General features: G+C 34.2%; 1 long non-coding RNA gene across 1 annotated transcript; it reads right to left on the bottom strand.

The window, feature by feature from the left end:
- Window positions 1–34,675: 34,675 nt before the first annotated feature.
- Window positions 34,676–140,993, bottom strand: LOC119871649. The gene is made up of 3 exons (XR_005357654.1): window positions 140,879–140,993; window positions 119,865–119,921; window positions 34,676–34,758 (listed from the first exon to the last, which is right to left on the bottom strand). It is a non-coding gene; the product is annotated as an uncharacterized LOC119871649 (long non-coding RNA).
- Between the last annotated feature and the right edge of the window lie 3,186 nt (window positions 140,994–144,179).

The following is a 144,179-nucleotide window of genomic DNA, read 5'->3' as shown; positions in this document are numbered from 1 at the left end:
GATTCCATGGACCTCATGTTCAATAAAACAATGTGTCTCCACTAAAACTAAAGGTAGTAAGTGGTCATTTAAAAATAAATAATATATAAATAAAAATGTCTACTATATAATTGGTGCATCTGATACATTGTCATACTCAAGCTATATGTCTGTTTCTTCTGACAAGACTGCAAGCCTCTTACAAAAGGAATCATGTTTGTGGTCATTACATATTCAATAAATATATTTGATAAATTAATGAATTAGTATTATTAACTTGGATCTCCCATCAGTGTGCATTCTTTCCCCAACTCCTTTTTTCTGGATGAAATATGTATTTTTAAAGGAGGCCTAATACTGAATAAAAAGACAGGGCCCACCGCACCTGGGTGGCTCACTGGTTGAGCATCTGCCTTTGGCTCAGGTCAGATCCCAGGGTCATGGGATCGAGTCCCACATCGGGCTCCTTGCATGGAGCCTGCTTCTCCTTCCACCTGTGTCTCTGCCTCTCTGTGTGTGTCTTTTATGAATAAATAAATAAAATTTTAAAAAGAAAAAAAAAAAAAAAACAGGGCCCACAGCAGACAGAACAATGCTGCTGCCTCTTCCTTGATGTGCTTGTTAAACTGAACAAGTTACTAGACCTCCCTAAGCCTCCCTTTTAATCTAAAAGATGGAAAATAAAATACTTATTGCATAAGATTACAAACAGTATTAAAGTAAATAGCCCTAGAAAATCGTTTAACAACATAGACATTCAGTGAATTTTAACAGTCTTTTGAAGTATTTCCTCTTTTTGTTTCATTTTTTTTTAATTGTTTGAAACATTACTTTTCACCCTACCTTGGTCCCTGATGACATTCCAGACATTCTTACAGGTAGCCTCAATCTTTATAAAGTAAACATGGCCTTTGTCTAGTATTCTGGACACGGTGTGTGGGCTTCCAAAATTCATATGTGGAAATCGTCACCCACCATGTGATGATACATGGAGACAGTCCTTGCAGCACAGTGATGTCATGACGGTGGAGCCTTATGAACTGGATCCCAGTGGCTCCCTCACCTCTGTCATGTGAAGAGAGTGAAAAGGCGGCCATTCATGAACCAGGGAATGGGCCCTCCCCTGACACAAAACTGCTGGTACCTTGATCTTGGGCTTCCCAGTCTCCAAAATGATACGAAATAAAAATTTTGGGGCTGATTGGGTGGCTCAGTGGTTGAGCATCTGCCTTTGGCTCAGGGTGTGATCCCAGGATCCTGGGATCGAGTCCTACATAAGGCTCCCTCTGCCTATGTCTCTGCCTCTCTCTATGTGTCTCTCATGAATGAACAAATAAAATCTTAAAAAAAAAAAAAGAAATGTTTTGTCATAAGCCACCCAGTCCATAGCATTTTTTTGTAGCAGCCCAAACATACTGAGATAATTTAGCTACTGTCCTGTCTTCCAAACAGCCTTACCTTCTTTTGTTTTTTCCAAGATAATAAGAAAATTACGTATTTATCTTAAGTGATTTTAAGTTCCAGCTAGTTAACATACAGTGCAATATCAGTTTGAGGCATAGAATTTAGCAACTCATTGCTTACATACAACACCCAGCAAACAGCATTGTCTTCCTAGTTAGGAATCATTCTTACTAAGAGACTCCAGATGCCTTTAATATTAAACACTCCCCTTACTAGGTTCATTTACTTACATTCAATATTCCTTTTACACACGCGTCAAGAATACACTGTATTCTGAAATAAACAAACCCTAAATTTAATCACTGTAACAATGTATAATTTCATATTGTTTCTAACCCATTAAGCAATACAGGTGGAATGCTGTATGGTTATGAAAGCTCACTTATACTAAACCCCCTTTGGGGAATCTGAAATGAATAAAAGAGAATGTTAGCATGATTAAAATCTCTGGGGATATACTAGAAAACTTCCTTCTATTACATTCTTTTGTACATTCATACTTACTGAAAAACAAGAATAGCTCCTTGTTGGATTTCTGGGTGTTTTTGATCACATCAGTTTTTTGGCAAAGTGATGATGATACGAAATGTTAAGAGTCGCTAAAGCTCGATCATGTATTTGTAGACCTCAGGGTTGTTTGTTTTTTTTTTTTTTTTTTTTTCAATTTGTAAATAGTCTCTGAAATTTCCAATTGAAATTATATCCAGTTACTCTTTTAAATAACATAACCATTTTTGCTGATATTATTAGCAATGACATGTACCAAAAAATAGCTAATAATATCAGCAAAAATAGTTATTTTATATTTGCAGTAAAACTAGTTTTCTATATATAATATAGATGCCTCATTTTGCTATTGGGTGTTTTTTCCCTTTATTTTTTTTTTAAACACCAAGAAAGTAAATTAGCAATTGGACATTTATTCTATGTATCATCTATCTATCTATCACCAGAATATGTAAGGTTTTATAGCAGAGGCCTTGTCTAATCAGAAGTTGATACAGTGCCTAATAATAATCCAACTGATAGGGATCCCTGGGTGGCGCAGCGGTTTGGCGCCTGCCTTTGGCCCAGGGCGCGATCCTGGAGACCCGGGATCGAATCCCACGTCGGGCTCCCGGTGCATGGAGCCTGCTTCTCCCTCTGCCTGTGTCTCTGCCTCTCTCTCTCTGTGACTATCATAAATAAATAAAATAAAAAATAAAAAAAATAATAATCCAACTGATAAGTGGAGCATAGAAGTGAATATAGAGAACCAGTAGAAAGAAAGCTTATTTTACTCCCTCAATCACCTGCTCAAGATGAGAAAGAACCTTGTCCCCAATCTAGAATTATACTAGAATCAATACTTCCCATAACAATGTCAGCCAATATTGACAGTATATGGCATATCTTCAACATAGCCACTATCTCTTAAATAGTCTATGCATTAAGAGACCTGTACCTACATTACATCAATGTCTTCCTCTTCTATTCCATGCTCTTGTAGTCCATATTCCCACTAACTTGGATAAGGTTTCCTCTAGTCATTTAAATAATGAACCACTGTGACCCCACACAAGCCACAAGAAGAACTAAAAATACACTTTATCTCAGTGAATGTGAGTATGTGGAACAGAAAATAGCAATAGTGGTATGTCACAAAATATTCAGATGTGATACTATTCACAGAGCACAGAAAATTATTTGTCCATTTTAAATGGAGGTCTATTTACTCCAGCATTTTTATTGACAATTTCAAGTTTTAACTGATAAAGTAAAAAAAAAAAAATTAGCTGAAACTCAAGCCTCTCATTTCAATAAAAACATACTCATACATATTTTTTTCATACATATTTTAAATGAATCCAAGTTTAGTATTTAAGTTCGGAGTATCTTCTGTCATATAAAACCTTGTATTAATGTAGGAAAAATGCAAAATCCCTAAGATAGTATAAAGCATTCTCAATTTTTTTCACCATGATGTGTATTACAATACTGACCATATTCCCTCTGCAGTACTTTTCATCCTTGAGGACATTCTTAATGTAGCCTTTCTAGTATAGTCTAATACATCCTTATCAAAAATAGTCTCATAGCTTAGATCCCAAATCAAGATTATCATGAAAGAGAGCTTTAAGTAGGAATGTGTCTTTTTTCAGAGGGTAGTGGATATTCTAAGAAATTGCCTCAGTGGCTAACTATTCCCATGCCCACCAAAAAAAAAAAAAAAAAAAAAAAGTGAAGATGGGAAAAGTAGTTGACTTGGAAATATTTATCTACTCCTTTAAAAAAATGTACAGAATTTTTTCTGAGAAAATTATCTGTCTATTTCAGTGAGGGATTTTGACATAGATCCACACTCAAATTCTCAAAACAACACTTACTATTTCTGAGTTATATGATTTAATCACTATGAAATTCTTCACCAACATAAAATGGATAAAATAATGCATTCCTTAAAAATACATTGTAGGATAAAATGAGATGGTGAGCTAAGTCCTTAGCACATGGTCTAGTGCATACTAGAAGCATCCTATTAATATGAAAAGTCTAAAAAGAGGAGTGTTTTTGTTGTTCTTGGGAGGAAGGTTAAGAAACAAATTAACTTTTTCTACATAAATGTAGTCATATATTTTTTCCAATGATTTGAGCAGTGTCTCATGTAAAACCTAACTTAACAAATCCTTATTAATCAGAGAAAATATGAGGGGAAAAAGATAGAGACAGAGAGAGAGAGAATGAGAGAGAAAAAGGAAAAGAGAAAGAACATGGAGACCAAACTAAAACTCAGTAAGCTATTAATGATAAATGGCTAACAAAAGATCTTCTTGGCTTAGAGATAAGTTCATGGATATTTTCCTGGAAAGACATTTTGTTTGCCAAATAATTATGAATTCATTCTCCCTTTGGATTACAAAATTTGTTAATTTTCTGCTTAAAAGAATCAGAATATTAATATGAAATGTATGCTTTGAGGATTAACTATCAAAGTCGCTACTAATTATTGAAATTAATCAATGGCTAAGGGACTATGAAGATTTCTGTTGCCAGAAAACATTAGCTTTAAAAGCATAAACTGCTAAGAAGTTTATGATGACGGTTATTTATTAAAGAGTGTTTGTAGCATTGTCAGAGTTCATTTTTACTTTGATTCAAAAAGCAAAGCATTTTAACATCAAAGTTATTTCATTAACATACTATCATACCAGAACTATCAGGCTTCTGAACAATTTTAATATCTATTGACCTGCTGATTATTATATATGTATGTTACTTGCTAATTTCATAAATATATAAAATAATACCCAGGCTGTCCAGTCTCTAAAATTCATTGACTAGATGGTACTACTAGATATTAAGCTCATTTCTTGACTTAGCTAAGAAAAAAATTATTCCTGGAACACCTGTTTGATGATTCTTGTTTCTGTGCATAATGAAGCTACCCATTAAAATTTTATTTCTGCTAAATAAAGGTTATTCTATGACTTTATTTATGGTTTTATTTGAGATCTATTATCTTAACTATTGTGAAACTCTATACTGAGGATATACACTTACAAATTATTAACATATTTTAATTTTAACTATACTTCTAAATTATTATTGACAAACTCAATTAAACAACTTGGTAGATTGCAAATGTTTTTGTTTATACAAAAGTTCATAATAGTTTCGCAAATGTTTTGTTTTTACAAAAGTTCATAAATATCTCTTTCTAATGTTCTACTTTGTTTAAAGTTGTCTTATTTATTACAATTTTATGAAAAAAATATTTTTTGTTTTCTTTCCTTTGTAGCTTTGGATTTGAATGGCAAGCATTTAAAGTTTGTTTTTATTTTCTTTTGTTTTCATTATATTTTGTCTCCAAGGACTTTTAGTTTAACCTACAGAATAGTTGGAAGGGAATAAGAAACAGAGGCAAAAACAAAAAACAAACAAAAAATCCCTTATCACATATGAAACAACAGAAATGCTACAATACCCAAACACGGACTCCGTGGGAGAATCTAGACCTAGATGATGTTGCTATTCCAAGATTGACACATTTCCCCTGAGACCGTGAGAAGGCTCTATATTTTCCCCAAAGTAGGTTGCACTGATTTAATAGGTATAGCCATCTATTTTTGAATAGAACAATAAAAGATAGGGATATCAATTGAGTACATGAAAGAGTTCAAGAGCAGGAAAGATGTTAAGCATTCTAGAACAGAGGTGAAATTAGAGAAGAGACAAGTAGGGACTGGCAGTACTATTATGTTGTCTATTACCAGTGATTTTCAAATTTTGCTGAGCAATATAATCTCTTGTACTTATTGAAATACAGATTTTCAGGACTCAAACACAACATTTCCGATTCATTAGGTGTAATGTGGGACCCACAGATATGCATTTAGAACAAATTTCTAGGTAATAAAGATATGGCTGATTTAGGGATCACAATCAATGAAATATAGATCCCTATAGCCTAACTTACTAGCATAGGAAAAATTCTACAGTTAAAGTTCAATAAAGAAAAAGGAGACATGAAGATTCTTCTGTAAAACATGTGGACATGTGAATGTGAAAGCCAAGGGGAAATCCAAGTGAAAGTGGCAGGTTGAGATAGCCCACACTCTCATCACTCCATTGTCTTATCAGCCACAACACACACACACACACACACACACACACACACACACACACCATAATTATTTATAAGGTAATATGGAAAACCGTTTCCCAAGACTTGATTAGAAAGAATTGAACTATAGTCTGATTCAGAAAAATAGCTAAAAATCAAAATGCTTAAACAGAAAAGAATCAAAGAACTAAATTGGAAACCAGATTAATAAACATATTAGAATTGCAAATAGCTTTTCATATTCTGAAATATATTACAGAAAAGATGAACACTTAAAAGAAAAACCTGAAAGAAGAGATCAGAAGGTCTAAAACAAAAGATTTTAAGAATATATAAAAAGATGAGCTACTGGAGCTGAGAGAGCAGCTAGAAAGGAAACAAATTTAACAAAGGGAATTAAATATTAAAAACAAGAAAAACACAATGAATCACCTGAAAATACTGTGAAGTGGTAGCTATACCTGATGAAGAAAGGACAGAAAATATGAGAAAAAAAAGAAAGATATGAGATAGTTGTATAAGACTTAACATAGACAAAACTGGGTTTATAATAAACATATTGGAAAAAACCCATAATGTCCTGCACAAAATATATTTGGAAAGTATTAAAAACCCAAGTGTGAAAAAAAATTAGAATTATTAGAAGAAAATTTATGAGAATAGATTTAGAATCTTGGATATAGAGATTTTTAAACTAGACCCAAAAGGAACAAATCACTGCTCTGAATGTGAATGTATGCAGCACTGCTCTGAATGTGAAAGTGTAAGTTTTCATGTTACGTGAGAGTCTGAATTAGTTTGAGGTCCTTTCAATGAAGAAAAAGCTAATACACATATTTGTTCTTTGTTTCTGGAGCAGAAGATCGTGCCCTCTTGTTTCAGTATGGCTCTGATATTTTAATAAAATTTTACAATATTTTACACATCAGTCCTTTATTTGGGGAGAAGTTTTAGGAAAATTAAACACCAGATTACTCCTGGATCTTTAATGAAAATGTACTGCAATGCTGCATGCACAGAAAAATTCCAACTGTGGAACATAAAGCCATGATATAAATGTGAAAATAAGAAATTAGCTAATGTGAACATGGTAATTGCCTCTTTGGTTGAGTTATGAGTATTAGTCTTTTCTCTAATGTCTAAATTATTATAGTTCTAATCAAGGTCTGACATTATATTTTCTTCTGAGGATGTGATCCATGAACAGCTTTATGAAGATGAACTTTGCAAATGGAATATCATGCCTTGAACCATGTGAGCCTACTTTCTAGGTGTCAACTATTTGGACTGGACAAGTCATCACTGGCCAATAAGTTTAGTTCAATGAACAAAGTCTCAAACAAACAAACAAACAAACAAACAACAACAACAACAAAAACAACCAACTCTGTTCTGAGTAGGGTCCAGATTCCACCCTTGTATGCCATCAATCAAAGAAATAATATACTGTGTTGGGAAAGAGCTGGCTAAGGTTAAGAACTAAATCCAGAATCATCAGTATATCTCTAGCAAGACCACATTTGTGATTTGTAGTATGTTCATTTTTTTTTAAGCTTTAGTTTTCTGATTTCAAAATGTTAATGATACCGATATTCACCTTACAAGTTTGCTGTGGGAAGTAAATAAGATCATGCATGTAAATATGTTTGGTATGACATTAGCATTCATTGCATGCCATTCATTTTCTTAATAAATACAATAATGGTGAAAAAGCAAGCCCACACACTGAGGAGTGATATTTTGAGGCAGCAGGAGCCATGAGTAAGCTAAGATTTGGTTTGGAGAAAGTTATTTGTGGAATAGAAACAATGGAAGAGATGTGATTTGGGTGGGCTCCAGAATGCTGAATTTACAGAGTTAAGGGCAACTTATTTTCTGGAAAAATAAAAGACAATTCATTATTTTGCCTGATGTTCCCCATGACCTGATCTACATTCTATATTCAAGATAATTTGCTGTGTGTCTTTGGATATATTTCTATTTTCCAGTACCTTCTAGCATCCATACAAGTCCCCGTTATGTAAGGCAATCAGTCACATCTCTGCCTTTAAAACATAGCCCTCAGTCCCTTCTAAGTCATTTAGATATCGCCTCCTGTTGAACATTCTTACCAAATTTTATTTCAATATTTTTCAAAGTCTTGTTCTAGGTACTTCTGCGCCAAAGCACCTGAAATACTAGTTTGAAATGAAGATTCCTGGGTTCATACCTATGCACTAAAAAACAAAAAACAAACAAACAAAAAAAAAAACAAGAAAATAAAATAAACCTCTGAGATCGCTACTCAGAATTTAAAGGCTCTAATTTCCTATCCATGAAAATACTAAATATCAAACTATATTAGATTTATATTTTTCCTTTCCTCCAACCCTTACCCAGTAATTTTCAAACAGCAATTTGGGGTTATTTGATTCAATTTCTAAGAAATCTACATTTGAATAATCATGTTAGATAAAACTGTGGAGCTTTCTGTGGATCACATTTGGACATAATTCTTTAATGTGACTTTTTGTATATTTACCATCTGATAATATCCTAGCTTGAACTGTGGTATAAAAGCTTTGGATGATTTGGACATTTGGACATTTTTCACACTTTTTTTTTCCAAATAAAATGTAACCTCCTGAAATACTGGGTCCAAGTCTTAAGCCTTTTTTGTATGATCTGTAGAGATCAATAAAGTACTATTCCACACTAAGAATTGTATGAAAGTAGCAATTGATAAAGGTTTTCAAGATTGCTAGCCCTCCTAGAGAGTAGGAAAATACTCTGTCCCTATGAGTTTTATCTGACAAATTCCTGAACACTCAGCTAGTATAATGAAAATTCTCTGTGCTAAATATCCAATCTCAAACCTGCAGCAAGAAAAAAAAAAAAAAAACGCAGAAGAGATACATAAGCATTTGTACACGTGCCCTACACATGTGGAACTAATGAACTATGTGGAAAAAAACAGAAAAATATTATAAGGTGAAAGTTATGTCAGTTGAAAAGCAGATAAGTTTTTGGTAAGTATCCGGTGGATGACCTTGATGACGTTATCTTGCATAATAAATAACACAGATATTTGCGATTCACAGAGGGTGGTTTCGAGTACCCTCTCACCTGCCACAGAGGCTTGATACTATACCACTCATTTCGTGATTGATTAATGCACATTTGCATATATGACAAAGATTCAACCCATCTATGTAGAATGCAGTCTGAACATATTGAAAAGCATTTTAGCAAATTGCAAAGGTTCCTATCACCAGTATTTAAGGTTTGTCAAGAAAAAGAAACTACTCACTTGACATTATTTCCCTAGTATTTGCTTTGTTTCACTTATTTAAAACAAAATCCCTCAACCTTGCTCATTCTGTTCATATGTAATACATTTTATATGTTTATTTGACTGAAATTAAAATACCACATTTTATTGGAATGACAACTGAGTGACAAGTGTTAAGTGTCTTCAGGGGAAAATTGTTTAACAAAAACATATTTTGAAATTTCCTATTGAATCAATCATTATTTCTACCACTAAAATTTTCATAGAAATGAAAGATGGATGAGATGGTGATAAAGGCAAATAGTTTTTATGATATTATGGGGTTTTGCCTGGTTTTGTACCATGTTTGACAAACAGCGACATCTGTCTAAAATCTGTCAATATGATGGATGGGAAGCATAAATCACATTATCTTATGTCAACACTCTTCTCAGAACAATATTTTAACATAAATTCAGTGCTATGTCATGAATATGACCCTTGGGAATAAAGAGAGAACATATAACATTCAGCTGGATCCTATTTACATAGTTATTTTTAACCTCCTTTGACTTAGGAAATCTAAACTTTCAAACAAAATATCAAAGATATAAAATATATTCCATATGGTTTAAGAACTGTTACTGTTAATATGGTATCAAAATGAAATGTTCAGCAGATATGCTATTGCTAAGTGCTATATCGACAATGGCATTTCTTGTAAAATCATGTTCTGAAGGTGACAAAACTAAAGCATTCATGGGGCAAATTTGGAGTTTTGGCTAAAATTTATTTGAATGCATTTATAAAAAGCTCATGCAATTGTTATACCTCCTTGACCCCAGTTTTAAAAATAATGATTTCTAGTGGTTTATAAAGTGTTCCAAAACATTACAAACCTCCTGATTCCTGAAGTATCACTTCACACAATCACATGTCTTCTCTTATTTTTAACTCTTAAACAGAAATTGATCAAGGTTTGTGAATACATTAATTATGCCCTAGATGTGTTTGGTAAAAACATTTTCTCGTTCCCAATCAGAATAGCCTTTTCTAAATGGGTGAGACAATTAGATTTTTACTTGTTTAGACAATGTTTTTAAAGATTTAAACATTTATCACTGAACTTTAACAAAGTTATCCAGAATTTTGATTGGTGTATTTGAGCTTCTCTTCCTTAATCTGCCAACTTATATACATTTGCTCTGTCACTCTGTGCTAGGATGGGATGACCCTCTTCTGTTCATGACCTTAAAAGAGTTAATCCTAGACTATTTTTGTGTGAGAAGAAACACAGCCCCTTCATGCTCCTACTGAACTCAATTTTTTCACTACATTGAATAAATCAATTGAACTGTCTGCCCCCCTTATAAATAACCATTTTATCTAATGGAGTTTCTTTCTATAGCTTTTTAAGTCTCTTCCAGTTATCCTGAAGCAGAGATTAGTATGGCATGTTTCTCTAATTGTTCTGTGTAAAGGAAATTAGCCTCAATTCTCATGGCACAAAATGAAGGGATATTCTGATAGATTTAACCACAACGTGATGAAGGGAACTACCACAAACAACATAGGCACCAAAGCATCATAACTGTTATTTTTTTTTGTCTTTTTATTTTGTTTGTTCATCACTAAATCATCTGACTTGAATTACATTTGCCAGAAAGAAAAACATAAGTCCATTTCATTTAGCACAGAGTAGTTTTAATGGCATCCTGTCTAATTTTTCATGTAAAGATAACTTTGTTGTCAGTGGGTGTGATCACACCAAATAATTTAGACACTCCAACTGTTTTACCTCACAGTACTTGTCTATTTATTTAACCTTGATAATCACTAAAAATTTACACTGAAACTGACTACATCTGAAGACAATAATAATCTGATTTAATTCAATAATAAGGTAAGTAATCTATAAATACAGATTCAACTATGTAATTTAAACTCTTTTATTTTTTTTCTCTAATAGATATTTAATACTCTCTGTCATGATTTTCACCTCTAAAATCACAACACAAAAAGATTACAACAAGTAGGTAAAGATTAATTTTATGTTATATATCCTTCTAGGTAGATGGTAACTCTATCTGCCCTCATAGTTTTGCCTAAGAATGGCGAGTGACTCAGACAAACTACCAGGCCACTCTGAAATTCCCGGGACAAGACATATATTAGGTCAGGCAGGACAAGCCTCTATGATGGATGGTCTATTACTCCAAGATGAATGCAACTATGGTTTCAAGTGAGTCTAGATGTTCCCTTGATGTCCTTATTGAAATTCCCAATAAGGCTGCAGTCACTTACTGAACCATAAAGGTGGCAATAACCTTGTATATAAAAAAAATAAGATACTGGGAGACATAATAATATAAATAGGGCAATCTATATATCTTTGTTAAAACCATTTCTTCTCATTTCTTCCCAAGATAAATTAGAATCAACAAGCAAATCTGTATATAATCTATAGAAAAATAAAACCAGCATGTCCTTTCAAGATAGACTTCTTGAGTTCTTTTTTTAATGATAATGTGTTGCTTTATCATTGATATAGAATATTATATTAGTTTCAGGTATGCAACATCTTGGTTTGATATTTTTAGACTTTAAGAAATTATCACCTCCATAGGGCTACTTACCATCTGTCAGTAATATGGTAATATGATCGACTCTATTTGCCTATGCTATGTGCTATATTCTCATGACTTATTTAGTTTATAACTAGTTACACCCTTTAATCCCCTTATAAATATAGAATATAAGAAATATAAATGAACAGGGCAATACTAGTTAATAATAACTATGAGAAGGAACTCATGGATAGCCCATTTTACTGTATAGAAAGCAATTCAAAAGGAAAAGTAAATTATTTTTAAGTGAAAGAAATGTAAACATTACATATCTTTGACCTCCATTGCTGATCCCTCATTATTCCCCTACCCCTTCCACGTCTGAAGAACATGCATTATAAGAAAATGACAAGAGGAATTACACCTTTAATTATGTGGAAATGAAGTCAGGAAAAATATAAATCCAACAAAATGTTTAAAAAATAAGTTATTTGTTAAAGGTCATAATAGAGGAAGCTGTATTGCGAACTACTTGATAGGGTGGATAGGTTTGTCCAAAGTGTTCTTTCCATCTCTGGGCATAATCTCCAGTGACTGATTGTCATAAGTAACTATGTGTCTCAACAACCACTGAACAAGCAGTGTAAGCAGCTCATCCAGTAGCCAGAAGCTTGAGCCAAGATAATGACACATTCTAAATGAATTCCATTACATCTTCTGATTTTAACTGTTGGTAAAGTACAGCAGCAATATGTCTCTCAGCGATCTAGATGGTTTCAAATAATGTCTCTAGGCTGAATTGATGCAGAATTATAATGGAAATCCTTTCTTTACTTTTCATTCTTGGTGACAAAGGAAAAATTAATAGTTTGACCTTATTGTCAATTTTCTAATATTCTAATTTATTGGTACTGTTCATTGAATCTCATGGTATGTCATTGACAGTATCTCCAGCATAAATCCTAAGGTAATAATATATGATTGATTCATTGCCTTGGGCGGCAATACCACTGGAGCGAAGTTTCATTGTTCTAAAATTCAAAGAACAAAAATCTCAGGAGAAGGTGTTGTTTCCTTTGTGCCTTCAGGATTGAGTTAAGGATAAAAAGATTTTGAAAGAAAGCTATCAGTTCTTTCCTTTTGAAAATGGGGGGCTCACTGGATAAAAGCTGGTGATTTAATGAAGAAAATTTATCAAAATCATGTAATTGTGGATGGCTCATTGCTGAATTCACACCATATCTAGATTTAGAATAAAGATAAGCCCTATTAGGGAGAAGTGTTTAAAGAGATAACATTTCTTAGAATTCTGCTTAACAGGAAAAGCGGGATGTCAGATGAAGTCCGTGTAAAGTATTCCCTTCAGCATAAAAGCTGAAATCACAAATAAATCGCATTAAGACAAAATTCCTATGATCCGTATCACTAGAAGCCATTTTATCACCCTCTGAATGGCAAGATCATTGTTACTCTTATCAATTGCTCTCAGAGCTTACATGAACAATTTATTAAAACGTGAGCAACTTCAAAGTCTTAAACTGTTGGCAGAAGGGTGATGACATTGTCATGTTAGGGCACCGATGAAAACGAGTTACACATCAAGTGAGCAAGAAAAAAACATTCTACCTCTAGGGGCAGAGCAGGCATATGTGCTCTACTCTGAATTATTCCAGGAAGGGGCAGGAGCACTGAACAGGTGCACCACCTCAGACCAGGATCACGTTCATCTCTTAGATGAAGGCTTAATCAGAAAGACAGCATAAAGTAGAGCCAAAAGCTTGGAAAGAAGAGTAGGAATAAAAGACAAGGCGGGGGCGGGGGGAAGGGCAAAGAAAGAAGAGAGAAAAGGATAGAAGAGAGGAAAAGAGAAAAAAAAAAGAGAAGAAAGAAAGAAAAAGAAAGAAAGAGAAGAAAGAAAGAAAGAAAGAAAGAAAGAAAGAAAGAAAGAAAGAAAGAAAGAGAAAGAAAGAGAGAAAGAGAGAAAGAGAGAAAGAGAGAAAGAGAGAAAGAGAGAAAGAAAGAAAAAGAAAGAAAGAAAGAAAGAAAGAAAGAAAGAAAGAAACAAACAAACAAACAAACAAACCTTGGCAAACCAGCCTTCACCTTAAATGTTATATCACTGAACAACTTGACTATAGAGAATGTAGATTAATTGTATGAATCACAAATCTCAAACCTGGCCTGATTCTTAACTAGATTAACTTTCCTCACCTCACATATTAAAAGCCTATCAGAAAGCTAGCCCAGTTCTACTCATAATGTTGTTTAATTGCATCATCAAAATTCCCTCATCTTTGTCAGATAAGACAATTCTGTAATCACTGGAATAAAAAATCCCATTATATTCACAGACTCAACATTCAGAGAATTAAAGACAGGGAACTATACAAAGATATGTCATTGATGGACTCATTGGTAGAACTCTACTGGTCTATAAAGCAAAGCAATGCAATGCAAAGCACAATGCAAAGCACTTGAGTTAAAGTCCAACACATAATAGACACGTTATTTGGTTCCTATTCCTGTTAATGGCAGAACATAGGAAGTATAATGGAGTTTCTCTTTTATACACTATAAAATTATGGTCAAGCCAAATATTAACCCAAAATAATAATCTTTGGCTCTTATGTAATTCCCTGGAACTAAATCCAGAAGGAACTTCACTAAAGAAAAGGAATTACAGTCATTTATCTTTTTTTTACAAATTTGAACAGCAATCTGGTAATTCCTATCACTCAAGAAAAGAGTAGTTACTAAGAACTGCAAAATGAAAGAATAATCATCAGTCCAATTATCATCCAAACTCTTAATCTTAGTTGGACTAATTTCCTTGTGCATTTTAAATGTGAAGCCACAGTTACTGCATACACATTTGCAAGCTATAACTTTGTCTATATATCTGCAAATATTTAAGATCTTTCTATGTGTCAAAAGCAACCTGGAAACACTATTCCACAATATTGCACCTTATTGATTAAAGTACATAGCATGCTGAAGGGAAATTACTATACCAGCTGATAAAGGATATATGATAGGGATACAATCAGACTTCTAAATTTAATTTTATATATAAGCCTTATATGAATTTTTAAATGTAAAATATTATAAGCAAAAACATCCAATCTATGTTCACAGAATAAAGAATAATCTTTCAGTTGGAAAGATTATGGAAAGCATCGTGGAAGTGGCATTAGTCCTATGATGGTGTGATTTGTATAATTAGACAGGGAAAAAGAACATTCCACCTGAAGGGAACAACATGGATAATCTAATAAAGAAGGAGGGCATAGACCATGATTGGAAAATAGCAATTTGACTCAGAGTAATAATAGGGAATTATTACCATGGTTTATGTGGAAGAAATTTAACCACTACTTTTCCCAAGGAAAAATCTAGTGGAAGAGACCATAAATGAAAGTTCTATATACTGGTAAGGTACAGAAAGTATAGTTTGAGAGTATTTTCTCATTATCCTTTTTTATTTTTATTTTTTACATATTTTATTTACTTGAGAGAGAAAGAGAAAGTGTATGTATGGGGGAGCAGAGGGAGAGGAAAAGGGAGAATCAGACTCCTGGCTAAGCATAGAGGCCGAGGCTGGGCTCAATACCAGGATCCTGACATCATGACCTTAACCATCTGAACCACCCAGGTGCCCCTCATTATACTTTATAATAATGGACACATTATTATTTGCAAAGCAAAATTCAACACTTTTTACTGTTTGTTAGGAAAGTGGAGAGATTTGTGGGATTGAGGACAGGGTGAAATTTATAAAGTAACCATTTTTGGAATGTTAGCCATCATTTTGCAATTAAAAAAAGGATTCCTGAAAGGTAACAAGAGCCAAAATATGATAAGAGAATATATTTGTCATTGAATCTAATAAAGGCTTTACTTTTTTCTCCCTCCAATATCTAGTCACCTAAAATAAGAATGAAATAAAGCAGTTGGGTTTTACCCAAAACAAGTGATTAGCCCTCTCAAAAGTAAAAACCTCTTAAAAGGCATATAGAGTGGAAATCATGATTAAGTGCATTAATAATTGAGTATAATGAAAGGAGGTGACTAGATAACATCAAAATAATTTTAAACATTGCCATCAAAGTTGTTGATGTGAACTCCAAAAGAAGGGGTGTTTAAGTATTAAGAGGATTAATGATAATTTCAAAGAATCAATGGAAAAGCATAGAATTTATCAATTCCTATCTTTCATCTTAAGAAATGGTGAAGGAGAAGGAAAAAATAGAATAATCGTGATGTGTGCTGTATGGACTACACACAATCAGTAGGATAGAAATTAAATAAGGAAACAATTAGTAAAGCATGATTATTATCCTTTAGCAGTTACAATGAGGGTTCCCTAATCATAGAGTGTTTATATAGGAAAAATCATGACAAATATTTAAAGAAAAGTGTAAGGAAAAGATACAGAATAATATAACAAGAATGTCAAGAAACAGAGAAAGAGGCTTCGTAAGCAAGATAAAAAAGTAATTTGAGTGAAAGCAAGCAAAGCGCACTTTCAAAATAATCAGATTGAGCAGAATAATCAGAGCAGATTGTATACTTACCTTCAAAGCTGAATTCACTCAACGATATCTACATACAAATTTTATAGTATGTTTGCCAACAAATGTCACCTGGCTCTAGAAGATCCAAAAAACTCTTGGAGAAGATTCAAGTAAGTGCACAATAAAGTGCAGAGAGCAGATAAGGTTTACTGCTCTTTTCTAAGCAAATTTCTTATTTTAAAGTCATGGCTGGGGGATGCCTGGGTGGCTCAGCAGTTGATCCTGGCTCAGGGCATGATCCTGGAGTCCTGGGATCGAGTCCCACATCAGGCTCCTTGCATGGGGCCTGCTTCTCTCTCTGCCTATGTCTCTGCCTCTCCCTCTGTGTCTCTCATGAATAAATAAATAAAAATCTTTAAAAAAAATAAAAAATTAAGTCATGGTTGGAATCTGGAACTGGTACTATCTTAGATGGAATTACCAGGCAGAATGATGAAGAAAGGGTAAGTATTGGAAAAGGGATACATAAAGGTAAAACATACTCTTTTATATTTCTTAATTTTAATTGATGTGAAGGACATTTTTGTCCAAAGCAGTAATGGTAACAATGCTATCGTTCATAGTACATGTAAAATTTAAACAATGTCACAAGGAGGAGGAGGAAGGAAATCATACCATAAAAAACTAGTACTACTTGTATGATTCACTTTTAAGTTCCTATAAACACATTTTTAAAGACTCATCCATACCAACTATAGAATGACATAAAAACTGTAAACTCATAAATTTCATCTTTACCACTGAAAGATCAATGCAATAGAAGAGCTCCTGTTTTCAGGGTTCACAGGAATCCAAATTCTAATATGAATTTGTCTTTTAAAATATAATCTCTGCAGTTACATTTTATGTGACCAAAATGTTACTCAATTTTATGTTATATGATTGGCATGATCACTCCTTCCACTGAACTTACAGTGGCTTATTTTTCTGCTTTTCATGAAATTTTATGAACACAGAGCCACAGCAATACAGAGAATGGTCTAAAAGCAGCTCTTCTCTGAATTTTTTCAACAAATTGCAATTATTTTTAAATATTTATTTTAGAGAAAGAAAGCACAAGTGGGATGAGGCGCAGAGGGAAAGGGAGTGAATCTCAAGCAAAAACCTTGCTGAGTGTGAAGCCCCACAAGGGGCTTAGTCACATAATCCATGAGACTATGATCCAAGCTGGAACCAAGAACTGGACGCTTAACTGAGCTGCGCAGGCGCCACTGCAGCCCTTTAACCTACAAACATCTAATTTGAGAGTACATTTTGTAAGATACTATCAATAAAAGTCATCTATCTGTGGCATTAAGAAGTGCTATATTTTATAACAAATTGTACAGAAAGTATGAGTACAGAGCTATAGAACTAAAGGCCAATGTGTTCTTAGATAAAATTCACGAAACATGTAATTATGGAAAAAGTAAACATCAAAGATAAAGTGTTGTCAGTGTTTTAAGTACCATAAGTATGTTTGTAATTACTGAAATTTCTGAAATATTATGTACAGAGAAAGGAATATTTTTAAAGAGACACATGAAGGAATACATAAATTTCTTTGAAATTAAAGTTCAGTGAAAGTTTTTATCCCTTTAGAAATATATCAATTAAGTTATATTACAATGTAATATATAGTAGTATAATATAATAGCACATAATGAGATAATATAATTCATAGCCTCAAAATGAAAATTCTATCATTGATTCTCTATATTCAAAATTGTTTTTATAAATTGACTGCATCTGAGGTATTGCTAAAGAAAAAACAATTCATGTTCATCAGCACATTATATGTATGCACAATGTATACATATATTATAGATGATACAGAATTTGATCTGTTATGAAATGCAAATCCATTGATTAAATAGATTATATCACAGTATAGAATCCATCGAGACACCACAACTGAAGCTGGCCAAAACCTGACCTTAGGACTAATCTTTGAGATCAAAGATTCTCTTAACTACTGGGGAAGACACAATCCTTCAGAATCACAAACAAATATTGTTTTTTATAATTCTTGAAGAAAATTGATAGCATTTCTAAATTCATGAAAAGTTTATGCTATTTAATTAGTAGATAACTACATTTAGTGAAGAGAGTTGAATGATATCCTTCCTTCAACTATGCATATCACTGATAAATACCTACCAATGAATGAACATTAATTACCATATTGGCTTTTTCAATGAAGAAAAATAAATCTTTACCCATAGGGATTCAAACACACCCTTATATCAGAATCTGCAACTTGTATTTTAAATACGATTGCCCAGAAATATGAAATCATACTTCAAGGAGAAATTCCAAACCATGATTTTTCTTGTTTTCCATGCATAATTGCAAATGTAGAGAACAGATTAGAGAATAATTGATCCTTTTACCAGTATGTGTATTTCAAAGAAAAAAGAGCCAATGAAACTGAAGTAGACAGTTTAGCATCACATTTTTTGCAAAATTATTGTAGGAATAATATGAAGAAATAAAAACAAACCAATCGCTATACAAAATAAATATATAAACCATGGGCATATGAAGTAAATGATAATTTTATATGTTTTTTGACACTGATATAGAAGAATGGAGACCTGTCAAATAAGACTTACAAGAAACAGATTTTACCCAGTATAAAACTGACTAATAATTTCAGAAGCAGTTCAATGTGTTATTTGAGCCATCACTTCACCATATTTAATTTCTTCATATATTTGAATATACATAGGACTAGTACATATGAAGCAGAAAATGCAACACTAGTCATTTTTACCTATTAGGCCATTATTTTAATTAGTAAATCATAGAATTTAAAATTAATAATAGACATTATAATCATTACTTTTTTTAACATTTTGCTTGAGTGAATTAAGTTAAATTTTTAGAACTCCAGAAGCAATAAATATACTTATTTTGTTTATGTTTGCGCATTTTAAAAAATGTTAGTTATAAATATGATATTAGTTTCTGTGAATGTGAAATATAGACCTCTTACAGATGTCTATCAGTATAGTTTCACTGTAGTGATTCTGATATTTTGTATTTTCTAGGGATATATAATGAAATTTTCATTTCTGGCTTCTTGTGAACCTTTAGATGTAAGTCTAATTGTATTTTAGTTCCTACTGCTTAAACTTCCTTTTTTTTTCTTCCTTTTAACTTCTAGAATGTCCTTTTTATATTAGAAAGAATAAAAAAAAATGTTTTTTTTTTTTAACCTGAGCTAAAGTTGGCCTTATTTCACTAATTTGGGTCATTGCATCCATTTCTGTCAGTTTAAATGGATCTTTTCTTTCCCAAGTGAAGCACTGAGCAGACCTGGGCTTATATGGACACTTTTTCAGGTCAGTCTTTTCTCAGAGACCAACTCAATAAAATGTCAAAATTCATCTCTGCTTTAAAGAGTCCATATATTGTCAGTGGCAGCATTCTATAGGAAACAGTCCACTTTCATATCCGTGTTATTTTATTTAAAATTAAATCAGTATTATGTTAATTTCTACAAAAATATCTAAAAGAAAAAATATATATTAGAGGTCTTCTTATGAAGTAAAATCACTTTCTTTTCCCTTCATTTGTTTATTCCACAAGCATATACTCAATATTTCCTTGACATAGTGTTATATATAGGCACAAAAAGATGAATATTTGAAATGTGGTCTCTGGGATCTTGGTCCAAGAGCTAAGGTTAAATATATTCACAAACATACAATCTGGCAATTTTTACAACAAAAGAGAATAATATATATTACCTGTGGAAACTGATCCACAAATGACAGGGATTAATACAGTTTCTATGCCTTTCATATTTTGAGTATATTGCTCAAGCCCAGGTATACTTTCTGTGAACAAACACCTCCCCTTGCAGAACTCCTTTAACATAAATTGTCAGAAACCCCAGGCTTTTCATGGTCTAATGATACTGAAGTCATTATTTGGTATGACAACACTTTTGGATTCTAAAAGTTAATTTATAAATTATAACCAAAGTATTATTTTGTGATAATATCATGTATTGGTCATAATTTAGTGGGAAGACCATAAGTATTTTAAGGAATGTGCAGTAAAATGAGGCAGGAAATCATGGCAGTAACAGTGATTAATAGCCTTAAGAATGCAGGGCCAAAGGTTCTAGCCAATCATACACATTTCTCATATTGTTCTCTCAGTTCATAATATTTTTGCAGATTGATTTTTTCTTATTAATCCTCAAGTGTTATTGTTCTCATGCTTCTCTAAACTCTCTTCTTTTGTACTCTGCTCTCTGTCTTTTAGGGAACTTGCCTACACCCATACCATGGTAAATAGAATAAAAAATGGTGCCCAAACTTCCTGCCTCCTGGTGTGTATACCCTACAGAATCCCTTCCCCATGAGTGTAGGCCAGACCTGTTAATCACGGGATATCACTTCCCTGAATTTTGAAGATATATTTCAGGTCCCTTATCAATTGAACTCAAAATGAGAGGGATTCTCCTGCTGGCCTTGAAGAAAGAAATTGTATTGCTAGAGAGAAAACCACATAGAAAGAAATGGAGGATGACTTCTTGGAACTGAGAGCAGGTCCATTGGCAGCTGGGAAGAGAGTGGGTAGCTCAGTCCTGCAACCTCCCGAGACTAAATTACGCCAACAACCAGTGAGACTAGAGGACATCCCTGACACACAGAGGTGACTGCAGCCCTGGTAACCAACATCTCTTTTTCCAGTCTGGATAGAGATTTGATAGAAACCCTGAGAGAGAGCTCAGCTGAGCCTGGCACATGCTTCTGACCTACAGAACTGTGAGATTACATATGAATATTTTTCAAACACTTGCATTTTTAATGATTCGTTTTTCAGCATAGAAAACAAGTATCGGTAGCTTTAATTGTAGCTCCCAAACCTAATGAATCCCAAAACTAAGAGGCTAAAGATCTCTTCAGCGCTCCAAAATAATATTCAGTGTTTTTCTATCATTCCATCCCTTGGATGCTTCAGGGATGGTCACAAACTATCATGACCTCTATTCAGTGAATAATTCCACTATCTACCATCAAGCCAGAAATATAACAAGGGAGTTATTTATAATGACTCTCTCTACCTCATTCTTTATACCTATTTAAACATGGACTTCTATTCATTGTCCTATTTTAACATTTCTTAAATCTAACCACATCTTTCTATCCCCTTGTCTTATTTTGTTCAGGGTGACATCAGGGCTTACCTTGTAGTCTTGCTATAGAGACTCCTGTCTGGTTCTCCTGACCATTTCCTGTCCCCTGTCTTATGCATTCTACAAACTGCTGCTAGTGTGATCTTTTTATGATATAAATATGAATCCCTTTTTTAAACAATATGATGCTGCCCCAGTATCTTCAGGAAAAAAATCTAAATACCTTAATATAGTTTATAAATTCTCTTGTGATCTTGCGGCTACAAATCTCTTGGTCCTCATATCTTGGCACTATTCTTCCCCATACTCCTTGCCCACAGTCTTTTAGAATGCTGTGTCTCTTCTGGTGAATGATGCCACTCCTAGTCTACTTTGGAAGTGCATTTTATTTTCTAACATATATGTCTTACTTCATAGCAAAGCAGAGTATTTCTTAAATTACATTGTTAACAACTCATTCTATTTTATTATGAGTTTCCATGAAACGACATTGCACTGACAGTCTCTGAAAACACTGACCACGCTGATACTAATTTGCAGGGATATCTTGTTGGTCTTTCCTTTTCTCTCCCAGTTCTTATCTAATACTGGCTGACCGCTCCCCTCTTTCCCTTGGCTGGCTCTTCAATACAGGGCTGCTCTCTGATCCACTGCTATCCCTCAGCACTACCTACACTTGCCAACATCAAGTTCATCTCCTAAGCCCTAAAGGGCTTGCTCTCAGGATGCTGTATTCTGGAAAACTACTTCCTAACCTAAACATGTCATCACAGGGCATCGGTTACAATACCACTGCAATGCCTTAAAGCTTTCAATAGTATTTGGCTGTAAATTGAAATGTTAGCTTATAATTTTTAAGACAAATGGAAAAGCATATAGAATAAATGATCAATTTATTTTACCCAAATCTGAGAAGTTGTCTAAAAGGTAGTAGATAGAAGCCTGTGGATGAATTTGGTTACTTCGTATAATTACTGGTTCCTATAATTAATCTTTAAATTTTCTCAGTCTGCATAATTTCTTAATCTGTAATGCTAGCATCAGAATAAATAATGTCTATGAAGCTTTAGAAATGCTATTTATCTTCAAAACTACAGGTCAAACAGAGAGCCTAAGCATGAGAGACGTTTTGCTCATGGAGCTCTCCCAACAACCCACAATTCATCTCATTTAAGCCACTTCGTCTGGTTAACCCCAAGTTTGTATATGATTTGCTATTTATTCCATGGCGAAGGTGACATCTGCTGAAAATACCAAACCACACAAAAGGAAAACGCCTGTTAAATCTACCACTTCAGTTATTTGATTCATTATATCAGATAGAAATAGAAGTCTCATGTGATCTAGGACCTATTTCCTTCCCTTTTGACTTAAAAAAAGAAAGAAAAGAAACGATAAAAACTTCTCCCACCACAGAAAAACTGTTCCTCGGAATAAAAAGTAGCACAAAATGATAAACACCAGTGATCAGAAAGAGAGAATATATTTTATGCTTTTTCCCACCGTATTAACTCCACGCAGCTCTTCACCGTCACATTCAGTCAATAGTCATTGAATGTTTACCATTTCTATGGCCAATGCTGTGAAAGGTGCGTCAGCCAGGAGGCACCTGTACACAGCAGTGAGTAATGGATAGCAATGAGAGGCTGCCTGGGGGTAGTAAGGGAGAAGAGAAGTACATATTTTTATACCAAAAAAAAAAAAATTCTACCAAAAATGATTAATTCTCGAGCTTCCAAGAAATTTTATTTGGTGCTAAGCTCTATAAATCATGAATTCCTCCCAAGAAAAGTTTTCATCATTCAGTTAAATCACAGTTGAGAGATTTGCTTAGAATTTATCATTTAGATCACAGCTGAAAAAGTAAATAGATTTAAATCCTCTGAATCTGAGTGGAACTGCATATGCAAGAGTTCTTTTCTTGACATCTTGTTTGCATTGAGTGTGTAGAAATGATTTGCTATCATTGTGCTCACAGTCAGAGAGCTACAAACAGAGGTTCCTAACCAGAGGCCACAGAAAATGCCACCTGGGTACTCACATAAAAAGTAATCACTAGTATGAAGCTGGCATCAATAGATATTTTTAATTGTAGATGTTAACTGTATATAAACAAGTTTGCTTTTAGTTTACCATTACCAGTTTTTTATAAGAAGGGTTTTCAGTTATATGAATTAAAAATTCCTGGGAATGTTTTCTGTTCTCTTATGCAATATTGAGTAATTCTGTTTTGCATAGATTATATCTTCACGACTCTAGTGGTCTCTTAACCAAATGGCATATATTAATGTAATCAGTTATATCTCCCTTATGCAAATCTCATCTACCCTCATTGAATTCATTCCAAACACTGTTAGAAAAAGAAATTCTGAAAAGATATAAAGTGTTCAGCATATACTCTGTTCTTAATCAACAAGAATGTCTTTAAAATGAAGAAAATATTTATACTTCATCAGTCGTCTTATTGCCAGGGTATGAATGAATTTTGAATATTAGTGGAAACAGGTTTTGTGGCATCTCCATGTACATTACTTTTGAATTACACAATTATAGAATTTATGTTTAGTTGAAAAACACTTCAATATACATTCACAACTATATAAACAATTATTCTATGAGTAGAGAAATAAATAAAGTCAACTATAGTTGCATTAAAAGTACAGGATAATATTTTTATAATTTTAGTGATAAAAAGATAAAGCTAGAAATGAAAAAGATTAATGTATTTGATGACATGTAAGTAAGAAACTCGGTTCTGGAAACACAATATATTTTAAACTTAAAAGATAGAATTTAATCTTTTGTGCTCTTTTCCTGGCGATTATAAATTAACAATGCAAAATTAGTAACAACATTCTCTATCTGCTTTTTATAAACTATAACCCACTATAAATTTTCATAGGACAAATTTAAAGTTCCACTTCTTTCTTACCTTTTTTTTTTTTTTTTTTTGTCAGGGAAGAGGAAATTAGATACAAGTGTTTTACAAATTATTTTAATTTTGCAGTTCTTGGTATGAAGCACATATAACCTTGGAACAGATGAGGGCCTCATTACTTTTGACTTCTCCCATAGGGGCTTTCAAGGGGTTTGTAATGTCCATGAACTTGCATATTTGCATATGCTATGAAACTAACACTGAATTCTCAAGTCATAGGTATAGAACAGAGATTCTAATAAGTGTATATTAGACTTATGAGATGACAAGTTTGAGAGTACTGCAAATTATTTTTATATAGGACTTATTCATAGTAAATTTGTTTGTACATAATGCTGTACTATTATTGAAGAAAAACTAAGTTAGAGATCAAGATGCTCTACAGTGGTTATTGGTTTCTACAAAACTAAAATTCCACAAACAATAATTTAATTCTCTATACTGTGTCACCTATGCATCTATGTACAAAATAACAAAAATAAAAATGTCAGTGAGTTTATATGTGAAAATTAATAATCAAACCCTGTTTATACAGTCAAGTCACATTATTTTTTATAACACTCTACATCAAATTATTAACTGCAAGGATTTTATTTATGTGTTCTTTCTAACCACTTGATAACCTGTGTCCAAAGTTACTAAAAGTATTTAAATGTGTGTGTGTGTCAAATTTTTAGGAGTCTATATTTTCCATGATAACATTGTGCAAATATTAATATTTGTAAAAATCAATCGGTCATTTCAGAAATGATGGAATAGGTGGCCTGCATCAACTTTTCACTGGAGAACAACCAGAAAAGTTGGACTTAAATATAAAAATTATATTTATCTCAGGGCATAAGAAAGCTGTCACAACCTGGAAAAGAGTAACGTAGGAAGGTGAGTAGACCTATGGGGAGCTGCTGGACACCAGAGGACACTTTCTCATTCCAATGGCATGACCCAAAGGCTGAGAAGTGTGCTCATTTATAGTTAACCCACCACACTAAAGATAAACACTGAGGTTATCGGCCCGGCAAGGGGGTACCTGGCAAATACTCAAGCTTTAAATAATATTTGTAGTCAAGAACTGGCTCCCAGTTTCCCATGATCTAAATTCTTGTTTAGTTTATGGTGATGCAAAAGTACTTGTGCCACTAGCCTAGTTACCTGTTAGAAAACAAGTACATACTTTTTGGAATAAATATTATCAAAATCCACAAAGTATGTAAACAATTTTTCAGTTAAAATGGGAAATACACAGAAACAAAACTAGATCAAAGAAAATGACTAAAAGCCAAGAATATAGGGAAAAAATGATTAAAATTATCCAGCCTTCAGGTAATGATGATATCAGACACAGACTTTAAAGGATCTTGCTTGGGGCACCTGGGTGACTCAGTCACTTAAGGATCAGACTCTTGATTTTGTCTCAGGTCATGATCTCAGGGTTGTAAGATCTAGCCCCAGGTTGGCCATCAAACCTGCTTGAAAGTTTTTTCTCTCCCTCTACAGCTATCCCACCACTCACAAGTGCACTCTCTCTTATTCTATAAATAAATAAATAAATAAATAAATAAATAAATAAATAAATAATCATGCTGACCAAATTAAAAGATAAAAAGCTTTATATATTAAAAAATAATGAAATTCATAAACTGATAAAATGCATAGGTTAAACACATACAGCTTAGAGTCAGTACTCCTGAAAAGAAAGAATTTAATGATCTTGAATATGGACCAGAAGCAAATAATAGATGTAAGCATGAAGAGAAAGCATGAAGAGAAAAATACAAAAGTAAAACCATAGCAAGTATCATATGTAAACAACATGTGAAAGGAGACTGCAGTAATTGTAGGGAATTGGAATCTTTGAAAAAAGAGGAAAAGAGGAGAAATGAGGCTATGCAGTATCTTAAAATAATGGATGACAGTTTTCCAAAAGTGATGAAAAACATCCATCTTTACTTCAACATGTCCTACTAACCCAAAGCTTCATAAATATAAATAAAGCCACACCAGGGAACATCATTATAAAACTGCTGAACACTAAAGATAAAAAGAAGGAAAGATCTTTAAATTAAGCAGGCAAAAGGATATAATCCTGCAAATTATAATAAAGAAATAAAAAGAGATTGAACTCCTATGACAATGGTATAATATATTCTATTCCATCCTTAGTGGAATTTATGTCATATTTTACATATGTATTCTTTATAAGTTTCACATAAAATTTATAACTTGGATTTAAACAGTACATTTTCATTGAAAAAAAATTAAACTTACAAAATAGTCCTCTCCCTCTAATATAGATGAATAATTATAATATGTATTATATATCTATATTAGAGAGGGAGAGGGAGAGGGAGAGAGGGGGCAGAGGGAGAGGTGGAGAGAGAATCTCAAGCAGGCTGCTCACCCAGCACAGAACCCAACTTGGGGCTCTATCTCACAACCCTGAGATCATGACCTGAACCAAAATCAAGAGCCGGATGCTTAACCACCTTCACTACCCACGTGCCTCAGTTCTGTGTATTTTCTCACGCATTTACCATTTCCAGGGATCTTTATAACTTTCTAAATCTGGAGAAATCTGAGTTTAGACCAGGTATGATTGCAGCTTGAAGAACTACTTTTAGTATTCCTTGTGATGCAATTCTGTTTGCGGTTATATCGGTTTTCTGTTGCTGCCATACAAATCACCAATTTAGTTGCTTCACACACACACTCATTAACTATCTTACACTTCTGGCTTCAGAAGGCCAAGTAAGCTTGTCTGCAGTCTCTGCAAGAGTTGCACGAGGCCAAATTCCAGGTGTCAGCCAGGATGTACTCTCTGGAGGCTCAACAGAAGAATCTACTTCCAGACTCAGGCTGAATCCTATTCCCGGTGACTGACATCCTCTTTCACCCTCAGCTACTAGAGACATCTCTCTGGTTCTCGCTTGAGACTCTCACCATCATTAAAGAAGCAATCAATCCTTCTCTTTTTGAATCTCTCTACCTTCCTTTTCTGCCTTCTTCTGTTACTTTTAAAAGCACATATGATTGCATTGGCTACACCCATATAATCCAAGATAACCTACTGATTATAAAATCAGCAAAAGTCCCTTTTACCTTGTAAAGTAATATGGTCAAAATCCCCATGATTAGTGCTTGGAAGCACAGTTCTGCTTACCATAGAGTTGAATTCTATCATTAAAAAAAAAAAAAAAGTTATCTGAACATGTGTTCATGTTGCTCTCATTTTTTAATAAATTTTCACTGTGTGTAGAATTTTGGGTTGATAAAGTCTGTAAAATTGTTGTCACCACTTTAAAAATGTTAGTCCACTGTTTCCTGGCCTCCATTGTTTACGATGAGACTTTATATATCATGTGATAATATCAATGCTTCCCTAAGTGGGAGTTTTCTTTTCTCTGGATACATTCAATATTCTCTGTGTCTTTGCCTTTACCAATTTCACTAGGATGCCCCTTGGTTTTCTTTGTATCTTCTCTGCTATTTTACGTTTGCTGAGATCCATACCTCTATGTGTTTTGTTTTGTTTTTTGTTGTTTTACTTAATTATATTTAGTAAATTGAGGTGATATTTCTGCAAAACTGTTTTCTACCTTCTCATCATTCTGCTCAGTATTGTCCCTCACTGCTGCTCTGTTCCTTTTTTTAATTTTTTACTCAGTGTTCTACAGATTGAAGAATATCTATTGACCTGCTTTCATGTTTGCTGAACCTTTTTTCTACTATCATCAATCTGCTATTAAGAACATTATAGGAACATTTCATTTCCCATACTGTACTTCTCAGTTTTTAAGTTTCTATTTTTACCTAGTATTCCTCATATAGTAATTTGTCATAATAATTATTATTTTTTTAAGTAGGCTCCGTGCCCAGCATGGAGCCCAATGCAGGATTTGAACTTATGACCCTGAAATCAAGACCTGAGCTGAGATCAGAAGTCGATTGCTTAACTGCCTGAGCCACTCAGGCTTTCCAATATCATAATTTATTTTTTCCTTGAAGTGTTTGCATACATTTAACATCGCTGTTTTAAGGCTTTATCTGCTAATCTCAAATCTGGCTCATCTCAGCCTTTGTTGCTTTAGATCATGGGACATCTTAATCTGTATTTTTTTAGGTTTAATAAATTTTAATTATATATTCAATATTAGGGATACAATGTTTTATGCAAATGGTGCTGGAAAAAACTGAATAAATATGTAGAAAAACATGAACCTTGGCATCTACTTCAGAAGATGTATAAAAGTGTGTAACAGATCAGAGACGTAAATGTAAATGTCAAACTGCAAAGCTTCAAGGAGCAAGCTTAAAGAAAGTATCTTCACAATCTTCACACAGGGATAATCAGTAAGAAGACAAATAATGGGAAAATAGTTGAATAAGCATTTCATAAAAGAAGATATCCAAGAGCCTGTGTTAAATGCTCCTTTCACATCATTAAATCCAGGAAATGTAATGAAAAACGGAGAGATAATATAGAAAACCAGGATGTCTAAATTTAAAAATCTGTGATACTATATGTTGGTGAGAACATGGAACAACTGGACCTCCTACATTGTTGGTGAAATGCAAATGTGTTTAATTATTTAGAAAGAACTATTTGACATATTTTTATTTACTTACTTTGGATAAAGGGGAGAGAGAGAAAGAGTGCAAGTGGGGGGGTGGCAGTGGGAGAGAGAGAAGCAGACTCCCTGCTGAGTGGGGAGCCTGACATGGGGCTGATCCCACAACCCTGAGATCATGACCTAAGCAACCAAGTTGGTCACTCAACTGACTGAGCTACCCCAGGCGCCCCTGTTTGATATCCTCTTCTAAAACTAAACACATGCCCACTCTCTGACCCAGGAATTCCACTTCTAGGCATTTAAGATAATTTATTTTCTTAGTTTAAGTCACAGATATGACTGACACATCTTGTAGCAAAACTTCATACCTCCTAAAGCTGTTTTCTAGACTTTTTTCTATATCATTTTAATTTACAAACTCAGGAGTATAAATTTAAACAAAACATATTTTTTAAAGACTTGCCTTTGATTTGAAGCACACCACTTTTACAGATGTGGTAACTTATCTATCAAATATTTATATTTATTGCATTTATCAATCACTACTATTAAGGAAAAGCAACTTTGGGCAACAAATTGAAGGAATATTTTGTAGAGATCCAACTCAACAAAATAACAGCTCAACAAAATTTTAATGTAATTTTAAGTCTCTAAGGCACCAAAGAAATATTTATTGCAACTATAAACCACAGCCAAAAACAAATCACAGCCACCCTCCTTACAATATTCTTTGTAATCAATTTTTCTCTTTCACACCACAGCTGCCCAATGTTTTTCTCCTCTTCTAAATTCCAAAAACTACTCCAATCAACTCAGCCAAAATAGAATTCCAGTTCCTTCTTTCTGTCTATATCTCCGTCTGTCTTTCTCCAGTACTCTCCCCATGTATGATTTTAATCCTTCTGATCTTTGGGCTTCTATGCATTTTCACTTCCTATACTCTTTCCTTAATGATGGGCAATAGTGTCAGCCTGGAAGTTTTCACAGTGACCAGTTTTTCTCTAGTGATTAGTGGAACCCAATAACCACAATTTAAGACCTAATGACAAAGTTTGAATTAGCAATGGACTTGTAGACACAAATAGCAGGAGTTTCTGGATGCTTCTGGGAAAAGATTCCCATCTTCTCAAAAGAGATCTAAGAAAGTGAAGGGCTTTCTATGCTCGTATATACTTACAAATGCTGTAGTCATCTTTCATCAGTGTGGGGAAGAAGTAAGCAGGTGATGATAGTAGGCAGTTCTGAGTCAATCAGTCTAAACATCTGCCTGCCAATGGACCACCATTAACTCCTATGTTAATTAAAAACAAACAAAACAAAACAAAACAAAACAAACAAACAAAAAAAAAAAAAAAAAACAAGCAAAAAAAAAAAAAACAGGGCAGCCCGGGTAGCTCAGCAGTTTAGTGCCAGCTTTGGCCCAGGGTGTGATCCTGGAGACCCGGGATCAAGTCCCACATTAGGCTCCCTTCATGGAGCCTGCTTCTCTCTCTGCCTGTGTCTCTCTGCCTCTCTCTCTCTCTTTCTGTGTCTCTCATGAATAAATAAATAGAATCTTAAAAAAATCACAAAATAAAACTATTGTTCAAACTAAAAGAAGTGAAGGTTATTGTTTATAATAGAATGTTTCCTACTTGAATAAGAGATCCTTATAATAAAGCTGAAGCATGATTGAACAGTAGGGTATATTTCTTAGAAGAGTGGGAGAATGTGTATGGGGTGAGACCACATGATATGAAGGGGACAAGGTATGAAGGGGAATGACCAATTCCCTCATAAAAATCTGAAGGAGTGAGGAGGGAAAGACCGTAAAAGGTCCAGCACTATTTTGTGTTTCTAAAACAATAAAAGTGATTACTTCATTTAATGAAATAAATGATAAAGATGTGTTTCTTTTTTTTTTTAATTTTTATTTATTTATGATAGTCACACACAGAAAGAGAGAGAGAGAGGCAGAGACACAGACAGAGGGAGAAGCAGGATCCATGCACCAGGAGCCCGACGTGGGATTCGATTCCGGGTCTCCAGGATCGCGCCCTGGGCCAAAGGCAGGCGCTAAACCGCTGCACCACCCAGGGATCCCAAGATGTGTTTTCTTAATCATCAAGTGAACATCATAATTATATAATAAGTTAATATAAAATATTACTCTTTAAACATTCCAGAGGGTTTTTTTTTTTAAGATTTTATTTATTTATTCATGAGAAACACACAGAGACACAGAGGGAGAGGGAGAAGCTGGCTCCACACTGGGAGCCTGACTTAGGACTGGATCCTGGGTCTCCAGGATCAGGCCCCTGGCTGAAGGTGCACTAAACGGCTGAGCCACCCTGGCTGCCCCCATTTGGGAGTTTTTAAACAAAGTTTAGCTTCATTCTGTATAATCCACATAACATTTGCTTATAAAGTTTTAGTATTTTCTCTCCAAATTGATAGATATCTAAAACAGCCTCAGTAACAAGTCTTTAATTATCACAATTATGTATTAATGAAGAAAAATTAACCTATCTAAATTAACCCATCTCTATTATTCAGTGGCTAGAGTGCAGTTTAGATGTTTGAAAATGTGCTCTCTTAGAACAAGATAAAACTAATTATGCTTGTGTGTTAATGGGCAAATTAATTTTATGTGGTCAATATTGTTTTAAACCTCACACTTAATTATTTTACAGGCATAAGAGTTTTCTGAAGGGTGTGCATGCTGCTATTTCTTATTTGACAGATGAAATTTTGGTATTGTTGAATTCTCAAATGAAGCTTTTAAGAAAATACATTTTGTTTAATTTTGCTGCATTTTTGTTATAATTGAATTCTGTCTATACAATAAGACAATTGCCAGTTGGGGAATGTAGTTCTCTATGGAAAAAATCAAACCTTCGGCTACATCTCACTATTTTTCTAATTGCCTGAGGCTGGCTTACATATTAGAATAACGGAGTAAATCATACCACTTACAAGCATTGTTTACTTTGCTATGTTTGCATTTATCTAGTAGATGAAATATTCAGATGCATAGATATCTTAATCTTTAAATGAGTATTTGATCTCAAGAACATACATCATCAATTTATTTCCTGGAACTTATTATGACCATTTGTTATATTCATGGATTTTGTATTTTCAAACTGAAAAAGTCTGAGATTTTCAAATTATGATAGTAACTAAAAATGTTTAACTTTCTTCCTTCCCATCTTCACAATGATGGAGTAAGATGGACTGAATTTGGCCTTCTGTCTTAAACATCTAAACAAAATGTATTTAACTGTGTTCAGACAATAGACAACAGGGAGCGTGGGGTTGTAATACTGGGAAAAGGAAAAATGAGGTGAACCTAAGATTGTCCAGGCTTCATGCCAGGAGGCATATTCTGAATCATAGGGCAGGAAAGGAGATCAATAGAGTGTGGCAGTCTTACTAAATTGAGGAGACACAGATCAGAGTTCATAGATGTAGCTGCAGGTGGTGGGATAGAGATCTAAAGAGAGGGAAATAGTCAAGAAAAAAGCTTCAAAAGTCTGCATTCCCTTAAATCTTTGTTGAATATTAAGATATTCATGTATAGGATCTAACTCCACAGGGTGATGCAGTAAGAGTGACTAGCTAGAAGCTGAATTGTTCCCAGAAGTCACAAAGAGCTGGAAACTATTTCTGTCCCCACCAGATCACAAAGTCTTCAGTAATCAAATACAACATTTACTAGAAACTCCAGAGGGTCATGCTTAAATAATGAAGATAAATTACTCAGAGAGTAAATGTTATTTTAGATAATCTTAATAAAACATTAAAATAAGCCTCAAAATGATCATGCAGAACAAAAAGTAACTCAAGAGCAAACCAGAAAAAAGAAACAAATATTTATTTAAAGCAAGTCTAAAAAGTTCAAAAGACGTTGAACAATAATGTTACTAGACATGCTAAGAAATGGGAAAATGTGAAAAATAACTAGAAGAATAGAAAGAAATACAAAGATGATAGAGATAGTAGAATAAGTTTACAAAACAATAAAGGTATTCAAAGTAAAATCGAGGTTTTCAAAAAATACATGAAGATAATGAGGAGGGAAATGAAAGATATAAAAAAGATCCAAATTCACTATCTAAAATGAAAAATCTTTTTTTCATTTACTATAGCCCCACTTGTTATATTTGCTTTTGTTGATTATGCTTGTGGTGTCGTATTCAAGAAACCATTGCCAACACCAATGTCAAGAAGCTTTCTCCTACGTTTTCTTCTAGGAGTTTTAGTTTCAGATCTTAAGTTTAAGTCTTCAATTTTAAGCTTAATTTTGCATGTGGTATAAAGGTTCAACTTTACTTTTTTTGCAAATGGATAACTAGTTCTTCCAATATCATCTGTTGAAGAGATTATCTTTTCCACATTGTGTGTTCTTGGCAACCTTGTCAAAGATCAGTTGACCATACATATATGCATAAGTGTATTTCTGAACTCTGTATTTTTTTCTTGTGGTCTATATGTCTGTCTTAATGCCACTTCCAGATGTAAAGAAAACATATATACACATATACTAGCAATATTATTCAGCTCTTAAATCCTGTCATTTGTGACACATAGAAGAACCTGGAGGACATCCTACTAAGTCAAATAAATTCCATCACAGAAGGACAAATACTGCAAGATTCCACTTACATGAGTTAATTAAAGTAGTCGAACTCAGAAGTGAATACAATACTATCAGAGCTGGAGGGTGACAAAATGGGGAGTTGTTATTCGGTGGCTATGAAGCTTCAGTTATGCTGAGTAAGTTCTATAGATCTTCTGTTCAACATAGTATCTATAGTTAATGATACAGTATTGTGCACTTCAAAAACTGTTAAGAAGCCACTTGGACAGATCTCACATTGTTTTTATACACACACACACACACACACACACACACACACACACGGGCCAAAAAATCCAAAATGAAAAGCTACAGCTAACGGAAAGAAAGAATTTCTAGGAAAAGCTGGATATATCTGTTACCTTAATTGATGTGATGGTATTATAGATGTTTGCATGTCCAAATTCATCAAATGTCACACATTAAGTATATACAGTTCTATGGATATCAACTAAAACTCAATGAAGCTATTAAAAATAAGTGAATAAAATATAAAAAGCCACTGGGCATGATTAATAGCATAGTAAACTCTGAAGAATAAATTATTAATAAACTTGAAAAGCAATGGAAATTATTCACATAGAGCATAAATAGGTAAAAGAACAGAAAAAAGTGAAAATTTTTAGTAATCTGTGGGCCTGTAGCATGTGGTTGAACATATGTGGGATTGAAGCCCAAGAAGGCCAGGGTAGAGAGAGAATATCTTTTTTCAAATCTGATGAATAATCAAAACCATGAACCCTATGCATCAAATAAATTCAACAATATGAAAGGAAAATAAATAGAAAAACAACCATAAAAGTTAACAGAAGCTTCTGATAAAAAAAAAAAAAAAAAAAAAACCACTCCAGAAGGGATAGCAATATTATCTTCAAGGATAAAACAAAGAACTTGTCAATATAATACATTTTTATTCTTATGTATATAAAATTTGTTTTATATCCAATTAAAATATATTTTAAAATGAAGAGAAAAAAGACCTTTTTTAGATGACCGGAGCTAAGGGAAGTTTTTGCCAGCAGACTTTCACTATGAAAAGTGTTGAATTTTGACAAGAAACCTTAAAGAAAAAAAAAATGACAGCAGATTAACATATGGAATTATGCAAAAGGATAGAATATAAGTGGTAAATATTTGGGTAAATATATACAAAAGTACCTTTTCACTTATCAATGTTTAAAAGATAATTTATTTTTAGCAATTATTTTAAACAAATAATCTAATTACAAAATGGGCGGAGGACCAGAATAGACAGATATTTTTCCAAAGAAACATACAGATGGCCAGCAGACACATGAAAGGATGTTCAACATCACTAATCATCAGGGAAATGTAAATCAAACCACAGTGAGATTTAATCTCACATCTGTCAAAATGCCTAGAATCAAACACAAGAAATAACTAGTGTTGGGAACATGTGAAGAAAAGGAGCCACTGGGCACTGTTGGTGGGAATGCAAGTCAGTGTAGCCATTGTGGAGAACAGTATGGAGGTTCCTTAAAAAATTAAAAATAGGGACATCTGGGTGGCTCAGCAGTCAAGAGTCTGTGTCTACCTTTGGCTTAGGGCGTGATCCTGGAGACCCGGCATCGAGTCCCACATCAGGCTCCCTGCATGGAGCCTGCTTCTCCCTCTGCCTGTGTCTCTGCCTCTCTCTCTCTTTGTGTCTCTCATGAATAAATAAATAAAATCTTTTTAAAAAATTAAAAATAGAATTACCATATGATCTGATAATTCTATTACCGGTTATTTACCCAAAGAAAACAAAACACTAACTTGAAAAGATATACACACCTCTATGTTTATTATGGCATCATTTACAATAGCCAAGATATGGAGCAATCTGAGTGTCCATCAATAGATAAATGGTAAAAGAAGATGTGAAAAAATACACACATACATACAATGGAATATTACTCAATCATAAAAAAGAATGAAATCTTGCCATCTGCAACTACATAGATGACCTAGAGGGTATAATGCTAAATGAAATAAATAAAATAGGTCAGACAGAAAAAGACACTTACCATATGATTTCATTCATATGTACTATATAAGAAAGGAAGCAAGCAGATGAGGAAAAAAAGACAACAAAAAAAAACCAGACTCTTATTAAACACAGAGAACAAACTGGTAGCTCCAAAGGGGAAGTGATAGGGGGATGAGTGATACTGATAAAGTTTTTAAAAAGAAGAAATAAATATTATTCCTTTTAAAAATAATTTTTAAAGATTTTATTTATTTATTCGTGAAAGACACAGAGAGAAAGAGAGGCAGAGACATAGGCAGAGGGAGGAGAAGCAGGCTCCATGCAAGGAGCCTGATACAGGACTCAATCCCGGGAATCCAGAATCACACCCTAAGCCAAAGGCAGACGCTCACCTGCTGAGCTACCCAGATGTCCCTAAAAATAAATTTTAAAATAACAGTGTATCTATATGGAATAGAGATGTATCATATGTGGAACTAAAATCTCTATTAAACAAACAGCATGAGGAAAGGAGGAAGAAATATATTGATGTAAAATTTTTACATTCGACATAAAATGGCATAACATTATTTGAAGGAATACTGTGATAAGTTAAAGACGCATAGTTTAAAAGTTAGACTAATCACTAAAAAAATACAACTCTGATATTCGAAACACTATTGATAACAAGTTTTAGTGAAGATAAAGTCAAATAAAATATTTTATGAACACGTGATCAAAAAGAAAACCCTGTTAATTCAAAATATTCAATCTAAAATAAGACAGGAAAAGGAGAAATAGCTTAAAAAGAATAGAGAGAGCAAATAGAAAATAAATGGTTGGAATGATAGCATTCAGACCAACCACACTGATAATCTCACTAAGTAAAATGACCTAAAAATCCTCATTGAAAAGTAAACATTGCCTTATCGTATTAAAAAGTAAGAACTAGTTATACTCTTTCTGTAAGATAATAATGCTTAATATAAAAATAAAATAGGCTAAAAATGAACAATGGAAAATACATAACACACAAACACTATTTATAAGAAATGGAAAGTTGCTGTGTAATATCATTCCAAGTAGACTTCACAAGAAAAAATATCACCAGGCTGTTGGTCATTGAAAAAATGTGACTGCCAGTTGAACAGGACCCAGGTGACTAGAAGCTCCTTACCACCTCCCCTATCCTTGGAATGTGAGTTTCGTTTGCCTTCCCATTCCCAGCAACTGCTCCAAGGACATAAGCCTTTAGATAGTGATTTGGTATAGGGAACACCTGCACAGTATACACAACTAGACCCAGTTAGCCTCTTAATAAACCTTTAAGATTTGGCAGGCAGATGCAGAGATGCATTCATCTTCCTGCTGCCCAAGACCAGCCTCAGATGTAAGTTTCCTTTGCTTATTAAAACCACCACCTACCAACCTGGGGTGCTCTACCTTTTCTCTGTTCTCTCCCTATCCTCTGCATATGGAGACCAGTTTCAGATTACACCCAGGGAAGCTCCTGAGAGGGTTTCAAACCAACACAGGCATAAAGAGGGGCATTTCACTATGATAAAAGAGTCAATTCAACAAGCAACTGTAGCAATTCCAAATACATACATCCCTAATAACTGAATTTCTAAATACATAAAAGCAAAAACTCAAAGAAGTAAAAGAAGAAATAAACAATTTACAAGTATACGCAGAGATGCCAACACGTATTTCTAATCATCTCATTGATACAAAAATTACTCACAAAATCAATGTGAGTATAAAAGACTTGAATAACAGTATCAAACAGCTTAACATATTGATATCCCTAGAAAATTCCACCAAATGACCAACAAGAAGATAGTCCACATTATTTTCAGGGGCATATGGGGCATTCAACAACCTGAACACATGGATGAAAATGAAACAAATCTCAATAAATTTTAAAAGATTAACATAAAGTTAATAACTGACCAAAATGGAAAAATAAATTAATAACAGGATAAAAATCAGACTCAACAAATGCTTTATAACTAAATAACAGAGTTATAAAAAATCTGTGGTCAAGATATCTATATTTTAAACAAAGAGCAGTTGACAAAAATGGATAGAAAATAAATGAAATAGAAACTAAATGTACTAACTAAAGTAGCACCGAGCCAAGGTACCTTCCAAGTCATGTGCTATTAAATCTCTTAGGAAAAATTAACTACTATTTATTTAAATCTTTGTAGAGATAATTTTCACAAAATTGGAATCATCTAATTTATTTCTAAATCTACCATCTGTTTTGTAACAACCCAATTAGTTATGCATACACACAGGTAAAATTAAAAGCTTTTTTCATTTATAAATATTAATGAATAATTCCCAATAGAATACTAACAGCTTTAATCTAACACTGTATATTTCAAAATGTATCATATAGGATTTATGCTAGAAATGTAAGTCCGGTCAAAGAAGGATAGATTCAAATGCCTTTTCAGTGAATTATTTCTTAAGAGTAAAAAAATGTCTGAAGCATATATCATCATAACTTGGATTTAATAAACCTATTAAGACTTGATATACTGAAATGGAGGTTGTATAGGTCTAAAGTACATCAGCACACATACTGCTCTGTATATTTGAAATAATCTAAAATACTGATTTGAGAAATTAATATGTTTAAAAATCTATTGATATTAGTGGTTCCGTTTCTGGCAATGACATAGATGCTTCAAATGGACACTGGCAACAGCTATAAATTCTGAATAAAACCCAAACCAAACAACCACTAGAAAATTAACGAAAGTGGGCAGGATATTGAGAAGATTCTATGTTTGAAACAAAGGAATGAAGTGTCATAGACACTGGCTCGAATGCAGACTGTGGTTAGCACCATAGAGGACAGACAGCTAGAACTACACAGAATCCTACAGGTTACTACTGTGAAGAACCAGAGGGCAGGATTTGGGGTAAACAGAGTAGCTAAAACTCAAGAGTAGAAATCCCAGAAAGGATAGAACCTGTGAAAGTGTTGGTTGTCCATGGCAGAATAATAAATATATATCTCAATATCTAAAACCAACAATAATCAATGAAATTTTCCTTTACAGTTCTAGGGGTTGAATGAGTAAAGCTAAGCAAGTCTCTGGACATCTCTCATATAATTGCAGTTAGATGGAGGGTGGGATTAATGTCATCTTTAAGGCTGTCACTTACACAGCTGTTGGTTGATGTTAGCTGCCAATGCCAATCTCAGCACTGTTGTCCAAAACCAACAAAAACGGTATTAACCTTTATCACTTGCTCTTGGAAATTATGTTGCATCACTTCTGTGTTAGGATTGCTCAGGTGAAAGAAAATCAAATACATACACATGAAGATATTTATTATAGGAATTGGCTCACCTGATTATGGAGGCCTAGAAGTCCTAAGATTTGCTGTGGAAAAGCTAGAGAACCATGAAAACCAATGGTGTAATTCAGTTGAAGTCCAAAGCCAGAAGGATCAGAAGTACTAGGATCTGAGTGCAGGAGAAGACAGATGTCCCACCAAGAGAATACATTCACCTTGCCTCTACTTTATTGGTCTATTCAGGTTCTCAACAGACTGGGTGACACCCATCGGCATTGGTGACAGTGATCTTCTATACTCAGTCTACTGATTCAAATGCTAATCTCTTCCCGGAGACACCCTCAGAGCTACACCCAGAAATAATATTTACTAGCTATTTGCACCTTTCTTAGCCCAATCAAGTTGACATATGAAATTAACCTTCACAACTTCCATGTGAATCTCAACCCTGCCCAAATTTAAGGAGATCCTTACCTCTTGATGAGTGTGTTTCTACACCATCTTGTTATCTATAGAGTAGTGTGGTGTGGTGGCCAGAATGATGACCCTTTGATAAAATGTTCAGATCCAAGTCCCTGGAACCTGGGAATATGTTACTTTATATAGCAAAAGGGACTTGTAGATGTGATTAAGAAGCTGGCGATGGAAGATTATCCTGGATTATCCAGAAGAGCCCAAACTAATCACATGAATCATTCAAAGTGGAGAGGCTTTCCTTGTGATGGTCAGAGAGAGAGATGGCCACAGAAGGAGGGTCAGAAAGATGTAGCAATGCTGGTTTTGAAAATGGAGGAAGGGAGACTCCGGTGGTAGAGTGTGGGGAAGACTCTAGAAACTGGACAAGAAAATGGATTCTCCTCATAAAGCCTCTGGAAAGGAAGTCAGTCCTGCCAACAAGTTGATTTTACCCAGTGATACCTTATTGGATTTCTAAGAACTGTAAGATGATAAATTTGTATTGTTTTAAGCCAGTAAAATTTGTGGTAGTTTGTTATAGCAGCAACAGAAAACTAAAACAGGATATTTCCTAAGGATCATTTCGGCACATAGGAGAGCCTTGACATATAAATCCTGTTCAAATCCCAGTTGATCCCTAAACTAGGCATGCACTAGGCAGACAATAAATAGCCGCAATAAGACCAAAATAACTGAAGAGACTTTCTAGTCCCTGCCCTTTCAAGGGGCACAGAGTTTGTAGTTTGAATCCAGCCATGGTAACTTTTACGGGAGAAACTAAATGAATATTTTTCAGAGGCATGGAAGAAAATCCAGAGTCTCTATATAATGTTATTTTCAAAAGTAAGAATACAATCCAAATTTAAAGGACATGTTAAAAAAATAACATGACTCCTAAGGGAAAATGTCATCAATGAAAACTGATCATGAGATAATCTATATGCTGAATTAGCAGACACGTGTTTTAAAGTGGCAACTATATCGAGCAAAATAAAATGTTAAGCATTGCCATAGTTAATGACTATAATGGAAATCTCAGCAGAGAATTAAAACCTGTAAAAATAAATAAATTGAAATTATAGAACATGCAAAAAAGAAATGTGTGGATTGAAATAGAGATTGAACCTAACAGAATAAAGAGTCAATACATTTGAAAACAGATCAATAAAAACCATCCTACAGGTAGAACACAAAAATGAAAAAAAAAAAGAAAAATAGAGTGTCAGTGACTTACAAGATAATATCAAAGATTTGATAATAGTGTAAAAGGAATAAACAATCAGAAGAGAAGGAGAAAATGGGTCTGAAAAATATTTGAAAATAAATGGTCTAAAACTTCCCAGAAATAAGGAAATAGTGAAAGTCTGAAAACTCTAAGCAGATGGAGTAAACCATAAATCAAATCTAAGTAAACCGAAAATAAAGGAAAAAATATTGAAAGCAGGCAGAGAAAGCAGAGAAAAATAACACATTAAATTCAGTGGATCCAGGATACAAATGACCTTTGTTCTGTCAACAGAAACAATCAAAAGAGATGTTATTAAGAATTCTATGTCCAGTGAAAATGGCCTTCAGTAATGAAGGTAAAATAAAGTTACTTTTATATAAAATAAAACTAAAAGATCATGTTTCCATCAGAGATGCACTACAAGAAATAATAAAAGAAACTCTAGGGTAAAAGGAAAGGACACTAGGTGAAAATTCAAACCTGCAGGAAGAAAAATGAACAGTAGAAATGATAAATATCTGAATAAATATAAAAATACACTATTTTCTTCACAATTAAAAATATATATTACTGTTAAATGCCAAAGGAAAAACATAGTTTTGTCCAGTTTGCAATGTATGTAAATGTCATACATATGACAAGTAAAGCATATAAAAAGGGAAGTAAGTAAGGTAAGTAAATCAATCTTTTAGATGCAAGGTTCTTACGTTTTTCTCTGAACAGATGTAATATTAGTTCCACACAGAACATGAAAGTTAAAAATATATTTTGCAAACTTTACAGAAATTCCTAAAGAAGCAATACAAAGAGTTATATTACAAATGCTATACATTAAAATGGGATTTAAAAAAGTTATTTAACCCAAGAGAAGCCAGGAAAGAGAAAAAAATGGGTAAGACAAACAGAATACAGGGTACAGTGGTAGATATCGCCTATATACCTCTTCCATTCCCGGATTCATATTCTTATCTCTTATTTCTAATTCACATCTAATTGCAATTATTAATTTTTCAACTATTTTAAGTAATAGGGATTTTTTTTTGTCTCCTAGTTTCAGTGAGAATATCCATAATTTTTCACATATACCAGTTACTCATTTTGAACTCCATTTCTCCTTCAAAGTAGTTATTTGGCATATCACACCCAAAATTTACATTGTCTTTATGGAAAATTTCAATACTTGTAAATTTACTGCATGTAACTTTTTGGAATCCTAATAAATGCTGTTAAAAATCAATATACTTTGAGTACTTTAGGGAAGAATAATGTTACATGATGCCCGGATAAAAAAAGTAAATGGAAATGATAAGTGAAGATCATTAATGGTTCTAGATCTTAGAACCATTCTCCCCTGGCATCTGTGCAGAAGGGAGCTGCTGAGTGAACGTGACCATTCCAACTGGAGGTAGACTGAATTTGTGGGAGCAGTAGAGTGAAGGGCAGGATTCAATGTTTTCAGAGTCCAAAACAGCTAAAACCCAATATCTCAGACAACTAAAACCTTGACTAGTTTTTCTGCAGGAACTGAAACAATATCGTAAATATTAGTTTGAAAGGGGGTGGTGGTGGGAGAAGTGATGAAGTGAGGGAAAAAAAATTACTACAAACACATCTCTATATATCAGGATTGTAAATGCAATATAACATAGGGTCTATTACTTCTTAAAGACCTTTAGGAAGAATTCCTTAGTATTTCTTTTAGTGTGCTGCTTGCCTCCTTCCTTCTTGTTCTCCTTCCTTCCTTCCTTCTTTTTTTTTTGTTTAACTTAGTAAAACTAATTTGAAGCTTACTGAGGATTTCATTGGTTACTCTTGATTTTTTCATTTTCTCTATGAGGCCTCAATTACCTCCACTGTAAATTCTCCTACCGCTAGGGTACAAAGAAACATAACTTGAATCAGTCAGAGTCCTGGCAAGGAAATAAATGGCATGCTCAAGTGGGTATTATTTGAGGAGCAATCAATGAAAACATTTTTTAAATTACAATCAAAATATAAGTAGACCTCAAAAGAGAAGGCTGCGCCCGAGGTTAAAGAAAGTTGGTGCCATTGCTGCCTCTACTCTCAAAAGGTAAGGCAGGGAGCCATGTGTTTCCCAAAACCCCAAAAAGAGAGGTGACTGTGTGGAGAGAATTCCCTTTGGGGAGAGGGCACCCTCTGCAGAGAGGGTTCCCTGAACAGAGAGGGTCACCTCCCTGAGAAGTGGCAAATACATAAGGAGGGAGGAACAAGAAAATTAAATAACTTGAACTTCCTTTCCTCCCTTCCTCAAAGCTCCTATCCAGTCCTTGGTTGGCCAAAAAAGTAAAGAAGGCTGAGGATATTTGCACACATCACCCTTGCAGGCACAAACTTGCACAGCTCTGCATACAAAAGCAGAACTCTATTCTGAGAAAGAGCTACAGAGAGTAAAACTCTCTCTCTCTCTCTCTTTAAACTTAAGTGGGCATAATCTTTTTAATATGCCAGAATGGTATCTCTATAAAGTATATCCCTTTTTATTCATTTTGACAACTTTCAAATAATATTAACTTGTCTATCGATAAGGCTAATTCATTCATTTAGAAAAAAATCCCTTTTTACATTTATAATTGTATATGCGATACTTGAGCTCTATATTACATAGCTATATGTCTATATGGTATTAAAAATGGCAGTTTTCCATTATGACTTCTGAAATTTGTAATGTAAATTTCATGAAAACTTTATACCAGCTTTAAATGATTTATGCCACACTCATTTCCTGCCACATGTCAATGACTTTATGTGGACTTATTATGTATGGCATTAAAGGTTATATTATATCATATATCATACTACATCATATCATGTTATATAAATTATATAAAAATTCTGCTTATCTTTATAAATTTGTTTTCTGTGTTTTCATTCTTCCCAAGTCTCTTCTTATCCATTGGAAATTTTTTTTTTCTAATTTGCATCCTCTGAACAGACCATATGTCTTTTTAGTTATGTTTTCATTTACATTAAAACAATTTTTTGGGTGCATAATCCTTTTTAGTCTGTCATATGCCTTTGAAAGCTTCATTAATTCTTTTAGGCCACTAGCAAATTACTACTTCAGTGCACCAAATGGTCCTCTTGTCACCTAAAATAGTTTATGTGGCTTCAAAAATAGTCCAACTTGCTCTCAAAAACTAGCTTACCACTGAGAGGCTGACTGTGAGAAAGAAAAGCACAATTCATAGAACATTATTACTTGCCAGTGATTTAGTCTTCTCTCTCATGGGCAGGAGCTGAGGAAATGCATGCTAGGATCCATGGAAATCTCAATATAAACAGTGAATACACATGTCTGCCAAAGAAATCAGAATTCCATTTACTTCCATGAAAATTGAGTATCCAAGTATCTACATGGAAGTAAGGACAGAAATCATATGGAGCTTCCCCTAGGCGATGCAATGACTTGCATACTATTAGACATAGAGCAACTGAAGCTTTTCCAAAAAATGATGAAAATGAAAGATATTTACATTCAATAATGTTGAGATAGCTCCAAAGAGTCAATATGGAAGGAATCCCCTAAGATAAAGGGAAACAATAAATAGAATAAATTAGAATATTTCAACAATGCAAGCAACACAATTTATTTTAAACAGTTGAACAAATAAGTTGGTTGTGTATTTATATTAGGGAAGAATTTCTAAAATACAAACTAATAGCTGATCACTTGGAGAGATATTTGTCCTTTAGTTGCAAAGGGCATTATTTTTAATCATCAAAAGATTCCTTCTCCAAATATTTATTGAGAGTCAATAGTGTTCGAGTTGATATAACAACTGCAAAGAAAACAGATGCATGTTCTGCCCTAGAGAATCCTCCCATGTAGGAAAGAAGATAGATCTTTTATATTATAAATATGTGAGATAAAAATGCTAAATATTATTACATTATTTCCTAGATGTATGGTATATTTATTGGGCCCATGTGGGTTATCCTATACTTTTAGTCTACTCCTTTCAAAATAACATTTATTTTATTATAAAAAAAAATCATTGACCATCTTGACTCCTAATAATAAGGAAAGCTCTTTAGGTAAACAAGGGGAAAAAAAGCTTTGTAGAAGATTCCACCACTGATTAACAGAAATTACAAGTGCTTAGTTGTAATAAGGCAGGTACCTTACACCAGGGTTTGATGTAGTTCAAGACTAATTATACTTCCCAATTCCTACAATTATGTCTCTACAATTTAATTGAACAATTTGTAGATCACAGCCTAGAGTTTTCCTCCTCAGCTATGTTCTCTTTCATGGTATGTTTGTGTGTCTATCATATATTTACATAATTATAAAAATAAATCAGATTAAACAGCATATTATATTAAATTGTGGCAGGATACAGAAGGAAGTTGAAATAGACGATAAAAACTCAGGTTTGAGTATTTTTTTTAATATTTTATTTATTTATTCAAGAAAGAGACTAGAAGAGGAAGGGGCAGAGAGAGAAGCAGACTCCCCACTGAGCAGGGAATCCCAAGACCCTGGGATCATAACCTGAGCTGAAGGCAGATGCTAAACCAACTGAGTCACCTGGATACCCCTCAGATTTGACTATTATCAAAACACCCCTGAGGACGTGCCACATAATCACATAAAAATGAACAAACTCTTCATACTTTATAAATTGTGCTTTCATTTTCACAGAATAATATATTTTATATATTTTCCTAACAGCTCTTACTGGCCAACCTCATTTATTCCGAAAGTAGCAGGATAAGGATATACCATAATTTATTTATTTAATACACATTCAGTAGGTAGTTGTGTTGTACCAAATTTTTACTATTGTTTGGCATTAAAGCAATGTTAAAAAAAGTAAATAAAGCAATGTTAATAATGTGTATGCTTGCACATATATTCAGCAAATGTTTATGAGTATATTTTAGAAGTAAATTAATGTGGCTGTTTTTATCAAAAGTAGAGGCAGGTACATTTTTCAGTTTGGGTAATTAATGATAAATAACTCTTAATAAACTTTAGACCATTTTACAAGTCTCCTAACATTATGTAAAAATCCCTACTTCCCCAAGACCTTGTTAATTTGATGATCACCAAAATTAATTTAGTTTGAATAGGAAAATTCCTGAGCCCATTATTATTTTCTTCTTTCCCAAGAAACTTCTGATAGTATGTCAGAAATATGTTACAAAATAAACTTTATTTTTAAATCTCTTATCTTTATTAAGGAGTAGTAACAGAAAAAGTGCAAGAAAAGAGGAACCCAGTTGAAAAGCACACAAGCTATGTAATGCACCACTATCAAAAGCCACCTGTGATCACAGCCAGATGATTTCATTGGGAGTTGGAGTTTGTAGAGCAGGTATTCGTGGTTCAGTCAGTATGAAACTCAAAGGAAATAAGCTCTAGTTTTGAGAACACAGATATCAAGGGGTCAAATGTTGGAATGGCTGTTATTTATATGTCAGCACTGACAAGCAAAGGAGAAGGGTGTCTTCCTTTCAATGCCCATCCTTCCTTTCTTCCTTCTTTTATTCCTCTAATATATATTGTGGCTTCACACACAAATACCTATTTTGTTATACATCATCATCTCTCTCTTCTATTTTTTATTTTAATCTTATTTCATACTACTTTGATAGTATTATCCACCAACCCACCCCCTCTACACTCTTACAGAAAAGTAGATTATTGAAAGATTAGTCCCATGACAGTTCAACTGATTCAACCAATCTTTTCTTTAAAAGAAAATAATGACAACAAATAATAGTTGTCTTTTGCTCTCTACTGCCTCAGAATAGCTCTTTTTTTAGTGAGGGTGAGTTATATATTCAAACCACACTTAATTTGACAAGATCAGAACTAAATTGCTTTTCTGAGTAGTTCTGATTACAGCATATTGTGCTAAACTATTATGTCTAACTGTGTAATCAAATACACTATAAACTGTCTTTTCTCTGAAGCATGCCAAAGCCATACAAAAAGGAAGTGGATAAGAAATATGCAGGTACAAATGCAAGCAGTTTACTTGGGAAACACACACGTGATGTTATACAAGGCATTTCTTCCAGAATCTGATCAAATAAAGTTCTAAATGCAGACCTGGGCAGACAAAGCAGTGCATTATATTAGCACAGTATTACGAAACACCACAAAGACAAATAGAGAAGTCATCTCAAAACCTGGCAATTTATACAATGTGTGTGAAGCTAGATAATGTAAAGTGCAATTTTTTGACAACAGATCTAATGGAGTAATATTACAGGCACCCACAGCATATTTTAGCGTGTCAATTCTCCAGAAATAAACCAGGACCTCTTTTGAATGAGAATAGTAGGTACTTCTGTATTCACTGGAAAATAATCTAAGACTTCAATATTTTGGTTTAAGTACATTCTGAGTGCCTTTATCTCATCAAATGCTCCCATGAATTAATTTGGTTTAAGCAAATTGTCCAGAATAATGAGAGCCCTCCAAGTCAAGTTTAACATATGGCAGTGTCCTCCTGAGTTGTTTTCATATATGTTAAGGAGAGCAACCATTTATGGTCTCCGAAGATGCTAAAATAAAAGTGTATAATCACAGTGTCTATTTATTACTTCTCCTTGATTAAATGAATATCCTTGTGTTTTTAAACTAAATATGCCAATGTAAATCATGGCCTCTCTGGAACAGTCACTGGTGGTAAAAAGGCACCCAGAAATCATATAGAAAGTGTAATGATTATTTTACAGAGACTTATTCTCCAGTGGCCTAGAATGATGCTAAATCATTTTCCAAGCACAGGGACAAGAAAGTATAAAAAGCTTGAGAGTACCACTTGTTGAAAGAGAACGGGTCTAGAAGTAAAGAAAACTGATTTATATGATGTTCTCCAGCATAACTTTCTATGTGATCCTATCAAAATCACTCCAAATTTCTAGTCTCAGTTGTGTTCTCCTAAATACTCATCATTGTTAAGGTTTATTTCTATCTCTGTGGTAATTTAATTTTATACCTAACTCTATGAATGTGGACATTTGAATAGGCATCCTTTTCTATTATCTCAGATAATAGTAAAGACCACACTTAGGAGAAATTTTATAAAATCCTTTAAAGAGCCTAATGTTTGAGACTTCACTATGATGCATTAATTTATTAAAATCTACCTTTAATATCCTACACTGTCATAAGACAAAACTGCAGTAGAACTTCTAGGTATATATAAGTAGATTTAACTTTTCACAACACAGAAATAATAAATTCAATTATAAATACAAAGATTTGAACAGATGTAGAGTTGATAAAAATGTGGGTTCAAAATATAACTCCCAATCCTTAAATTATTTACAATAAGTAAATAAACAGGCAAACTTGTCTTAAATTTCAGGGTGTTAAGACTGTATCAGTACATATAAAGATGAAAGTCTTAATGATAAATAGGTACATTTCATTGGTAACAAAAGAAAACAAATACTTAGATATAAATCTAACAAAACAAGATTTACATGAGGGAAATTTTTTTTCTTAAAAAAAACAAACAAAAATAAAAAATCTAAATAACAGATTTTGCATGCCCATGGATAGGAAGATTCAGTATTATTAAGATCTTAGTTCTTCCCAAGTTGATGCATAGGTTTAACACAATCCAAATCCAAATCTCAACAAGATGTTTGTTCATACGGACAATCTAATTCCAAAGTTTATACAGAAATTCAAAAGACATAGAATAGCCAACCATATTAAAGAAAAAGAACAAAGCCTGAGGACTGCTGCTACTCAACTTCAAAACTTACTATAGAGCTACAATAAGCAAGACAATGTGGTATTGGTGAAGAAAGGACAAATAGGTGAGTGGGACAGAATAATGAGCCCAGAAATAGACCCACACATGTATAGTCAACTGACCTTCAGTAAAGGAGAAAAGACAATTCAATGAAGAAAGGATAGTTTTTTCAATATATTATGCTGGAGCACCTGGGTATCCACATGCCAATCATCATCATCTAGACACAGACCTTACGCTTTTTCATAAAACTTAACTCAAAATGGGTTACAGACTTAATATAAATGCAAAATTATAAAAGTTTCTAGAAAAAGGAAGGATCCCAGGTGCTCCTGAGTTTGATGACATTTTTTTTTTAATATATGGTGCTGATTCCTGAAAGAAAAAAAAGTCAAGTTGGACTTCATCAAAATAAAAACTTTTGTCCTGAAAGTGATGGAATGACACAAAAATTAAGAGAATGAAAGGACAAATCACAGATTAGGAGAAAAAAAATGTAAAGTATATATCCAGTAAAATCCAAAACAGTGAGAACACCAAATGCTGACTAGGATGTGGAGGAATGAAAACCCTCATTCATTGCTTGTGGGAATGCAAATGGGATAGCCACTTCAGAAGAAAATTGGGCAATTTCTTAAAGAACTAAACATAGTCTTTCCATACAATTCAGCAACAGTGGTCCAGGATATTTACCCAAGTGAGTTGCAAACTTATGTCCCCACAAAGCCTATATACAGGTTGTATAAAGCAGATCTATTCATAATTGCCCTAAATTGGTAGCTAATTGGTGACTAATGAAACAAAGCATGATGTATCCCTACAATAGAATATTATTCAGAGGTATAAAGAAATGAGCTATCAAGATGTGAGAAGACATGGAGGCACCTTAGATAAATATTGTTAAGTGAAAGAAGCCAGGGTGAAAGGCTAGATACACTGTGTGATTCCAACCATATAACTTTCTGGAAAAAGGCAAAACTATAGAGACAATAAAAAGACCAGTAGCTGCAAAGGTTTGAGGCAAGGGAAGGAGGGATGAATAAGTAGAGCATAAAGGATTATTCGGGCAGTGAAACTACTCTATATAATATTATAATGGTAGATATAAGACATTATGCATTTGACACAATTCATAGAACTGTACGATACATAGAGCAAATCCTCATACAAACTACAGGCTTTTGTTAAAAATAATTTATCAGTATTGGTCCATCGTAAAAAGAAGAATATCACACTAATACAAAATGTTAATAATAAGGGAAACTATGTGTGGGGACAGAGGGATTATAGGAACTCTCTGAACTTTCTGTTCAATTGTTCTGCAAACCTGAAACTTCTATAAAAAAATAATAAGACTCTTTTTTAAGAATGTGTGCTTTATTAAGAATTTTAGGGAAAAAAATTAGCTCAAAGTATGACATACAAGAATAAGCAACCATCTAAGGAGTATGTATCTAGTTTTTAAAAATCTAAAACAGGAAGATCAGAGAAGCTCCAAGAACGTTTACTGGATTATAGGCTTTTGGAATACAAGTGATATATAACTCTAGCTTTTCCATTTAGAATATTTTCTGTGTGAATATATAGAAGACTATCGCAAAGGGAAAAAGGGGATTTATGCTCAGAGAACAAAGCCCTGTGAGTTCATCACCTTCGTGTATATCTTCTAACAGTCGAAGAAACTAAATATGTCATGGATTATTCAGATCAACACTTTGAAAATCAATGTACTCCCAAAGCTTATGTCCCTCTTCTGAGTTTCCCTAGGGTCTGTACCAAAAGTAACATTTGATCTCTTGAATAAACAGATAGTCTTTGTTTGTGACTCCAGATCAAAGCTAGTACACAGATGGGGAATCCCATGGGAAAGGAAGTGGAAAGAATTTGTAGCTCATACTAAGCTTGCTATATTTTCTGACTTTCTAACTGTCTGCAAAAAAACTACTAAATCACCTGGTTATCGACATGACTGTGAAAAAAATACTTTAGATATTTCTCACTGCATTCTAGTCTTAGAAAAAAAATTTAAAACATCTTTTATGTTTTCATAAAAAAGCTTCTTTCTTGCTCTCCTCAATAATCATAATCCTTATTTTTTCACATTACCTTGCCCACAGGGAGGTTATATTGGTTGTATATTATCATGATTAAAAGCCTATGCTAATGCCCCTAAAAGGGTGCCATTGATTTAATAATGATAATTCAGAGTCTGCCTTTATCAAAATTGGTAAAAGACAACCCCTTTGGTGAGTGTGAATGCACACATGCATGTCAATAAGTGTTGATTACTAAGTTGATTGCATTCTAGCTAGCTTGATACTCTCTTGCCATCGCCAAGCACAACACAACATAAAAGGCACTTCCTAAACACCACACAATACAATCAGGTGGCTACAAGGAGAAACACACATAAATAAGACACTGTGGGCTTCCTTGAGAAGAGTGCTGCTATGGGAAAATGTGTTTTGTGCTCTTGAAAGCACACGGACAAAATGAACTTTTGGAATACAAGTCATTCTGGGCAAGGGGGACTGCCTGGAGGTAAAATTCTTACTGCATGGTGAGAGTAAAAAATTACTCTGAAATCCCATAGCTAGTTACTGGTTATGTCTGGTGTCTAGGTCACCTGCTCTCTAGTTCACTGCTCTTTCTACTGAATTTTACTGCTTTTGTTCTTGGTTTCTCAACTACCAAATCATATTTGACAAGTACCGCAGAAGGTTACCATTGCAGATCACTGGAGTTCATTTCCCTAGTACCTTGAATCAAAAGGAAAATAGGATAAAGAAAGTAGAGGGAAAAACAATCCTGGGGTTCAAAGGAAAGTGCAGAAGGCTGTGCCTTTCCCAGGGCTACAGAAACCATTAATGTACACAGCTCCGGGAAAAATAAGCACTCTGTGCCACTGATGTTACTCCTGATGTTAGAAAATTGTGTGTGTTGATGCAACATTGCTTGCTGGGTGTGCCTTTCCCTTCTAACGTTCTGTTTCACTTTTAGATTATCAAGGTTTTAAACTACCTTGGTGGCAGATTAAGAAACGACTTTGAGAATGTGCTCTTTTTTTTTTTCCATACAGAAGAGTAAAGAACCTTGAGTCAGAAGACTTGCTGTGACTCAACTTGTCTCTAAGAAGTTTTTTGCTCTTTTCCATTCAGTTTAGTGCTATTTCTGCCCCCCACCACCTATGCAGTCTTATCCAACCTCTAATCCAAGGAAAGGATTGGTCAATGCTGTCTCATTTCTGTATCATCCTTAACTCATACAAAGGAGAGAGCAATTCTCTTAAAATAATGAACTTCATATTTTTAGGCACGAGTGCTTATGGGAGGTGATATTGTTGCTTAAATTCTGATACAAGGCAATCTATGTCTACCCTGTACGTGAAAGGAGGGTATGATCAACTCGTTTTTATTAAACTGTTACTCTTTGTCAATCAGGAATAATAACTTTGATTAAGGAGCGAATGCTGCATGTAAATGCCCTTGAACAGTGTCTGGTACATCATAAGTGCAAAAGTAAATACAACCATTGTTGTTCTGTTGTTGCTCTTTGTAAGCTGGGCATTCACCCTGTGTACCTCCAGATTCATCGTATGCCCTTCTCTGCCCTGTTCCATGCCCTGGAAGGTTGCTCTTGTGGAATGTCTCCTCAGGGCACCCGTGTTTCTGGCTGCCTATTGGCTGCTGCCCATGGAGACACTGCAGGATGGCAGAGGGCAGGACAGGGCTCCTGAGGTATTTAGTGCTCCCGCATCCGAGCTGCCCCTATGAATGGCTGATGTCAATTGTCTTCAGTTGTGGCCCCTGTAGGTGGCTCATCATCTATGGCCTCACATCATCATCTACAACTCTCACTCCATTCTTTTAACTCATCAGCCCCAGCTCAGGGATGCTTCCAGTGTCACTAGTCTCTTCGTTATCTCTTGCTGGTTCCATTTGTTCTTTCCACGAATCTATAAATAATCCTACATTAACCTTTCTCCCATCAAGCCTTTCAAGTGTATTATGTGTTCCCAGCTAGGCACTTGGAACCTAAAATAGTAATAGCAATTACTACCTCTGCCATCACATCACCACCATCACTGCTACAAAACGCCTAGTGATGTTATTAAAACTACTGGTACTGTTACTATAGCAATTACTATGATTACTACTATTACTACTGCTGCTGCTGTTACCATTACAGGAAGTAGAATAATACCAGCAATAATATCAATGTCACCACGTTAAGATGAGGATGAAGTGGAAGGACAAATTATACTTATTTCCTTCTATGAATTAAAGCATTCCAGCACCATATCTTTCAAATGTAGGGTTTCCTTCCCTTAGTTTCATTTATTCCTCTACACTGCCCAAAGGTCATGGTAACAATTTCCATTTTCTTTCCTCTTTAATAACTGCCTAACCTTGACTTACCTTCTAAATTTCTAGCCCCATAACCACAGCTCATTCCACAGAACAAAGAAATCATCTGACACATTAGTTTCACATTCTTATTTACCTGACACGAATCAAAGAAGTTACATAATGTTAACTGTAGACAGGAAATCATCATAGGCAAGAGAGTAACAAGGATATCAGGCATGCTCAATGGCAATAAAGTGTGACAGGTGAAACATGACATCACACCCATCACACATTCTTTCTGTTCAATTCAGTGTGGTTTCATCAGGGCCTGTCTTATTGTATATAAAAGTAAGGACAATTTAAGAACTGGATCAACTCCTTCAGTAATGTAAGTCATGAAATGAAAAAAAGCAGAATGAGACCTATAACTACAGAGAACAAACTGATGGTTGCCACAGAAGGCGGGGATGAGATGATGGGCGCAATGAGTTAAGGGGAGTGGGAAATATAGGCTTCTAGTTACGAAATAAATCATGGCAATTAAAGGCACAGCATAGGGAATATGGTCAATGCTATTGTGATACGTTGAATGGCGACAGGAGGTAGTAGATATGCTTGTGGTGAACACAACATAATGGATAGAGAAGTTGAATCGCTGTGTTGTACACTTGAAACTAGTGTGACATTTTTATACTCAAATATTTTTTTCAAAAAAACGAAGACCATTTTTATAAATAGCAAAAAAAAGGGGAAAAAACTAGTCCTGAGAAAACTCTGCATTGTGTAAATTATCACTGCCGCAGGCCTTACCTATGTGTATTTGTCAAGAAACTTATAGGTGGCTAAATGCTGGTAAATATCAGTAGGTGGACTAATGTTATAGGAATTTGATCTCTTGAGACACTGGCTAACATTTTATCACACCATGAACATTCTCTTTAAAAATGGAATGTATTATGTTCTTCAACAGCATGAATTCTTTATATTATTTTCATATTTTCTTTATCATTTAATTAACTCTCAAAATAAAATAAATTCCATCAAAATGATGGAATAAATTCCATCAAAAACAAATTTCAAAATAAATTCCATCTAAAACATCCAACTTCTAAGTACAACATCTTATTTACACATGCTTATGCTAGTGATATTAAATTATTAACTCCATTGTCATTTCTACTAACTTTTAAAATACCTATATTGTGTTAGTTCTTTTGTAAAAAAAAGATTTTATTTATTTATTCATGAGAGACAGAGAGAGAGAGAGAGGCAGAGACATAGGCAGAGGGAGAAGCAGGCTCCATGCAGGAGCCCAATGTGGGACTCGATCCTGGGATCACGCCCTGAGTCAAAGGCAAATGCTCAACTGCTGAGCCACCCAGGTGTCCCTAATGTGTTAGTTCTAAATGGCATCAAAACCTATTCCTTAACTACAAACTGACTCACGTTCAATACTCATTATCTCCTACAGCCTAATAAAAATTAGCACTATATGCACCAAAAAAATGAACCAAGTTTAATCCAGTCAGTTCCACAGATTCCATGGTTTGTCCTTCAAAACTAAGATAATCATTGATACAGAAAGGAAAAAAAAAAGTCACAGGAAGTAGTGCTTCTATTGACATGCCTGCCTCATTCTATTTGGCAAGTTTAAGTATTTTATTATGCTATACATGCTTCTTTTTATATGGTTGTAATTGTGATGGGCATGTAAATGACAGTCTCAAAATGAGTCTTGTTTTGGAGTCTTGTTAGTTTGCAGCAGCTGTCAAAACCTCCCTTCTCCAAAATTACGAATTCCATCTTAAAACCTTGCCTGCAAAAAATTTTGGCAAATTGTGTTTCCACTTATTTTTTTAATGGGCATTGGTATTTTTTTTGGGGGGGGGGGCTTTGGTATTATATTTCGTCATTAATTAATTTATCTGGCTCCATCCCAATATTCTCACAGAGATGCTGTCAAAATGAAACTATAAGCCCACTTGTCTCAAAGTAGGTGATCCTGTAATCATGCAAACAAATAGTTATTTAGAACTGCCTCTTTTTTTTACTCTATATCTTTTCTTGTATCACTTCTCTCTCTCCAGCATCTCAAAACATTTGTTTTTTTGAACCCGGAATAAAATGATCATCAGAACTAGATACAACCCCTTGCATTCAAGAAATTTTGTGTTTAATGAAAGTAAATCACCAAGCACATAATCTCACAAGATTATACAAAATCAGTTTAAAGCAAATGTACTGAGGGCACCAGAGTGGCTCAATGATTGAGCGTCTGTCTTTGGCTCAGGTCTGGTCCTGGGATCGAGTCCCCCATTGGGCTCCCCACAGGAAGCCTGCTTCTCCCTCTGCCTATGTCTCTTCCTCTCTCTGTCTCTCATGAATAAATAAAATCTTTAAATAAATAAATAAATAAATAAATAAATAAATAAATAAATAAATAAATAAAGCAAATGTAATGGAAAAAATATATATTGCATAATAGGATGCAACGGGGTAAACTAACCTGCCCCCAAAGTTCATATTAGGCAAATGTAGACATCAAAGAGAGCTGGCTGAGCCACAAAGATTTGACTCTCTTTTGCTAAGAGCACTGGAAATTCAGTAACTTTTTTTTTTTTTAAGATTTTATTTATTCATGAGAGACAGAGACAGAGACATAGGCAGAGGGAGAAGCAGGCTCCTCGAATGCAGCCTGATGCAGGACTCGATCCTGGATCCCAGAATCACGCCCTGAGCAGAAGACAGACGTTCAACCACTGAACCACCCAGGCGTCCCTCAATAACATGTTTTTATTTTTTTATTTTTTTATTTTTTTTATTTTTTTAAATAACATGTTTTAAACAAGGTAGAAATGGAATCAGATTTGTCATTTTAAAATTTGACTCTGGAGCATATGGGTGGCTCAGTCAGTCAGCATCTGCCTTCAGCTCAGGTCATGATCCCAAGTTCCTAGGATCAAGCCCCACATTGGCTCCCTGCTCAGAGGGGAGTCTGCTTCTCCATCCTCTTCCTTCTCCCTAGTTTCTGCTCACTCGCACGTGCACTCGCTCTATCATTCTCTCTCTCCCTCTCAAATAAATAAAATCTTAAAAAATATAAAATAATAAAATAAAAATTGACTCTGTTTCCATTCAGAGAAATGGCCTAACAAGAGTAAACGTGCAAGTAGGAGAACATTTAAGTGACCATACTCAGAAGCTAGGGGTTCTGTATGTCTACTGCCTCATTACAAACCATGTCAAAATTTAGAGAAAACCATTCTGTTAAGCTCACAAACTCTGTGGGTTGGAAATACAGCTGAGGGTGACCTGAACTGAGAACTGAACTCTTCTGGAGGCTTCTTCACCAACATCTGGAATGGTATTACTTAGAGGCTGGGTCCAGCTGGGAATTTGGCCAGAACAACTACACATGAGCCTTTCTATCTGGGTTTGCCTTCCTTATAGGATGGCAGACTCCTACCATTGGACTTCTAACATGGTGGCTTAGAACTCCAAGCATTACTATTTCTAATCAGCAAGAAGGAAATCTCGAGGCCTTTTATGACCTGCCCTTGGAAATAACATGGCATCGCTTCTTCCCCCCACCCTCCCAAAGTATTCACAAACTCAAATTGTAAGGGAAAGGACACAACTCTGCAACTCTTAATGAAAAAGCGTCAAAGAATTCGCAGCCTTGTTTTCAACTTCTGCAAACGTAATAATGTAATGCTAATTGAGACTAAAGAAGTTAATAGGATGAGAATAGGGTATATTTGAAAATCCTGGACTGCTTCTATGATGTCCTGATGTCCTTGATTCATTCCTAGCATAGATGCTGTACTTCTCTTTTTCTTTATGTAGCTTTCTTACAAGTTTAGAATTGAATTGCTCCTTTCAAAGTATCAACTTTTGTATTTGTTAGCTTTTTCTATTATATGTTTGTTTTCTGTTACAGTAATTGTGATCTTTATTATTTCTTTCCTTCTTCTTATAAACATAATTTGCAGTTTGTTCTTTAACTCATTAAAGTGGATGCAGAGATCCCTGACTTTCAGCATTTCTTCGTATATAAAATACGTTTTGAGCTCTGTATTTCTCCTTAAGCACTTTTTCAATGGCATCTTTTAAGTTCTGATACCTAATATACTGTTTTCCATTTACTTAAAATACTTTATCATTCCATTGTTTTTCTTTCATGCACAATTTTAAAAGTGTATTCACTTCTAAATATATGGGGATTTGTGCTTGTTTTTCTGTATTAATTTCTAGCTTGATTTTACTATGATCAGAGAACAAACTCCATATTTTATCAGTGCTTTGAAATGTATTGAGACTTGCTTGATGACCCACCATATGGATAATTTCTGTCAGCGTTTCATGGGCACTTAAAAAGAATGTATGCTCTGCAATTGTTGAGTTTAATTGTTATATATGGCAATTAAACAATTTTGTTTATTATGCTTTTCAAATCCTCTATATCCTTACAGATTTTTTACGCTGCTGTATTAATTACTGAGAGTAGTTTTTAAAATACCCTACCAGTTTTAGATTTGTTATTTTTCTTCTTAGTTTTACAGACTTCTGTCACAAAGATTTAAAACTCTGGTGTTAGAAAATATTCATATATTTTCATGTGACTATTGTAAGTAGCATGCAATTTCATTTTTATCCTGTATGAAAAAGTTCATATTTTAGCTGTATTTTTTGTTCTGCTACATACTGATGAGTTGGAATTTAGGCCAAGTCTTACCACTTACTTTGTGTTATTTTGTACCTCTTCTTTGTTCTTTCTCCTCTATTAAAAAAAAAAATTATTTAAGATCACTTAATTCCATTTTTTCTCTATTTTTAGGCTTTTGTTCCTTAGGATATATTTATCACTTCTCAAATAATGTAGCATCTTAGGCCATATAACTCAAATTAATTTCCTCTGGCATTTTGTTAATCTATTTCAATTCTGTATGTTTAACATGTAAAAAAATATTATTGCTTTGTTTTACACAAATAGGGAATTATTTCACACACATGCTTATCAGCTCACCCTTCTTCATTTCTCCTTATATCTCTGATATGAAACCTTAGATTTTCCACCTGCCCAAAAAAGAACTCTCTCCTCTGAGGTAGCATTCTAATTTGATAGTTATTTTCTATTAAATAGAGTATCATTCCTTAGTTTCTGGCTTACCTGTGTTTCTCTTAATAAATTAGCTTTTTACCTTAGATTTAATCTTTTGATGATAATATGTTTTTATTCTTTGGATACTATCATAATTTCCTTTGACTTTTGGTTTTCAGTAGACTTGTTATAATGTACCTAGATTTTTTGCATTTTTTCCTGGTATTTTTTTCCCTTTTTTTTTCATGGTTGGGGTTCTAGACAATTCAGAAAAATTCTCAGCCATTATTTTTTCATTTGTTCCTTTGAACTCATTCTCATTCCCTTTTCCTTATGCACTCTGATTGTATACATGTTAAAGCTTTCTTTGATCCAAATGTCTCCTACGCTCTATAATGTGTTTCCTCCATTTTTTCTTTCTACACTTTTTCTTTTTTTTTTTTCAGATTTTATTTATTTATTCATGAGAGACACAGAGAGAGAGAGACAGGCGCAAAGACACAGGCAGAGGGAGAAGCAGGCTCCATGCAGGGAGCCCTACGTGGGTCTCAATCCCAGGACTCCAGGATCACGTAGGCTGAAGACAGCACTAAACCACTGATCCACCCGGGCTGCCCTGCACTTTAGTGTACACATTCTCTACTGACTTACCTTCTCATTGGATAATTCTTTATCATTCAGATAGGCTTCGATTTCAATTTTTATTTATTTAATTTCTAGATGTTCCATTAGAGCTTGTTATACTTTAGATTATTTCCTGAAATTCCCAGCCATGTCATTTAATTTATTGACAACTTAATTATATTTATCTTATTTTTTATTTTCTTTTCTTTAAGAGAAGGAGTGAGGGGGTAGAGCAAACAACGGAGCACACACACTGGTAGGGGCAGAGGAAAAAGTAGAGGGAATCTTAAGTAGGCTTCACATTCAGTGTGGAGCCTGATGCAGGGCTTGATCTCATGATCCTGAGATCATGACCTGAGCTAAAATCAAGAGTTGGGCACTTAACTAACGAGTGAGACACCTAGGAACCCCTAATTATATTTTTGGATATACTATGGATTTATTTCTTTTTTTTAATTTATTTCTATTGTCTGTTATTGCACATGCTTTATGATCAATTATTGTCTTTTGTATATCTGGGCCTTTCTTTTTTTAGATAATATCATTGATGAAAGAATCTCAAGATAATATTTTCTCCAAAGAGGACATATTTTTTCTTCTATAGGGCAGCTGGCCATGGACAAGCTTATCCATATACAGTTTGCAATAGGTTGAACTTGGCCTCAGTGTCTTTAGGATTGGCCAATTCCTCAATACCCTTTATCTTTTTTGTAGCCCTTTATGGCCCAATTGAAATATTGGGTGATTTTCAGGACTCATCATCTTTAATAGGCCATCAACACGATTTTTCATTTTCCAGCCCCATGATTTTGCTGAAAGCTTTATTCATTCTTTAGATTTCTAGTCTCTGATTTGGAATTATCAAATGTCTTGATGAGAAAAGCCATACTGAATATTGGGATCATGTGCTGGACTTCCATTCTCTCTGGGATCTTGGTGTCACAATCCTTATTCCCTTGGTACTTCACATAGATATTTCAAAACAATTTTTCCTGCTTTCCTAGTCAACCTCAGCAAGAGAGTTGGTTAAAAAGATGTTTTCTACCATTTCTGGAAGTAGAGCTTTCTCCCTGCTTCATTTTTCTTCATAGGTTTGCCCCTGGCAGAGTATTAGAGATTTATGCATTTACTGGCTGGCTCCTTTCACAATAACTCACAGAGACTTTATCAGCCTATGGTGTATTTTTGTCCTACGTTATATCCACGGGTTTGAGAACAGTGGCAGTCACACATGAAGCAGGCAATACACATTCATGAGAGCAGGATTCAGACAAGAGGTCAGAATAAAAGATGCCAATTTTGGAAAACACTGAAGTTGTGTTTTCTTAAGAGGCTTTGTCATGCATATGCACAGTTTGTAGAACTCAGCTTGATCAAATGGACCAGCATGATGTTTGTGCTTGGAGAAGCAAAAGTAACACAAATTATGCGTCATTGAAATTTGTGATATTAGTGTGAAATCATGTAGTGTACGTATAAATATAGATCATGCAGTGAGTTCATGTATTTCAAAATATGGAATCAGAGAGATGAGTTCCCATAGGGTAGCAGGCTAGCACGTATGGTAATATTTTTAAGTATCATTTTACATTGCATTGCTTGTAGTTTTCAAATTTTAAATTACAAATACAAATAATATGCATTAAATTTCCTTTAGAAACTATGTTTAAATAATTTACAAGTGTAGGCTTAGTCTTAGCTATGTATTCTTCTATAACATAATTGAAGTGTTTTTTTTAATTTTAGTATCTACTACTTTCATTTTTTACTTTTAAAAATGATTTTAAATGAAAGGAAATTATAGGAACTTGAAATCATGCTAATTTTGACAGTAACAGCATTGTCCCTAAGGTTCTCAATGATGAAATGATAGGAAGATCAAAGCACTATCCAAACTATGCCCAGTGAATCTGTCTTAAGCAGCATCAATCAAATAATAAAGTACAGATTTAAAAAATGCCTCAAAATGCATCATGTATTTTATTATCATGGAGATATACATTGGCATAAACCTTACTATTTATTCTTCCAGAAAAACTGAGCAGTAATTCACTTAAAATATTATTCAGGAATACTTAAAATCCTCTTTCATAATGCTGAATGAGGCAGTAGAATAAAATGAAAGCAGTTACATTTTAGTAAAAAAATAATAAAAATAAATGAATCCAGAATTTAAATTAGGACACCATGGAAACACAAAAGTAAACTAACATTAATAGGAAAAGGGAACTTACAGAGTTTAAAGCTTAAATAGTTGAATCACCTCTTCTATATACCAAATTTGAGAAATCAAAGAACTGTGTTAAAAAAATAAATATAATTCTTGTATGAGTCTCTAAGGAATCATTTTAAAACACAATAAGAATAAGGACAACAGAAAAAAGGGTGCAAATGTTATGTATTTAAACATATATTTTAAAACCTATATGAAATCAATGTTTTGATAAGTATGGATTCTTGCAAGTGTCTCAGGAAAAAATAAAAATATGGGCCAATTTTTTTTTCTTAATTAATTCACAAACGGGTACTAAATCTAGATGAATTCATGAATTCATGAAGTAGAACATCAGCTTTGTGATCATACTGTGGGTAAAAGCCAGAAAGTTATTAAGAATAGTGTTAGTTGAAAAAAGAAAGACACTGAAAAAGTTCTTATAAGAAACTGGAATAAAGATGACACGTGTAACAAAAAGTTTAACGGAGGAAAGCAGAAAATTTACTTTAGATCTGGTGGATAGTTTAAGGAGATTCCCAAACAGAATTTTAGTTATGTGTGGTAGCAAGGAATAGAGAGAGATAAGGTAATGTTTGAAATGTTTCACTGTAAGTAGAATTTAGTCAAAATATAAGGGAACCAAGACTTGTTGAACTAGAAAATAATGTTTTTCACTGCATGTCTTTCCAATCAGGGAAAAAAAAAAAAGTTTTTAAGATGGGAAATAACATCAGAGCAAAGGTAAATTCCAGGATGCTGCTACCAAAACATAATCTCAGGATAATATTGACATCAAGGGCTGGGGGTAGGGGGGAAGGAGGATTGTAAATCCTTTGTTAAGACATCAGAAAGATTTAAGGCACTGCCTTGTAGACCATATCATCTAGGCCAGGGGGTCAGCAAACTTTTTTTTTCTTCTTCCCCAAACACTAGATGGTAAAATATTTTAGGCTGTTGGCCATACGATTTCTGCAGCAACATTCAATTGTTATTGTCAAGAGAAAGCAGTCACAGACAATACATGAAAGAATGGGTATGGCTATTCTCCAATAAAAATATATACAAAAAATAGGTGGTAGGCTAAACTTAGTCCATGGACCACAGTTTCTAACCCTGAACTAGACAAAAAGATATCTAAATTTTGTAATGGAATGCCTTCTAGACCTTCTCTGATAAACCAAAAGGCCTTAAGGATCTTAAAGTTAGGGGCACTTTTGTGCCTCAGCAGTTGAGCATCTGCTTTTGGCTCAGGTCATGATCCCAGGGTCCTGGGATGGAGTCCCACATTGGGATCCCCACAGGGAGCCTGCTTCTCCCTCTGCCTATATCTCTGCCCCTCTCTCTCTCTCTCTCTCTCATAAATGAATAAATAAAATCTTAAAAAAAAAAAAAAAAGAATCCTAAAGTTGCCCTGTATGACCCTGACTCATTCCTTATCAGAGAGTGGCCTGTCTCACAGAAAGTTAAGGGTGTTCCTTTTGCCCAAGTCTCAATATTATTCACATACATGCAAAAACCACATTGTTTTATAGAGAACTGTACTGGGACATGCACCTTTATGTTGTGATAAAAGTGACAAAAGCAGCTCAAAACAAAAGGGGTTGTCTCTTCTTAAACTTTCTATGCTTAGGATGCAGACGGCAACATTTCAGCTACAAACTGAGGTTATTTCTAACGTAAAAGGAGAAATGACTCAGAGTCAGAACCATGTGGCAGAAGGTAAAACCAGAACCATAGAAAACCACCCCCAAGGCAAAGGGCTAGAACTTACTAAAGGGACTGGTACATATAACTGGCTGAATGTCAGAACCGTAATGGACCAGTGACTTCAGCTACCTCCTATTCTTCCTGTTTCCTCATGGGAATACCCAAATATACACCTGCCTCATCATTACATGGTGAAGGTAGGAGACACAGGTAATTTGTCTCTTTAGCCCAAAGGTTTTCAGATAAAAGAGACCATAGGATTGCAGATTTGAACTCCAGTAGCCTCATCTGTGCCTGGACGCGACTGAGAACATGCGATCCTAGATTGTTAGCTGATGCCTGAACTTCAACTGCTGATGTAATGGTATCATCTTCTGGAGGATAGACTGAATGTATTTTAAATGTAGAAAAGATGTGAGTTTCTACTGTTAGAGGGAAGACTGCTTCAGATTGCATTTTGCAAAGAGGATTTAACAAGATATCCTATTATACATAATCTGCAAAATGATCCTGCGATTCTCTAAACAAGAAGAGTCTAACTCTCCATACCATTGAATCTGGGTTGTCCCTAAGACTGCTCTTAGCAATAGAATGCAGCGGAAATTATGCTGTTTTACTTTCAAGGCTGTGTTTCTATCTGGGCCTTTTGGAATATTGATTTGGGGATGCTCTTTCACAATATGTTGAGAAACACAAGGCAATGCAAATACCATTAATAGGACCTCATTTGCAAAACTAACTCAGGTCTAGGTCAACAGTCAGCATCAACTGCCAGCCATGGTCTAGATGTCTAAAGCTACTGTCTGCTGGCAATTTTATGAAAATCTTAATTAAAAACTGCTTAGCTGAGCCTAGTCAATCTATAGAACTATGAGAGACAAGAGAAAACTTTTATTTAAAGTCATTAAGCATTGGGCTGCTTTGTTATGCTGAAATTGATAATCAGAACATAAGATTAATCAATTCATAGATTGCATATTATTATATAGCTCAAAAACTCCACTAGAAGTTAAGTTCAGTTTAAAACCCTTGGATCAACACTTTTAATGGTTTTGCTATACGTCATCATCAAAGTCATTAAGATGAAGATTATGAGTTGGCAGAAAAAATAGATCATAGATACTAGTGGTCATTTGCGACAGTTTAATTACATGTGATAAAAGTAACAGTATCAGTGGTTAAATAGAAACCATCATCAGTCATCTTTTTGCAATTAAATATTACTTGACAAAGATCTCCCTAAGGGAGTCAGAGAGACTAATGGTCAGAGATTCCATCATTCTGCCATATAAAATGTTTTTGGACCTTTCATTTGGAGCTTTCACTTTTTGGGATTCCTACTATCAGTAGCTCGATTAATTTTCAGGATACCATATCTCTGACATACTACTGAACTTTGTGTACCTGTGATAATGCTTATCAACTTGTCAAACAGTGAAAAAATAACATAAAAATAATAATCAGAGATTTAACTGAATTGTGGTTCTCAAAATATTTCAACAACACAAAGATTGTAAATAAGTGGTATATTGTACCAATCACAGTCAACTTTTTAAGTCTCATTTTCAACAGTTGATAGATTTAGAAAACTATTTGTTGCATGAACCAATGAGAAGTGTTGAGATTTTTACCTTTTTCCTGATACCAAAAAAAAAATTCTTATTTTAAAAATGGATATATATATATAAGTAGACATATGTATTACATATATATGTAATGTAAATTGTAATACAAACAACATAAGTCTTCTAAATGTTCTCATTCTCTTCAGTACAATAAGAATATGTACTTTCTTAATTCTGTCACTGGTGGGACTTTGAAGAAAAGTTCTAGAAACATTGATATATGGAAAGGTTTGAGGATAATAAAATATTTGCTTCATTAAAATATAGTAAATGCAAGAGGGTAGTAATGATTATCTGAAAAACAAATTGAGGGTAAATTGCTGAGTCCAAAATCTCAGAAATATTTTCAATAGGTAATAAAACTATCTCATAATGTATTTTGGGAAATGAATTTACAAGGCCAGAATATTATTGTAGTAAATTTAATGTGAGGAGATGATGCAAGATACATTGTTAAAGGAGGTTACAGAGGAGTATATGATCAGCAGGGAAACTAGGATCTGGGTCAGTATAGACATAGTAGATGTGCATCGGTTAGTTGAAAGAAGAAAGGAAGGAGAGGTAGAAGGAAGTAAAAGGGAAAAAAAGCAGGGGAGGGAAGATATCTATATCCAAAGATAATACAAGAGGTGGAAAAAGAAAAGAGGAGAAACCAAAGCAAAATACAAATTATTTATTTATTGGCATGCATACAGTTTCCAAGGTTATTAGAACATATACTGTGCCTTGGGTAGCTGTAGTAAGCCCATTTTCAAAGCAGAGAGATTAGGACTGAAACTAATAGAGTCAAAAAAAACCCAAACTGCCCCTGAGAAATACGCAGGAAAAGGCTTATGCGAGTCACTAGAGTCTTCGGGAATTCCCCTCTAGTTCTTCAGCTTTCACATTTGCTGTCAGCCTACTTTAACCTGTTTGACTTCCTTGTCCACTGTAGATAAGATCTCTCCCTTTCAGTCTCAGTTTTTTCTGTTTGTTTGTTTTAAAGATTTATTTATTTGAGAGAGAGAGAGAGAGAGCAAGCAGGGGTAGGAGGAGAGGCAGAGAGAGAGGGAGGGAGAGAATCTTAAGTAGACTCCACACCCAATGTGGAGCCAGACGTCAGGCTCCATCTCATCACCCTGAGATCATGACCTGAGCCAAAATCAAGATTCAGAGGTTTAACCATCAAGACCCCAGGTGCCCCTCAGCCCCAGCTCCTAGTACAGCAGCTTACTTCACTGAACACTGCCCCTTTTTCATCAAGCGTATATCCATGATATTTGGATATAAATATTTCTACAGACTTTGTCATGTCAGTAGGTTGCTGCTTCTACTCACCTTTCAACACATGTGTTTTCACAATTTGCAAAACTGGACTCCCGTTCCTATTCCTTCCTACCTGGGAAAATGTGCTTTGCTTGTCTCTCAAGGAGCTGACAGTGCCACTGTCTCTCCTACATCAGAACTTGAGATGGCAAGTTCACTATGCCACTATGGCATTATGATTCGGTTGTTTTCTCTACTGTTTCTGAGTATCTGCAGTGGGCACTACAAGAAAATCTGGATAAATTATGCAAAATATATTGCATTCCATTGCATTTTAGAAGCTCAAGATTTTTTTATTGTATTAGTGGAACAATGTAATTATGTTAAAACTGAAGCTAGGAAAACAAATCCATTCTCTACTACTGTAGAAACCTATTAAAGTTGAGTGAGGCTGTAACTTTTGCAACTCTTAGGAAAGTATTAATTAAGGATAATGAAGAAGTTGATGACAGTCTGCCTTTTCTTAGGATTATAAACAAAAAAATATGTATATTTTTTGAAGCATGAACTGCACAGTATCCCAAAGATAATGCAGATCCCCTAACAATCCAAACATAGTATAATGTAGAATCTCAAACTTTATTTCTATGAAGCCTAGAATAGTAATGTCTACCAGATATTTGGAAATAAATATTTCTACATTTTAAATTCTGATGTTTTATTTTCTCAAAAGCAATGAGTGGTTTCACAGAGATATTGCTAAACATCTGATACTAAGTAGTTGAACCACCAAATTTCACAAAGAAACCTGAGCTTCTCATTCCAACTACTTCAAAGATATAGACTGAACTAAAATCTTCCATGATTGTATTTTTGATGCAAAATATTCATCATTAATAAATGCATAAGCAAAGAAAAATATGGCAAGTGAGGATACTTTATGTTTCTGTAATGAAATTTAATTGATACTCATCTCATTCAAAATGGGATTTATTGTAAAAATTTAGAAGAAACATAATAAATCCAAAATTTGTTCAACATATCAAACTAAAGCCCAGGAGGATGAGTTAGAATCACAAAACTTATGACATTTATATCTATATAGACTTATTTTGAAAATAAGAATGTACCATTGATACTGATCCACCTTAAATTTCTCCTCTTTTTTTATACACAAGAGAAAGTAGAGTTGGGCTAAAGTTATTTCTGCCAATATAATGGGGGTCATAGTTTTGATGTTATTGGTTCACAGGACAAGAGCAGAAATGTTTTGTCGATTGCTATGTTCAATTCCTGTAAATATTTTTTCTTTCAAGGAATGTTGAAAAAATCTACCCTTTTAAATCACTTCTAAAGACTCAATATGCACTGATTAAAAAGTTACAAATTACAAAATTGCTCCAAATTCAGAGTATCAGTTTCCTTCTCTACTCCCCAAATAAATCATAGATCAATACAGAGGAAGAATCACTGTTTACCAGATGAGGGCAGCAGAGGGACACATTACAGGTAAAAGAAAGGTCATGTTGGGTTGTCAATAATCCTAATTTTAACAATCTGGAATTCAGAAGTCCAGGCACTGCGATTTGTATAAATGAGAGTTTGAATCAGCAGTCAAAGTGTCATTACAGTGATATCTTGGGAAGGAAAGATTTTAGCCTTCCTTCTACCTTAACCTTTGTTGTTCTATTTCCATTTTTTGATATGGGCAATTGATTGTATTAAAATTAATTTTATGTAAAGTTCTATGCAAACACTTCTTTAGATTATTTCTTACAACAAGATTGCTCTCCCTATATAGCAATTCTAAAGCTGCCCCACTATTGCTCATTTTAGGAATTGCCATATATTATTTGACAGGTGCCAAGGGAGCAGCATACGGGCAAAAAACTTAAAACATCATAAGAGATTAGAAGAAATTCCATATAAATAAACTACAAACACACTTATATTAATTGGAGGGTCACAACTGCATTTAAAATGTTTAGATTTTTGGAGAAAGGACAAAGTAAAATTAAAATATGTACTTCAATTAAAATCAGGCATTTATCAAACAATATTTACTTGATAAATATTAATAACTTCTTCCTCCTATTTCGCCCCATTGCGTTATGTTGACCTATCTCCTATCTAATCCTATTTTAGTTTCTCTCTCCCTTTGCTTCCCCTTCCCTGAAATAAATAAATAAATCTTTAAAAAATATTATTTATTTGACAGAGAGAGAGAGAGAATCTCAAGCAGACTCCCCAATATGTGCAGAGCCTGATACAAGGCTCAACCTCATGATCCTGAGATCATGACCTGAGCTGAAATCAAGAGTCAGACACTTAACTGAGCCACCCAAGCACCCCATATTTTATAATGCATTATAAGATTTGGTAGTATACCTGTTAAGTATTACTAACACATTTGGGCATTTTATTTTCTATCATGTTTTTTACTCCAGATTATTTTTGAATGATTTTGTTTTAAAATGTTTCTTCTCCCTTCCCCCACAACAAGAAGATATTGAGATTTTTATTTCATTTGTACTTAACCAGAAGTTAATAGATTCTAAATTTATTCAAGTTTCTTTTAGAAATCTCCATGAAGAATGTTCATTTTTCTATATACATTATACTTTTATCGTTATTCTATTTTTATTACAGGGAATGAAATTTTTATTATCTTTCAGATTCCTACAAGGATATTACTAATACATAAAAATTTTTATTGGTGTTCAAATTATTAGTATATATCTTACTGCTTTAAAATATTTTAAATAATTATAATGAATTGTTGATTTTTATATGCTTTCATTTTCAGCAAAATAATAATCTCATTATTGTGATTTACACTGTAATAATTATAGTTGATATGGTATTACAAAACTATTTCATAAAAATCTTGGAAGTAATTATACTGAACCTGCTCATTGCCACCTAACAATGATTCTCTGTTTTCTTCACAAAAACAGCAACAATCACTACCACCAAAACACTTGAGTTTGTTCTTTGCAGTGATGTTAAAAATAATCAATTTCCTAGGTATTTTTGCAGCTAGAAGTGGCTATGTAACTCAGTTTGAATCTATAACATATGTATGAGAGACATTGTTGGAGACTTCTAGAAAAAGTCTTTTTAAAGTAGGTAAATTTAGTTGCCATGCCTCTGGAGTCTCTTGTCCTTCCCTTCTTCCTCCTGTCTGGATTATAGAAACAGCATCTAGAGGGAGAATTGTTACATGAAGGGATTTACTGTTGTTTATAGCTAAACAGATTCTCAATTGACACATGTTATTACATGATTTCTGGGATCAATCATTTGTCTTTAGAACTGGACAGGTAAAAAAAGTTGGTGGCCTAAAATATGGATTTGGGAGCCATTTACATTTATTTTTATGTATAGCCATGGTTTTCAAATTACTGAAGTTGATAAAAAGAGCAAGATGAAAACAAAGAATTATCCGGGACGTTGACATCTATGGTTTGGATCATGAAAGTGTTTTGTATTATTCATAACTCAGCTATGTTGTTCATAAACTCATTGTTATTGGTATCTATAGGGCTTAATCCTATATATTTTTTAATTTTATTTTGGATATTCGTTTAAAAAAATGGAAAAGTGTAAATTGGAAACATCAGATACAGTCAACAGTTTTGAGAGGTATTGCAAAGAGAATCACAAAAATAAGTAAAAGAAATAGAATAAGAATAAATAATTTATATGACAAAGAAACCACAGAATGTATGGGTGTTAATGGAAGTGGTAAAGTACAAGAATAAAAAAATAATGCAAGGAAAAACAGGAGAGCATTGTAGGAAATATTCCCTGAGGATGGGACCTACTAGAAATATGTTGGGAATATCTTCAGATAGGAACATGGATAGTTGTTCTGCAGTGAGAAGATGAATCCAGAGTATATGAGTATATGTGCTGGTACGTGATGGTGGTAATCTAGGTGTCCTGGATTAAGTTTCCTAGAAGCAGAGACTAAGATGGCAATTTTTGTACAAGGGGTTTATCCAGCAAATATTCCTTGGAGAAAAACCTATGAGGAAGACAGGCAACTGAGGTTCATGTTCTTGTATTAGTGAATCATTGGCTGAGGATCACTTGCCAATGAGGTCAGGGGGCTGGTGTAACCTCCCAAACAATTCTAGCAAGAATAACACCTGTGGCCAAGGGCAAGTCTCTAGAGAACTGCACAGTAATGAATAATTAGCAGCAATGCTCACAGCAGCTTGGGATTGGATGCATCCGCTCAGGTAAGGGGGGATCTAGGAATACACTATGAGAATAACGTTCTGATTATTTCAGTTTCCCCTGAAGTAGAAGGCAAGGCTATTAAATAAAAGAAAATATTAAAAAAGGTGGTAGATATTTGAGAAGAAGAGATAAGATATAAACCATTCGCTAGGACACGGGAAATGTGATTGGACAAGATACATTAAGAGCCCACATGAGCTTTTTAGTCTGCCATTATGGTGCTTTTCTCCAGCTACTCACTTGAATGGCTGCAGCTCTGTGCAGAGTTTGTGTCGAGTTAGATTTAACCAAGGTTGTGAATTTTCTGAGCTAATATGAATAAGAAAACAGAGCACAAAGCGATTAAGAATATATATTCAAGGGAGTGATTATATTGATTTAATATGAAACTTAAACTGGATAAGAGGAAGAGGGAACATCAAAGGCATAGAAATAAGTCAAAGAAGAGATGATCAATACATGAGAGATCTCACTGGAGTTAAATGACTGTTAGGTAGAGCTCAGAGCGAGAGAGATAAGCTGCACCAGTCAGGGTTCTCTAGAAAAGCAGAAGCAGGACCAATTGGGAGTATGTGTAGATAGATGGATGGATAGAGATATAAATATAGATATAGATATATCTACATGTATAAACAATTGACCCTCGAACAAAATGGGTTTGAACTACACAGGTGCACTTCTATATGTTTTTTAAAATATACATACAGTACTGTAATTGCACTTTCTCTTCCTTATGATTTTCTTAATAACACTTTCCTTTTTGTAGGAAAGGGAATTATGTTTCTTAATAGCATTTCCTTTTCACTGTAAGAAGACAGTATATAATACATATACAAAATATGGTGAATTGACTAAGTTATTGGTAAGGTTGCTGGTCAACTGTGGGCTATTAGTTAATTTTGGGAGGAGTCAAAAGTTTTTCTTGGATTTTTGACTGTGAGAAAGGGTTACTGTCCCCAACTTCGGCATTGTCCAAAGGTTAACTGTGTATCTACCTCCAGCTAGATCTATCTATACATGTCTATGAATATCTATAAATTGATCTACATCTATCTGTTTAGATGTGTTATAGGTAAACAAATGAATAAATACACACTTGATAGATGAGGGGGAGATTTATTTTGAAGAATTGGATTATGTCATTACTTTCTGAGACTGACAAGTCTGAACTTCATAGGGCAGGGCTGGCAAAATGAAAACTTTCTTGGGCAGGAGCCGACACTGAAGCCTTGTAGCAGAAATTATTTTTCTTTAGGAAAACCACAACCTTTCCATTAAGATTTTTCAACTGATTGGTTGAAATCCACCTACACGGGCAAGATTATCCACTGCTCAAAGTCAACTGGTGGTGAATGTTAACCAGATGTCTCACAGCAACACCTGGGTTAGTGTTCAGAATAACAGAACACTATAGCCTAGCCAAGCTGATACACAAAACTACCACACGTATGAGCTTGGATCCATCAGTTATTGCTGATAACCTTAGAGTAGGATGGTAGGTAGTGGTCAAGCTAGGACTGGATCACCAATCACCGAAGAAGATCAGTTTGAGAAACCAGGTTTCCAAAAGACAAGTGAGTGTCAAAATTTTCAACAATACTGAGCCAGAAGTCCCAAATCATCTATATGTGGGAGGAGTAATGTAGGTGCTACAGAATGTAGCACTTGAGAAAGTTTGTGAACACGTAATAATGTGATGTTTCAAGCGGGGGGTCAGATAAAGTAACTCAACCCAGATCTATAAAAACTATAGAATGTAATTTGCACTCAATTGCCCATTCTGACTTCATACTTCCTGTTTAATTATTCAACTCTCTGCTTGGCAGATGTCAAGGACCTAATTCTCAGGCTGCTGCAAGTCAGGGATAGGACTCTAGAACCTTCTGACAGTGGTCAAAGATAATGAATGAGTATCTCAATCTGGATGTAACCTGAGGAGCTGATTTCCAGCACAAAGCAGTGGTAATTAGCCCAAGAAAAAAAAACATCAACATCCTTACTCAAACTAGGAACCACATTCAGAAATGGACTTGTGCTCACGCCCCTTCAAAATTTCCCTATCTTACTATTAGGCAGTAACATAGCAGGAGATGCTCACATCACAAATATAGACTTTATGCAGAGAGCAGCATTCATTTTCACACCCCACCTGGGTACAGGTGGATTGATTTCCAAGCTCAGGTTTGTTCACCTCCCTCCATCTTTGGACAAGTACTGCGTGCCAACCAATTGCGTAACTGGTGCTCCATCTGTCTTCATCTTTGTAACTGCTGTGTTAATACAACTCAGCTATTTCTCGGATATACAGTAATCCTCTCGTGTGCCTTCAGACCTGCTTTATACTGACTTATTTGAAAAGCACAAGGGGGCACTGTGTTACTCTGCTGCTTAAAGCCCATCGCTATTATTTTTGTTTTTCACATTAAGTCCAATATTATAAACTTTATGATCTGACTTCTGCCTCTGAACAAAATTCTGCTGAACAAATCCTGTGAAAGCAAAGATAATGTCATCTGAGGAGTATACAGAGGAAGAAAATGACATTTAAATCAGAAAGCCATTGTTAAGGTACTGTTGGGATCATTCACATTTGGAAGTGAAAGAAGAGAAATCAGAAATTAGAGAGAGACAAGAGACTGTAAGAATCATGTTTGAAATGGCCTCAGTACAAGCAGGGCATGAATAACATTTGCAAGCTTGGAAGAATTTATGCTATAAGGAAGTGGGTCATATACATGGTAAATACTGTAATGTGCTAATATTTCAGAAACCGATGCAGTTGTCTACCGATAAAATTTTATTTTTATCCATACATTCTGGAATCTCCTACTTGCAATCATTTGTCATGTTAACACTAAACACAAACAATGAAAACTAGAATGTATGGAATTAATGTGGGTATTTCATATTTAGAAAGTTACCCTACATAATTTTCAATTTCCATTTCAAATCATAAATATGATAGAGTCTCTCAGAAATATGACACGATTTTGTAAATGCATCACTCAGTAGACAACTGTTTCTTTAACTTTTCTTGAGATCGATATCCATATTAAATGGACTTCCTGCAAATTATCATACACTGGTGAAAACTATCCTTGGAAAATTAAATTACGATATTATAGCTTTTAGACATTTAATTTAGGAGAAACAATCACTAGCAAAGAATTGTCCCAAAATGTCTTTATATTATTTACAATGTACTTTAAGGTCGACTCAGTCTTCTAGAAATTAAGACCAGAAACACATTGTTTTGTTCAGGGATTTTTTTTTTTTTTTCTAACCAAACTCAGGTGTTTCCTCAGGTGTAAAGTTCAATTCAGTAAGTTATCATTTCAAGATTTTGCGTAAGTATTTTCTAATGAGAAAACCTAGCATTGGGTTCTAAAGTATTAGTGGCTATCTCTTCAGCTAATCTTCCCATGAGTTTAGTTACTCCACCAAATCCTTGCATCAAATGAGGTGGGATTGTAACTCCACTACATCCTTTGATTTTGAGACCTGAGGGAAATGATAGAAGAAACAAAACAAAACAGAACAAAACCCAGAGAGAACAAAACAAAACAGAAAAAAAAAACCAGAGAGATGCTAAAATAATATTAAGTCATCATGCGTTACCTAACAGAAAGGACGTGGATGTAAAGTGGATGAAACAATCTTTGCCTTGAAATGTATATACATACTTCCTGACTTTAGACAAATTTTGAAATAAAATAGTAGTGAGAGGATTAATAGCTGAAAATGTTGTATTATTCTGGCCATGTCAAAAGCAAGAGGATAAATTTAAAATTCTACGTATTACGCAGTTTCTCAATTTTTCTTAATTGGGTAATTAAATGGAAATACAATCAAGGAAAATAGAGTAACATTTAGAATTTTAAATTCATCATTTTACTTTTTGCAAGCCTGCAGTGATACCTCTCTCTCTATCTCAGTCACACACGCATACAGACACACACACACATAATCATATTCTTGATTACTGATATATGCACAAGGAACTCTAGAAAATATTTACAAGACTAACTAACGTACTTACTCCTTGTGAACGTACCTTTATGTTTTGTTTCTAAGTCTTGGAAAATCTGTTAAAAGCAGTCAAAATTATGCTGGAATCCCGAAGGGGGAAAATTTTAAAAACACCAGAAAACTTTTTTATTTCTGTAAATTTTCCTGAATTGGCTCAAAATATTCTGCTGCTAATTATTTCTATAATTTACGCAACAGAATTCTTTGCTTTCAAAAGTCAACGTCAGGTCCAAGATTTTTATCCCTGCCAACGGTATCACAATCTAATATTCATGTGCTTCATGTAGAGATGTTTATCTAACCCCTGGAGTCAGCTCAATTAAGTCTTAGTGTGAGTTAATTTCTGTTTATTGTCATTTTCTCCCCTACAGTTATGATTGATTTAGTCCAGTTATATTCGGAATAATTTGACTACTTTTATAATTCAATAAACACATACAAAAAATAATTGAGTGAAAATTTTCCATTGAAAATAATCTTCTCAAAGCATTTAATGCTTTAGTCCTAGCACCAAGACCTAAAACCCAATCTATAAATCATCTGACTTTTTAAAAGAAGTTATGTTTTATGTCAAGTATATTTCAATAAAAATAAATTAAAATTGTTTTTAAATAAAATAAAGAAGGTATGCTTTTACTTGTTTCACAAATGAGTTTGTTTTATTGATGTAGCTAAAAATGATTGCTTCTTTACTAGAATTCATGCATTTCCCTGAAAATTGTATTAAACTTACCCAGAACCTATAATATTTCCTAACATTTCTGAACTTTTAACTTTTTTTTAGAACAATGTATGTTTTTAAATGTTCATACATGCATGTTATTGAAATGTTATCATGTTTTTAAGAAAATCTCATCCCAGGTTTTAAACACTAACATTATTTCTGCTGTATGAGACATAATATATTTAAAACCTAAAGTCTCAGAAAATATTTTCTCTACCTTACTTTTTTCTTATTATGTAGGCAAAATTTTCAAGGACTTTATGTTTTTGGTCCAAATTTATATATCTACCAGTTAGTAAAATCTACCAACTGAGAAAATTATGTGTCAATTACCAGAATATAAATACATCAGATCTTAAAATATGCTTCTTTATAAGTGTTTCCATTTTCAAAACCACAGCTGAATATAAATTCTTTGGATTTTGAGGGCTTTTTTTTTTTTTTTTTTGTAGATTTTAAGAGTAATTACCTAGAACAATGTATCAGGTGATTTGCCTATGATTAATTCCCTGTACTTTGTGACTAATCTTCTTACAGCTAGTACATGTAATAGGACAGAGATGTCCACAGTATATTTTCTGCTGCTTTCACTTGCAAATAGTTGCTTTCTTATCAAGATATCACCATATGTTAACATTTTTATTTAGTTTTAAGATACTAGTAGCCTGAAACGTTAGGCCTGTGTTTGTATGTTTTTAACTCCTTTAAAAACCTGAATTAAACTGTACAATGATGCTGTGCTAATCCATATTTGATGTTTACCCAGGATCCCACCAAATGAAATAAAACTAACTCATACTGTACCTATATGATACTTTCAGAAACAGTATAGCCTAAGTGTTGTCCCTTTCAGTCCTCCAGAGTTAATTATAATCATTTCTACATTGGTTTACAAGCCTATTCCAAGGACTAAGGGTACACATGCAACACAGCTTATTAAAAGAGTATATTACAAGCACCTCACAAAATATGAAATGTGAAATGCCAAGCCTGGAACCTTGTCTTATTTCAGTATTTAAAGATTTCAGTTCCATAAGACTTAACTCTCATTTAAAATTACACATAATAATTCACTTTTAGATCCATGATACCTGTCAATAGTTTAATATTTAATAGTTTAATATTTACAAATCTTATGAGAACTCCTGGGTTTTCTAGTAATGTCTCCTTTTTTAGTGATGGAGTAGAATCTAAATACATTAGAATGACCCTGAAGAAACAAAAGATTGACTTCCAATGCCTTTTAAATATCTTTTTTTTTTTTTGGTTGTTTTTATAAGCATAATCTTGAAAATGTTAAGCTGAAGTATCAAAGGAGATTTCAAGAAAGGATTTGTGTTAGTGATTTTTCTATTTTTATGATTTATACACATGGCAACAAAGTGATTAAGAATGAAAAGAAATAAGCACTAAATAAGCTAATAAACATAAATCCCAGAATTAGCATTTGTCAGGAAATTCAGCCCAAGAGAGTCTAGAAACAATCGACAAAATCAATTTTTCTCAAAGACTGGAGTCAATATTCCCTATTTTAAATCAGTGCCTAGGAATCAAAAGCTAAAAGAAGGGAAGTTGGGAACTCGTCATGATACAATTCTGAGGTTTACAATTGCAAAACATGAAGTCTGAATCAGAAGGAAGGGAGTACAAGTAACAAAAATTAAAATGATATGAAAGTAGTTTTCAGAAAAAAAAATCAAGAAATTATGTAAGAACTTTGAAAAGACATATTAAAATAAAGCATAAGGGGGAATAGTAATTTCCATTAGAGGCAATTCTCAACTAAGCAATCAGACAAACTAGAAAACAAAACAAAAAAATGGTTTTAAAAGGTAATTTGAATTTGCAGGGTTTTGTTTTTCTTTTTCTTTTTTTACTTTCTGGTCTCAAGTACTTAAGGATATTTTAATTTTTTTAATTTATTGTTTTTAATTTTAATTCCTGTATAATTAACATACAGTGTTATATTAATTCTTTAGAGTGAAGTATCTGTTTGGTTTGTCTCTTATTTTTTCCTGTTTGTTTTGTATCTTAAATTCCACATGTGAGTGAGATCATATGGTATTTGTCTTTTTCTGAATTGACTTATTCTTCTTAGCACTATACTCTCTAGCTCCATCCATGTCATTGCAAATGGCAAGATTTCATTTTCTTTTGTGGCTGAATCATATTCATACACACATTTTTATCCATGCATTTATCAATGGACACTTGGGCTGCTTCCAAGTCCATTTGTAATTTGGCTATCATAAACACTGCTGCTAATAAACATAGGGGTGAATATATTTTTTTTGAATTCATGTTTTCACATGATTTGGGTAAATACCCAGTAGTGGAATTACTGGATAGTAAGGCATTTCTATTTTTACCTTTTTGAGGAAACTCCATACTATTTTCCACAGTGGCATTTCCACCAGCAGTGCATGAGTGTTCCTTTTTCTCCACATCCTAACAAACACTCGTTTCTTGTGGTTATGATTTTAGCCATTCTGACAGGTTTGAGGTGATGTCACATTGTGGTTTTGATTTGCATTTCCCTGATGATGAGTGATGTTGAGCATATTTTCATGTCTCTGTTGGCCATCTGGATATCTTCTTGAGAGAAATATCTCTTGTCTCTTGTTCTTGTCTTCTGTCCATTTTTAATTGGATTATTTGGGGTGGTTTTGCTGTTGAATTGTTTAAGTTCTTTATATATCTGGATACTAACCCTTTATCAGATATGTCATTTGCAAATATTTTTTCCCCACTCAATTTCTTCAATTTCTTTAATCAGTTTTATAGTTTACAGAGTACAGGTCTTTTACCTCCTTGGTTAAGTTTATTTCTGGGTATTTTATTATTTTTATGTGATTTTATTTTTGGTGCAATTGTAAATGGGAACGATTTTTTAATTTCTCTTTCGTTTGCTTCATTATTAGTGTGTAGAAATGCAACAGATTTCTGTACATTGATTTTGTATCCTGCGACCTTACTGAATTCATTTATCAGTTCTAGCAGTTTTTTCTGTGGAGCATCTTTAGGGTTTTCTATGTAGACTATCATGTTATCTGCAATAGCAAAAGTTTTAGTTATTCCAAATGATCATACAATTTAAAGCCTTTCTCTAATTGATGTGTTATATTATGTTGACTGATTTGCAAATACTGAACCACCCTTGTATCACAGGAATAAATCCCACTTGACTTTAGTCAATAATCTTTTAAATTGAATTTCCAGGTTTACCTCCAACATGTAAAGAAGTGAGAAGTTTTCACTCCTGTTATTATGACATGGAAAAACCAGAAAAACTGAAAAGCATTTTTTTCTTGGACATATCAGAGAAATTATTTTGTGGGGAAAATTGCCACCTTGAAATATGGTGAGATAGGTAAACTGAAAAAGCCAAAATCTCCTTATCTGGAGCAGAAGCTACTAAAGCCATAGAGGGCTAGGTACATTTAAATGATAATTTTGACAAACTTCTGGAGAATAAATGGAGACTAGTATGTAACTGAGAAACACATGGGATTGCAGTCTTAGAGGAGCCTCTACACTTTCCTGGTAATGCCAGGAAATACATTAGGCTTTCATGAGGAAGACACAAGAATGAGCCTCTTGCATCTATGATGGAGCAAACAAAGAATAATCCTTATGAAATGCACCCAGAGCCTTCTCCATAAAAAAGCCCTTCTCTCCAAGGGAAAAGGCTTTACCATTGATTCATCCCAGTGTTATGAGAGAAAGACACTTCTCCCATGTCTGTCCCTCTAACCTTTCTGTCCCATCAAAAGGAGAGGATGAAAGCTATACAAGAAGAAAACACTGGTGAAAGTAACAGAAAATAAACACAGAACCATATTAAATTGTGATTTAATTGGAAAGTAATAGAAAACTTGCTCTCCACATTTTACCATAACATCAACAGAGCTTCCGTGTAATAAAAGTGGATTATAGATTAAAGAGATGCAAGAAAAAAACTTTTTTTCTTTGGGATGCCTGGGTGGCTCAGTGGTTGAGTTGAGCATCTGCCTTCAGCTCAGGTCATGATCCCAGGATCCTGGGATCGAGTCCCACATCAGGTTTCCTGCAGGGAGCCTACCTCTCTCTGCCTATATTTCTGCTCTCTCATTCTGTGTCTCTCATGAACAAATAAATAAAATCTTAAAAAAAAAAAAAACCTTTTCTATAGAGAAGAAGGGAGAAAAAACAAGGACAGTACATGTAATTGAAACTTCCTGTTTCTACATCTACAGCAAACATTAAACAAAGCCCAACTCATAGCCATGTTAACATAAATCCTCAACTACATGTATATATTCTAATTGCTGAATACAAGTCTGGATATCAACAATTTATAAGACATCTAAAAGGCAAGATAAAACAGTCTGAAGAGACAGAACAAGCATCAGAACCAAACCCAGATAGGACCTAATTTTGGAATTGTCAAACAGGAATTAAAAAAAAATTATGATTAATATATTAAGAACTCTAATAGAAAAAAGTAGACAAATGCAAAAAATGATGGGAAATAAAAGTGAAAAGATGAAAACTCCAAGAATCAATCAAAAGGAAATCCTAGATCAAAAACTCTATAACAGAAATGAAACATGACTTTGATCATCTCACCAACAGTCAGTGATCCTGAAGATATGTCAACAGAAGCATCATATTGTTTCAAAAAATTTTTTTAAAGTACACAAGAAGAAAATATCCAAGATCCAAGAAGAAGTAAAGGAGAACACAGTAGAAGACATATTTAGAGTAATGATGGCAGAGGATTTACAAAAATTAATGGTAGACACCAAAGCATTCATCCAGGAAGCTCAGAGAGCACTAAGCACAATAAATACCAAAAACAGATGCAACATGTAGAAATATTTATAGAAATGTATATAAATATACATGGGTTACTATGCATACATATATCCCCTAGCAAGGATCTAGAGCACACTGCGGAAGTAACCAACAATCCCAGTGCCCAAATCTTGGTTTTTAATGCAATTCTACAAAAAATAAACCAGGTCTCCTTGGAGAAATGACAGATTCTTGCACTGTGTAGGAATATATACCATAAGCCTTGAAATAATGTCTAATTTCAAAAATCTTTATAAATGGTCCTCCGCCCAGTATAAAACCCACAATGATATACTATTTTGAATAAATGAGTAAAGACACCAATAGAGCAGAATAGAAGAATCTCATGTTCATATGAATTATAATTTATATAGATACTTTTCTTTCTCTTATTTTTAAAGATTTTATTTATTTATTATGAGAGACACAGAGGGAGAGGCAGAGACACAGGCAGAGGGAGAAGCAGGCTCCATACAGGGAGCCCGATGTGGGACTCAATCCCCGGTCTCCAGGATCACACCCTGGGCTGCAGGCGGCACTCAACCACTGAGCCACACAGGGATCCCCTAGATACTTCTTTCTTAAGATGATGGAGCATGAATGTCCTACTCCTCACATTCCTCAAGTATAGGCTACACATAGTGACTTTTTCCCAAGCAGAGTATGGAAAGGGAAAATTTAAAAATAGCAACTTCACAGTACCTGAAAAAACTATGTCAAGCTACGTGACCAAGGTTAACATCAACAGTGATAAATCATATTTATATAGGGTATCATTGACATAATGTGATAAGAATCACACTTTATCTGTGTATTGTTCCTTCCAGCTAAATTATGAGAAAAACATCAGGCAAATCCCAGTTGAGGGGCATTCTACAAAATTCCTAACCAATGATCTTCAAAACTGTCAAGGTCAGCAAAAGTAAGAAAAGATTGAGAAAATGTTACAACCAAGGTGAGCCTAAAGACACATGGCAAATGTAATGTGATATTTTGGATTGGGTCAAGGAAGAAAGAATGGTCAGTATGGGAAAACTGAGGAAATCAGTAGAACATACAGGCTCTATCTAGTTAATTAATATGCATCAATATCAATTGTGACAAGTGTACCATACTAATGTAAGTTGTTAATAAGGGGAATGGGATGGCTGTAGATAGGATTTCTAGTACAATCTTTGTATTAATTATCTAGTCTAAACTTTTCTATAGGAAAAGTTATATTTTAAAAATTATACAAAAGAAATTAAAGACTGCTAGTTTAATTCTTTTCCAATTCTTACATGATTAAATCCTAGTTCTGAAGGCATAAAGATCACTTTTGGTTTTTTAACCGCCCCCCTGACCCCCCACTTCCATTACTGGGTTTTTACTTTGTTCATCTGATCCTTCCTTCAACTCTTATGTATTCTTTTCCACAGATCTGTGGTACAATTCTATTACAGGTGACCTGATTTTCAATGTGCTTTCAAAACAGTCAGTACAGACAGATTAGTATTAGATTCTCATTCTGAAAGAGCTGCAGCGTGGTGTCCTGGGATTGAATTGGAGGCAATCACCAAAGCCTTTGGGTGAACAAGAGAAAAAAGGAAAGAAAAAAAAATCTGTTTTCTGAGGATACAAGGAAGGCAGACTGAATCCTATGACTTCAGGAATTAGAGAAAAATAATTTAACAATCTAGAGGAAATTTTAAGATTAGAGAAAACACTAGTTGATTAGAAAACACTAATTTTAATACCAGAAAAAAATAATTTAATAATCATAGAATTTACTTGCTTTGAGAAATTGAGCAATGTGACTTATTTTGGATATTTCCCATCATAAAATGTTTAAAAAGAGCAGTTCACATTTGTCCTCTGTAATTAAGAACAGAATTCAATAGTTGCAAACAGAAAAATAACTTAGGGGCACCCAGGTGGCTCAGTGGTTGAGCATCTGCCTTTGGCTCAGGTTGTGATCCCGGGGTCCTGGGATTGAGTCCTGCACCAGGCTCCCCACAGGGAGTCTGCTTCTCCCTCTGCCTATGTCTCTGCCTCCCTCTCTACATCTCTCATAAAGAAAAAAAGAAAAAAGAAAAAGAGAAAGAAAGAAAACTTATAATGTTCAATATCATTTCTACACATCTACTTCTTCCATAAAATAACAAAACTCCACTGAGCCAATAGGCCACCATTAATTTTTGAATACCAGGAGAAAACTATATAGGAAGAGTCTAGAAGTTTAGGACAGCAGAGGGAGCTGCCCTAGGGAAGGAGCCAATCATATCACCTCTAATTTCCAGGGCTGACCAATAGTGAGTAATGAGGATACAGAGGCCAAACAGCGTAAAGGCACAAATCAAGTAACAGAGGTGCTTCCAGGTACACAGGTGACTTCTTGTTACTCTGTGCAAAAGACCTGTAGACTTGAAAACTGTATTTCACAGTATTTTTAATTGGCAGCTAAATGAAACATCTATTCTTCATTTATACTATGACAACATGAACACTAAAATACCTACTGCGTGTATTTTTTAATTAAAAAAAGCAAAAAGAAAAAGATAAACAAAATATGTTACTACAATTATATATATATATTTTTTTCCTTTCAATTTTGGATTGAAAAGAGGTGTGTATTAGAACAAGTTAAAAAAAAAAGTTAAAAAAAAAAAAGAACAAGTTTAGCATCTTACATGGTCTACTTAATAATCCTTTTTTAAATGTGTGCCTATGCATCTCTAGTTATTGTCACTTATAAATTATCTTTTTCGGGTAGAAAGTGGACACCTAATTGTTTTTACTTAAAGATTACTTAAGCAAACAAAAATATTTAAGCATAATTTTCAAAGCATAATTTGAAACGATGCACTCAAAAATCCTACCAGTGCCTGAAATTCCCAAATGGTTTTATGCATGAAAGGTAACAAGAGATGCCATTATTCTTCAATCTTTTTTAAATAAGATTCCCAGAGAAAGATATATTTTCTTATGCTCTTAGGTAGAGATGATCCTCATTGGCCAACAATTACAAGTTGTTTTGTTCTTTTATTTTCTCTGCTATGCTTACCCCAAGATCTACTCCCAAAAGAACACTGACCTAAACTTTTGTTTTGTTCTTTTTTTTTAAGATTTTATTCATTTTTTCATGAAAGAGAGAGAGAAAGAGAGAGAGAGAGGCAGAGACACAGGCAGAGGGAGAAGCAGGCTCCATGTAAGGAGCCCAACATGGGACTCGATCCCAGATCCTGGGATCATGCCCTGAGCCACAGGCAGACTCAACTGCTCAGCCACCCAGGCATCCCACATATTGTTCTTTCTTAACATGAGACCGAGGATGTTTATATATATTAAATTAATGTTTGCCATTATGGGTCTGTCTATCAATCCTCCATTTTTCTTCTTTTTCTCACATGTTCTCTTCTAATCTAATTTTCCTCTACCACTCACTATTTCAATAATTTTAAATGATTTATTATTCTAACCAAATTTGAAATTCTATGAAATTTTCAATAGTCAGTTAGCTTACCTATTGATAATAATATTCTTCATTAACATAGCAATCTCTTTTAAAATTTATGTCTATTTTTTGTCTTTTCTCCTTTGTCTTATTTATTCCTCTTAAGTTTTGTTTCTGTAAGTAAAGATGCAGTAAGCTAATGGTAACCAAAGACAAATCTATCAATCTTTCCCTTTTATTCTACTGCAATAAGACACATACTTTGTGTCATGAGACTCTGTGACCAAGAAAGTTACAGCTACTTTTCAAAGAAAAAGAACTGCCTTCACAAGATTACCCAACGAGTACTAGGAATGTGAAAAAAAAAAAAATTAAAGTATTTGACTGATTCTAATTGAATTTATTGTTATCTAACCCATCCAGAATTGTTTAACATTTAAACACCAGCCATCTCAGGCTACTATGTTATGTAAATAGTTCAGTTAAGTTTTCCTAAATAGTTCAATTAATTCAACCATAATTTTGGAAACTTCATATAGACACTAACAGAAGATTTCTCTATTGTTCATAATATCATTGTTATACTCAACCTCCACTTATGCAGAATCTTGGTTACAGAGATTTATGTGAGCTGTGTATTTTATAAACATATGTAGCTGTAATCATGGCCAACTCTTGCTGTGAACACCACTAGAATTGAGAATTTTAGTGATCTCATCATAAATCCTTCCAACTGTTAAGCATTCAGTGATGGCAACAAAAATGAAACCTTGTTCATAAGGAAAGTCTAATGAGCTCTACTTCCCACACCCAATACACATCCATTTAGAAATATAATGTGTCAACCTATCAGAATCATTGTTTCCAGAAATTTATAGAAGCTTCCATATAGATTTCAAGATCTTAAAGTAATTTATTCATTAGTCATCCTACAGTAACTGTAATATTCTTTCCATGAAAGATCTTGAGTGAAATGTTTCTTCTTGATGCATATTTTACCATTTTAAAGTAGTATTAACCATTTTTCTCCACCTTTTGGTTACATACAGTAGTCAAAACACTTCATATAACTTATCTAGAGTGATTCCTTACAGCTCTCATGAGGAAGATGGCCATATAGTTTATCATTCATTCCAAGATCTAAAAGTAATTTAAAATGTGTAATAATTTATATATTTTCACAGATATTTTAAATATTTTAAAGGCAAAATAAACTAAGTTTAAATAATTTTAATTATTATTTCAACAAATATTTTTCCAAGACAAAACTCATCTAAAGATATTATATCTACTCAGGATTCTTTTGAACATTTCCCCAAAACTTGAGTAGAACAAAATTGTAGATATCAATTTCATTTCAGTCAGATACAAAGAATAAATATGACCTATTGAAACAAGTATCTTCCAAATGCAATTATGTGTATATTTGCAAAATTTCAAGAACTCACAATGTAGGATTCTTAGGTTGATTTAAGAAGTAGTTTATCTAAGTTTTAAATTTTTAAAAATCTGATTAATGATGGTTAGCAAAAAGAAAACAATCAAACTGCTTTCAAAGTATTTTGTGTGTTTTCCAAGTCAGTCTTGTTATAAATGTTGTAGGTAATTAATGCATATGTAAATAGAAATATTTATAAATTTCAGTTTCTATATTTTTACAGTTTAAAAAAATTATCTGTATTTTAGAGCAGTTTTATATAAAGAATAATTGTGAAGATAGCCCAGAGAGATATAACATATGCCTTATCTAGTTTCCCCTATTATAACATCTTATATCACTATGGTATGTTTGCTAGGATTAGTAAATAAATATTCATACATTATGATTAACTAAGATCCATATTTTCTTCAGAGTTTTTCAAGTTTTCTTTGGTGCCCTTTTTCTGTTCCAGGATCCCATTCAAGATGCTGTGTAACTTTTAGTTTTTGTGTCCCTTTAAGTTTCTTCTGAGTTTTAAATTTTCTCAGACTGTCTTTATTTGGGATGGCCTTGACAGTTTTGTAGAGTACTGATCAGGTATTTTTTAGGATATAGTTCAGTTGGGGTTTGTGTGATACTTTCTCATGATAAATCTGTGGCTATATGTTTCTGGGAAGAAGCTCATTTCCAAATTCAAGTTCACTTAGCTTTTCTTATATGCTTTCTTCAAAAGGTTTTATAGTTTAAAGTTTTACATATAGATGTGTAGATCATTTTAAGATAATCTTTGTAAAACAATAAGATATATATTTATGAATTTATGTATTAGCAGATAAAATATGCATATGAATGGCCAATTATTCTAGCACCATTCGTTGAAAAAAAAAAAAAAAACTATCCTTTTTCCACTAAATTGCCTTAGCTCTTTAGTCAAAGATGGGCTCTCTACCCTGTTGACTCTGATGTATGTCTATTCTTTTGTCAATATCATGCTGCCTTGATTACTGTTGCTTTATAATAAGTCTGGAAAATTGGTTGTGTGAACCCTCCAGGTCCTTCTTTACTATTATTTAAGATACTCTATGTTACTTGTCTTTTCATATAAAACTTAAGAATCAGATTTACACTATCTAAAAAGTAACTTCCTGGGAAGTTAATCCCAATTCTGATTGGGATTGCATTAAATCTATAAATTAAGTCGTGAAGATCTGACACCTTAACAATGTTGAGCCTTTCAATTTATGATGTCCATTTATTAACATCGTCTTTGATGTCTTTCATCAGATTTTTATTGTTCTTTACATATGGTGCCTGATATATTTGATACATTTATACCAAAGAATTTTATTTTATTGGGTGGTAGGTAAATTATTTTTTTTTAACTTTCACGTTCTAATTGTACAGTGCCAGCATATAAAATAGCAATTGACTTTAGTGTATCACTTCATTTTAATGCAGTGAAGAATTGGTTCAATGCTAAATAGGAGGTTCAATGCTAAATAGAAGAAATACTAAGGCAACAGGCACAAATTAAAACTGCCCTAGGCAAACGAGGAGCTATAGGTTTGTCTTATTTGTTTGTTGTTTTTCCAAGCAAAACTCCCTTTAGTTCTTGGCATTTCTTACACAAAATGGTTCCTCTTATCATCTTATTGTTCTTCCTTTCTTGTGAAGTCCAAGCGTGAGTAAACTTAAAGTACAGCTTTCAAAATGAATTACTTCAGTCTAAGAGCTATAGGACCTGAAATAAGTAGAATAGGATACTCTTCCCTCCCCTCTCCATCGCTTCTCCTGTACCATCCTTGCTATAAATAAGAATATAATTTTATCAATGTAACCCTAAGTCTCAGTCAAGTTTTGGGTCATTCCAGTTATCTCTTGCTGTTGTAGAAACCATTCTCAAACTTTGTGCCCAAATACAACAATTTATTACTATTTGTCATGGTTCTGGAGATTGTCAGCTCAGCGAGACAGTTATTGGTTAGAATTTCACATGGGGCTGCAGTCAGATGGTAGCTGAGAATGAAGTCAACTGGAGACTTCTGCATTTATATACCTGGTGCCTTGACTGGCTGGTCATCTCCTTCTCAAGGTAGCTAGTTGGATATCTCACTGCAGAGTCTTCCCAGGGCAGTCAAACTCACATGGCAGTTTGCTTCACCCAGGGTGAGCATTCCAACAGACAAAGGCAGAACCTGCAAGTCTCTTTCTGGTCAGCCTCAGAAGTCATCTCAATGTCATATCAGATACCTTCTACTAGTTTATAAAGAATCATGCAGGCCTCCCAAATTCAAGTCGAGACACAAACTCAAGCTGAGGGATCCTAAGAGTACTGGCAAGTATGGTTTGTTGGGTAGCCATCTTCAGGTGAATTTTTTCAAAACAAATTTGTTTCCATTGGTAAGCTTTTTTTTTCCCCCATTGGTAAGTCTTAATTATAGTTTTAGTTTAGGCTAATCTGACCCCTAACTAAAATTGCTATTTTTTCCATCATGCTATTAAAATCCGCTTCTCCCTTGGTCCTTTATGTTGTCCTTCTTTCCTCCTCCTCTTTTTATTTTTGTTGTTTTCGTCTGTCCATCTCTATTTTTAACTGTAAATGCTTACATTTAATTAATCTTCTTAGCCTAGAGATCTATTTTTAAATGCTGAGTTTGTCATCCAGAATATGTTGTTGTTTCCAAGTCCATGTCTAAGCCAATTTAGTGAGGATGCTACCAAAGTTCGCCTATAATTCATAGAGATATGGTAAAGGAAACATTTAGGGGAAATTCAAAGAACATGTCAAAATGTCCTGAACTTGAGCTTTGTTGATTGCTCTTTGGTTATAATCATTCACCCAACTTGCCATGCTGTGTACTATTCTCCATTTTACACAACAGGATACCATGTAAATGTCTGTCAAACAGTTTGCTGAAAATCATTTTCGCTCTGTCTGTAGCACTTTTCTGAGCTTAGAGTCTCATAACCATATCAAAAAAGACAATTGAACCAGCCTAGTGTGACTTATTTAATGAGCTTATATTAGTTCCTCATCATCACCACTCTCCTTTATAGGTGTTCCAACAGTGTTCTTTTATTAATAGACTCTGGAAATTATTCAAACCTGGCATCAAGATCTCTAGTTTGCAGAATATGCCTTCTATTTGGCCTCAAAACTTGTAAATGCCTTTGACTGTTTCATTTTTCCTATACTTCTCTACTAATTTTTAGTGGTGATGTTTCTGCATTTTAACTGCCATATCTTTTAGTGCTTCAGAATTTAATTCAGACAGTGCATAATATAAAAAATAATGTAATTGCTCTATTACAATTCCCCCTCTTTGTTTGGATTTGAATTTCATCCTCCCAATAGCAAGTGCTAAATTTTCTATTCCAGTGTGACTCTTTTCCTTAACAAGAGAAAAAGAGGGACAACAGGAGTGGAGGAAATTGTTTTTTCCTCAGTGTCATCATTAGCATTATAACATATTTCTCAAGGAGTAAGTTGACAGCTTTCTGGCTCTTCTTCCTCTGAACATAACTGAAATCATCTTTCTTATCCTTTGTTAGTTTTCTTTTTTTCCCATAAATGCTGGTTCATTATTTGGGATGTGACTGATTCTTAATTATATTCTTTTCAGGTTTTATACAAAAAATTCAATTTAAGCATAAGAGAGTTCTTTGTAAAATCACATCAAGCTCTTTGGGTGTTTGTTTACCATTTAAACGTTGCTTTTTTCCATCAAGCAGTTAAGGTGACTATATTTCAATACCTTCCGAAATTCTTCTTCAGTGGAATCATTTGTGTATGTGCTGCCAGAAGTACTTTTTTTCAAAATTTTCCAGTGCTGTTCTAGCACCTTCTTATTTAGAGACTTAGCAGGTTGATATTCTCTCCTAAAATTTGGAACTACAAGTTTGTGTGTATCCTTGTGTTTACTTACCATTCTCTGACAACATGGCCAAATTCCTCTAGGTCAACATCAATTTAATGTGACCAAGTATTTCTCCTCTCAATCCATACCTAGCATCTCAGAGAATTTTTTGACTAGTTGACAACAGAAAAAAAAAAAACAGTACTGTTTTCTATATATTTTTCCATCATACTATTATTACATATAGAAATGGACCACTGCAGCATTCGAGTATGAGTTTTGCCAGAAAGACGGTGGGGACATGAAACTCCCTATGGACAGAACTTCAAGCAGGGTATCTCTTGTTCACTTCCCAGAAGAATAGATGGTCAGAAGTATGAATCTACACAGTAAATTATATGCACTCCACAGACAGGACAATTTTGGAGCCAAGAGATCCTACACAAAGTATGTGATTGGACATTAAAAGTGTGCCCTCAAAGAATATATGTTTTGAATATTCCCAAAGGACAACCACTGCAGAGAATGGGATTTCTCCAACATCTTTAGTGTTTGCTCATAAAATTCATGGAAAAAAAAGAGTGAGAGAGAGAGAGAGAGAGAGAGGTCATGGTAACAGTGATGTAAGTTAGGGATTTGCTCATAATATGGACTTTTCACCAAGGTTGTCACCTGCCAACAACAGAACCCTAAACTGGGTTTCTAACAAACAAGCCAGTGACCTGGTATTAGGCATATTTTATTGAATGCCTTCCATTATGGAGGGGCAGAGATTTGTCTTAATAAGAAAAATATGAATTTACCTCATATTTACTTTTGATAAGTTCATCAGTACCACCAACAACATGAACCTTTGGAATGTCTTACTAATTATTATGATATTGACTTATTGGCTATTGTCTCAGTAACACTGTGTGAGAAACACAATGGCTTAAAACCATTTTTCATTATCTTATCAGTTGAGAGTCAGCTAATATAGACTGACCTTGGTTGGGCTTGGATTCCATCTGTATGTGGGACCAGACCTGAATCACATGTTTCTCATTGTCTTTGGATCAAACCTCCTAATGTTATAAAAATGCAAATTTTGCATATACAACAGATGTCAAACTTAATTCAAAGATGTGAGGCAATAGGTGCATATTCACAGGTCTTATCATGTATACCAACATTCCAGACCAGCTGAAATCTAGAATAAATAATGGATACATGAGATGTTCATTAATAAAACTAAAATCACTAGAAGAAAAAGTGATAATACAATTTATAGTAAAATGATCAGGTTAACCTCACTGATCAATCCTTCTACTTAAAATAATCATATTTTTCTGTGCCTCATAAAGTAATAGGAAATACATAGCATCATTGATGAAGTAGTAACTTTTTTAGTAGTATTTTTGCCTAAACTTTAAATGTAAATGTAATAAAACCTCTACATCTATCCACTAGTTTATAGGAAAGAAAAGAAATAGGACCAAATCAAATGATGCCATAAGTAAAACATTAGTTGAAATCAGACTGTGGAAATGCAGTAAGAAAAGTAATCTGGTTTCTACATGAAATGAAAGGTGTTTTGAAGGAGTATGGAGAGGGAGAGGCAGATAGATAATCCCTATTGATTAAATATATATTAAAGATCCCTGTATATATTTAATCAATAGGATTATGTGTACCTGCAGGAATATTTTCCCCATGTTGATTTGAAATTTCACTGTTGTCATATGCAAGATGCCACATACTCTTGTATTCATTGTTTTCCGAGTCATTCTTGTTTATTTTTATATTCTTTTTGTTTTGTTTCATCTTTTGTTTGTTTTTCAATCTACATGTTGAGGTCCAGAAAAAAATCTCTTTGCTCCTTTATTGGAGATGCATTAAATTTGCTTAGTAATTCAGAGGTAACTAATATTTTTTATGAGGACCTTTGGATATTTTGCCACTTGATAAAATTTATTTCATTTTATTTATTTATTTCATTTCAGTAGCATTTTTCGTGATACATTTTATACTTAAGCTGTTTGTTTTTAGATATTTTGTACTTCATTTGCTATAGTAAATGTCCCATTTCTATTATATCATCTATTTGTTAGTATACATCAGAGTTTCTCTATCTTGACATTATTGGTATTTTGGCTTGGATACTTCTTTGTAGGGAGGGTAGGACCTGTCTTGTGCATCTTGTAGGATGCTTAGCAACAGCATCTTTACGTGCCACTCACCAGAACTCAATGGTAGCCTCAACTCTACTCCTATCCTGTGATACTCAAAAATAGGTCCAGATACTGTCAAATGCTCCACTGAGAATTGGAGGCAAATTGCACCCCACAGTAAATCACTAGTATATATGAAGATGATGGATTTTTTTAAATGTTAATTTTATATCCTGCTATCTTATTAAATCACCTCATAAGTTATCCTTTTTTATCACTGATACTCTTGGGTTTTTCAAATGCAAATAAAGTCAGTTCTTCTTCTTTTTTTTAAATATTTTTATTTATTCATGAGAGACACAAAGGGAGAGAGAGACAGAGACACAGGCAGAGGGAGAAGCAGGCTCCATGCAGGGAGCCCGATGTGGGACTCAATCCCAGGACTCCAGGATCAGCCCTGGGCCGAAGGCAGGTGCTAAACCTCTCAGCCACCCGGGGATCCCCAATAAAGTCAGTTCTTATGTCTCTGAATTATTCTACCTTGTTTGAGTTAATGTTAAACAGAAATGAGGACATGAAGAGTTTCCTTTCCTCCTGAATTTATCTAGAATGCTTTTATCCTTTCTTCATTAAGGAAGATGCTGTTTTTCATATATATGACATATAAATAACAAGTACTCATTTACGACTTGTACTTGATTTTTTTTTTCATCATAAATAGTGTTTAGTTTCTTAGTTTAAGAGCAGACGCTTCTGTTGCTGCAGTAAATTACCATTTCCCTAATCTATGGTGCTTTTCTTTTTTTGTCCCTCACCTACTGCTTCTTTTTTTCTGCCTTATTACGCTGCTTCACCATTCAGTTTTTTATTCTATCATGAGGCCCATGAGGGACATGTCACCTTCCAAAGTAACTTCTCCATGAAATATCATTCAAAGACTGTCATTTATTTGCAGCCTTCCTTGCTAATCACCATAGCCAATCCTTTGATCATTTGGTCACAGACATACATTCAGTATTTCCATTCATGAACGAGTCATCTTCTGAGAATAAACTCTCAGGGATGATATTTTTATTTTCACTTCTAGGGTTCCAATGTACTATCCTCTCCTCCCTGTTTTAGTCTGACATTTTTGTCTACTGTGAGCCCTGTACCCAACTTTATAAGTCTCAGATATGTATTCCTTCATTTACATGTAAATAAAAGTGATTGTCACTGTACCCTAGAAACATGGAATCATGGTCTATGGATGATTTTATATACTCTCCTTTTTGATGTATGCATTTTAGAAAGGATAATAGAAAACAGTTCAGGCCAACATTGTTATCTTGAGGAAATCTGGAAAATATCTATTTTTTTATTTTTTAAAAGCAATAAATCAAAACATTTTAATAAACTAAGTACATAAGTACTCCACCAAAATGACAGTATACATTTTCCAAATGACCACAAAGGTAAGATATTAAACACAGATTATACTACACAATCTACTCAACAGTTTACCACACTCAAATATCTGAAATATTTTAAACCAGAACAAAGTCATTAGTCATTAACCAAGTCAATGTTAATTTTGGGTCACAATATGATAGACAAATATGGATTCAGGATCAACATTTAAAACAATAAAAAAGAGATACCATAATGAACACAAACACTGTAAATATTTCTTCACCAAATAAAAAAGCATCAAATTTATAAAGCAAAATAGAGGGAAGTACAAAAGAAATTCAGTATAAAGTCCATAATAGGAAAATTTAACTGACTGCCATAAATTCAAGAAAGAAGCACTGCTTCCAAATAATATAATGTATTATTCTAGTAAAAATATAGATCAATCTTTAAACCCTGATGACAGAGATTAAATAGTTTTGGATGACATAAAATATTTATAAAAATTGGAAGTAAACCTTAATAAATCTCTTACTGTAGAAATATTAGATCCACTAGTTCTTATCATTATGCTGATCTAGCAAAAACTGCTGGCATCTTCCCCAAGACCAACACGAGGGAAATTAAAGACTGAAACACTGATTGAGGAGAAATCTTTGGGGAAAATATTTGTCTTTTAAACAGGTTTGCCTTAGCAAGAGTGGCTCTAGCTTATGACAAGGGGTAGATAGGCACCACTCCAACAAGATTAAAACAAAACAACAACAAAAAAGGATTCTATGATATCACTTCTTATGTCTAACACTGCATTACCTTTGAACTGTCAGTGCCTGGTGCCATACTTATGGCAAATCAGACCTCTGGGGTAAGTATACTTGGGGATAAAATATAAAACTAGTTAGGTTGGTTGTCAGAAACAAAAACCACGTGAGAACTAACCAGCCAGTGAAATTTGTTTTCCAAACACTAGTTTTCTGAACACCTAAGTTTGGTGACCTATAATCCAAGGAGTCCTTCCCCTCAAGTCTGCTTTTCCTTGGAGGTAGAAGACAATGTCTTGAAGTGACCAGTTGTTTTCTTAGATGGGAAATGGATTAACTGTACTGTTCTCAAATCTATACATTTCATGGAGGATTCATTCTTAGTTTAAGTTCACTGGACCTAACTCTGATAGAGGCCTGATGTTAGCACCTTTCTTCGTACATAACTGGAACAGTAACCAAATTCTTCAATAGCAATACAAGTTCACAGACCAAAATAATCTGACTCTGAGAGGTTCAACTATTTCAAAAAAAGATAAATAGTCATGCTATCAGAGACAGAGATAATAGCATATTAGAATAGATGGACCAAAGATGCAAAATAATTTACTAAAAGTTATGAGACAATATTAGCCAAATGAAAGAAAACCAAAATAAAAACAAATAAGAAGAAAAAATTAATTGTAAGGAATATAGTGGTTGAAACTAAGAATATAACACATGATGTTGAAAGGCATTTTATCCCTGGATGATGTGTATAACTCAGCCACAGGAGCTGTTAACTCAGCAGTAAGCAAAAACTAATGGTTTTTTGCAAACTTCTAGGCTACTTGTATCCCAGAAAAGAATATTTTGTACAACAGCAAGATTATAATATAAATAGTAAATTTCAGGTACTCCCAAATCTCTTGAGTGATCCCCTTTACTTACTATTTTAGAAACAAAAGGGAGAACAGTTAAAGTTTGACTTCCTCCTTGCCAGTGGATGTCTTTTATTTCATTTTGTTTTCTGATTGCTGAGGCAAGGTCTTCCAGTACTATTCTAAAAAAAACTATGGTGAGACTGGACATTCCTGACTGTAGGAAAAAGGCTCTATGTTTTTCCCCATTGAGGATAACATTGGCTGGGAGTCTTTCATAAATGGCCTTTATGATACTGAAGTATGTTTCATCTATTCATACTTTGTTGAGGGTTTTTATCCAGAATGGATGATGTATTTTGTCAAATGCTTTTTTTCTGCATCTATTGAGGGGATCATAGGGCTCTTATCTTTTCTTTTATTAATGTGGTGCATTATGTTGATTGAGTTGTGAATACTGAACCACCCTTGCCGCCCAGGAATAGATCTGATTTGATTGTGGTGGATGATTCTTTTAATGTACTGTTGGATTTGATTTGATAGTATTTTGTTGAGAATTTCTACATCCATGTTCATCAGAGAGATTGGCCTGTAATTCTCTTTTTCAGTAGGCTCTTTGTCTGGTTTTGGAGTCAAGGTAATGGGGCTCCATAGCCACTCTGGAAAACAGTATGGAAATTCCTCAAAAAGTTAAAAATAGAACTACCTTACAATCCAGCAATTGCACTACTAGGTATTTACCTAAAGGACACAAAAGTACTGATTTGAAGGGATGCATGCACCCCAATGCTTATAGCAGCATTATTGAAGATAGCCAAACTATGGAAAAAGCTCAAATGTCCATAGATTGATGAATGTATAAAGAAGATATGGTATACATATTCAATGGAATATTATTCAGCCATCAAAACAAATGAAATCTTGCCATTTGCAATGATGTTGATGGGCCTAGAGTGTATTATGCTAAGCAAAATAGTCAGTAAGAGAAAGACGTATACCACATGATTTAACTTATATGTACAATTTAAGAAACAAAACTGATGAACAGAAGGAGGGAAAAAGAGACAAACCAAAAAACAGAATCTTAACTACAGAGAACACACTAAGGGTTGCTAAAGGGAGGTGGGTGGGTGGATGGGCTAAATGAGTGATAGTATTAAGGAGGGCACTCGTTGGGATAAGCACTGGATGTTATATATAAGTGATGAATCACTAAATTCTACTCCTGAAACTAATATTACACTATATGTTAACTAACTAGAATTTAAATAAAAATTGAAACAAAAAATATAAAAGTGTAATAAACATATATGTGGAAACCTATGGAGTGAGAAAAAAAAGAAACAAAGAGGAGAAACAAAAACTTTCAGAAACAAAAGTATATAAAGTTCCCTTGGAACATAAAGGTTCATACAAAAATGTCAGGTCCAAACATTCCTTTCTGTCTGATGGCAGGATTTGGGAGGACTATGTCCTTTTGTTTCTCCTCTTTGTTTCTCTTGGTCTTTGATGATGATTATGTTTATTATGTTTATTAATCATCATCTTCCAAATTGCTCCAGTACACTGGCATTACATGTGCTTCTTGCATAGATCTTAATACTTGAGTTATTAACTTGTTGTGTTGACGAGTAGAGTAAATTACAGAATGAACACATTTGAGAAATAAATTAGTCTACTACTGGCAAAAAAGATTAAGAAGCTCACTTGAAGAAAGAAGAAAAGGATAAATGCAATAAAAACAAGAATGAGCAGAAATAGTAACCACCAAGTAATAGAAATCCCAAAAAGAAAAAAAAATACAAATAAAATGGAAAATATTTGAAAAAAGTTGACACAAATTCATCATATTACCAAATTAGACTAAGAATACACATAGAAAACAAAGGGAAACAATAAGAGCCCATAATTTATATTAAAATTTGAGCACATCAAAGACAAAGAGAAAATTCTAAAAGCTTTCAGAGAAGAAGCACAGATTGTACACAGAATGATAACGTATTCTTTCGGGATCCCTGGGTGGCTCAGCAGTTTGGCACCTGTCTTCGGCCCAGGGTGACCCTGGAGACCCGGGATCAAGTCCCACATCGGGCTCCCTGCGTGGAGCCTGCTTCTCCCTCTGCCTGTGTCTCTGCCTCTGTGTGTGTGTGTGTGTCTCTCATGAATAAATAAATAAAAATCTTTAGTAAAAAAAATAAAAATAATAATGAATTCTTTCATAGTAACACTGATTGCCAGAAGGAAAAAAAATAGCATTTTCAAAGTAAGGAAGGAAAAGATCTTGGAATGAGAATTATATAACTAGCTAAACTGCAATACAAATATGAGATCATGATTAAAATGTTTTCAGAAAAAATGGAATATAGGCTTCAGAAGTTTTTGCATACAAACACCTTAATGGAAAAGAATTTTGAATTAGTACTTAAAACTAATTTAGGAAAAAAAATATACTTAAAAATGATCAAATGCTTTAGGAGACCGGTTTTATCTTTAAAAAGAAAAAATAATAATGATAACTAAGACAACCCAAAAAATAAAAGTACAAATAAAATATATCCATAATAACCAAAACTTTAAATTTCAGACAACCATTAAAATGGTGCCAAAGGAAGAGTTGAAGCATGGGAATTAAAGAAAGAAACTATTAGAATATTAAAGAAATAGAAACCTCGCCCCCACACACATTTATACACCTATGTAAATGTATAAGTAAACGTTTATATATTTACATTATATTTGTTATCTTCTAAACAGAAATCCAAAATATTTTTTCCAAGTAAGTTCTATCGAACTCATGAAATCATGTCCATTTTTTACAGTCTTCTAGAAAGTAGAAAAGAGACAACATGCCCCAACTCATTATATGAATTTCAGCCTAGTCCTGGAAATAAAACCAGAAAAATATCTGAATGAGAAGTTGCCTTGTCTACTGTGGAATGAAACACTGTGAGGACCGCCATGGCAAGAAGTGAGATTTCAGGAAATTAGATTTATCACCAAGGACAGGGGTCAGGGGATGAGGTACTGCTGTGTTCCAGAGGTGGGTGTGACTATGAACAAGTACAATCCTTGAAAGAGCTAATAGTTGTGCGATTATCATAAAATGAGTGGGACCTCCAGGTCCATTAGCTAAGAACACCATCTCAATAGAAAATGCATAGAAAATGAAGTTTGTCTCTTATCCTATAGTCTAAACCCTTCCCAGGAGAAGATATAAAAGAGCCTGAGTAGAAACAAAAGAAAAGGCTAAACAACCAAGTAACACAACCTCATTTACTGTCCCAAGAGGAATTTTTAAGCCAAGGTTAGAACTGAAATTAGGGGGAAAAAAGGCTATGCAGAACACGTATTTTCAACTGAGTAGGATTGGGTTTTTAATGACTAAATATTAGGCAAAAATAGATTTCCTTTTATTGACAAAATTTACTAAAACATAAGGGAAACTGGTCAAAATATTACATGGCAAGGGAAAGAACTTTCAACCTTAGCATGTTTGAAAACTAATGAGAGAAATGTTTTCTGTAGTGATTTATGCTTAGCATTATGACTTCTATGGTAGAGAGAAGCTCCCATTAAGAATTCAGGATAAGCTTTTTTCTTTATTCATAGCAAAAACTACTGGTAAATATCTTCATTTTAGTCTTTTTTTAACCAAATGTGATATTAATTTTAAACTTGATAAAGTGTATCTGTGTTGTTTTATTAGTTTAATTTCAGTGGTTACTGGTCAAATAAAATGAACAAATAAATAAATGAAAATTCATAGCATACTAACATAGCAGCAGCTTATTTTATCTCTAGGAAATATTTATAATAGCCTCATTTGGGGTAAATTATTGAAGCTTTTATTTAAATGAATGTAAGTGGGAAAAAATTCAGTATCACTTAAACTGATCTAATCTTTTAATTTCTATAAATGTGTGTTTTGGATGAATGAGAACACGAGAAGTGCTAATTTGATGAATGTTAATTTGGTGAAAAGTTTCTAATCATTAAGGCCAGTTTTCTAAAGACCAAAGAAATGGATATCTGATCCATTAATTTAACTTATCTTAATGATGCTAATTGCCATATAAGCAATTCTCTTAATGAGATCAGTATCTGTCTTGTAAAGACAGGAAACAAAATTGAATTGGCATTCCACAATGTGACATGGAATTCATTCAATTAACCCCAGATTATTGAGCATTTATTATGTGCAAGACCCAATGCAGAATCTACAAAAGAGGAGGATATTTCTAAGTAGTTTACATGGAAACAGATTGTTAAAACAATTGTAAGAAATAAATGCTTTAAGATTCCCAAGTAGTTAGAAATTGCTATGGAATATGGAGTCCAGGAAACTTCAGAGGGCAATGGAAAGTGCTTAGAATGTACATATATGTATAATGTAATGTGATATATGTGTGTGATTGATATATATTTAAAATGTGAAATTTGTATATATATTTCCAATACCAGGGATACAAGATTCTCATAGTTCACTTTCAGAGGAATTATAAAATGTTGATTTTGCATTTTAGGTATGTTAATATCTTTAGATTTCTTTAAGCATACAATTAATAAGATTACTTTCACTCTTTACTTCTTCCTTTTGGGGTAGATTTTAGGCTTAATATTAAAAAGAAAGAAACTTTTAGATACCATTTATACCCTAGACCTCCCCACAAGGAGAATTTTTTCCATGATCAAATCAAGGCTGGATTCGGAAGGAGGAATATGTAGCCATGATGGGGGTATTTCAGATAACATAAGTAAAGGAGGCAAACAATGCAGAGGTTCTTTCTGTTGAGAGTGCAACTTTAGGGAACATAGTCAAAGATAAAGTAAGAAAGGGAATTCAGACTTACATATTGGTAAGACTTGAATAATAGTTTTAACTTGTTCTATCTAAAAATATTGTTCTGAAGAAAGTTTTGCAGTAATGAAAATGGTATTCTCAGACGATTAACATGGAATTGGGGAGTATAATGGATTTGACATAGAGGAAATTAGCATTTATTGAATACTGTTGTCCCAAGTTTAATGTTAGGTGTTTTTTCCATATGCTTACTCTTCCATTCAATAAATATGCATGATCCCATAAGTACCAGGGCCAGGCTCAGAACTAGCAAGGCAGTGGTAAACCACACAGGTGGGTTACTCACCCTTATGGAGTTTAGGGGCCAGTGAGAAGAGATAGGGGATGAATAAGCAAATAACAGAATAATTTTTATTGTGCTGAGTGCTCTGAAAAACTATTAACTGGTAATATGATACAGTGGTGATTGGCTAGAATTTGGATTCAACGTGCAGCAGCTAGCTAAACACTTCCTCCTAGAAGGGAGCATCTCAGCTAGACATTAGAGGACGGGGTGTGGGAGCCCTTGAGAGAAGTATCTGAGGACAAAGAGTTGTGCGGGCTCATAGAGGCATGTGAGGCAGGGAAGGAGGGAGCAGTGCAATACTTATTGTCACCCAGATCCTTATAAGAACATGGAATCAGAACATATAACGTTTGTCCTTCTCTGATTGACTTACTTCACTCAGCATAATACCCATCCATGTTGAAGCAAATGGTGGGTATTTGTCGTTTCTAATGGCTGAGGAATATTCCATTGTATACATAAACCACATCTTCTTTATCCATTCATCTTTCGATGGACACCAAGGCTCCTTCCACAGTTTGGCTATTGTGGACATTGCTGCTATAAACATTGGGGTGCAGGTGTCCCGGCATTTCACTGCATCTGAAAATTTGGGGTAAATCCCCAACAGTGCAATTGCTGGGTCGTAGGGCAGGTCTATTTTTAACTCTTTGAGGAACCTCTGCACAGTTTTCCAGAGTAGGCTGCACCATTTCATGTTCTCATTCATTTGGGGAATGTAAATAATAGTGAAAGGGAATAAAAGGGAAGGGAGAAGAAATGTGTGGGAAATATCAGAAAGGGAGACAAAACATAAAGACTCCTAACTCTGGGAAACGAACTAGGGGTGGTGGAAGGGGAGGAGGGCGGGGGGTGGGGGTGGATGGGTGACGGGCACTGAGGGGGGCACTTGACGGGATGAGCACTGGGTGTTATTCTGTATGTTGGCAAATTGAACACCAATAAAAAATAAATTTATTATTAAAAAAAAGAACATGGAATCAATTCTAATGGTTGTCTGAGTTAACACAACTAGTACACTTGACTAAACCCAAACCTAGCTATTTAGAAGTGTACATAACTAAGGGTATCATCTAGTTGCACATGACTTACTGTACAATAATGTGGAGCTGACATCCATACGCACTGGGACCATGCTATCATTTAGGAGTCGTTTTGTTTCAGTTTGCAGTTTTTTCTAATTATGAATTGGAGAATTCCTTACATAGCATGGCTACACTCTGATAGAATCTGTATTTCCAGTATTAGTTTATACTATGAAATATATCATACCTACAAAAGAGAATGAAAGGGCAAATGTGTGTGTGTTTGTGTGTGTGATGTATCTGTGTGGTTTAATAAATAACGGTAGAAACATCATGCACTCAAAGCTTAAGAGAGACCATTAAAATCAGGTTTATAATTAGCTATTTACATGTGCTCTCCCAGTAGTCTGTAGGTTCATAAAAGAGCAGATGCATCATTCATCTTTATAATTCCTGCTTTTAAAACAAGTATGACACATCATTTGTGCTTAATAAATACTCCTTTGATTATAAGGTACATATGGATAATGCTGTTTATGATATATTTTTAATAATTTTTTTAGGTTTTCATTCAAGCGTATTCTCTTCTGCTCAAGCATCTATGTAAAAATAACTTCCGGCTGCAATACAGCAATAGAGTATTTGTGAAAATCTATATGGAGTTCCCTTTGCTTTAGATGCCAAGCATCAATGTATTTTTATGCCACAAGTTTTAAGATTTTATAATTAGAATTGCTATTCTTCTCTTTGTCATTTACGCATTAAATGATGTCTTTGAGTTTTTTGTGTAAAGATCATAATAAAATATCCTGAGGTGTTTATGCATGTCATAAGAAGTCAATGTATGCAAAGGATAGTACAGTAATAGGAGTTAACTATATATTTAATTTCTGGTATAGAAATAACAGGTGGATATTTTGGGTCCAGCTCCACAGATGTCATTTGATCTTTGTAAAATTACTAACTGACCTTTAATCTGTCTTTAGTCCTTCATCATTTCATTATTTGTCATCTACAATAATTGTGTTACTTTGTAATACATTTGTGTGCCCAGTTTCTTTAGCAGATAGGCTCCAATACCAGAGAGGCAACTAGAGACCTTAAATCTAAGGTAGGATTATGGTTCCATTTTAATGTTTGTACTCTCTGATAAAAAACATCATCCATACAACAGGAAGATAAGATGGCTAACAGTACTAAGCTGCCTTCACTAAAGAATGCTGATGGCTGCATTTTCAGCAACCTGGGGCAAGTTTCATGATTAAAAAGAAAGGAAAAAAGCACTCATATTTCCACAGGCAATTTAAAAATATCCTTTGGAATAAATTTAATGGTATATCATCATAACATTTCACAATATATCTTAAGAGCTACCAAGATCTCTTTTTGTTCAAAATTCATCTGTGAATTAATTCCTCACGACTAATAGCTGAAAGCTATTCATAACTAAAAGGTTGGTAATGCAGAGAGAGTCATTGTATTATATGCATAAATCCATCACTTTGGAAAATTATCTCAAAATCCATGAATGTACATATATGGACTTTGGCAGCAGAGCATTACATAAATATTCAACACATTATGCTAGATATTTATGTTTATAAGTATACATTTCATATTTAATGAAATGAGTAGAAATATCAAGGGCTCTATTAACATCTTCATTCCATCTAATAAAAAAAAACAAAACACAAATGTGCTACAGTAATTAACTGACTTGTATTAATCTTATTTCTTGAAACTAAGGCTAGAAAATAATGCTTATATTTAGATGCAACTGCACCATATTACGGAAGCTGAACAATTGCTATAGGAAACAAGGTTCCAAGAGAAAACTAGAATTTAAGGAAACAGTCTACTGGCCGAAGTTTAATAATCTTGGCAAGAAAATGACCAAAGTAGATAGCAGTCATTTTGTAATACTGTTGATCTACTGACTCATTCTGCTGGCACACGGCAGTAGCTGGGCCTGCGATTCTCCCCCCCTTTCCCCTGGATCCTTCCTAATTTTCTCTTTTCTCTGACTCCTGGACTAGGTAACCAAAGTATATTTTCAATACTGAGAAATTAACATGAGTATATTACTATTAACTAAATGACAGACTTTATTCAGATGTTACCAGCTTTTTTCTACTATTTTGTGTTCCAAAAGACAATCTAGGACACCACATTACATTCAGTCACCATGCACCTTAGTCTCCTATCTCCAAAAGTTTCTTAGACTTTTGTTTTCTTTTATTTTTCCATGACCTGGGCAGTTCTGGAAAAGTCCTAGTCGTGCATTTTTTCACACGTATGTCTCTGAAACAACCCTCAGTCTATACTCAACTGATTTTTTTTTTCATAATGAGATTGAAGCTATGGGTTTTCAAGACCTAAAATTTCCTTATCCTCCTTTCATATCAGGGGTATACGATATCAACACAACGTATTAGTTAGTTTAAGGTAGTTTTTATCAGGTGTCCTCACTCTAAAGTGACTGCTTTTCCTTTCTATAGCCTAATATTTAAAAAAATGTTTTTTTAAAAAGTGTTCTGAGATTTTTTTTAATGTTCTAAACCTTTTTTCCTTCATGAGTGAACAGAATGCTTTTTAACTTTTTCAGAATTTGATGCGATTTTAAAATAAATACATCACATGTTGGTTCAAATAAAACTAAATTAAAAATCTAAACATACAAAAATTCCATAATGTAACCACATATCTGATCAATATTAAATGAGAGAAAGAAACCAAATAAGGATACTGGGTGATTGGAAGGAAGAAGAAAGAGGAAAAAAGAGGTAAGGAAAAAAAAAAAAAAAAGAAAAAAGGAAAAAAATGGAGGGAGGAAGATAAATGAGAAAAAAAGGCTCTTCCCAGTTTATAATAATGTATCCAGTGGTCAATATGTATTACTCTTTATTCAGACAATTAAACAATCATTTCACATACATTTATTTATGGCCTATTCTTTAATAGATGTATAGATAGTGAAATAAGCATTATATAAGTTATGTGCCCTCAAAAATTTCATATACTAAGAAATTTATCTGTAAACATCATCAAAAACATCCTGGAAAATGGTCAAATGACCCTCATTTTTCTGCTCTCTACATGGCATAACTCACATACACTGTACCACACACATAATGCACACTACCATATACAATGACATGATAATACAGATGTCCTTGAAGAGGTGAGGGCAGAATCCATGTAGTGAATACTATGGTCCATCACTCAAATCCCCACTTTTGGGAACTAAGAACACATTACCCCAGCTGCCTGTTGGAAATGTTGCTCGCTGATACCTCATATGAGTCCCTCCCCAGATACTGCCTTCCCTCAGGTTACCTACCATCCTCTTTAAGGGCACTCTGCAGTCAAGGATCACATATGACCAGGATGACCACTAGCTGACTATATTCCATGAGGGGGACTAGAGGGATCTTACTTTCCAATATGATAAGGAATGGCTTGGTTGGGTGGGTACAAACATCTTTGAGAAGTTCAGTGGTAGCTTGTATTGTTGGCCAGAGTTTTTGATGAGTGATGCTATTATAAAACTGGGCTCTCCATTAGCACTAGTGATGATGGGGTCCCAAATAATAGAGGCTAGGTGGCAGGATTCATTATTAAGGAAAAATCTAGGTAGGTTTATTTGTGGGGTAAAATCCAGTAGAATTGTGTTAATGAATGGCAAACTTGGATTGGAAGCTAGTGGAGTATGATGGGCAGAGAAAGATGGAGATGAGTACTAGAGCATGGGACTCTAGGGAGATTTAGATGGGCAGTTTAAAAGGATATTGTTCAATCTATACAATCAAAATAAATCAAGAAAAATTATCAGAAGTGACACTATTGCTAGTTCATGATTCACAGCTCAGATCTTCCCCAGAAATTGCCATTAGTCAAAGGGAGCTACCTCAATTTCTCCTTGAGAATAGCTCACATCCAATGACTAGTGGAAACATGGAGCAAAGGCCTGATCTCTTGCCTCCTCCTTCTTTCCCTCACTCCTTATAGGTGTTGTTTTTGTCAGGATTTCCCCAATAACCACCAGCCTGTAAATCTCCACCTCAGCTTTGATCTGTAGGAGAACCAGATCTGTGACTTCAGACCTTCTGTCTTTTTGTCTTAAGAATGCTGTCAGAGACAGGAGAGATCACAAGTATTTCTGAAAAAACACATAAAAGTATGCCCTGCAATTAATTCCATATTTTTTAAAGATTTATTTGATTGTTTGAGAGAGAAAGAGAATGAGCAAGCATGAGCAGAAGAGGCAGGGGGCGAGGGAGAGAGCACTTCAAGCAGATTCCACACTGAGTACAGAGCCCGATGTGGGTTTGATCTCAGTATCCTGAGATCACAACCTGAACTGAAATCAAGAGTTGGCCACTTAGCTGACTGTGCCATCCAGGCGCCTCTATTCCATATTTTAATCATGTCTTCTTTGAGATTATCAATCCTAATTATATCTTCTTGATCATAATGTTTTTTTGTGGAATATATGTTTTAATTAAAAACAGTTAATTTTATAATTCATTGGCATCAATTCCATTCACTATGCCTTACCTGACCACTACTGTCTAGGACAGAACATTTTCATCATCCCAAACCAGAAACTGTACCCATTAAGTAGTCACTACCCATTCCTTACTTCCTGAGCTCCCCAAAATCACTAATCTGCCACCTGTCTCTGTTCATTTACCTAATCTGGAATTTTCACACAAGTGAAATCATATGACGTGTGGCATTTGTGCTGGGGCTTCTTTCACTTAGCATAAGATTTTCAAGGTTTATCCACATAGACGCATGTATCAATACCTTATTCCTTTTTAGTACTGAATAATATGCTGTCATATGAATATATCACATTTTGTTAATCCATTCATTTATCAATGGACTTTGTTTCTTTTTTAAAATAAAAAAATCATATGTCTATATATACATTAGGATATACAACATGATATATATATATACACACACACACACACACATATAGTGAAATGATCATTACAGTCAAGTCAATTAATATATCTATCTTTTCATATCATTACCCTGTTTTTTTTTTTTTTCCTTCATGGCATAAATTAAAAAGAAAGAAGGAAAAGTCATTACTTTAGGTTTCCTCATTGAGTTTTTGGACAGGAACAAATACTCTGGGGCAAAGTGATCATAGGAAGGCTCTGTCCATCAAATAAATATTTTACTATCGTATCTCCTTCATTGTTGTTTTTCAGAAATCTCCTCCTTCACTGGCAGCTTCAGGATATGGGGCAAAAGGACTTGGCTCCCTATTAAAAATCAGTGCTTTAAAGTTCCTATTGTCCTAAGGTGTTAAAAAGAAACTTGTTTTTAAGCAATCTAAATCTTTTAAGCATTTTCTGACCTAGTAGATATGGATTTCAAAATCAATTCCTTTTAGAGAATGTACTTTACAAAAAAATAAAACATTTTCATATGACCCCTTTTAACTCATCATGTTGCAACCTAGGAATGAATTATTATTTGAAAACATCACTTCTGTGGTTGTGCTTCAGGCCTGCTAATCTTCAGTTTTCCATTTGGGTTTTCATCTGCCCAATGCCATCTTTCTAGTGGCATTTTCTCTGTACTAACTTTCTAACTTTTTTCCCCAATATTTTTTTCTGATATTTTAAGCCATATGTCCTGAGTCTTTTGATGTTACGAGAAATAAAGGTTACATGTAAGAGGATCACTGAAGTTTTATAATGCAGACTCCAGCAAAAAGGAAACCAAGATTAGGAAGGGTAAGCGCACATTCACACAGAGTCGCTTGAGGCCAATAAATTATGACCACAACTGCAGCCAGTATCATTTAAGTACTCTTTAGTTTCTGATGATAAAGCACTAGCTTATCACCATGTTGACAACCACAACCCCCTGTGGCCCTTAGCTTCTGTCTTTTCTATTTGTTACCTAGTCAGCCACATGGAATTTAACAGCACGCACAGTAAAGTATCTTTCTAAGTAGATCTCAATATAAGACATGGAACAAAGCTAGTAAGATCTTATGTCTTGCCGGGTGAAGAAATTATTTCTCCCATCCAACTACCACCTCCCTGTTGCACAGAGAAAAAACAGACATGAAATTACTATATTGTCAGTGAATATCTGTATTTATCTTTTGTTGTAATGGAAGAGAAAGAAGAAACTCTTTGAATTTGAATATTGAAAAGTAAAAGATTCCATATTTAGATTATAATTTCAGAATGATCGCATAGTTTTGTTTTCTGGTTGTCACTTCTACTTGGGAGAAAAAAAATCTTCAAGTCTAGAGGATAAGAAGACATTTATCTGCAAGAATTGTTTTTAAGTTAAAAAATAGGTTTTGAAATTAAATATCTGTATATTCCTTCTCGATTATAGACTCTTGATATTCTAATTAAAAATTGTAGGAGAGGGACGCCTGGGTGATTCAGCGGTTGAGTGTCTGCCTTCGGCTCAGGGTGTGATCCCAGGATCTGGGATCAAGTCTCACGTTGGGTTCCCTGCAAGGAGCCTGCTTCTCCCTCTGCCTGGGTCTCTGTCTCTCTCTCTGTATCTCTCATGAATAAATAAATAAATACTTTTAAAAAATTGTAGGAGAACCAGGATAGCAATAGATTAAAATAAAAGTCATGGTACCCAATTAAACTGGCTCATTTTGTCAGGTTTAAGATATATATCTGCTGCTCCTATCGGTCAATAGAAGATGTGAGCTGTGAATATACCTATCATTCTAAATCAAAACATCAGCTCAAAACATCCACTTCTATTTGGAATACATTAATAATCAAAGGGACAAAGTGTTTTTTTTTAATAGATGTAAAACATTTTCTTTTTTTATAGGAATGTGAGGTTTCAAAGACATAGGAGCGATGGTGATGTATGACACATTCCATATACCAATCTTAAGTAAATATTACTTATATCTACATTCAAGGTATCCTTGAGCCTCAAACTAATTTTAAATTTCTCTCCATTATTTATAAAAATAAGTAATTCACATCAAGAAGTTTTTACTTTAACAATTATTTTTTTCATCATTGTCTTTAATTCACCTCATGTATCATTATCTCAAAAACATATTTAACTACATAAAAGATATTTTTTCTTGCACTGGTTTCATGTCAGCAGCTTTATTTTTTAGCTCTTGCCATTGGCATCAGGGAAGGGAAATTGAGCTTAAAAGTTAAATGTATAGATTTTGATGTGCTTGCATGAAACTAGATTTTAGTAAGTTTATGACTTTGAATATATACTTATAAAAGTGATAGAATATGAGTCTAAAATATTTTTTTAAATAAAGAATAAGTAAGACTATTTTCTCATGCCTGAGGAGGAAATAGCAGAGAAAAAGTGAAAATATGGATAGTTAAATGCTATTACATTCATCTGAATTTTTTTTTTTTAGAAAAAACAAGTGATGTTAATAATACGATTTTCAGTCCCTATCTGATCATTTCTTCCAGATTATGTAAATTGTTCTGTCTAAAGCATTAGCCTATATTCTTTTTTCTTTTCTTTTTTTCCTCCTTTCCTACAGAAGAATATCCAAGAATCAGCATGGAGGCTAATTATAATACACAGTAAGAAAATTTGTTCAGAAAGAGGAGACCCGTGGAAAATAACCAATTTTATTATCTCTGTCACATGTTCAAGTTTATATTGAAAACTTCTCACATAAAACTTGGTAATAAACCTATACAAAGGTTGTCTTTAAAATTTTTTTCACTGATGAGTCTTTAGAGCATCTGGTAGAAGTTCTAGACTCTTCCTCAAGGGATCCATGTACTAAAAAGCCAATACACACCAAACAATTTGCACAGAATCCAGTGGGTTCACAGAACTTAGGAACCTATACATAGATTCACACTAATCCAAGGCCAAGCAATTCCTACTTAATTAAAAAAATAACTGTGAATCTCAACACATAAGGGTATACTTTTAGCTTCTTTTTGAGGAAAGAGCAACCTAATCATGATCCACAGCATTATGTTAGTTCTAGAGTTATTAAGTAACATCCATCTTTTAATCAAAAACACCTCAAAGTAAAGGAGGATGAAGATTGACTTATAACATTCAATAAGAACAAACAATATAAACTGATTTAGAGATAGAAGCAGATATTGCAGTTATCAGCCATAATTTTTTAAATAATTAATTTATAGTTAATAAATTAAGATGGAAGATGAGAATGTTGACAAAGAATAGTAAAATGAATATATAACTATTTGTATTCTTAGGTGAAAGATAATGAGATCAAAGCAGTATTTTAAAATCCATCAAGATACTGATCTAAGACATGCTAAAATCTTCAAGAAGCCTTCTTCAAAAAAAAAAGTCTCACTTTTTTTTTTTTTTTTTTTTTTTTAGAGAGAGATTTTATTTATTTATTCATGAGACACACACACACACACACAGAGGCAGAGACACAGGCAGAGGGAGAAGCGGCTCCATGCAGGGAGCCCGATGTGGGACTCGATCCCGGGTCTCCAGGATCATGCCCTGGGCTGAAGGCGGCGCTAAACTGCTGAGCCACCCGGGCTGCCCAGAAAGTCTCACTTTGATACATTATGATAAAATTCTAAAAAACAGACAAAGGAAAATACTAAAAGAATCTAAGTGGTGTGTATGGAGGGATTATTATTGTCAAAAGTAAATCATGCAAATGGAAACTAACCTCTCAAAAATAAAAATATACACCATGTAAAAGATAAAGGAATGGTATCTTCAAAGTTGTTTTTTTTCAAAATGATTTTTAAAACTACTAGAATCGAGAATGCTATATTCAGTGAAAATTCTTTGACAATGAAAATAAAATACAGAGATTTTCAGACCAACAAGTTGAATAATAGTCTGTGTTACCAACAACAGAAAGAAAGTAGTAGCCAATGGAAGTAGAGATAGAAAGTAATGTAAAAGAAAAAAAATAGAAAAGTCAAATATGCATGCAAATATAAAGAAAAGTTACTATTCAGATGTATCATGAGATAAAAAATTTAAATTTTTTTACCACATAAGAGAACTCAAGGCAAAGGGGCTTAAATTGAACAAAAAATGAGATTAAAATTACTAATTTATAATACACCCTAATAGTCAAGGACAGATCTAATCTTTAATCTGTAAACAACTAAAATAATACTAAAAGAACGTAGAAGCAACAAAGTATAAGCAAGAGAATTAAATTCTGAAAACATATTCAAAATGTCAAAAAAGGAAGGAAAGAAAAAAAACATTAAGCGGGATAAGTAGGTAACAAGTGTATGATTATATACATACAAACATACCTTTATGATTATATTAAATATTAATGGGCAAAATACACAAGTTTAAATATAAATGAGTGTTATGCCATTTTTTATCATAAGAACAATGTTTAAAATTAAAGAATAAATATGATACACTACACAGCCTTTAGCCCAAAAAAGCTTATATGCCTTTGGTAATATTAAACAAAATATTGGACTTTAAGAAGCATTATCATCAAAATCCTAATGGCATTTCTCAAAGAAATAGAATAAATAATTCAAAATTCATATGGAACCACAAATATCCCTGCGTAGACAAAGCAATCTTGAGAAAGACCAAAGCTGGCAACATTATCCTCCCAGATTTCAAACTATATTACCAAGTTATAGTAATTAAAACACTGTGGTACTGGCATCAAAACAGACATATAAATCAACGCAACACAATAGAGAGCTCAGAAATAAACCCACAAATATATGGTCAATTAATTTATGACAAAGAAGTCAAGAATACACAGTGGGAATAAGACAGTTTTTTCAATAAATGATGTTGGGAAAACTAGACAGTTATATGGAAAACCATGAAGCTTGTATATAGTGCATACAAGTAAGTATAGTATACTTACACTATACACAAAAATTAACACAATGGCTTAAAAATCTTGAATGTAAGACTTGAAAATCAAAAACCTAGAAAAACAGGCAGAAGTTGTTTGACATAGGTCTTGGTGATTTTAACTTGACAACAAAAACAAAAATAAAGTAAAAATAAATGAGTGTATATCATACTAAAAAACTGCACAGCAAAAGAAATCATCAACAAAATGAAAAGGCAGGCTACTGAATGGGAGAAAATATTTGCAAATCATATATCTGATAAGGCAATAATATTCAAAACTTACAAAGAACGCATACAACTCAAAAGCAAAGAAACAATATAATTTTTAAAAGATGAGGAGATCTGAATAGACATTTTTCCAAAGAAGACATACAGATGGCCAACAGATAAATGAAAAGACTAACTGGAATTAAAATAAAAACTTTAAAAAAGATGCTCCACATCACTAATCATCAGGCAAATGCAAATCAAAACCACAATGAGATATCACCTCACCTATGTTAGAATAGCTATTACCAAAAAGACAAGAAATAACAAGTGTTTGGTGAGGAAGTGGAGAAAAGTGAACCCTTGTGCACTGTTGGTGGGAATGGAAATTGGTAGCAGCTACTCTTGAAAACAGTAGGGAGTTTCAAAAAAAATTAAAAATAAATATGATATGTTTTCACTCCTATGTGGAACTTAAGAAACAGAACAGATGAACACAGAGGAAGGGAAAAAAAAAAAAAAGAGAGAGAGAGAAGGCAAGCCATAAACGATTCTTAGCTATAGAGGACAAACTGAGGGTTGATGGAGGGCAAGTGGGTAGGGGATGGGTTATCAAATGGTTATCAAGGAAGGCACTTGTTGAGATGAGCACCGGGTGTTATATGTAAGTGATGATTTGCTATATTCCACTCCTGAAATCGATATTACACTATATGTTAACTGACTAGATTTTTTAAAGATTTTATTTATTTATTCATGAGAGAGGCAGAGACATAGGCAGAGGCTCCTCGCAGGGAGCCCAATGTGGGACTCGATCCTGGACCCTAGGATCACACCCTGAGCTAAAGGCAGATGCTTAACCACTGAGCCACCCAAGCATCCCAAGTGACTAGAGTTTCAATAAAAATTTTACACACACAAAAAATAAATAAATAAATAAAACTACCATATGATTCAGCAAATCCACTTCTGGATATTTATCCAAAGAAAATGGAACACTAACTCAAAAATATATATGCACCCCCATGTTAATTAAATTATTATTTACATTAGCCAAGATATGGAAATAACCTCAACATACACACAATAACATATACCACCACTACCCAACATATACACAATGGAATATTATTCAGACACAAAAAAGAATGAAATCTTGCCATTTGTGACAATATGAATGGACCTTTACAGTATTATGTGAAGGGAAGTAAGTCAGACAGAGAAAGACAAATATCATAAGATCTCTCTTATATTTGGGATGTAAAACAACACAAAACAAAACAAACAAAAAAAAAGCTTATAGACATATTGAACAGATTGGTGGTTTCTAGAGACTGGTGGGGTTGGGAAAGGGTGGAAGAAATGGGTGAAGAGGATCAAAAGATTAACAAACAAAAAAACAAAAAAAAAATGGAAGAAAGACAAGGAAAGCGCATCTCATATGAAATCTGAAGCAGAATTAAGGGCAGCCAGTATTATCCTAAAAAAACAAACTTTATTTTAATAGAAACTAAACAAGTTTAAACATCTTAATCACTTAGCACTAGTTATTACTTTCAAATACAAGTTACAACAAACTTTCTTTTTTTTTAATTTTTATTTATTTATGATAGTCACAGAGAGAGAGAGAGAGAGAGAGAGAGGGCAGAGACATAGGCAGAGGGAGAAGCAGGCTCCATGCACCGGGAGCCCGATGTCGGATTCGATCCGGCGTCTCCAGGATCGCGCCCTGGGCCAAAGGCAGGCGCTAAACCGCTGCGCCACCCAGGGATCCCCTACAACAAACTTTCTGTTAAATTTGTGCAACATTGTATCCTCTCTCTTAAAAAAAGGGGGGCGGGGAGAACAAAGGTGTGTTAATGGTATGAAGGATATAATAAGATCAGGAACCAGGAAGGATTCGATTTGAAGAGGACTTACCTCTAGACTAAGTAAGTGATTTTCAACAATGTGATGTAATATTTTTAAGAATGCCAAAGAATTTGCATGAACAGAATCCTTTATATTCTCTTTCACCTCAATGAACTTAAACTGAAAATCAGATTGTGGTCTCTTTAGTTTCTTATAGCTAAATATCTACAGGAGATGCAAAGAGAAGGGAAAAATAGTAATAAAAAGAAATATTCCAAATGTGTTTTTGGTTAGAAATCTGCTTTAGCATTATTAATCTATGAGCATGAGTCTGTTACTGGGAACAACACACTGAATTGCTTTTATTGCTTACATGAGTGATCCCCATATTTTTACAATTTCTAAATAAAAATTTGGAGGTAGAAAAGATTATTAAAGTACATGGCTAATGATAAAAATGACAATTCTCTGGAATGATCAAATTAATTTCATTTAGATAACATCACATTATATGAAGGGAAAATTAACCTGACCAAAAAAGTTTAGACAGACAAATATATAATCAGAACAACGTTTTAATATATTTTCAGCAAATGATAGAATACCAAAAATCTGCAAGTAGATAAAAGAAGTAAACAGCAGCATGGATAGAAAACTTGCACTAATTAGTGTTTATAAAGCACTATACCTACAAAACCCAATACTTTAATTTTTTTAATGGGAATGGAAAAATTAGCAAAGTTACCCATATGTTGGGCAGCAAGGCAAGTCTTAAGAATTTCAAAGGATGTAAATAAGGGAATGTACTCCAAAACCAATGATCTGGAATGAATATTTTAAATCAAACTAAAAATGTCAAATCAAACCAAGAAAAGTTGAAATATGATAGATATGACTAAAGGGATGCCTGGTGGCTCAGTCAGTTAAGCATCTGATTCTTGACTTCAGCTCAAGTCATGATCTCAAGTTCATGAGATCGAGCCCTGTATCAGGAGATTGAGCCCCAGGAGCCCAATGTGGATCCCCCTAAAGATTCTCTATCTTCCTCTCCCTCTCCCTCTCTCAACACTCATTCTCTCTCAAAAAAAGAAAAAAAAAGATATGAGTAAAAACAAATTAAATAAAAATATAAAATCTAGAGGATCAACATGAAAAACTAGGGTTTTATAAATGAATTAAAAAATTAAAAATTATTTGCCAAAATTGAATTAAAAAGTAAACATCAACATCCAATAGCAAGAATGATTAAGGAGACATTACCAAAACTCCTACACAAATAGGAAAATTGTTTGTAAAATTAAATTTCAGCTAATCTGAATATTTAGATTAAGTTCTAAACAGGAAAGCTCAATTCATTAAAATTGACATTAAATTTAAAAAATTGAATATTTTTCACTTAAATTAGATTTTCATTTTAAAACTACCAGAGGAATTCTTATGAAATCTTCGAATTCTCTCAAACATTTAGGGAAGATATTACACTAATTTTACAAAAAAAATCTCTTCCAGAGTAAAAGAAAGACTTCTACCAATTTATTTTATGACATTAATTTAACCTGATAATGAATCTGACAATTAATGCATTATGAAAAAATCAGTGTCCTAGGAAGACATAGTAACAGAATATGGCTCCCCAAGACAATCACATCTGAACCCCCAGAACTGGTTACCTTCTATGGTAAAAGCGACTTTGTAGATGTAAAAAACTGAAAGATTCTGGACAATCAGGAGATTATCCTGGCTTATAGGTGGGACCAATACAATCACAAGAGTCCATATAGAACAGAGGCAAGAGGACCAACATCCATAGTAGGAGATAAGATCACAGAACATGTGAATATGTTGCTTTATATGGCAAGAGGGACTTTGCAGATCCGATTATAGTTAAGGATCTTGAGATGAGGGGATTTTCCTGAAATATCTCCATGTCAATCAATCTAATCTCATTGATCCTTTAAAGCAGAGAATAGTCCCTGGCTGGGTCAGATGTGATGTGAAAGGAACTTGACTTGCTATCAATGGCTCTGAAAATAGAAGGATCCAGGAACCAAAAGTGTAGTCCCTAGAGGTGGTATATAGCTATCCACCATCAGAAAGTTCATAAGGAAACGGGAATCTCAGTTCTACAACCACAAGGAGTTGAATTTTGCCAACAATCCAAATGCACAAGGAAACATCCCCCTCTAAAGAATTCAAAATGGAATGCAGCCCTATCAACACCTTTATTAGCCTACTGAGTACTGTAATGGACTTCTGACCTACAGAATAATAAGATAATAAATTTGTATCGTTTAAGGCGCCAAATTTGTAGCAGCAATAGAAAAGTAATGCAGAGTGAAAATGATTTAACATTCAATAGTTTTAACCATGTAATTCAACACACACAAAAAGAAAAAAGAAGAAAAGAAAAGAAAGAAAAAAAGAAAAGAAAAGAAAAGAAAAGAAAAGAAAAGAAAAGAAAAGAAGAAAAGAAAAGAAAAGAAAGAAAAAGTATAACCTTAACAGAATCCTGCTTCCTTGAATCTGGGTTGGTATTGTGAATGTTGTGGCCTATAGAAGATGTCAGAAGTGATAGACAATTCCTCAGATAAGGATCAAGAAGTCTTGCACACTTCCACTCTCGTTCTTTTGGATTCTTGCTTTCACCCTGAGGGAACACCTGGTCTAGTCCACTGGATGATGATAGATGATGATTAGCAATGCTGAGAAAATACATGATCAACTGACCCCAATTTATATCAAGCCAGGTAAGAAAGCCCAATTAGTTTAGCATGACCCCCTATATGACCCCTAGGTGACTGCTAATACATGTATGAACTCAAACAAGACCAAAAGAAAAATCCAGATTATCCATAGACTCATGAGCAACAATCAGTTGTTTTAAGACACTCAGTTCAGAGTGTTTTGACATTCGACAGTGTCGTGACAATGCATAACTGATATAAAAGACCAAATGCATATTTGTAGAGGAAATATGACACAAATCTAGTAAAGTAATTTATATTCAATCACTTTTGCATAGGTAACTTATATGCATATGTTTAATATGACAACTTAGTTAATATAGTTATGAATATGTTAATAGTGTATTTCTGAGATATTCTCAAAAAAATCCTAAATCTGGATAGAACTTACTGACCACTGAATTTGTGCCCAAGGAAGCATTGATCCTCCCTAACAGAGTCAAACAAATTCATTTTATTAAGTGGTTATAATGGAAGGGAGAATTAGCCAAGCATTAAATGACAATAATGGAGAGATGACCATCTTCAAAAAACTGATAAACTGTGTATGCTATAAACTATACTAAAAACAATAATACAGTAATTCCTTCTTAACTGTAGGGGACACATTACAACACGTCCAGTGGATGCTTGAACCATGGATAGTACCAAACCTTCTATATACTATGCTTTTTCCTATACATATATATCTATGATAAAGTTTAATTTATAAATGAGGCACAGTAAGAGGTTAACAACAATGATAATAATAAGATGGAATGATTATAACATATACTGTTTCAAAAGTTATGGGATTTGGTCTCTCTCAAAAGTAGCTTGTTGTGTTGTGCTCACCTTTCTCATGACGATGTGAGAGGATACAATACCTACATGATGAGATGAAGTGAGGTGAATGATGTAGGCATAGTGAGAGTGTAAGGCTACCAGTATCCTCTGCTTCCTAACCACAACTGACAGTGGGAAACAGAAAAAAAAAAAAAAAAAAAAAAAAAAAAAAAAAAAAAAAACAGAAGTGAAACCCTGGATAAGGAAAGACTACTATATTCTTTAGCTCAGATTGTATTTGGGGGTGAAAAAGCAAAGGAGTTGAAGAAGTCTGCCTGTATGTTCTGTTAGCTAAAATCTGACAAATTCAGCTTCCTGGAAATGCTCAATGCCCATTGTTCTTTGTGCTTCTCCATTACTACATTTATCTTGAAGAAAGTAGGTCCAGGGAAAATAAGTACTCCCTACCTATCCATCTTGATAACTTCTTAATGCTTCCTTATGCCTACAGCATTGTACATTAATGTTTTGAGCAAAATCTATAGGTCAATCAATCTCCTGTTTGAACCAAAGTGCCAATCTGTCATGTACTATAATGCACTCTCTCTTCTAACCAAATTTTTAGGCTCTGAATTTATTTTTTCAGATGATTCTGTCAATGTGCTGCATGATAAAAAGCAAGTCATATGTTAGCCTTGCTTGCACACAACCTGATAAGCATCACTATAAACTACTACTTGATAGATGGCCACATTAATGGAAATATATCTTCATTATAAATCTCTGGACCATAGAATCTTTCAAAAAATCCTAATGTTATGTTACCCGCAAAAGGAAAATAAATTATAGTTTTTCATGTTCTAAAACAAACAAAGATAGTATTTCTTGGCACTGCTTCACTCGAATACCACATAAAAGTAACTATATTAATTAAAGAAAATTGTTTAGCATCATTATTTAAAATTATCAATAGCCAGAGGAATATATGTTCACTTGAACAGTTTTATTAGTAATACAACCTAGGGGAAGTTACTTAAACTCTCTGAGTTTCAATTTCTTCTCTTGTAGAATATGTAATGACCCTTGCTAAAACCAATAGAAATGTCCATAGATAAACATTTGTTCTTTTTCATGCATCAGATATTATCCATAACACTTGGGAGATACTGGGTCAACTAGTTTAAATTTAATCACAAATGTATCTAAATTAAGTAAAACTGTATGGAAACATCTTAGCAGAATATTAATGTAAATAGCTACATGAAAATTGCTGGACCCCATTTTATTCCATCTTTCATTCCATCTTTTGGTATATCTGATTTTATTGACAATCCGGTTGACACTACACTCCCAAAACTCCCAAGCCACCCCAGTTACTACTAGGTGAGATTTGTTGGATTGGATTACTTTCACCTTCTATCAAACTCATTGGTACCCCTTTACAAAGGGTTCCTGAGAAAAGAAACTATATCACACAAATCAAAAGTACATGCCACATGGCCAAACAGAGAAGAGTTTAATATAAGAAACTTAGTAATTTATCTTCGTAGCCCTGTAATTGTTCTGCTCAAATAAGAATGAAATATCACCACCAAAGTTGATATAACTTTTGGCTGCCTTACAACTTTTAGATGGATACTTAGATCTCACGGTCCAATATATTGACCTGAAATATTAAATCTGTCAAAACACACTAACTGAACTCAACTGAATTGATATGCTCCTTTAGTTCATACTACCCAGTGTAACAGTAAACTTTATCATTCACCATTTTATAGTCCTGCAAGCCCCTTAATCCTCACCCCACATTTAATCTATTTTTTAGAAAAAAAAAAAAAAAACATGGTAGAAGAAAGAAAAAAGTTATTTGCAGCAGTTATTTATCTCAAATCACATCAAGATCTGAAAGCAAGTATCCATGAATTAGTAATATTTATGGAGTTTCAGTGAGACAATTTGTCCAAAAGTGTGTTGACTTGCTGTGAAAGTTGCTATTAAAAAACACAGCAGGACATGTCCATTTTAATAGCCTCAAATGCAATAATGGAGCTCTGGGTGGACTTCACCATGGCGTATCATATCTGCCCTAAGAGAAATAAAAGGAGTCAGAATAAATGTCACCTTGCGGTAAATTTCTTCTACATGCATTTTGAAAAAAAAGTTTGGGTTGAGATCTGCTCAGATATATAAAACAAAAAGACAAGAGCACCTAAACTGAGAACTAAAACAATGTGGTCAATACATAAATATTATGAGATAATACTAGAGTGGTCTGCAGGCATAGCATAAATGTTCTAAAAGTTTTGCTTTATTGCTAAGCTTAAAAATGAGTACTACACAGAAAAGTGTGAACTCTAATTTTGTCCAGACCCTAACAATATCCAGTTTCTGAGTGCGTCCATGCTGAGCTGCAGATTTTTTAAGGGAACATCCCTGTGCTTATATAGCATTATAATGGTTCTCAGTAAATCAAATGCTTCCAGCTTATTCGTACTGGACTTGGTCAATGTGAACTTAAATAATCCAATACAATTTTTCCTTGAGCAATTTTCACACACACACACACACACACACACGCACATAAAGGTGTGTACTGTGCTATGTATATCTTGTGCTTATTATATAATTTTACATTCATGGGAAAATCAATAAGTCTGTCTGCACCTTTATGAAAATAAAGGCCATCATTTTCAATTACTCTTCTATGTGCTCACTAAATATAGAGAAAAGTCAAAGTTTAGTTTAAATATCTTGGGGGAATGAATAAATATGATATTATGTGCCTCCAAAGAACCATTGCAATGATCCAAAAAAAAGGCATGGGGATAAACAAAAGATTTTATCCTTTATTTCCACACTGCAGTTATCAACATGGATTCTTTTGTCTATCAACACTGACACTAAGCTCTCAAGATTGTATCGTTAAGTGTTATGATCTATGGGTCTTATAAATGCCCAGTGCTGTGGGTGAGTGCAAGCACTTTGAATTTCAACCTCATGTGTTTCCTTTATAGGTCTGTGGATATTGCCTCTGAGATCTAGTTATATTTCCCAGTATGTCAGCATTCAGTGTAAATTCACTCAGTAGTCAGCAGGTTGCAATTGTTGGGAGTGGGGTTCTAAGAACCCACATAGAGAAAGATGAAGTTTCCTGTTCAGAGGGCCATGTGAGCAATAAGAAAGTCTTCTGGCTCCAGCTCAGAGTTATTGTCTTTGACCATCAACCAGTGGGCCGTGGAAACTTCAAGCAGACAGCAGTAACAAAGCAACAAAACATCTCAAAGGAGATTCGCCTTGAGTTTCGTTGAATATGACGAGACAATGTGAAAATAGAACAAACTGTCTTCCATCCCGCCATATGCCACAATATAATGTAGCAGTATTTACCAGACTAACATATACATGCAAGTGTAAGGGAAAAAGAGGTATCTTAAAAATACCTCTTTTTTTGGTATTTTGGTGAATTCTTGTTTGGTTAGAACAAAGTAAAATTCTGTTTGTCTCTGTCTCTCTCTCATTCTCTCACTTTTTTTTCTTTCCAAGCTGAATATATAATACCTTGTGTGTGTGTGTTTTTTTTTAAGATTTTATTTATTTATTCATGAGAGACACACAGAGGGAGAGAGGCAGAGACACAGGCAGAGGGAGAGGCAGCCTCCATGCAGGGAGCCCGATGTGGGGCTCGATCCCAAGACTCCAGGATAACGCCCTGGGCCGCAGGGAAGGCGCTAAACCATTGAGCCACCCAGGGATCCCTATTATAGCTTGTTTTTAAAAAAATATTTAACATAAGACATGAAAGCTCACTTGCTACTTTTACTGATATTTTTTATTTATATCATCAAAGAAAAAATTAGCATCAACCATAATAAAATCTATATCCTCTCTTCTAATCCAAATTTCATTACATATTAACCTCCATATGTAAGCAAATATATTTTACATAAATATAATAATAAGTAAAGAAAAAAACCAGTACCTGCTTTTAACTGCCATACAAGATAGACAATAAGTATCTATTTTGTCCCTAAGTTCTATGTATTGCTAATATGATTTCAAAGCCACGAGAAGGCTAATTTTATAATTATTGAATTCTAAAGGGTAAAAAAGGCTCCTAAATGCACAATATAAAGTATATATGTCATTATGGCTACCGTAAAAATGTAGAAGTTTCAACTCTAAAAGAGAAGTAATTGGATTCAAGCCCTGCCCAAACACTTCCCAGCTGAATTACACTGGGTAAGTGATTCAACCTTTGTAAGCCTTAGGTCCTTTACCTGTAAAATGAAGATACTATTATTTTTTTTTCATTTATAGCATTATTTATGACCACATAATGATTATTCATGTCATAGAAAATGTTGAGAAAATATTATCTGTACAGCACTTAAGAGATAAATAGAATTTAAAATAGCTGATGTGCTGTTATAATTAAAAACTGCTGTTGATATTGAGGCTGTATGAGAAGAGACATCTTGTTTCTTATCCTCACCTGTGATGATATAGCACTACTGAAATTGATAATGGTTAATCCAAATAGACTTGGTTAAGTAAATTTTCAATAAAGTGTCCTTTTTGTATTTTTCATTTTTTGAAAGAGAGACGGGCGGGGGGGTGGCAGGTGCAGTGGTGGGGGGCATGGGGGAGCAGAGGGACAGGGAGAAAAAAATCTTAAGAAGCAGGCTCCAGGCACAGCACAGAGCTCAATCTCACAATCCTGAGATCATGACCTTAGCCAAAATCGAGAGTTCCATGCTTGATGCTTAACTGACTGAGCCACCCAGTTGCCCCTAAAATGTCCTATTTTTAAGTGCCATAATCAAACAAAAGAGTTTTTGTCAGTAAGTGATTTTGGAATTATTTTTTAAACAATTAAATGAGACTGGTAAATAGGTTTTCTTCAATTAATTTTGATTTTCCTCCATTTCTCCCTATGGACTTATTTCCACTTATGATATGGTAAAGAAATATAGTCATTGATTTGTCTCTGCTTCCTAATATTATGTATTTTTCTTCCATGGGCACCTTCTCTATTTCTCTCCAACCCCTGAACTGTTTAAGCTGTCACAAAATGAGTACTTGGCATCGGCTCTCATGATACTCAAAATTTTATGAGCTTTACTTAAAATTACAAACTGTACAGTTCCCAGAGCTATTGGAAAGTATAATCTAAAACAAAATATCATTGAGGAGTGACATCAGCAAAACAGCAGATTAAGTTTCTTCTCCACAAAAACCATCTTCCTCATAAAAGTATCAGTTTAGACAACCACTCACCAATGAGAATGCTGCTGTGGGAGTCCAGAAGTCAAGCAGGAAAGTCCCAGCTCATCACTGAAGAAAGAACAAAAAAATCCAAGATAGGTTGCATTGACGGTAAATGGAAGAACTTCACTTTACCCACATCACCTGTCCTCAAAGGTGGGAAGCTCAGTGCCAAGAAACCTCCTCCTGGGCCTACATTGTCTCCCTCAGGATAAAATGAGAGTATATTGGGCAGCCCAGGTGGCTCAGCGGTGTAGTGCTGCCTTCAGCCCAGGGTGTGATCCTGGAGACAGGGGATTGAGTCCCATGTCGGGCTCCCTGCGTGGAGCCTGCTTCTTCCTCTGCCTGTGTCTCTGCCTCTCTCTCTGTCTCTCATGAATAAATAAATAAAATCTTAAAAAAAAAAAAAAAGCATATCAATGAGCACCTGCCTTCCTCAGTTGTGTGAGGTGCTGCCAAAGAGGCCCATTTTTCCCCCACTCTCCTCCCAGAATGCTACAGTGTGCTGCATGACTGGGTAGGGCAGGGAGGGGACAGGACAGCAGTAGCCAAGGCTCTCAACTGGCATAAAAGGATATGCAGACCCTACTGCTCCCTTTAGGCATAACATTAGGAAGCCCACCAATGAGCCTCTTGGTATGCCTCACCTGTGGATCCCCCCACCTGGCACATGGACACCCCCAACACTTCTCACACCTCACCTGCACACACACTCACAAAGCCACTGGCTCTTTCCAAGTGCTCCTCGGTGATGAGTATGAGTATGAAACATGAGTATGTTTCTGCAGACAAGTAATGAGCACAGGGAGAAAGCCTGCCTGACTCTGCAGGAGTGGAAGAAAGACCACAAACTTGAGCCTTCAGCAGCACTCTGGGAAAATTGAATGGGAGGCTGTCAACATGTGGCCTAACTTTGCATGATTGAGAGAAAGCATACAATCCTACAAGAAGTACCCCCAAGAGGAAACACGTTTGGAGCAGGCATATTCACAGAAAAGTTTTAGAAAAACCTTGGGATCTTTAGCAGGGCCGACAGAAAGTATTTCTCTCCCAAAGCCAGTTAGTAAAAACTAGAGGAGGTGACTGGTCATTCATATGTGGATACAGCAATGAAAGATTTCAAGGAATATGAAAAATCAAGAAAACATGACACCATCAAAGGAACACAATACTTTTCCAGTAACTGACCCCAAAGAAATGGGCATCTGCAATTTGCCCAATGAAGAATGCAAAATGGTTGTTTTAGGTAAGCTCAAGAAAAACAGAAAGATAATTCCATGAAGTCAGACAGATGAATACATAAGATGATGCCATATTTATATATGTTATGTATGTAATGAAACATTACTCAGCCATGAGATAGGGAAATCCTGCTATTTACAATAACATGGGTGGAGCCGGAGGACATTATGTTAAGTACAATTAGAATAGTGGTTACCAGGGTTGGGAGGATATGGGAGATGGAAAGATTTGGGGGATCTAATATACAGCATGGTGACTACAGTATGTCACACAGGGTTGTGTACTTGAAACTTGCTAAGAGCATAGATCTTAAGCGTTCTCACTACAGTCATACAAAATGGTAGTTGTGTGAGGTGATGGATATGTTAATTCATCTGACTGTGGTAATCATTTCCAAAAGTATACATAGTACACTTGAAATATATTTTATTTGTATATTATACTTCAATAAAGCTGAGAAAACACTAAAATATAATTAAATATATAATAAATATATGCAAATAATTAACTATAAATACTAGGTTTAAAATAAAATTATAATATATTTTCTTTATATTGGAATAAATTTTAATTGTAATAAAATTAAAATCTCTTAGAGACGTTTTTCCCCCCAATATCCAAGTTCATCTTATGAATTTATCAAAATACCATTTTGGAATTTTTCACTTCTACATTATTCCCTAAGTAAGTTTTTCACAAGAGCTCTGTACATTAAAAAAAAAAAAAAAAGAGCTCTGTACATTACAAAGAGATTGTCTGAAACTTGAAGCACAGGTATTCAAAGCACCTATTTTATTTAAGGAGATAAAATGAAACAAAATTTGGAGGACAAGTATACACTCCAACAATCAACTATACATTCTTCTTGGTTTAGTAGATCATTAATTTATTTCTCTTATATAGATGAAGAGATGTTGAAATGTTAATATCAAGTAACTGAATACATCGTTTTTCAGTTTTCCTGCATCTTTAGAACAGTCTACAAAAATAAAGAGTATGCTTTTAAACAGTGCAATAAAGAGTAACTCAAATATTTACATATGTAGAGGTTTCTGCTTCTTTTTGAGTCATAACCAAAAGTTTAATTTTCAAAAGCTCTCATATAGAAAATGATACTATCTTAAAAATCAAGAAATAGATTTTAATATATTTGATATGGTTTGCAATACGTAATCTGTAAGTTAAAAAATCAGGTGAAAATTATGGGGATATATACACATGGAAAGAGAGACATTTCATGTATTGATACATTAACCTAAATTAGCAAATACGCTTATAGTTTTATCCAGAACCAATACCGAATATGGATTTAGGAAGTGTGGGTCTGTAGTCTCAATTCTGTCTTTTAGCTATGATAAAATTATAGTGTTGTGATCTATTACAAACTTTTTCCACTCAGGAACACTGAAACCTATCTTTCACAGAAGACATATCTATCCTTACTTCTATGAATTTTGACAAAATAGAGTCTCTTCAAAGAAACAGATGGTGAATGAATGGAATTATAGTTATATTCAAAATCATGTGGACTTTCATATCTACATGAGCTCTAGCAAGAAAATAAATGGCTGGTGGTATGAGATAATTACTTCAAATTGCAGACTTTAGAGCAAATCCAGAACCAGAAACTATATCACCTCACAGAAAGTTTAGTGATGTACTTAAAATACAATGTATTTTTTTAATACATTGTTATTGTGGAAATACAAATATGTTGTTGTGGAAAAAGATAAAAGACACCCTTTCGTGAAGATCCACTATTCATCTATTTACCAAAATCCGAAGTCAGAGGTTCCTATTTGGTAAATTGCTTTTCCTTATTTATATATCAATTTTTGTTGATTCTACTTCCAAAATGTTTCCCAAATCTACCCACATGTCATACCTATTGCCATCAGCCTCCTCCCCATTATCGTCCATCCCCAGAAATAACAGTAGCTATTGACCTAGTCTTTCCAGTTCCATTCTTGCTTCCTAATCAATTACCCACAATCTGAGTCATCATTTTACAAATATGTAAATTTTGTAATTTAGGAAATTACAGAGCATTCAGTCAGTCATTAGCTTCCTAACACACTCACTTTCTGTTACTTCTCAGGGAGCACAAAGCTCTTTGCCACATTGAGACTTCCTCTTGGTATTTCTCTCCCTGGGTGACATCCTTCCCCTGCTGGTTCTTCACATCAATTATGACGCAACCTACACTTCTTCTCCATTTAGCCTTTAGCAGTCTGCTTTTCTCTATTTCATAAACATTTATTTCCTTCATATAAACTTGCTTAATGAATCCTTTCTTTTCCATGTATATTTTGTCTCCCTCACGATAGTGTAAATACCATGTAAAATTGATGAAAGAAGAAATCCTGACTAGGTTGTTCACTATGGCACTGTTATTCTATCATAACATCTGACAAAAAATAGATGATAAGTAAATGATTATTTGCCTAAAGAAAGCAAAAAAAGAATCTTCATTTTTCAAATGAAGAATTTAAACCTTAGAGAAGTGTTTTGTTTTAAAAAAAATTTTCTTTTTTTTTTTTAAGATTTATTTGAGAGAGAGAGAGTGTGTGTGCGCGCACATGGGTTGGGGGAGGGGCAGAGAGAATCTCAAGCAGACTCCCTGCCAAGTGTGGAGTCAGATGCAGGGCTCTATCCCACAAGTCTGAGATCATGACCTGAGCTGCAATCAAGAGTCAGAAGCTTAAATGACAGAGACAACGAGGCACCCCTAAAAAATTTTTTTTCAATGCTCAGTCATTATTTTCTTACTAATGTAGAATATGTGTGTGTGTCTTTTAATAGTTTAGTGATTGTTGCAAGAAAAAACTGACATCCCTTAAAGTTTTAGAAGACATATTTTTCTAACCTAGGTATCATATAAGGGGCTTATCAATGGGATTTAGATATAGTCAGCCATGACTATATATCCTTTCCCATGTATGGCTGTTAAGTCATATTAATGACTTTGAGCTTCATGTTAAGGATTATAAGAAATCTTCAAGGCCTTTTGTTGGAAAGCAATTTAATTGGATTCACATATATATCTGCACCTTGTGGGAATTTGGACTCGATGACCTCTGAGATTTACTCTGAAACTATGTTCCATGACTCTGTGACTTAACATTTTAAAGGCAACCTTTCTAATATTCACTAGGGGAAACTAGCAACAAAGGTTTCTTTGTATATATTTTGGTGTAATCCTATGTTTGTAGGCAAAAAAACATGAGTCCCAAAATTTTATGAAATTGTTCCATTAGAATTAATTTTAATTTTATTAATATGTCTAAACTATAGCAAGGTTCTCTCAGAGGCTGTGAGAGAATAATGTTAAGCCCTAATCTGTTGCATGTTGCACCACATGATAGAGAAATAAACCACATATTTATTCAGTTATTGGACTATATGTGTGTGAATACTCTATCTGCCTTCATATTAGATTGTACACAAAGGGAAATATACAATTAGTATATAGAACATTTACACTTAACAATAAACTAAACTATTCCCTCTTCTAGGTCTTGTTATAGACAGCTTTTTGTTTGTTTTCCCATTAATGGCATCTCATGTCATAGAAGTCTTTTGGAATTCTCTTTTTTTTTTTTGGAATTCTCTTATTAAAAAATAGCTCTACTGTCAATATGTAGACAATATGTCAATATGTCACCCTTTATCATATTATTCAGTTTTATTATGTTTGTGGAACTATTTTCTTTTTGAAGGTATTTGTTTATTATCTTTCCACCTTTGTCTGCATATAAATGTCATGAGAGTACTGACCTTATCTGTTTTGTTTTCTTCATATAATCATGCCTAAAGTAGTCGTTTGGTCACAAAAGAAATTGTTAAACAAATGAAAGGCTGATTGAATAAACAATAATGTTAAGTTATAAGAATCATATCTCAAATCTAAGTTTTGCTAGTTATATGGCTTTACTTGCTAGTTGGGGCTTTGGCCAAATCAATTAACCACAGGGGCCTTGGGTTCCCTACTTATTCAAAGGAAAAAATCCTTCATAGTACTGTTCTAGTGCTAGAATGAGATGGTGAATGTGAAAATATTTGGCAAACTGAAACAAATTAAAATCTAAGAAATCACTATTGGTATCTTGCTGAAGAAAAATCATTTGTAATCAGGGACATTCCTGAGATAACTTGAACTCAATTTAAAACCTAAGTGCTCTATGGGACGCCTGGGGGGCCCAGTGGTTGAGCATCTGCCTTCGGCTCATGGCGTGATCCCAGGTCCCAGGATCGAGTCCCACATCGGGCTCCCTGCATGGAGCCTGCTTCTCCCTCTGCCTGTGTCTCCGCTTCTCTCTGTCTCTGTCCCTCATGAATAAATAAATAAATAATCTTTTAAAACATTGAAAAAATAAAGTACTCTAATGACTTATAAACAAAGAATGCAAGAAAGGTTAATTTAAATATATTCTACCTATCAAATTTGACTGCTTCACAATGAAGCTGAACATTTCCATTGACAAAATAAATATAATTTTAAATATTAAACCTAAAATTGAAATCAGCATCTGGAGACAATGATATCATTAATATTTGTCATTCTTCTCATTATTTAAAACTATCACATTTTGAGGAAATTAATTTTGCCAAATATGTTATTAATTTATACAGATCCTTAAAAATTGACTCAGTGCATATCTTGCTTCCCCCAAATGTCTATTTGTAAATCAAAAAATTTTTATTAAGGAGAAAAGTTTTCTTGAATATACAGTTTCCTTTCATACCTGAAACCTTAAAATGCACACACTAAATCTGAAGAGATCATAGATGCTAAAATCTACACATTTTTTTTGATAATTGCTACTCAATCCACATTTTAAGTATAATACATTTTGAAGGTATAAAAAGTGGAATTTGTGTTTACATCTCAAAGATATTTTCTAAAAACCAATTTCATTAAATAAAAAACACGAGGGTATTAATCCCAAGACCAAATGCCAGTTTCATATATTAAAATATATATTAAAATGTGTATTATATATGCCTCAAATTCAGGTATATATGCATGAAGTAAGCATAGCTTGCCTCTAGAGCTACCAATAATTGATAATTCCAGCATAAGCAATCTTATTTACTCAAATTAATGCATCTAGGCACTTTAATTTTCCATATTTGTGCATAAAGCACAACTCTATGTGGATTTAACTGGCTTAAGTTAATATTTTTATCTTTATCCAGCTGAGGAATCTAAGAAAAGTGTTACCTAACAATCATAAATCAATTGCAGAGAGGAGACTGTGCCAACCACTCCTTGTTCTGTGGTCAGCTTGGTTTTGTTTCCTCTAATATTTAGCAAGAGAGGCTATGATATAAGATGGAAAGTATTCTGACTATATAAACAGACTGGGTCTGTGGTATGATCCCCCTTTTCCTAAGGCAGGCCATGAATTCCTATAGTCCTTTGTCCAAGCTGCCAAGTGTTAATTATTGTAATGTTTATTTATATAAACAGATAACATATTAAGCATTGAAGAAGATTCAAATTTTAATAAAAATACTGTCCCTGAATTTAAGTTACTTAAGTTCAATAAGTGAAACCCATACGCCCCGTTAAACAAAATGTGTAAGAAGGACTTCAACAGGCCACACACACACACACACACACACAAATGCATTAGGAATTATAAAAAGGTCAGATGAATTCTAAAGAAGTGGTCATATGCAGTAAGAATGCCCTCTTCTAGAATTTTCCTCTTCTTTTTTGTATTCTTCCTATATTACTAATTCTACACCTAATAACAATAGCAATGCTAGATCTTTATATACTATCTTACCTAATCTTTACACATCTCTGAACAAGTAAAAGATAGTAAGGCCATTTACCAATAATTGAACTCTCACTCAACATTGTTACAGTACTAATTAAGGTCACATTGCTGGTGTCAGGGTCAGAACTCTAACCCAGAACTGTGTGATTCAAAAGCAGAATCTTTTATCCACCTAGCTATAATTGTGTTCACACTTCATTTTGAAGGAAGAAGGGAAACTGTTTTGTAAGATTGGACAAAAGGCATTTGACCCTGAGGGAACACAGGGTACAAATAAAGACACTGACTTGTGAGCTTTCATGGTGTCATGAAAGGACAGATTATTTGAATGAGCCTGGAGGGGTAGTACCTGGAAAGACTAGTAGAAAATGAAACTGAAAAGACTTGAAACCAGGTCATAGAGCACCTTTCTGAGGAAGTATAATTTCATTTTTAAAAAATGTGGTGTCATTATTTTTCTTCAGCAGATGATGACATTTTATACACAATATGGTAAGGATAGTTCAATGTACAACATTTAAGAGGCATCAGATAAATGTCTAATAAACCAAATAATGGGACAGAGTAAAGGATCTATTACAGTCTTTAGGAAGATAGGAAGCAAGTTCATAAACTATGACAGTAGAAGAGCATTAGATTTATTAGATTAGGAGCAAGGGGAACTTGGTTTAAATCTACCTTAGCCATTAACTAACTCAGAGATATTTAATTTTCCTTCTGCAAAGCCTCAGAGTTCTCTTTTGAACTTAGATAAATAATAGGGAAATAAACCATCTCTGAAGTTATATGACTTTGAGTAAAAGGAAAAGGTACATATTTCTTTTTAAATAAAATAATTGTGAGCACAACCATATCATATCTGTGTTTATATGGAATGCATTTGTCACAAGAGGCAAATGGTCTCTTTGAGAGAGGCTGTAGTAATATCACTAATGTAGATGCTAAATATGAGTGAGGAATATTTCCATGAAAATAATGAGCTGAGGTTGGGGCATAATTGGCAGATTAACACAGACTCATCAAAAATGGCCTAGGAACAGCCATACTGCCAAACAGGAACACAGGCAGATAAGCCTGTGTCTAATGATAGCTAGACCCTCACACTTATGAGGAGGTTGATAAAATCCAGAGAAAATCCTTGGAATAAAAGGAAGGAATTAGTAGCATAAATAGATGCCTTTAAAAAATATATATCAAAGAAAAAAAAGTACCAGTGGAGGGGACTGGGGAAAACAAGGTAACTGTAGAGAAACTAAGAAAGAGTGGCAAGTGCAGTAGAAACAGATACAAGAATGTGCACCTTCACAGAAATTGAGGGGGGAAAAATAGTGCTAAATATAACCTCTGTTCTGTGGTGTCATGTGCAGTAGAAAAATATTTCACAATGATATCCAAAAAGTAGGCATTCTTTTTTTTTTAAGAAGGAGGTCATTATTGACTTTCAATGTAGTTTCATTTGGTGAAGGGCCTAAAGCCTAAGAATAATGAGCTAAAGAGTTTTTAGAAGAAAAACTGAACACAGTGCAAAGATTTCCATATTACTCAGAGATGTAGGAAAGAAGAAAATCTGAAAAGTGCATGAGCCAGATCAAAGAAAGACATTTTCAAGCTAATGTAAGCTGCTTAGAAATCCTACACCACATAGCAAGTCATTTTGCATGTGCTGAGTATTTAAATATATGTCAAGCTGAACCAAATGATATCTAGTTAGACAAAAAGGCGAAAAATAAAAAATTTATTTTGAAAGATATTGAAAATATAAAAAGTAAGAATAAGTAATGGAGAAAGCCAAGAGGAGGGAAAAAGAGGAAGGGTATCATCAATAACATACAAAAGAAAAAGGGACATAACATTAAAGAAAAGGGGGGGAGGAAAAACAAAACAGGTAAATATGTTAATTAATTTTAGATATGCAAGGATTGGGTGAGCATGGAGGTAAGGTGAGGTCAAAGAATATCTTCACAAAAAAAAAAAAAAAAGAATATCTTCACAGATGGCCTATCATATATATATATATATACACACACACACAAATAGTTGACCAAATGGGGTACTAAGGATGAGAATATTGAGTGGCCAGGAAGTAATGGTCTAGAAGTTTCTGAGAAAGCTTGGGCATTTACACACATCATGGAAAGCTGAGCCAAGTTTGAATAGCGTAACACTCTAATGATTCAACATAGGGAGTCTTTGCATACCCTGGCCCTCTTCAGCTAGGCTTATACTAGGAAAAAGAGAATACAAAAAGGGCAATACATGGTCAATATTCAATGTCTTTCCTCTTGCTTCTGCAGGTATAATGTGCATTCAAAGCACAGAATACTAAAGTAAATCATAGACAAATGTAGTTGGGCATCCAGGAACCTGGGAGACCAGATGGCTGGAAAGCTTATCTGCATAATAGTGAGAATGGAGATTGGTGTGGAGTTTCTAGTTTTACTGCAAGCAGATTTCTTTCTTAGATTGTAGATAACTTGAACTTTAAGCTTTGTAACCATTGAAGGACCATGCTCGAAAGTGTGATCAGTGCCTATGAAGCGATGGAATACTAAAGCAGAGGAAACAAAGTTTCCAGGATGTGTCGGGGGCCTGAGGTTGATAGGTCCTCTCAGTGTTTGAGAGATAACACTGATTCCTTGGCAATACTCCCAGGAATATGAGAGGACATCCTGGGGTGTGATGGGAGATGCCCCCATGGAAATGACTCTAGGGAACAGAGCACGCCAGAAGGGCAAAGATTATAATACCTAAATCTGACAGAAGCTGTCCTGTCATAATCCTCAATTTAGGGATTATGTGTGTTTAGATCCTGAATCTTTCCACAGTCATTAATAGGAATTGAAACTTAGAGGTCCTGCCTCAGTTTTCAGGTACCATATCAGTAAATACCACAAACACACTCTTCCCCTGACCTGAAAAAAAATTAATCTCATTACTTGGTAGTCATAACTTATCCTAAAATTTCCCAAAAAGAATATTTTTCACAGCTCACCTGTGGATTACACACACACACACACACACACACACACATAAGTTAAAAGTTTGGTGTATTATATGCATTATATGTATGTATTATATGTATGTATTATATGATATGGTATTATCACTGAGAAAATTCATTAATTTATTAATCTTGGAAGACTACTCTAAAAGACAGAAGGAATAGATATTATTTATCCCAGAGAAAACAAGCACTGAGTAGATAGCTACCTATCTAAAGCCAATTAGAAAAAAAAAAAAAAAAAAAGCTAAAGGCTATAAATTGTAGATGGTTTTATATTGTACCTGACATGGCTCAGAAAAAAAAAAAAAAGAAAGAAAGAAAGAATCAAAAGAGGCAGATTCATGCTTTCCAGGCATGCCCCAGGAATGGAGGATTCTCTTTTTATGTTAATCCACTCCCTTTGAGCCAAAAGCTGACAGTGCACAGACAACAAAGGGCCTGCAAGGTTTGCTGTCCAAAAATACTCACCGCAATTTGTCAGGCTTCACATTAAACATGGCTTTTTACACATCGCTGGCCTCTAAACATAAAAGATCCTGTTGGTTTCCCTAATTAAATACAGTGAGATCAAAGGTTCACCAATGTCTATCTGACTATCTCACGGTATTCCAGAACTGAAAGCAAATGAGAAGTGTTAGAAAAATGTGTCAGAAGTTCCAGAGATTTCACTTTCTTTTCAGTTTCTTTACCTTTATAAAATTAATAAATAAATAAAGCCAGGACAGCCTATGAATGTTGTTCATATTTCCTTTGTGTTTTCCCTTAATAAGATAATTGTGTTGACATCAGAGTTGAAAGAGACCAAAGTGAAGAATATAGAGAGACCAGGCAACTCATTTTTGTAGAAAAGATGGCATTGCACTATGGTCCAAAAATACCACAATGAATATTTTTCTAAGTAGAAAAAAGATCCTGCTGGAACAATGCATTTTCATAAATCTATAACATTTTATAGAGGAAGATGCATTAAAATAAAATAGAGCTGGCCTTGGGTGACTAAACTCCCACTTTACTCATGAATCCATCCATAGATTATTCACAATGGAGGTCTTGTTTACAGGAAATTCCAGTGTTAAAGAGATGATCTAATCCTGATTCCTTAGGGGTGAGTCAATATTGATTATTCCCATTGAGGGAACAATAGATAATAGATTTGGAAAGGGTCTTCTCTTTGAGGAGCATTATGTTTTGAAATATAGAGAACTTGGGATCCCTGGGTGGCGCAGCGGTTTGGCGCCTGCCTTTGGCCCAGGGCACGATCCTGGAGACCCGGGATCGAATCCCACATCAGGCTCCCGGTGCATGGAGCCTGCTTCTCCCTCGGCCTATGTCTCTGCCTCTCTCTCTCTCTCTCTCTCTCTGCGACTATCATAAATAAATAAAAATTAAAAAAATAAAAAAAAATAAAAATAAAAATAAAAAAAAAAAGAAATATAGAGAACTTGAAAATAATTGTTAAAGCTTTAAAGAAGATACACTCACAACCTCTATTTCTTTCTAAATGCATTTAATTACTTCAAGATTTATAAAGATAGAAATAAAATAGTTTTGAAAAATTTAAAATACCTTTAATCCAACAGTATCATATCTAATATGGTAACTTATATATAATATGACCCTAAACTTTCTTAGAAGACTTTTGTATGGGTTTTGTCATGTGCATATAAAAGACTAACTAAAAATCTAAATGATAAATAATTACAACTGAAAAGTTACCATGGAAAAAGTGTATATACTTTTCTTAGCAACAAAAAATTGCTTTCTTCAATATGCTTTTTATTAAAATGTAATAAAAATCTCTTCTGAAAGCCAGATGGTAGATGACATGATAAATTAAAGCCCCACATAAGTGCGAATAGAAAAAAAATAACTTGCTGCTGACATAAATGACATTTACAATATCACATATGTTTTTTCTAATGAATATAAGATGATCTTGATATTGCAAAAGACCTTTATTCCAGAAATGAAAAGCTAGAGGAGGAAAAATGAGGCAGCAACCTGTATTTTTATAGAAATAGAAAATGCTATCTATGACCTATATTCCAATTTGAAGAAGAATATTTGAATAGTAATAAAAAATTGATACAATTTTAGAAAGAATATTAATTATTTTTTAATTAGATTCTTCTTTTATTCTTTATTCCTATTTGTCATATATAAAATTTAAAAAGAACTATGTCTAATATATTCAATACCTGCCTAAGTATATTCATTCTGGTCAAATATATTCCAAATTGTTACATTAATACATACATGATTATGTTATAATTTCACTCACTAGCATTATGGAAAGGTCCCAGGAAGTTTTATGAGAGTCTATGAGGCTTGCAGTTAACATATTCTTCATTTGAAATATGTCTTCACCACATATCAGCTGGGTGACTACAGGTATATTATTGAACTACCCTAATCTTTGATTCCTTTTTCTGTAATTGGGGATTTTATTGTTAATAGCATCAAATAGTAGGTATAAACAGGGGTAATGTAAACAACACAATATAGTACCTGGCATACGCTAAGCCCTTAGTAAAGCATCAGTCATTATTATTATAGTTCATAGGTTATAATAAGTGTAGACAAAAATAGAAATTAAATAGTTTAATATTAAATAAAGGTCATTTGCTATCTCAGTTTTAAGTCTCATCTCTTAAGCTCTAACATAACCTGCTTTGGCAGACTCTTTTCAACAGTTGCTATCCGTGCCTGGCTGTGAAATCACCAATGGCTGTGCATACTGAGCAGATCTTAGCTAACTCTGCAAACAAAATGTATAAAAATTTCAGGAATTGTTCCTTGTTAGAAATGGCCAATAAACTGCTTATTGCTTTGCAAATATTGAACCTGGGAAAATAATGCTACATCTGCTGAAAACTTATGGAGAGTAGCTGATGGCCCATTAGATATATAAATATGGAGGGAACAAACAAGAATAATTATGAGACCTTAAGAAATCTGGTCTTAGAGTACACTCATGGCAAGTTGAAAAACTGTGATGAGATTCTAAAGAGGAAAAAAAAAAAAACAAGGAATAAACGATATTCTTAGATAAATTTCAGGTATATCTTACCAAAATTCGACAGATAGTCATGAAAATGAAAATATTTCAACTGAAAAGTCTGTGTCATATGTCAAGAGCTTTCATGGTTGTCTAATTCAAATATAGATTCAATTAGCCATGTCTCAGGGATAGGACCTTTTCTTACAGAATTGGCATACCAGCCAACTTAATCAGTAAACATTGACATAATTAATAATAGAAGAACCCTTAATCCAGCCTAAGCAACAGTGAGAATTTGAAACCTACACTTTTTACAAACTTATATCTAGTTACATTTTAATTGGTACTTAATGAACAAGGAGGTGAGGGTTTAGTCTGGAGACTAATATCACATGCTATATCTAATAAACAGTTAATTTTTTCCTAGTTGAATGCCATTTATGTCTTTTATTATATATTAAAAACACATAAAAGACGCTGATTTATAAATTTGTATGGATGATGTATCAGTTAAAGCTCCCAGCAGGAAACAGATGGTCTTCAAAGTGTTTAAATGAAGTGAGTTGCATAGACTTTACACAGAGGTGAAGGTGAAGTTAAGGACACCAAGAAGAGGTAGAGAAACACCCAGGAATTAGCAACAGCAGGAAGCCAGGACCACCTTTGAGCAGAAGGGACAAAGAGAAGGTGCATGGTTTCTGAGAGCCTCCCAGAGTTCCATCTGTGGGAGAGAGACAGCCAAGAGGAAGGGTACGGATGGAGGACAGAACTGCGAGTTCAAACATCCAGACCAGTCTTTCCTCGTAGCTTTCCTCTGTTCCAAGTGCCTCCCACTGGCTGAATCCAACATAAAGCCAGGGGAGGAGGAAACCCAGAAATGTTTCAACCCCCACAGCACAAAATAGGGAACTGAGAATAACTAAGGAGGTCTGAAGGTAAAAAATGGGGATACTCAGAAAAATAAAAGCACAGATGAATAAAATGCGATTGGATTGCAAGCTTAACTTTTAAAGTGCCTGACAGTGATACTATAAAAAAGATGATAAAACTTTTCTTTATGGTAACTGTTCCACTATATGCATGAAATTGTTTCATCCACCACATTTCAGCTTTAAGTATTTTTTAATTCATACAAATGCGTGCAATAAAATGCAATTACAGCTCAATTAAAGTTCCAGTGCAATTAAAGCACATTGAAAATAAATGGTACAAAACAAATCTTTGGAGTTGTTTTTGTTTGCATTTACTGGGATTTTGGCTCTTTTAAGTACCAATCTGTTATTAGAAATATATGGATTTACATAGATTTGCTATGTAGCTTATCCAATAAATAGATCATATAAGCCATTTATCATATTACTGCATTTAAGTTATACATAAAAATCTGAGATCAGAAACGACAAAGAGAAGGTTAAAAATAAACATTTGTACATTCCAATTGAAGGATGCATGCACTGAAGATTTGATAGCTTTTCAAAAACATGGCAAAAATTCAGGAAGCTAAAAAAACTCTCAAAATGTTCAAAGATGTTTTGGATATCAAAATCAGTAAATGAATGTTTAAAAAAAACTAATGCTGAATAACACATCTGCTTTCATTTCCAACTATAACAACAAAAACTACATGCCCATTTATCCTCTAAGTTGTCATGGGCTCAAATGTTGTGCGAGGTTAGAAACAGGGCAGCCTACTAGGGAATAAACAAAGATTACCTTGATTCCAATTGTATTAAGGAATTCAAAATATCAGGTTGAGTGATGTTAGCACACAAAGAAGTCTACATTATTGGTTCCAATTTCTAATATGCTTACAATTTAAATGAGGAGATGAGACTTCAGGACATAAATATTCCATATATACACATACAACAGTATAATATAAAAGTTGAATAAGGAACCATAAATTGAATGATGAATAATCAGGAAATAATTAAAAAAGAAGTGGCATTTGAATTGAAACTTGGCAGATCTGTAATAATGCACAAGGAAAAGGAAAACATTCAAAGAATGAAAAATAGGGTAAAAATAAAATTGGTTGAAGTACCTATATATGCATATGCACATATATATCATTTAAGAGTCACTGAATAAACATGATCTTTCTAGACTAGAGATTTTAAAGGGAAGTAATGTGTAGTATGTATAGATAATGTCGCGAAAATAGGGTAAATCTAATTGTTAGTAACCTTACAATGGGGGTCATCCTGAAGGCATATTCTGGAGTTTATTTCACAGGCATTAGGGACCCATTGAAACTATTTCTGTAGAGAAATAATCCGGTGAAAGAGTTTTAAGATTAATTGGAACAGTTAGAGAAAAGAATCAGGGAATAATATACTCCCAGAGGAATATGAGGCTAAAGTTAGAAACATTAATAGTAATGATATATAAGATGGAAGATATCAGAAATACTTAGAAAAAATAAGGTAGACTTTTTGCTTGTTTGGAACCAGACAACAGTGAAGGGTGAGAAATTAAAGATAACTCCACGATCTCAAGCCATAGGGATTAGAATAATGTCAGCCTTGGGAAAACCAAGATGGACAGCTGGCCATAAAGAGAGAGCGTTAGTGTCCTCAGGCCAAACACAGTTCCTAGACGAGCTTGCTCAGAGCAGTTTTGGAAACTAAATTTCTGCTTCTGTATTCATTCAAAAATCTTCAGACTGTGGAGTGACCCCAGGGAAATTTTTAATCTTCCTGCATTCAGTAGTTCCAACCTGATGCTCTAGGGTAGCTTTAGAGAAATCTCAGCCCCAGATTAAGAAAGTATTCCTTAGAACTATGTTGATGCTTGCATTCTATTATAAATAGTAAGAGAGTCCTAAAATTCCCCGGTTCTGAGAAATAGGACAGAAATAGTGATGCTGGTGGTGATGGTGTCAGTGATGGTTTTAGTGTTGGGAGGTGGGGGGTGGTGGGTAATAGAGGAGAATGAACATCTCACTTTTCTCACAACCTAAACCTGAGTTGAAGATTCAGGTTTTCCCTTCCTATTTTACCAGAAAGCTTTCCAAAGTTCTAAGTTCTGGGAAGAAATATTTTGATCATATTAAACTGATTTGTAGCCAAATACTAAGTCTAATATAAAAACTTCCCACACTGGCATCAATTATATGAACCCATGTATATATATTTAAATTTTGCTTGGTGTGTGACTTCAGAGGAGAAACATCTCTAAAAAAAAAAAAAAAAAAAAAAAAAAAAAAAAAAAAAAAAAAAATGGAGGGCAACATATACAACTCAGTTAGAAGGAGTCAAAGACATTAATCTCCTAAGAAAAGGCACTGCAATGTAGTCTCAGCTGCTGAATCAGGAACTTTTTGTTCTTGTAGTTGTTCTTATGGTGCTAATATTTTTTTGTCTTAAATTTAAGGAATATGTCACATCTCTCTGGATCTCTGCCTCTCCTCACAGGATTGTTTTAAGGATAACTTAACAAAAGGAATGAGGACTGCTTTGAAAAGTGTAAAACCATACTCAATCATGATCTGCTCTACAGAGGGTATTGATAGTTCTTTCAGTCACCAATATTGGTAAAACTTTTAACAAAATTTGATCAGTGTTCAGTGAAGAAAACAGAGGTCAGGCTTGATAATTCAAAAGAGAGTAATTAATATGAGGAATGAGGTCCTAGCATCTTCAATCAACTGAAACGCCAAAATGGAGACCAGGAGGCAAACCAGAAATCATCAGCAAGTTGTATGGATTCAATTCTATAATAACAGGTGTGGAAGGAAGAAGAGCTGGTGTTACAGAGCCTGCTCTCTAACACCACCAGATGATTGTTTGGCTGGAAGGAGAAAGGAATAAGAAGAAAGTGGTTTTGTTGTTGTTGTTGTTGTTGTTGTTGTTGTTGTTGCTGTTGTTGAGAGTCAGAATACCTGAGGAGAGGCAGCAACTCTTGGGGATGCCTGAGGCACAGAAGTTGGGGAGATGCAGGGTTGAAGACCACAAAGTGCTTGTTATGAGAGACCCACACAAGTTTTGATCTGTGGGGTGGAGTAAGAGCTGGAAACTCTAGAGGAGTTTTCTGAGTGGACATGGCATTTGAGCATTCTTAAGTGTTCTAGAAACACTTCTTCTCATCAATTAATAAATGTTTACTGGAGAAAAAAAAAAACATTTAAAGTTTCAGCAATTCCTAATTATACACATTTCCAAAAAGTACCCTACACATTTCCAAAAGTCTATCTGAGCCTATTCCCATAAGCCCACATTGCAATATCCTTGCCTAAACTGCCCAAGGCATATTTATATTTCAATATTTAGTTCACGTATCAGCTTCTCCATGATATGTTTCTGAAACCACCTTCCTAAGTAAAACTGATTACCACTCTTTTGTGCCTCTACTAGTCCCTGTATATCTGCAATAACAATTATAATAGTAGTTGTGGGATATCCCATCAGAAGTTAAAATAAATTTTTAAGGATTTTCTCTAGTTAAGGAAAACAGAAGCTGAGCAGTCTTTAAAGAGTGCTCTTTAGAGCACCCTTAAGAAGAGTGATAATAATCACCTTTAGTTTCTAGAGGTAGCTTCTATCATAAGAATAATGTAAGATCTCAGATTCAAGGGTAACCTCCCTTGGATGGTAAAAAAGTAATTCAGATTCCAAGGAAAGAAATTGCTAGGGAGGGGATGCCTGGGTGGCTCAGCGGTTGAGCATCTGCCTTTGGCTCATGACGTGATCCTGGGATCCAGGATGGAGTCCCACATCGGGCTCCCTGCATGGAGCCTGCTTCTCCCTCTGCCTGTGTCTCTGCTACTCTCTCTCTCTGTGTTTTTCATGAATAAATAAATAAAATCTTAAAAATTAAAAAAAAATTGCTAGGGAGATAAGGAGAACATGACTACTAGGATTTACAGATGTTGAAACATTACTAAATTGGGGGGAAAAACATTCTTGGGGGAAGCTGGCCTTCTAACTGATACCATTGCATGGAAATTCACACATCTGTACTTTAGTCCTATAAGACCAACTATGGTCATGACAGAAGGCTGAAATGGGATCTGTGTTCTCACTGAAGAACCACTGCAACATTGGCTAAAACATTAATTGGTGAGAAGTCACTGTGACACTAACCCAATATTTTCAGCCTCCATGTGGATGATTTCAATAGTTGTGGCAGCAGGAATCAATACAAGAAGTGGGCAATTAAGACCTTAATTGACCCTCTACTTGGTTATTACGCTCGACTGACTCCCTTTTCCAGGCTTTTAGGCAAGTACGAGAGGAATTAGAGTAAACATAAGGGGGGTTACCAAGCTATAGTATTGCCTACCAATAGGGCCATATACAGCTGAGCATGTAAATGGAGAAAATTATTTAATTTTAATAAATATATGATCATTTTTCTGCTAAAATTCATACTAATTAAATATTGCTTAACCGTAATTCATTGTCTACCCCTTCTTCTCAACTCCCCTTTTTTCTTTTTTTTTCTTTTTTTTTTTTTTAAGACTAAGGCACACATTTTACTTACTTAGTGTCTCAAGTGTCATCACTAGTTTTTGGAATCTATTACAGAATCCGTAAGATTTTCATCAAAAAAGACATTATCAATAAATAAATAAGTCATTTCATTGACTTCATTTTTTGTGGCATGCACTTGAATTACAAGAAGATAATCTTACTAAAATTCTCTTTACATATATTTTCTGAAAAAATAAAAAATCAAAGCATAATTAAAGACCGTTAGAAGTAAGTTCAGTGACAAATTATCAGAAGAGAGAGTTGAATTAGATCATGGACAGAAGCAACCTACTCTTCCCCATACCATGTTAATAAGTAGTTGATAATAGGTAATTAATCTCTCTGGGCTACAGAGTCAAGGTACATCACTCATTATCCAAGTCATTTGTTTTCTAATAACACTGAAGTATGAAATGACTAACATTGTGTGTAGGAAGTTTTATAGGCCTATCCAAACTTCAAGTATTTATGAACTTACAGGATCACCTCAGTTATACGTGCCTGAAGTTGAAGACTAAATAACAACACATATAATAAAATAAAGGACAAAGGATACTCTTAAGTTTATTTAAAACATACATACTAGATATTTTGGGTCCTCTATAGGCAAACTTCAAACATACTAGAGAACAGACTGCTAAAATAGAGTAACTATAATAAAAAGCAGGGAGAGGTAAGGGACAGGTGTTGACAAAGAGGCAAAGCTTGAAGAAAAGAGCCTACCTAAGAACACGATCTGTTCTGAAGCCAAGGAACTGTACTTATTTTCCATAGAGCAAAGGGTTCATTAATGAGAAAAAGTAAGAGATGAAGTAGGAAAAGTAATGTGACCCAAGAGTCACTTACGTGAGAAGCTCAAGCTCTCCATTCTGCTAAGATAACTTGTCTTTAGGCTTTAACTAAAACTACTAGTACGAATGTAAAAGAAAACCCATTCTTTCCTCTGTATTTCTCCAGGGATTCAAAGAGAACTTATGCTTCCCATCCTCACACCTGACTAATTTTCTGCTTCTACTTACTTCTTAATTTCAGCAAGTTCTATTCATGCAGAATGGATTACCAAATTGTCCTTTCTGGGGGGCACATGCCAATCACTTACATAAGAATGAAAATGTAGGAGGCTTTTATTGAAGTGTTGGAGTAACAGGAAGAATAAATTGTAGAAAAGCATAAGAAAGGTCCTAAAATTAGATATTAGTAATACTTTTTAGTAATAGACAGAGCTACTGAAATAAAACGAACCAAGAATTCAATGGCTCAAGTAAAATAGAGCTTTATTTCAACTGCATGTAATAATAGTACAGAGATGAGAAGAATAGGGCTGGGGTGATAGTTCTATTTGGTCAAAGGGTGGCTTTTAGTGTCCATTATTTCTCAGTCCCTGAGAAGAGGGAAGAAAAAAAACCCAGGGCAACTGGTGTCTTCTGTCAACAAACTTAAGCTGCACACGTCTGGTTAAAACCCACTGGTCTCAAACTCATCTCCTGGTGACATCTATTTGCAAGAGAATCTGGGAAATGTAGCTATTACTATGGCAGTCAGGTGCCTAACTAAAGTTTAGGAGGTTCTATTTTTAAAAGAAGGAAGCATTGTCCTCCCTACGCCCTGTTGTATAAAAATAACTAGTTTCTTGGTATTTTGCTAGGATTCTCCTACCCTCGCTACCCCCAAGATCTTCTCATCCTTCCTACTTGTCCGAATAAGCTAAAATATTGTCTCACTGTGTTATGCAAAGCAATTTACTTCATTTTATCTTACTTCTGCCTTCTGGACAATGCCTTGAAGATTTACTGTCTCACAGCAAAAAAGCCCACCTTGGTATTTTTCTTAACACAGAGTATATGCCCAAGTGAATTATTTTGTTTCTTCCTTAGGAAGCAGAAATTCAGATGGTGAGTTCTACAGAGTAATTTCTTTTTCTTTACTATCACAGATAAGAAAGCTAATGTGGAAGACTGAATGCAACCATAAGAAATTTGCACATTAGGCAGTAGATTAAGTGGAGTCCTTAAATATTTCCATCAAGGGAAAGAACTTCCTTCTTTAGAAGGAAAATGAATCTGGCATTATATGCAAATTGAATTGTAACAGGAGAGGTAAAAGCTGGGTCCATTCAGAAATGTGTCTGTGTTCATAATTCTTAACATCAAATACATTTTTACTAATATTTAAAAAATTATTCCACTCCAAATTCCTTATTAATCAGGTTAGCTTTTGCCTAATCTGGAAGTATTGACTAAATAAATAAATAAGTGCTGCCTTTTGTGCCCCTACTGAGAAGTACCTTATGGATAGAACCTCACAATATCATGTTATCGATGAATGAACACAAGACAGTTAGTTAATAAATATTGTGCAGGGAACTTTGCAAGTTGCTGGAGATAATAAGCTATAGATATAGCTCTAATCCCACTAGAGATCACAACCTACTAAGAAGACAGACAGGTAAGGAGACAATTATTGCACAATATTGTAGACACCTTATAAGAGGTTAGCAGTGTATGCCATAGGCTTACCTTGAAAAGGCGCCCTTGAAAGAACAGGGAAGTCTTCTCAGGGGATTTGACACCTGTGCTTTGTCCAGGGGTACAGAAAAGAGATTCCTCCAAAGGGATGGGTGTCTAGGCTAGAAGGAGGTTAGATATTGGTGACATTAAGAAAATTGTGTTGATTTGAATATTGTGCCAAGAGGACAATAAAGGAGATAAGAAGCTGATGGCTTTTTAGGTTTTCTTTAAAATCTGAGTTTTCACATGACAGCAAATGGAGAGCTATTGATAGATTTTAAACAGTAGTAAACTCAACAGAGTTTTGTCTTAGAAGGATCATCTTGATGGGTGTAGAATGCAGGAAACATGGAGGCAGAGCGGCAAAATGAAGACATGATCCTGCAGCAGGTTTGTGGTTGCCTCCTCAAGCTCTGTATGGAGTAGCGATGGAGATTGGCTAAAACTCTCAATCCATCACTAGAAACAACCACTGTTAAAACTCTGATATATAAATACACGTGTGCATAATTTTATATAATAACATACACACATTTTATAATATATCATTTGCATATACTTATGTTTATGTAAGTTTTTCAAAATAAATCAATAATAGAACTCAACCTTGAGAAACAGCGGAAGCCAAGAGAAAATTTTTCAGACCTATACCAGGTCATTTAAAATCTCTTTGCACCCCTCTAGCCATGACTTTCCATCTCACACCTAGTAGAAATCTCTTTGTCATTTCAACCAACTGCTCATGATTTGACCAGAAGGGATTTTTCTGATATCAGTTCTTGCCACTTTTCACTCACTATGTGGATCAAGCTACTCTGGTGGCTGTGACAGTGTAGACTTTGTCTACTACTCAAGGTTAAATTTTCTTTACCTAATATAGAATCTAACACTTAATGAGGACTCAGCCAACACACATGCTGAATACATTTTCAATGCGTATATGTAGTGTAAGCAGCTATCTAATAATAAATATTTACTTTGGAGTCACGATTACTGGGAGAAGTTGGTTCAATCATCCAGAAACTGTTCAGACAGAGGTAAATTTTCTTTCACACTCTGAGTTACTAGCATTCTTTAAACATTCTAAAGGGCAATATTGGTGCCATCCCATCTTAACATTGTTTTAAGTGGCAAATGAGACACTAAGAAAAGTCTGGGGCAGAAATCAACCAATCTGCAGTGGCATAAATGGTGCTTAAAAAGAGACATTTTACTAGTTAATAGCTACATTCTCAAGGATTTTTGTTCAGTGAAACAGTGAAAAAAAGATATCAGTTACTTCTGTCCTTAAACTCATTTAAAACATCAAATTTTTTTTAAAGATTTATTTATTTATTTATTCATGAGAGACACAGGGAGAGAGGCAGAGACACAGGCAGAGGGAGAAGCAGGCCCTGTGACGGGAGCCTGATGTGGGACTCGATCCGGGGACTCCAGGATCACACCCTGGGCTGAAGGCAGGTGCTAAACCACTGAGCCACCCGGGCTGCCCCTAAAACATCAAATTTTCTTGCTAGTTTCTGTCAGATAGTAAGAATAAATATGACACAAGCCACACCCTCAGGAAGGTACAGTCAGCTTATCAGACTAAGCTTGGATGACAAATAGTTATCAATCAGTATAATTGATATGTCATATGTAATTCATACGTCATAAACCAGACTTGGGGCACACACAGTGTATTGTGAAGCTGTTTAAGGGAGCAGAATAAACAAATTGAATGTCACAGTGATTTGGGTTTTTTTCAATAGGTTTGGTTAAATGGAAGATGGAAGTGACAAGAGAGAGGACAATGTTATTAAAGTCATGGATGCCAGTGTGCATTAAAACAAGTTCTCTAAAAAAGGAGCTGGCCAGCTGGCTTAAAACTTGAAAATGGTGAATTTGTGAAAAAATATTTGGAATTTGGGGCATCTGGGTGTTATAGTCATTTAAGTGTCTGACTCTTGGTTTTGGCTCAGGTCATGATCTCAGGGTTGTGAGATCAAGCCCTGTGCCAGGCTCCAGGCTCAGCAAGGAGTCTGCTCGAGATTCTCTCTCCTTCCCCCTCTGCCCCTCATGGTTGTGCTCTCTCTCTTTCTCTCTCTCAAATAAATAAATAAATCTTAAAAAAATACATTCGAAATTTAATAGGGTCAGAATATGAAGGGTCTTAAACAGGTCAAGATAAATGAATAAATATTTCTGGTTGATTTATGCAGATTGAGAGCTACAGGAATTTCTGTCATTATCTCATCTGTTTTAGCATTTGAATTAACCCACAATTCAAATTATATTTGATTTGCCCTAAGAATCTATGGTAATGTGCATATAGTACATAAAATTCATAATCATGGTAGATTAAAAAGATTTGTACAGAATACAAAAAAAAAAAAAAGAAAAATGAAGGGCACCAATTGTATAAAATATTTTTAATATAAGAAGTGCTAGATCCAGGGGCGCCTGATGGTTCAGTCAGTAAAGCAGGTGACTCCTAATCTCAGGCTCATGAGTTCAAGCCCCACATTGGGCTTAGAATTACTTAAAAAAAAAAAAAAAAAAGAATATATATGCTACATAAAGTTTATAGTTACAGAGTGAAATTTTACTTTTTGAGAATGTGCTAAGTTTGTTTCAGAAAGTATACTGCCCAGACTTTATAAAAGAAATGCTGTAAAAAAATATTCATTGTTTATTAACTAGAAGAATTAAAGTTCTATGATCAGAGAACAGTTTAAAGTTCTCTGAATTTTTAATTCTGGTGATGGTTTTATGTCTTAATCTTACTTTATTTAACTTAAAGTTAAAATTCTATAACATTAAAATATATTAATGGATCTTTCTTCTCTTCCTTCCTTCTTCCCTCCTTCACCCTCTCCTTCCTTCCTTCCTTCCTTCCTTCCTTCCTTCCTTCCTTCCTTCCTTCCTTCCTTCCTTCCTTCCTTCCTTCCTTCCTTCCTTCCTTCCTTCCTTCCTTCCTTCCTTCCTTCTTCCCTTCCTTCCTTCCTTCCTCTCTCTCATTCTCTTTCTATCTGTTTGAATAAGAGAGACATAGCTTCCCAATAAGTGTACCATGGTGTTTCACAGTGCATTACAAATTTGTTAGAAGATTTCGATTATTTTTCACATTCATTCAAAAATTTACATTTGTAATTATAGTTGAACACTAGGTATAGCTTTTTCTGAAAACTTCTGTATTTAAAAACTATTATTTGGACGTTTAAAGCTTTATTTTTAGCATCTGACTTGAAAGAAACCTTAAAGTTTATAACAATGAACATCTCCCCTGATTAACACATTTAATCATCCCAGGTAGTCTTATTACTTCAGT

The sequence above is a fragment of the Canis lupus genome, chromosome 4, assembly GCF_011100685.1.
Source record: "Canis lupus familiaris isolate Mischka breed German Shepherd chromosome 4, alternate assembly UU_Cfam_GSD_1.0, whole genome shotgun sequence".
Taxonomy (NCBI): Eukaryota; Metazoa; Chordata; class Mammalia; order Carnivora; family Canidae; genus Canis; species Canis lupus.
Note: the sequence above shows the minus strand (reverse complement) of the source record. Positions and strands in the feature narration are given on the sequence as shown.